The 143911-nt window shown below is 34.1% G+C and overlaps 7 protein-coding genes, 1 long non-coding RNA gene and 1 pseudogene across 17 annotated transcripts; 5 read left to right on the top strand and 4 right to left on the bottom strand.

Annotated features, from left to right (window-relative positions):
- Nucleotides 1-21698: 21698 nt before the first annotated feature.
- LOC105771033 (hypothetical protein) lies at nucleotides 21699-22547 on the bottom strand. Its single transcript, XM_012592432.2, has 2 exons — nucleotides 22239-22547; nucleotides 21699-22075 (listed from the first exon to the last, which is right to left on the bottom strand). The coding sequence occupies exons 1-2, from the start codon at nucleotides 22464-22466 to the stop codon at nucleotides 21884-21886; spliced, it is 420 nt and encodes a 139-aa protein (XP_012447886.1). The 5' UTR covers nucleotides 22467-22547; the 3' UTR covers nucleotides 21699-21883.
- Nucleotides 22548-35921: 13374 nt separating this feature from the next.
- LOC105771034 (uncharacterized) lies at nucleotides 35922-37664 on the top strand. Its single transcript, XM_052630984.1, is given in 5 exon segments — nucleotides 35922-36925; nucleotides 36928-36952; nucleotides 37062-37091; nucleotides 37093-37125; nucleotides 37205-37664. Coding segments are annotated over 5 exon segments (339 nt in total). The 5' UTR covers nucleotides 35922-36852; the 3' UTR covers nucleotides 37383-37664.
- An 11953-nt stretch (nucleotides 37665-49617) lies between these two features.
- Nucleotides 49618-52497, top strand: LOC105765772 (uncharacterized). 10 transcript variants are annotated; one of them, XR_001124879.2, is made up of 5 exons: nucleotides 49625-49944; nucleotides 50223-50803; nucleotides 50877-50974; nucleotides 51356-52059; nucleotides 52178-52497. It is a non-coding gene; the product is annotated as an uncharacterized LOC105765772 (long non-coding RNA). The 10 variants fall into 10 exon arrangements; XR_008196221.1 differs by having other exon boundaries at nucleotides 51337-52059; XR_001124875.2 differs by having other exon boundaries at nucleotides 49619-49944; nucleotides 50877-52059.
- A 24900-nt stretch (nucleotides 52498-77397) lies between these two features.
- LOC105770730 (mitotic spindle checkpoint protein BUBR1) lies at nucleotides 77398-80613 on the bottom strand. Its single transcript, XM_012592053.2, has 11 exons — nucleotides 80316-80613; nucleotides 80142-80201; nucleotides 79756-79900; nucleotides 79369-79526; nucleotides 79090-79171; nucleotides 78924-78990; nucleotides 78781-78835; nucleotides 78314-78479; nucleotides 78132-78214; nucleotides 77819-77896; nucleotides 77398-77725 (listed from the first exon to the last, which is right to left on the bottom strand). Exons 1-11 carry the CDS (start codon nucleotides 80486-80488, stop codon nucleotides 77662-77664), a joined length of 1131 nt encoding a protein of 376 aa, XP_012447507.1. The 5' UTR covers nucleotides 80489-80613; the 3' UTR covers nucleotides 77398-77661.
- Nucleotides 80614-91509: 10896 nt separating this feature from the next.
- Nucleotides 91510-92300, top strand: LOC105770538 (calvin cycle protein CP12-3, chloroplastic). The gene has a single exon (XM_012591783.2). The coding sequence runs from the start codon at nucleotides 91645-91647 to the stop codon at nucleotides 92053-92055; it is 411 nt and encodes a 136-aa protein (XP_012447237.1). The 5' UTR covers nucleotides 91510-91644; the 3' UTR covers nucleotides 92056-92300.
- Nucleotides 92301-94534: 2234 nt separating this feature from the next.
- On the top strand, nucleotides 94535-96505 carry LOC105770537 (F-box protein PP2-A12). Its single transcript, XM_012591782.2, has 3 exons — nucleotides 94535-95314; nucleotides 95460-95578; nucleotides 95910-96505. The coding sequence occupies exons 1-3, from the start codon at nucleotides 95000-95002 to the stop codon at nucleotides 96373-96375; spliced, it is 900 nt and encodes a 299-aa protein (XP_012447236.1). The 5' UTR covers nucleotides 94535-94999; the 3' UTR covers nucleotides 96376-96505.
- Nucleotides 96506-101245: 4740 nt separating this feature from the next.
- LOC105770845 (U-box domain-containing protein 11) lies at nucleotides 101246-102625 on the bottom strand. Its single transcript, XM_012592202.2, has one exon. The coding sequence runs from the start codon at nucleotides 102512-102514 to the stop codon at nucleotides 101558-101560; it is 957 nt and encodes a 318-aa protein (XP_012447656.1). The 5' UTR covers nucleotides 102515-102625; the 3' UTR covers nucleotides 101246-101557.
- A 12339-nt stretch (nucleotides 102626-114964) lies between these two features.
- Nucleotides 114965-115660, top strand: LOC105766915 (uncharacterized). The gene is made up of 2 exons (XM_012586457.1): nucleotides 114965-115028; nucleotides 115182-115660. Exons 1-2 carry the CDS (start codon nucleotides 114965-114967, stop codon nucleotides 115658-115660), a joined length of 543 nt encoding a protein of 180 aa, XP_012441911.1.
- Nucleotides 115661-129552: 13892 nt separating this feature from the next.
- Nucleotides 129553-136616, bottom strand: LOC105766914 (uncharacterized; annotated as a pseudogene).
- Between the last annotated feature and the right edge of the window lie 7295 nt (nucleotides 136617-143911).

Genomic DNA, 143911 nt, shown 5'->3' with positions numbered 1-143911 from the left:
TTATTTTACTTGTACATGCTTTTATTTATTGTTTTACTACTTTACCCTTTAATTAAAACTTATAAAATAACCAACCCATGTCCATCATTGTCCACCACCAATATAAATGGCATAGTTACCAACTTACATTTCCAAGGCCATTCAATCCATTTAATTAGTAGAATTTAATTTTTGCACTTTTTTCAATTTAGTTCTTTTACCTAATTAACCATTTAAACTTTAAAATTTTGTAACAAAAATTTAAAATGACTCTAATTTAACCCTAAAAACAATAAATGAACATTAAAATGTCTACTCACTAGTCGAAATTATGGTCCCAAAATCACTGTTTTCGGCACCACTAATAACGGGCTGTTATAGTATCAAAAAGAGAAAAACCCTGACAACAGGAAGAAAAGAGGCTCAAAGAAAAAAAAAATCTCCAAAAACAACAATCATACTCAAATACACCCCAATACCCGAATATATCTCAGAACTCAGAAAATAAACATCAAAATGACCTCAAAGTAGAAAGCAAGACACCAAGCTTAATAGAAACAACAAACTCAACAATCAGAGATAAAAACTCAGACAATCATTGTAGCAAAGAATCCAAACCATCCCGTACATAAAGAAATTGCCTCGACACTTCACTATCTAAAGTCTTTTTGTAACAACCCGCTCGGTGGAGACTCAATATCAAGATACTGCTTGGTGTATTAGTTGGTAAAGTCAAGGGTAGAATTGAGTAAGTAAAGTATTTGTTTTGGCTTAGTGGTGAACTTTGTAGGTTCGCCATTTGGCAAACTCTAGGCTTTTGTAGACTCTTCTGCTAAGTGTCCACCCACCCTAGATGTTTTGGGGGAACTCGTTAAGTTTGCACTTTTGACAGATTTGTTTCTGTATTCAATGCTTGATAACTTAGCTAGCCATGTTGGAGTTTAGTTGAGACCTAGTTAGAATTGAACTAGAATGCTGTAGATGATTAGATTTAAAACTTGTTAAGTGTGTTCAATCATGAGAATCAAAGGTGTTAATGGGATTATTTGATTTTCCTATTAAACCTTGTATTCGTTGCATGAGTATAAAAGGATATTGTTGGCCATCATGAGTCACCTTAACATCTTCTTCTTTCCTAAATTACTCTATAACTTTCAAAGGGTTCGTGGTGTCTGGTTAACACCTACATTTGGACCAACTTACTGTAAAATTTTGGTAAACCCTTAGGTTATCATCAAAGAAATTCACGTGTTTATTGTATTGCATGCATAGACTTTAGAACTATTCGTGAGGAAGAAAACTTCTTGATTCTGGGTTGTTTGATACCGATTCTTGCATGCATGTTAAGTTTCAATAGTTTGATAATCTCATAGGGATTTATATATTTCTTTTAGCCCAAGAAATTAACGAGGGTTCCAACGATAATGGCAAAGGATCTTCTATGTAGAGCACTATACTAAAGATTCTAATGAGTTCCTCCTTACTTCCATATGTTGTTATTTTCATCATTGTATAAACTGTGTGAGGTAAGTAATCTCTCTCAATTTCGTATGAATGGTGTTTGTGTTGGTGGTGACAATTCACGGGAATCAATGGTGTTAGTGGGGTTATGTGAGCCTCTTGCTAAATTCTACATCATGCACACAGTGGGCAGGGTGGCGTGTAGAAATGTTTTGTGTGAGTTCTTGTAATGAAATGCAATTTTTGTTAAACTCTATTTTATGAAACCATTTGTTAATTCTAGATATATATATATATATATATATATATATATATATATATATATATATATATATATATATATATGTATAAGTGTGTTTGATACAATGAGATGGTTTAAGAGATAATACTTTAAGAGTGTACGCCAAACTGTTCGAATGTTGTTTTTAACTACTAATGATGTACATTGAAACTTTTGTAAAGGGAAAAACTCTATTGTCTTTTATAAGGCTTCTGCTAAATATTTTGTTTAAAATGCTTTCCTTGGCGTATAAATAATAAAAATTATTTTGTCATTGTCATATTGAGGACTACGCCAATATCTTAAGATTTAAAATAAAATTCAATTACTTTTGCTGAATTCATATGATTCTAAGTTGTGACACTCAATACTCGGATTCAGTTATCGGGTCGGGTAAGATGTATTGTAAGTTTTGGTGTCAGAGCCAAGGTTGAGATGATTTTCAAAAAATTGAAGGTTGTGTCACGCCCTGCCATGCATGATACATTTCTGGCTTAGTCCCTGTAATTTGAATTAATCTAATTCTTATTGTAGCATTAACGAAAATGTATGAATGATCGAGAGAAGCAACCGGTGAGAAAATAGAAAGCCATGTACCTCCTGCTCAGGAGCAAACTCCCACAACTAATCTGAGTGCTGCTGGGAATGCTTTTAGCAACGCATTTTTCACTATGATTACCCAGATATTCGATCAGTTCATGGGAACAACCCAAAATAAATCATATTTGAAAACGAGATTGAAAAAGTCTCTTGAGGTTTATATAATCAATAGAGAGATAAAAAAAACATACCATAGTCGATAAGCACCTCAAAACAAATCACCTTTGATAAGTGTCAAAAGTAACATATTTTGGCCTCACTCTTAATGCATTGTTGGGTGATTATGTGACATTAATCGTGAATTATATATTTCTAATCCTTTATATTCATGTTTTGGTGCTAAATAGGGCGTTTGAAAGTAATAGGAGTGAAGAGCGGGTGGAAATTATAATTTTGGAGCATTCCAGTAGCTGTGCGCATGCAACAGATTTTCACACAGGCAATCCACATGGCCGTGTGTTTTCACACGGTTGTAAATCCAGGGTGTGTTGCTCGAGAACTGTGTGAACTGACGGCTGTAAGTTACGATTTTTAGGATTTTTTTAACACCATAAAAATTTTTATTTCAGATTTCGTGCCTAATTGAGATAAGTTCGGTAATGAGAAAGAGAAAATAAGAAGAGGTAATTTCAGCCATGATGCTCCTATTTTGGAAAAGGTCCCTGCACATGTAGTGGTTGAAGAGATGGCCAAGTTGGAAAAATGCACGATAGGAATTACAGATGGCTACCATGATTTGTTTAGATTGTAAAAGTGCATCAGGATGGCGGGCATTTCATATATCTATGTTTAAAGACCAATTTTTGTTGTATTTTAAAGATAAGGAATAGAGAGAGAGAGAGAGAGAGAGAGAGAGAGAGAGAGAGAGAGAGAGAGAGAGAGAGAGAGAGAGAGAGATTGGTTGAACTAGAGCAGTCTTGCTTACTTGAAATCTTTGTGGAGACCATTCGGTGGTCTAACTTCTTTTGTGCTTCAAACAGAACCACTTGGGTTGAGGTACTTGGAGTACTAATTCACATGTAGAATTATATCACATCCAAAAGAATTGCAGAGAGTTGGGGTTCTTTAGTTTCATTGGGTTTAAATAAATGTTCTATGGAAGATTATAGTAAAATGGCTTAGCAATCTTGTCCAAACAATTGCAGAGAGTGGATGAGGTCGTTATTCTCCAGTTTAGTGAAGAAAGTTATCATGTTAGAGTTACTGATATCACAAGTCCAGTGACAAGGAATGAACCAAAGCAACGCCATTGGGCTTTAGCGTTAGATTGGTATCCAAAAATCGCTGCTTCAGAGTCGAATATGCAAGATATAGGCTAAGTTGAAAAGTCGCTGGAAAATGGTGTCGAAAGCATATTTTTGTAAAGAAAAAAAAAGGTCGACTTATTTTTAAAAAAAATGAAAATTGAAATGGGAGTCGCCACTAATCATTTTTATAAGGTGTGATCGGGTCACCTCGTAATGATTTAATTTATTAAAACAACAATTTTGGTCTACGAGATTCAAAACAATGGGTTCAGGAGTCAGTTACGTACGAGGAATGATTAGCACCCGCGTAACGCCCAAAATTGGTACCTAATTGATTAATTAATGTCTTAATGTCAAAAGTTGAAAAATTGGAAAGAATCCTTTTTTTATTAATGTTAATAAAATGCTTGAATAAATTGAAATGAGCATTAAAGGCCCTCTCGTCTTGAGGTAACAAAATGTCACATCCCGTAAGTTAGAACACGACATTTGAACTCTTAAGAGTAAGCTTGCCTTTCAATTAATTTTTTTATTTAAAAACTTATGTGTTTTAATCTCAAAAAAGATATTCGGTTGTTTAGGTTCAACGAGAAAATCGAAACCCCGTAAGTTAAGGTACATTTTCTCAAATCTCCGAAAAAACGGAACGTTGCCTTATTTTGAAAATTTTCCTTTTTTGAATTTGAGTAAGAATTAATGTAATAGTTAACAAGATACATGTTTAATTTATTCGAACATCTTGTGAAAGCAAACAAATGTTCTTTTTTTTTTTTAAACATAATGTATAGTATAATAATGATGAAATAATGTAAAATAACTACATGAGTAGAATATTTAAAAGGTAAACAATAAATAATGGAATACAACAGTAATAATGATGAAGTTATAATAATAACACCAAATAACAATAACAATAATCATATTAACTACTATTCTAATATTAAAAGCAATAAAAGTGAATTAAACAATAACAACAATAATAACAATAATAATAATCACGAAATGTATAAACAAGGGAATAAATAACAATATAAATTCTAAATACAAGAAAAATAAAGAAATAGATAAATGAAAAATATATAAATAAAACAGAACAACACAAAATAAATAAATAATTAATTAAATAAAAGTTTGAAACTAAACGAATAAGGATTAAATTGGAATTAAAATGAAATTTAGAACCTAAATTATAATAAAATAAATGTATAAACACAAAAAAGCACTAGATTGAAACTCGAATGGAATTTATGGGGCATAAATTGGAATAAAAAAATGAGGTAAAAGACCACATTGAAAAGCACGAAAAACATAGAGGGACCAAAAGGGAAAATATTCCCTCCCAACAAAACGCGACACTTTATGCGGGGTTAAAATGCAATAAAAGCAAAATCCTAGAGAAAAATCAAAAGTAAAAAGAACAAAAAGGATCTAATTGAAGCGGGCCGAAGAAGCGAAAGGACTGAACAAGTAAATATCCCTTCTGCTTAAAAAACAGGCGGATCCTCTTGCAGGTCGGGTCGATACGCGGGTTAAAGGGTGGGTAGAGACCAAAACGGCGTCGTTTTAGGGCTAGAGAGATCAGCCCTAAACGGCGCCGTATTGTGTGACCTATAAAACTAAAAAAATTTTAGAACATTCATTCTATTTTCTGTTTAAAAAAAAAACAAAAAATTCTCTCACCCTCCCTCAGACTCTCCAAACGCCGTCAAGATTCCGACCGTCGTGGCGGCCGCCGTCCGCGGTTGCTGGAAAATGAAAAGCCCATTTTTTTGGCTTTTTGACTCCCCGACCCAAAAAATATCATTTTTCATCGGAAACGACGAAACTCGGCCTCCCACGACGGCGTAAAACACGGAACGGTGAGTTTTCAGTCCCTTTTTTATTTTCTGTGTTTCCTTTTAGAAAAGAAAAAAAGAAAGAAAGAAATAAAACAAACGAAAACAGAGAAAAAAAACTACCTTCAAAACCTCTCTTTTTTGTGTTTGAAATTTACTGATTTTTTGTATTGATTTTCTGTCCAAAAAATTACATGGTGGTTTCGTGGCTTTTTATAGCCGAAAATACAACAATTTTTCTTTTTTTCTTTCCATTGCTATTTGTGTCTGCAGGTACGGAGGCCAGCTGTGTACGGAGATGCTGACGTGGCGATGGCGACGAGCATGGGAAAGGTGTGGCGGCGTCAGCTGGAAAGGGTTAGGGGCTAGGGTTTATTTTTGCTGAAATGTTTTAGGCTAATTGGGCTAGGGTTAGTTTTGGGTTATTGGGTTTTAGTTTGGGTCATATGATTGGGCTTACTTTTGGGCTTGATCTTTAATGGATTTAGTTTATGTCATTTGATTTGTAAATGGACTATTAATTTTGGACTCGTTTTTTATTTTTGGTTTTGTTTGGTTTTTTATCTGGGCCCGGACAAATTAGGCCTATTGCAAATGGTACTTCGATAGAAGGTGAGAGAACAGAAATGCCTAATAAAATCAACGAGAAGAGTTGAAAATTGGAGAATGGGAGCGAATAGACTGAATTTGTCAGATGAAATACTCTTGAAGAAATTGTAGGGGTGGGTAGTTCCACAAAGAACAAGAAAGAAACGAAGCTGTGATAGCTAGAATGGGCGACAAGACACTTGCAGGAAGTGGATGGGCTGAATTAGAATGGTGGCGTTATGGAAAAAAACTTATACCGACTCCAAATGTAGAGCCGAAAACAGTAGCATGCATAATAATGACCAACTGTGTAAGAGATCAGAAAAGAGGAAACTGGGACATGGGAGATGGTTTATTGCATAATGGGAATGCTCATGAGAATAGGTATGAAAAGTGGTTGGTGTCCCAAATGGGACGAGTGGGGCTAACAGTGGTGTACAGCTTGGAGATACTTTTGGAGATTTAATGAATGACGCTCTGTCAATGGTTAAATCCAAGAATTTTAAATTAATAGAAGAATTTGTTATGGTGAATAACTCCATGAAAGTTCCAATTGTGTTAGGGAAGGATAACTCTGAACAGAAGGAGAATGCACGCATGGAATCAAAAAGAAAAGAAAGAGAATAATCACCTTAAATGGAAGTTCTACGGTGAGGCGGATGAATTGGTGCGTTGAAAAGAAAGTAAGAAACAAGCCAAAATAACCGGAAGTAGATAAAAAAGAAAAAAGAAAAAAGAAAAACATTCCGGTGCAAGTACTGTGGTGTAAAAGATTGGTATTTAATTATCATTGAAGGCCTTGGAGTTAATCCATGAAGAGTGGGCTTGTGAAAGAGGTTTGGTGGAAGGTTCAATTTGAACGTGTGGTGCCATTTTCTGTTATCGAATTTGTTTCATTTTAAATGCCTATGTTGGGGTGATTTTAACAGAGCTGTCTGTTTGGGAGAGTTCATTTTGGTGAGAAGATGTGGATTGTGTTGGCTGATGTTGCCTCTACACTGTGTTGGCTGGTGTTTTCTGTCGACAGTTTTGGTGTTTTGGTTCTGTACTCCTTGATGTGTTTTTATTCTAATTGTAGGTGCTTTCTTCTTAGGGGTGTAAACGAACTATTTCTGAAAGATTTGTGCCTTCTATTTTCTAATAAAATCTATTTTATTGCTGAGAAAAAGAATTAATTTGTAACTACTCTTGTAGTTAATCTGTTTCCTTCGTTTCAAATTACAAAGTAAAGTCACTCTGTGTTGCTGGTGTTGTCATTATTATTTAGTTTAATTAGATTAGAATTTTCATTAAAGTTGTATTAGGGATATGTTATAAGAATAATTAGAGTTTATTTTTATTATTAAAGTTAATTTGATTTTATTGATAATTAGAAGTGGAAATTACCCTAGCCACACAGCCCAAATTAAACCCAAACTAACCCAAATTGAAACCTAGCCCAACAAGCCCAAAAACAACTAAAACATTTCAGCAAAAGAACCTAATCCCTAACCCTAGGGCGCCGCAGCCCTTGCTGCTCCCATGTGCGCCCTCGGCGCGCACACCGCCCGAGGTCTACCACCGCCAACCACCCTTACACCAAAATAGAAGCTTTCCGTCTCCGTTGACCTCGCCAGAACCTGCAAGCAACATGAAAAAAGAAATAGGAGCAGCATCAAGAGCAGAAACAGTGAAAAAATATAAAAAATTGATATTTCGGCTTTAAAAAGCCCAGAAAAACGATGTAATAGGGGGATTTTGATGGAGAATACAAAAAAAACATTGTTGAATCAATAAAAATGAAAAATCTTTGAAAAAAGGTTCTTATTTTCTTTTTTTCATTCGGTCTCCGAATTTATTTATTAATTTTTTTTTGTTTTTTAAAGCACACACACACACACACACACACACACACACACACACACACATATATATATATATAAGATAAAGAAAGGGGAAAAGTCGAGGGGAGTCCTTACCTGCGCCGTCGTCGGACCTAAATCAGAAAAGGGGGGTTGAGGCCTCCCCTCTTCGATTTTCGAGATTGAAAACCTATATTCGGGTTCATGTTGGAACACGGGCAAAGGGAGGGTTTCCTCACACCGCGTCGGCCTTTGGCCACGGTGACCACGCGGCGAACCGCCGTCGAGTTTGCTGGTGGAATTCGGAGGGCCCAAAAATGGGTGTTTGTTTTTGTTTTATATTATTTTTTTGAATTTGTTAAAACAAAGCTAGGTTTCTAGGGTTTCTTTTTTGAAGATTTTAGAAATGGCGCCGTTTTCCCCCTTAACCCGTGCGTCGACCCGACCCGCAACCCAGGATCCGTGTGTTTCCATATTAATGGGATATTTTTGCTAGAGATCCTTCTGATTTTGCGCCTTAATGCAATCTGGTCCCTTTTGTTTCTTTAATTTAGCTGCATAACTTTATTTTTGTTTCATTTTAGCCCTGATCAAAGTAATGCGTTTTGAAGGGAGGGATATATGCCCTTCTGGTCCCTTTCCTTTCACGCGTGTTGTGATTTGGTCCTTTTAGTGCTTTTCTTTTTTAATTTCGACACTAAACTTTGTTTATTTTTATTTTAATCCCTAATCTGTTATTGTAATCATTTTTCTACTAAATTAATTATTTAAATATTTTTAATGCTATCATTATTAATTTTGTATTAGCATTTATTATCATCATCATCATTATTATTATTATTATTAATAATTATTATCATTATTAGTTTTATTTTCCTTTTATTTATTCGTTAACATATTGAATAGTTATGTTTTTTTAGGTTTATTTTTATTCTATAAATATATATCTATATATATGCATTATGCTTGTATATATATTTTTATAATTTATTTATGCATACATACAAACGCATTTTATTTTATAATATATGTCTATATATATCTATATACCTTTTATTATTTTCCTATATACATATACATACATATATGTATCTTTTATATTTATAATTTCTAAAATATGTATATATACACATCTATTTTATAATGCATATCTTTCGTACATACACACTTTTTTATAACGTATATACTTATATTTTATATATTTTTGTATTTTATAATCTATATACCTATATATGTAAATATTTATGCTTTTATATTTTATAATCCATATACATATCTTTTATTTAGTTTCCTCATTTATTTATTTATTTGTATGTCATTATTATTATTTATTATGCTTTAGAATTTTTATTTGTTTATTACTCGTTATTGTATATACGTGATTGATTTTATTTATATACATGTGACTTCTTATTTATTATCTTTGGTTTTTGCTTGTATTATTTTTACTTACATCATTATCATTGTTATTCCATTACACCCATTTTTATTTAGATTTCAAGAAAGAAATTTTAAAAATATAAGTAATACTCGGTATTTGGGATCTTCGAGAGAATTGAGTACTAACGTATTGGGTTCCGATTTTCTTCGTTGAATCTAAATAATCGAGATTACTTATTTAAGGATGATAAAAGACTTTTATCGGGAATTCAATATGTTGTGTCCTAACGCGTTGGATATGACACGTTGTTTTCCCGAGATGAAGATTTTTTTCTAAAAATTAATAAAGGCAGTATTTTGTATTTAGATTTGAGAAAGTCGTGCCCTAACTTACTGGGTTTCGATTTTCACAATGAATCTAAATATGTGAATATTTCCAAACTCAAGTTTTAAACGATCTCGGGAATTAAAAAAGATCGTGTCCTAACTTACTGAATATGATGCATTTTTTTCGATTAACGTGAAATATTCTTCTTTTCCCAAAATTTTCAACATTTTAATACAAGGATCGTATTTTTTAATTCTTCAAAGTTTTCAATTTTCGACATTAAGACGTTAACTAATCGACTATGTATCAATTTTGGGCGTTACGAGGGTGCTAATCCTTCCTCGTACGTAACCGACTCCCTAACCTATTTTTTCTGAATTTCGTGGACCAAACTCGTTGTTTTAATAAAATCAAATCGTTTATTAAAAACAACCACTTTTCGAGGTGATCCGATCACACTTCATCAAAAAGGTTCGGTGGCGACTCCCGTATTTGTTTTCATTTTTCAAAACCAAAGTTGATGCCGTTCTGACAAAAAATGGTGTCAACAGCTTAGCGACTCCACTGGGGAACAAAAAAGAGAGTCAAGCCACGTGTTGATTACTTTTTGTCTTTTTGTCGAAAATTGAGAATTTGATTTAAATTTACGATCATTTCATTGCATTTCATTCGTCTTTATTACAATCATTGTGGTTTTATAATTATAATGTTTGTTTAAGTTTTGAAATATCTCTGTACATTGCATTGCATGACCGCTGGTCACATCCTCTTAAGTGGGAGTGAGAAACTACACCTTCGTGAGGTTTTCACCTCCGTATGGGATAGTGGATCACTTTCGGGATACATCCGTACCTATGTCTTCGTGAGATTTTCATCTCCGTGCAGCCATAGGGAAATGTATTCCCCTGAATTGAACTCAGTCCGTATGAGCCTATAATGGGTGAGGATCGAAGAATCTGCTGGTTCGGGTACCTTTACTTTAGAACTAAACTACATGTAGTGAACCTAAGAGCTTACCCTAGGAAGAACCACTTCAAACCCCTAGTGGTCACCTGAATAGGTGCTCTTTTGTTTCTTTCTTGCTTGTTTTTGCTTTGTACTAACCTGCTTTCTTTCGTTTTGGCTATGATTGCATTGCATTTTCATCATAGAAAAGTGGTGTTGATTCAAATTTGATTGCTAAATAGAAAAGCTTGTCATGGAAAACGAATTTCTTGATAAAGTGGAATATAATGCGACTGCCCAAATATGGTTTGATCAAGCACAATGAGAGAAGGCTGAAAGGTCATGGAGGAATACACGACTTTACTTCGTTGCTCGAGGATTCAAGTTGACAAAGATTATTCTAGAGTCGCCAACATCTCGACCTTTTAAAAAGAAGCTAATGAGCATCACGAGGATAAGTGAGCAATGGGTCGTGGCTCGAATCAAACAAAAAGGAGATAGTAGAGACAAATTTTGGAAAATTCACAAGATTTGATCCTAGCACCCATATATGAAGAAGGAGATCAATGTCTTCGCTTGGAATATGAGGGCAAAACCGCATATGTAATCTATTTTAAGTAAAGAAATTTGTCTTCTAAAAAAGTTATTCTAATGTAATTGGGTTCAGAATCAATACCTCTTTTTCTCTTTGCATTCATTCATTTGCATTACATTGCATCATATGCATTAGATTTTCACAAAAGGACCCTAATTCGGTAAAATTATTTCAGTTATCCTGGAAACTAACAAAAAATTGCCAACTAGATATCATTACGGTACTCGCCGCAAAACCAAAGAAATGGATCAGAGACTAGAGAGAGTAGAGCAATTACAAGAACAGATCCAAGCTCAGATGCAAGAACAACTAGAAAAAATTCAACAAGACATGCAAGAATCCTAAATGAGCTTGATGAGCCAGTTAGCACAGCTATCGGCTAGAGATAAAAAGAAAAAACCTGTAGTCAATTATGGGGATGAATATGAAGACCTTGACTATCCCCTAAGTTTTACCCCAATAAGCGTCCAGGCCCAACCCGACGCGCATCTACAATGGGCGCCCACTACTAACAGACCCTAACGATATCAGGCCAGCCCCTCGGTGCCAATGAACTACCCGACAGGCTCAGGTTCCAATCCAAGGAACGACCCAACCAATCTTGTAGTTCCTGATGGTAGAAGCAAGGGTAGAACTACCAAAGCAACTCGAAGATCGGTATAGGTGGTTGGAAGAAAAACTCAAAGCAATGGAGAATGTTGATTACCATTGCGGGGTTAACACCAAGGATCTAAGTTTGGTCCCAGATCTAGTACTCCCGCTGAAATTCAAGGCTCCAGAATTCAAAAAACATAATGGGACTAGTTGTCCTGAAGCTCACAAATCACAATATTCTGTCGAAGAATGACAGGATACATTGATAATGATCAACTGTTAATTCATTGCTTCCAAGATAGTCTGATCGGGTCGGCTCTCAAATGGTACCACCAGTTGAGCCGTGCCGACATCCACTCATGGAAAGACTTGGCACAGGCTTTCATGAAGCAACATGGCCACGTGACAGCCATGGCAACTAATAGAATTACACTGTAGAATATGGAAAATAAGCAAAGTGAGAGCTTCAGGCAATATGCCCAGAGGTGGAAAGCGGTAGCAACACAAGTCCAACCACCTCTTTTGGAAAAAGAAACCACGGTGCTTTTCATCAACACTCTAAAAGCCCCATTTATTAACCACATGTTGGGAAGCGCTACCATGAGCTTCTCAGATATGGTAATATCTGGCGAGATGATTGAAAATGCCATAAGAAGTGGGAAGATAGATACGGGAGAGAGCGTCAAAAGATTAACCCCAAAGAACAAAGAAAGTGAAGTGAATAACCTGTGCATTCTAAATCGGTCACTGTAGGCCAACCGGGGGATGTGACTATCTGTTCAAAGGAGTTCTTCGAAGAAGTCTAGGGCCTAGAAGGAATGTTGAAGGAATTTGAATGTTAATGCCGTATCCAAAGAAGGACTAGAGAAGAGAATTTATCAGGCGTTTACCCTTACACACTTGGGGGTGTTTTGAACAATGGGACTGTGGAAGAGGTCCCTATTTTTTTAAACCTCACTTAGAGTAATGTCTAAAACATGCTTATTGCTCTAAGCCTAGGAGCAATAAGAATCCTTTTGTGAGATAGGCTTATGTTCAATGTCATTATTTCAATAAAATGCATCTTTGTTCTTATTTAGTGCAAATATTCTTTTATTGTTTCCATTTCATTCATAATCATACTATACAGGTAAATATTCTCAGATTCTCTTATTCTTTGGATCTACTTTTATCCCTATAACAGGTCTCTAGATATCAATGATATGAGCGACACTACTATTGACTCAGAACCTCCTTTTGAGCAGGATATGTGTCTAGATTAAACCTCAAGACTTTGGAGATAACTGAGACTGTAGCTTATCCCCTGATTTTTTAAAGACGGGAGAATAAGATTTTACCTTACACAGAACCCATGAAAGTCATGACCTTTCTCTATGTGGGGCACAGATGTCATAGGGTTGATCTCACCTAAGGTTTCTGACGGTTATCTTTATGGTCATTAATTACCTCACTAAATAGGCAGAAGCTACTTTATATGCCAATGTCGCAAAGTCAACAGTCTGCGAACTCTTGAAAAATCATATGTCAGTATGAAATGCCAAAAAAGAGCACATCTAAAAATGTACTAAAATTGAACAACGGCACGATTTTAGAAGTTTACAGTCTGTTCAAAGTTAACATGTTTCGCCCCAAAATGCACGGCACAATGGGAGCAAAAAAAAAAGGAAAACTGCTACCGAGGTAACATATTGGCTTATCATAGTTTTTTCTCATTGGGGTCAAGATCCTTTCTCTCCGAGTGTTGGATTAGATCCCAATTGAAAAGAAATGTTCAAAGTTATCCGTCTGGGTCAAATGCACCAAAAATAAAAGACGCGAACTCACCAAAGAATGTTCGCCTTAGAGAGTTCCGTGAAGGGTACCTAGCATTGAAGAAGATCCTCTACATACAAAAGGACTTTAGAAGAAAGAGGATATCAAACTGAAAAGAACCTTATGTAGAAGGCTTTATTTGGAGATGTGTTAACTTCGACCGGAAAGGATAGCAAGGACTTACCTGATCCTACGAGTTCGAATTCAACCAAAGAATGTTAAAAAAAAACAAACAAAAAAAAGAAGAAAAGAAAAGAAAAGAAGAAAAGGAAAATAAAAAGAAAAAGGAGAGGCCAATGTGAAAACCCACAAAGGGCGCCTTGAGACCAAAGGGGTTTTGGATTAAAAACCCAGGAATGGGCAGTTCAAATTTTGATCAAAGGTGGGGCATGCGGTAGCCTTGTCCTCTCTGAATTAATAAGAAGGAGAGAAGCTACATCTCGGGCCACCAACAAAGTCTTTTAGGACTTCTAGACACATATCAAGTTCAAAAGGGTCCTCAAGAAGCTTATGCAGAGAAGCTCATGCTGCGATATCTGGGGCACATGCTTTCATCTTATTCATTTTGTATTTTAGCAAAATTTGCTATCTTGATTATTTATTTCGAGCTTTTTTCTCAATAAAATTCCATCTTGTCCATTGTGATAATCCTTTTCATCTTATTCATTTTGAATCTTAGCAAAATTTTCTATCCTGATTAATTTATTTGTTTAGAGCTCTGCTCTCAATAAAATTTCATCTTTCCCATTGTGATAATCTTTTTCAAGCATTTTTCATTGAAATAAAGATTAATGAGCTGTTAATATTCAAGCAAAAGGAGTTTTGCATATTACTCTTAAAGTTTTTAAATACTACAGGAACTTGAAACAGGACTATTATTTAGAGCACACCAAGTTTAAAACGTGAAATGTCTAAGAAGGAAAGTCTAAATTAAGACTATCCATTCGAATTTTGTTGTCAAAACATTGGTTGAACAAAAAGACAAGATGTCATGTTGGTGACAAGGCTTCAATGAACAAACAAGCAATGATCACCAAGTGATAAGAAGAGGTATTCTCGGAGAAGAAAATTTTGCAATTGTGCATAAACATTTGGTACGACAGCTTGGGAATGGTGTAAGGCCAAAAAGATTCACATCCTGTATCCTCGAATTACAGCAGGAAAGGATTGAGAAAGAGCCAGCTCTTATACTCTTAAATTACAGTGGGAGGAAGATGGTTCAAATTTTATGTCCCAAATTACAGTGGACTGAGGCTTGAAGATCACAGCGATTAAACCTTGAAGATTACAGTGAGGCAATCCGATTAAGTAAGAGATGAGTGTTACCAACCGAACAAGATAGCGTTCTGGCATGTTGGTAATAGAACCTTGATGAAGAACGAGGAATGACAACCCAAACATTAAAAATGGATCATTCTCATGACATTCTGCATTCATGCAAATATCATTCATACACATCTAGTTAGGAAATTTTGATTCTAAACACTAGGCATAAATAGGTCCATGAAATGGATTTTGCAGGTCATGTTCCCCAGAGAATAGATCAATGGAGTTACCCATACCCCTGAAGTTGCAGTGGGATGGATTGAAGTCATCATATCAAGTCCTATCTCCCTGAGCAGCAGTGGAATAGGTTGAAGATTACAGATCCTATCTCCTTAAGCAGTAGTGGAGTAGGTTAGAGATAACAGATCTTATCTCCCTAAATAGTAGTGGAGCAGATCGAAGACGGCGAATCTTATCTTCCCGATATAGTGGAAAGCAGATTTAAGCCACTAGTCATATCTCCCTGAACAGCAGTGGACTAGGTTGAAGATTGTAAATCCTATCTCCCTGAACTTGCAGTGGAGTGGATTAAAACCACAGATCTTATCTCTCTGAAGTTGCAGTAGATCAGATCGCATCCAGTCTTATCTCCCTGAAGTTGCAGTGGAGCAGACGAAAGAAATCAATCCTATCTCCCTAAAGTTGCAGTGGAGCGGATTAAAACAACATATCTTATCTCTCTGAAGTTGCAGTAGAGGAGATCGCATCCAGTCTTATCTCCCTGAAGTTGCAGTGGAGCAGACAAAAGAAACTAATCCTATCTCTCTGAAGTTGCAGTGGAGCGGATTAAAACCACAGATCTTATCTCTTTGAAGTTACAGTAAAGCATATCACATCCAATCTTATCTCCCTGAAGTTGCAGTGGAGCAGACGAAATAAACTAATCCTATCTCCCTGAAATTGAAGTGGAGCAGATTAAAGCCACAGATCTTATCTCTCTGAAGTTGCAGTAGAACAGATCGCATCAAGTCTTATCTCCCTAAGCAGTAGTGGAGCAGACAGAAGAAACCAATCCTATCTCCCTGAAGTTGCAGTGGAGTGGATTAAAACCACAGATCTTATCTCTCTGAAGTTGCAGTAGAGCAGATCGCATCCAATCCTATCTCTCTGAGGATGTAGTGGAGTGGACTAAAACCACAAATCTCGTCCTCCTAAAGTTGCAGCAGAGTGGATCGAAGCAACAAGACACAGTGGACTGGAATGAAGCTACTAAAAAAAGAGAAGCATCGAAGAAGTCAATATTTGGCGAGACCGGGCAAAATTGGTCTTTCTTAGTCTTTGCTATGTTATCGTTACACGACAACGAGCAAAGAGGGGCAGCTGTACAAGCCCATTTTTTGCCCGCCCCAAAACCCAAATTTCTACAGGCCAAATTCCTAAGCCACATAGCCTAAATTAAACCCAAACTAACCCAAATTGAAACCTAGACCAACAAGCCCAAAAACAACTAAAACATTTCAGCAAAAGAAACTAATCCCTAACCCTAGGGCGCCGCAGCCTTTGCTGCTCCCATGTGCGCCCTCGACGCGACACCGCTTTGAGGTTCTGCTACGCCACCACCCTTACACCAAAATAGAAGCTTTAGTCTCCGTTGACCTCGCTTGAACACGCAAGCAACATGAAAAAGAAATAGGAAGCGAGATCAAGAGCGAAGCAAGTGAAAAAATATAAAAAATTTGATATTTCGGCTTTAAAAAGCCCAGAAAAACGATGTAATAGGGGGATTTCAATGGAGAATACAAAAAAACATTGCTGAATCAATAAAAATGAAAAATCTTTGAAGAAAGGTTCTTATTTCCTTTTTCGGTCTCCGAATTTATTTATTTATTTTGTTTTTTTCTGTTTTTTAAAGCACACACACACACACACACACACACACACACACACACACACACACACACACACACACACACACACACACACACACACACACACACACACACACACACATATATAAGATAAAAAAGGGGAAAAGTCGAGAGGAGTCCTTACCTGCGCCGTCGCCGGACCTAAATCGGAAAAGGGGAGGGGTTGAGGCCTCTCCTCTTCGATTTTAGAGATTGAAAACCCATATTCGGGTTCATATTGGAACACGGGCAAAGGGAGGGTTTCCTCACACCGCGTCGGCCTTTGGCCACGGTGACCACGCGGCGAACCGCTGTCGAGTTTGCTGGTGGAATTTGGAGGGCCCAAAAATGGGTGTTTATTTTTGTTTTATTTTATTTTTTTGAATGTGTTAAAACAAAGCTAGGTTTTTAGGGTTTCTTTTTTGAAGATTTTAGAAACGGCGCGTTTTCCCCCCATAACCCGGGTGTCAACCCGACCCGCAACCCAGGATCTGCGTGTTTCCATATTAATGGGATATTTTCGCGTGAGATCCTTCCGCTTTTACGCCTTAATGCAATCTAGTCCCTTTTGTTTCTTTAATTTAGCTGTATAACTTTATTTTTGTTTCATTTTAGCCCTGATCAAAGCAATGCGTTTTGAAGGGAGGGATATATGCCCTTCTGGTCCCTTTCCTTTCACGCGTGTTGTGATTTGGTCCTTTTAGTGCTTTTCTTTTTTAATTTCGACACTAAACTTTGTTTATTTTTATTTTAATCCCTAATCTGTTATTGTAATCATTTTTCTACTAAATTAATTATTTAAATATTTTTAATGCTATCATTATTAATTTTGTATTAGCATTTATCATCATCATCATCATCATTATTATTATTATTATTATTAATTATTATCATTATTAGTTTTATTTGCCCTTTTATTTATTCGTTAACATATTGAATAGTTTTGTTTTTTAGGTTTATTTTATTCTATAAATATATATCTATATATATGCATTATGCTTGTACATATATTTTATAATTTATTTATGCATACATACAAACGCATTTTTATTTTATAATATATGTCTATATATATCTATATACCTTTTATTATTTTCCTATATACATATACATACATACATACATGTATCTTTTATATTTATAATTTCTAAAATATGTATATATACACATATATTTTATAATGCATATCGATCGTACATACACACTTTTTTTATAACGTATATACTTATATTTTATCTATTTTTGTATTTTATAATCTATATACCTATATATGTAAATATTTATGCTTTTATATTTTATAATCCATATACATATCTTTTATTTATTTTCCTCATTTATTTATTTATTTGTATGTCCGTTATTATTATTTATTATGCTTTAGAATTTTTATTTGTTTATTACTCGTTATTGTATATACGTGATTGATTTTATTTATATACATGTGACTTCTTATTTATTGTCTTTGGTTTTTGCTTGTATTATTTTTACTTACATCATTATCATTGTTATTCCATTACACCCATTTTTATTTAGATTTCAAGAAAGAAATTTTAAAAATATAAGTAACTCTCAGTATTTGGGATCTTTGAGAGAATTGAGCCCTAACGTATTGGGTTCCGATTTTCTTCGTTGAATCTAAATAATCGAGATTACTTCTTTAAGGATGATAAAAGACTCATTATCGGGATTCAATATGTTGTGTCCTAACGCGTTGGATATGACACGTTGTTTTCCCGAGATGAGGATTTTTTTCTAAAAATTAATAAATGCAGTATTTTGCATTTAGATTTGAGAAAGTCGTGCCCTAACTTACTGGGTTTCGATTTTCACAATGAATCTAAATACGTGAATATTTCAAAACTCAAGTTTTAAACGATATCGGGAATTAAAAAAGATCGTGTCCTAACTTACTAGATATGATGTTTTTTTCTCGATTAACGTGAAATATTCTTATTTTCCCAAAATTTTTAACATTTTAATACAAGGATCGTATTTTTTAATTCTTCAAAGTTTTCAATTTTCGACATTAAGACGTTAACTAATTGCCTAGGTACCAATTTTGGGCGTTACGAGGGTGTTAATCCTTCCTCGTACGTAATCGACTCCCGAACCCATTTTTTCTAATTTCGTGGACCAAACTCGTTGTTTTAATAAAATCAAATCGTTTATTAAAGATAACCACTTTTCGAGGTGATCCGATCACACCTCATCAAAAAGGATCGGTGGCGACTCCCGTTTTCGTTTTCATTTTTCAAAACCCAAGTTGACCCCGTTCTGACAAAAAATGGTGTCAACAGTTGTAATCTACTTGTGCTTTGTCCTCTTTGTCCCTTGGAACTCCTCTTTCAATTTGTCCCAAGCCTACTTTGGTGTCTCTCAGGCCATAATCCTGGTGAAGATGACATCTAACACACAATTTTGAATGCAAGACATGGTTTTATGCCTTTTTGTTCTTTCATCAGCATCTTGCCTGATCTGAGCCACTGTTGGATTGGCTCTAAGTGGAGCTGGTTCAACATCTGTGTTGACCACTTCCCATAGATCAAATGCCTACAGGTAGGTCTTCATTTTGACCACCCAAATGTTAAAGCCTTCTCCATTGAAAACTGGTGGTGCAGCTGGTGAGAAGCCTGATGAAACCATCGATTTTAAAGTTTACTTGTTACAGGTCCACCGAGACAAGAGCTCTATATACCAATTGTTGGTGTTAGAGACAGCAAGCAAGCTGGTTCAACCTTTGCTTGAACGGCAAGACTCGTGACTTGGTGAAGAAACAAAGTAAAAACTTGAATAAGAACAGAACAAAATTGAAGGCAAAGAAAAATGGAGAGTATATGGATGAAAAACAAGTTGATTTCTCATTAACAACCAAATAAGGCATTAAGCCATTACATATATCAGTCAAGTTGATCAAAGCAAACAAATTTTCACCTAAACAACTACCTAACACCACTAAGTTACATTGAAACTTGCTAATTTAACTTGTACATGTTGCTTTGCTGAATTTTCAGTCAATCAACACCTAATTACATCAAGATACAGTCACCAACTAGGTTCAAATCTAACTAGATTACAAAATGATCATTTGAGTAACAAAATGAAAACAAACAGAATAGTAGCATCGTGCTTCAGCTGCTGCAAAGCTTGGCTCGATTACATGTACTGCTCCTTGCTGCATGAGCTGCATGGATGCCAAACTTCAACACTACAGCCAAATTCGATTTCCCATGTTGTCCAAGGGGCACCGATTTGCTTCTCCAATCGTTGAACCAACTCACCTTGCACCGATTGCCTTGACTGCCAAAGCATTGCCGCTACCATATGTTCTTCATAGAAGCTTTGTTGCTTCGATTAGTTGCTCTTGCAAATTGTTGTAATCTCCTTGTGGCAACCAAATTGGATAATTCTTCATTGCCAGTCTGTCGCACCGATAGTCTCAAGTACTAGCAACCAAAATTCTTCAAATCTTTGCCTACTATTTGCTACTGCCGTTGTGCTCCATTTAGCTGCTGCTTTGCTCCAGTAATTGTTGCCGCAAGTTTGTTCAAAGTATCCCCATCCCCTTCAAGATCTGTTGTCGTTTTCTCGTTCAGTTCTACCGTCAAATTGTTTCCTGTTACTTTGCTCCTCTTCGTCAACCAGCTTGCTACCGTTTTACTTCTCTAATTCAGATGGCGTTCGTTCGCCTTTATGTTGCTGCTGGGGTTTGGCCTTTAATTGGCTTTCAATCAGCCAAAAAAAATTGTTGGAGTTATCGATCAAAAATTGGTTGCTCATTGTTTGTCTTATGACGTGCCTTACTTCTTTTAATTTTCACTAGCAAGATTAATCTATTAGTTGATGCATTGTTTGAGTAAAATTGAAATTACTCGTGGTTAGGCTTCATTAGTTAGAGTAAGTACTAAAAGGAATTGACTTGATTTAGATTTATATTGTTTAATTTAGGATTAATTTAATTTGAATTCATGCATGATTAACTTGTCAGTTTTGATTTAAAGATGAGTTGTTAGGTTGACGATCATTTGTAGCATATGGTTATTAATTAGTAAATTCGGATTAAGGATAGAAATTAGTTATTGTTAATTAGGTTACATTAAAATTTTTTTAAGATTAAAACTAGACTAATGGCTATCCAAATGATAACTTAGGATTATTTTTAACGACGTCGTATAATTTTCTCTTGAAGCGAAAGAGTTGAGCGAATTGTGGAAAGTGAAAATTGTGGAGGATTCCTTGCTTCTAAGTATCGAATGCTTAGATATTTCCGTTTGCAATCACTAAATTTTTATTGTCTGGTTAATTTAATGCATGCCTTCGTAATACTTATTCATGAAATTGATTTAAGTTGGTTTTGATTGTGCCTATAAATTATTTTTACCATTGTAAAACTAATGTGTCGGAATCTTTTGAACATAGTCGGCATGCCCCGTGGAGTATAAGCAACTATGTGTGTGAAACTAGTTTGGCACCTAGATGTGGCGTGTACTCAATTGGCAAGTCTCCTAACAGCTAGAGGCATAGGTTCCACAAGTAATTTATTTTGCAAAGATCTCAACACCTATGGGCGTCAAGCTAGAGGCAATATCGGATGTGGACTTTGTGAGCATGAGATCTCATTACAAGGTACTTCTAGATTGCCTTTTTTTTTCCCTCTAACAAGGGAATAGGTTTGACTTCTGGACTCAGTTGTGAGCAAAACTTTCAAATTGATGGACTCCATTGCCTCTGCCCGGTCAAACTCTTTAATTATTAATAGCTTGATCAGAACAAATTAGATTAGATTGAATTAAATAGAATGAAGAATTGTGTATAATTTGAGAGGAGATTGGGCGAAGAAAAAAGAGTAAATAGAGTAGAATCCATTTCTTGTCATGATGTTTGGAGAGGTAAGCTCTTTTTAATTTTAAATTTGGCTTATCAAAGTTGTTTTGTTTTAGAGCTATGACATATATAAAATAAATTAAGAGAAGATGCATATATTTTTTAATTACTTTTTCTTTTATCAATCATAGAAATAATGATTTTATCACCAACAGAAAAGGAAACAAACTAAGCACACATGGCAATCTTTTATTGCTGGCTGTCAAATTTATTTAAATATAGTATTACATAATATAAAAGAAAATAGTAGTAGTGCAAACTATTTTATTTTGTTTGGACAGCCTCACCACCACACACAGATTGCCTAGATACGATAGACAGCAATTAATCAAAGCAAAGCTAGATTAATTAGGCACGGAACTGGCGAGGATATTGGCGGTTAATACTTGACCTTCAATACTTGCCCATGCGGTGTATCCAAAACCGGCTGTATCAGTAATCCGATCTTCGCTCTTGCCGCCGTGGCCGGATGTAAGATTGTTTGCAACTTGTCCCCAATCAATAGGGTCATTAATTCGGAACATCTTAGTAGAGACCTACAATTGATAAATGAATGGATTATCATATATGCTGTAATATATTTTATTTTTTAAAAGAAATAGTTAAGCTTTAATATAATTACCATGTGAAAAAAGTGAAGTCAGTCTGATGCTATACCATGGGAAAGAATTAATTAGAAACTGAGAGATTAATATTTACCTGATTATCAGAGGTCCAAAAAATTATCCACCTGAGGCAACGACCGACTTTATACACAAGAGCTCCGTTCAGATAGATGGCTGGCATAGTCTGCGTAAAAGTTGTTGTATGTGGATTCTCGATCGTTCCCGCGGCAGTTTCGTAGTTCGAAAAAGTCAATACTAGATTCTGGCCAGCACCAGCACCATTTGTAATAGTGCACTCAGTGGTAGCAGTAGTAGAAGCCATTTGTAGTTGGTTTATACAAATTTCAGCTATATACTGAGTCTGATTTTTGATTTGCTTGTCTTGTGCTTCATGCAGGGTTCCATACACACATATTTATAGCATAAAATAATCAAGTCAAGGAGGTTATAGTTATTTAGCTTGAGCCAAGTCAATAAGATTTTATTAATTAACCAAGGTTATGACTTCATCGAGAGTTCTAACTACATTTATATCCTTATTACTATAAAACTGTTGTCCTTGCTTTTCCTTTTCTTTCAATTCATTGTCCCGAAAACAAACAATATGCTTTTTCCATAACATAAATCTATATATTCATATGATTAAGCTGCCCTCCTATCTATTGAAAATGAAAAGGGTAAAATGGCATTCACATCCCTATAACCATCAAACCTTTGTCTTTTTCTTTTTCAGGTTCATTGCATCGAAATGATGCACTCCCACCCAAGTTTATACAATCAATGTCATTTTTAAATATCGTGACTAGAATTTCAATATATAACATGGTTAGCAGCATTCTTAATTTTGTGTAAGATTTTCACTAAATCTTGACATGGTTAAGATTACAACTATTAATCATTGCTCAATATTTATTTGTGTATTTATTTATTAATCCCCTTGTTCTTTTAAATTTGGTATTGTCTTGTTATGTGTTTATTTTATTATTGTTATTATTGTTATTATTCATTAATGTTTTTTTTTAGTATATTTGTATTAAGGTGATGTATGTTATGTGATCATTGTCATTATATATGCTATGATTTGTTTATTAATACACTCGTATTGTAGTCATTCGTTAGCTTAATATTTTATTCGTGTATCATTTTAAATACTATGTTAATTTTAACCCAAGCATAAAAGGAAAATTTCAAAATAAGGCAAAATTTTATATTTGGGAGCTTTGAAAGATTGTTCCCTTACTTACGGGGTTTCGAGTTTTTCGATAAATCCGAATATACGAACCTTTTTTTAAATAAAAAAACACAATTTTTTAAATTATCTCGGGAATTAAAAAAGATCGTGTTTCAACTTACGGAATATGACTTCTTCTCTAAAACCGAGATAATCAAAAATTTCTAAAAAGAAAAAAAAACTTTCGGTGTTTATTCTTGTTTAAAAGAAAATAGATAAATAAATAAAACTTTCGGTGTTTATTCTCGTTTCGAGATTTAAGATATTGTGTCCTAACTCACGGGATACAATTTTTTTTCTCGATTGACGTGAAATACGCCATTTTCTAAATTTTTAAGTGATTTTAACAAAGGGATCGTATTTTAAATCTCTTCAAAATTTTTAATTTTCGACATTAAGACATTAATTGATCAATTAGGTACCAATTTTGGGCGTTACGATGGTGCTAATCCTTTCCCGTATGTAACCGACTCCAGAACCCGTTTTTCTGAATTTCGTAGACTAAAATTGTTACTTTAATAAATTAAATTTTTACGAGGTGACCCGATCACACCTCATAAAAATGATCGGTGGCGACTCCCATTTTTGTTTTCAAAATAAAAGTCGACCCCTTTTGTTTCAAAAAATGGTTTCAACAGCTTGGCGACTCCGCTGGGGACAAAAATAAGAGAGTCAAGCCATGAGTTTATTATTTCTTGTCTTTTTGTCGAAAGTTGATAATTTGGTTTAACTATATTTATGACTTAACTATATTTATATCTTTATAACTATAAAACTTTTGTCCTCTTTCAATTCAATGCCCCGAAAACAAATAATATGCTTTTTCTATAACATGAATAGACATAAATCTATATCTATAGCAAAATAAAAAGGATAAAATGACATTCACATCCCTATAACCATCAAACCTTTGTTTTTTTACTTTTTCAAATTTATTGCATTGAAATGATAAACTCTAAGATGGACTATCCCTATATCTGTACTCACCATAATTATATTTTTCGTCAATTTATTAATTAATTTAGTTAACATCAACCCTAAACAAAGAAAAAATTGAAATGAAATTCATATCCCAATAACCATCAAACCATCTTTTCAAGTTTATTGCATCAAAATGACCACTCGATCTCCATTTATTAAAATGTGCAAGTCCCATATCCATACAAAAGGTTAATTAGATGACATTTGTTTCCTTACATTAAGCCTTTGTTTTTGTTTTCAATTTTATTTGGGCCATTGCCAAAGTTTTTACTATCAAAACCAAATTTTCAATATGTAACATGGTTAATAACAGTTCAGTTTTGAATAAATTTTTTACAACATCTTGACATGGTTAAGATGACGTCTATTCATTAGTCAGACTAAGTCGCTTCGGCACATCGAGACTCATATACTATCCAACTTGGTCTAGCGGTAAAAAATATTCAAATTATTTTTTAATTTTAATTCCGATCCATTTAGACTTTCTAAAAATTAAAATTATTTTAGTGTAATTGATTAGTAAAATTAATATAATAATTCAATTTTTGTTGATGTCTAAAAGTTGGATTCAAGGTTGAATTTTCTAAAACTAACTGTTTAAAACTTTACATCAAGGAGTTGTGAGATGAGTACAAAGTAAGATAGTTCTATAAAAAAAGGGACTTGAATATTGTACGGAAACCAATTTGTACGGCGGTCCGACGACCATGACCAGGCCGGAGGAGAAGAGAGTGAGAGAGAATTTTCAATTTTTTTTTTTATAAAAAACAAGGGCTAGAATGATTTTTTCAATTTTTTTTTTTTTAGCTTTTATAGGTTATACAATACAACGCCGTTTAGGGCTGATCCCAATAGCCCTAAAACGGCACAGTATTGGTCCCTGCCCCCACTAACCCGCGCGTCAACCCGACCCAGAAGGCAGATCCCCGTGTTTTTGCTTCAATGGGCTATTTGCGCGAATAGTCCCTCTGCTTTTATGGCGCAATTCGATTAAGCCCTACCTTATTTTTTTTGTCAGCTAATTTTACCTTGTAATTTCTGCATCGTTTCATTTTGGCCCACTTTGCAATGCCGCGCATAAGAATTCGGGATATTTCCTCAATCAGTCCTCCGTACTTTTCGTGCGTTACATTCAGGCCCTTGTCAGCCCTTTTATTATTTACAATCTATACCTTTTAATCTCATTTAGTTTCAAATAAATCCTTTATTTATTTAACTTTAGCTTTTTAAGGATTTTTTTATTTTTTATTTTATTATCATCGATTTTTTTGTTTTTTTATAATTATCATCATCATCATCATCATTATTATTATTATTATTATTATTATTATTACAGCCTCAATTTTACCCACTTTTTTTATTTGTCCTTCTAATATTTCATAAACTATTTTCCTCAATATTTATTTGTGTATTTATTTATTAATCCCTTTTTCTTTTTAAATTTGGTATTGTCTTGTTATGTGTTTATTTTATTATTGTTATTATTATTATTTTTGAGTATATTTGTATTAAAGTGATCTATGTTATGTGATCATTGTCATTATATATGCTATGATCATTTATTAATACACTCGTATTGTAGTCATTCGTTAGCTTAATATTTTATTCGTGTATCATTTTAAATACTATGTTAATTTTAACCCAAGCATAAAAGGAAAATTTCAAAATAAGGCAAAATTTTATATTTGGGAGCTTCGAAAGATTGTTCCCTTACTTACGGGATTTCGATTTTTTCGATAAATCCGAATATACGAACCTTTTTTAAATAAAAAAACACAATTTTTTAAATTATCTCGGGAATTAAAAAAGATCGTGTTTCAACTTACGGAATATGACTTCTTCTCTAAAATCGAGATAATCAAAAATTTCTAAAAAGAAAAAAAAACTTTCGGTGTTTATTCTTGTTTAAAAGAAAATAGATAAATAAATAAAACTTTCGGTGGTTATTCTCGTTTCGAGATTTAAGATATTGTGTCCTAACTCACGGGATATAATTTTTTTCTCGATTGATGTGAAATACGCCATTTTCTAATTTTTTATGTGATTTTAACAAAGGGATCGTATTTTAAATCTCTTCAAAATTTTTAATTTTCGAAATTAAGACATTAATTGATCAATTAGGTACCAATTTTGGGCTTTACGAGGGTGCTAATCCTTCCCCGTACGTAACTGACTCTCGAACCCGTTTTTCTGAATTTTGTAGACCAAAATTGTTATTTTAATAAATTAAATTTTTATGAGGTGACCCAATCACACCTCATAAAAATGATTGGTGGCGACTCCTATTTTCGTTTTCAAAATAAAAGTCGACCCCTTTTGTTTCAAAAAATGGTTTCAACACCTTGGCAACTCCGCGGGGGACAAAAATAAGAGAGTCAAGCCAGAAGTTGATTATTTCTTGTCTTTTTGTCGAAAGTTGATAATTTGGTTTAAAGTTATGATCCTTTTGTTCCATTTCATTTTCATGGGCTGGGACATTTTGTTGGCTTTATTTGTTCAAGTTTCTCGATATATTTTTGCATGTTGCATTTGCATAACCGTCCAGTTATACCCTTTTAAGTGGGAGTGAGAAACTATTCCTTCGTGAGGTTTTCACCTCCGTATAGGATAATGGATCGCTTTCGGGATACATCTGTACCTATGTCTTCATGAGATTTTCATCTTCGTATAGTCATAGGGAAATGTATTCCCCTGAACTGAACTCGGTCCGTATGAGCCTATAATGGGTGAGGATCAAGGAATATGCTGGCTCAGGTACCCTTTCTTTAGAACCAAACCACAAATAGTGAACCATAAGAGCCTACCCTAAGTAGAACTGCACCGAACCACTAGTGGTTGACCGAGTAGGTACCCTGTTTATTATTTCTTACTTACTTTAAATTTTAGTCTTGTATAAAATGTACCGAGTTGTTTTGTTTTGATTGTGTTTGCATGACATTTTCATCATAAAAAAAGGTGTCGATTCACGTTCAATTACTAAATGGAGAGCTTGTCATGGAGAACAAATTTCTAGATAAAGTGAAAGATAATACGGTTGTTCGAATATGGTCAGAGAAAACACAACTAGAGAAAGGTGATAGTTTGACGGAGGGGTACGAATCAGAACTATGGGACTTCACTCGTATCAGCGTGACTCAAAACAATCTTCAGGAGTTGAACAAAATATGGGTCCAATGGGATGATGAAGTCAAGCAGTTATTTTACTGTAATTATGGTGATCTACATTATCTACTCGATATCAAGGTGGACAAATACTGGCTCAATTTTGGAATTTCGCCTATAGTTGTTTTACCTTTGGGAAGGTACTTTTGGTGCCGTCAGAAGTATACAACCTTGCTTCGTTGCCCGAGGATTCAAGCTGACAAAGCCTATTCTAGAGCCGTCAATGTCCTGACTTTTGTAAAGAAGTTAATGAGCATCACGGGAATGAGTGAGCAATGGGTCATGGCTCGGATAAAGCAAAAAGAAGAAAGCAAGTGTATCCATTGGAAAAGTTTGCGAGATTCGATTTTGACACACCCTGATAAGAAGAAAAGGGTCGATGTTTTTGCTTTAAGCATTTACGGGCTGATTATTTTCCCTAAAGCGCTAGGACATGTAGATGAGGCAGTTTTAGACTTGTTTGACCGACTTGATAAGAGGGTCACGCCTGTCCCAGCAATTTTGGCTGAAACATTCATCGAATGTGCGCAACTCTTACTAGCTTGGTTTCACAGCCACTTTTGGAAAATAAACAAAGTTTCTTATCGGGTATTCTACGAGAGCTATTCTCCATTGAAAGAATTAATGGCTACACTGAGGCGAGACGACATCTCGGAGGAAAAATGGACAGCTATCCTCCAAAATCTCCAAGACGAAGATGTCGAATGGAGAGCCCCTTGGATGATCCCCGATAATTAAATTTCAAAGCAAGATAATTAAAACAAACAGATTAGTATAATAAATTTATTTATTTATTTAAATTCCAAAATTATTATTTTAGAAAATTTTTAAAATTTCAACTTTCTTTATATTTTCTTTAGATTTTTTTAAAAATGTAAATTTTGAAATTTTATTATTATTTTGATTTTTGGAATTTATTTTATAATTTTATTGAGAGAAAACAAATTTGTTCATTTTCAAATTTGTCAGAGACTAAAGAGATATTTCCATCAATTTGTTATTCCAATTGTAAAATGCAAACTCTAAACTCTTATTCGAGTTGACTCGAATAACTTAAATAAATTAACTCAAAATTTAACCTTTTTTTATTTTTTTCAAATCAAATTTTACTTGCCTTAATATTTCCACAATGCCATCTTTGCCAAAGCCCGCCACGAGCCTATCTTGAACTATGCAGGGAATTAATTGAGTCAAATATGTGCTTAGAAACTAGAAGACTTCTAGCCTTCGACTTGTACACTGCCAAATTAAAACTAACTCGAGTCTGATTTTCACGAACACAGTGCCCTAACTTTTCAAAACCTGCATCCAAAAGAGAACCTCTCTTCAACGAAACGATCATACATTTTTCCCTCCTATGACCAAGTTGCCTCCACTCCAAACGAGTTGACTTCGACTCCGTAACAGACGATGGATGTCTGATTTCACTGGTCTATGTAGAACCTTCCAGAATATAAAAACTGTCAATTCTTTTACCTTTTAACAAAATGGGAGCTCCACGAAATACTTTAATGTCGCTCGACTTGATGTTGATTCTGCATCCTTTCAAGTCTAAAATACTTAAGGAGATGAGATTCTTTCGTAAATTAGGTACATACCTGATATTTGAGAGTGTCCTAATCATCCCATCGTGTATCTTAATTTTAATAGTACCAATACCAATTACCTTACTAGATGAATCGTTTCCCATGCACACAAATCCACCTTCAACCGAACTGTATGTGCAAAACCATTTCTATTGGGACACATGTGGAAAGAACATCCCGAATCTAGGATCCACTTGGGCGTGAGCTTGGAGTTATCGCTCGTTGACACTAACAAAAAATCATCACCACTTTCATTGGCCAAATTAGCACCAACTACATCTTCCTCGTTACTCTCAATAGTTCTTTTATTTTGAAGTTTATAACAATCTGCTTTGACGTGACCTAACTTTTTACAATACCTACACCTTTTGTCTCTTTTCTTTGATGCTACCAAAACGAAAGCTTGCCTATCTGCCTTGCTATCCAAACCAAACTCATTGTCAAGTTTGTCTCTACTCAACAAATGACTCTTTACATCTTCAAACGAGAGTTTGTCTTTGTCATAAATCAGGGTCTCCCTGAAAGACTTGTATAAAGGGGTTAAAGAGCACAATAATAGTATAGTCTGATCTTCATCGTCAATATGAACCTCAACGTTCTTTAAATCACTCAAAAGAGTAATGAATTGACTCATGTGATCTCTAAGAAGCTCACATTTGTTCATGTGAAACATAAATAGACGTTGTTTCAACACTAAACGGTTAGCTAGAGACTTAGTCGCATATAGAGTTTCTAACCTTTTCCACAATGCGGATGAAGTCTTCTTCATCAATACCTCCTGCAATATCGTATTCGCGAGGCACAACTAGATTGTAGATGAGGCCTTTTCATCAAGCTCTTCCTATTCTATTTGATTTAGATTCTCAGGCTTTTTCCCGGTAACAACCTTTTTCAAGCCGGTTTGAACTAGAATTGCTATCATCCGAACTTTCCACAGATTGAAATTTGTCTCACCATCGAACTTCTCAATTTCAAACCTTGTTATTGCCATATTTGAATGGGTTGATCTATGAAAATTGAAATGGCTCTGATACCACTTGTTGGAATCGACCCGATTAAGCAACAAGTAAAAAAATAGCGAAATAAATTGAGAAATTAAACACACAAATTTAACGTGGAAAAACCTCTTCAAAGATGATAAAAAACCACAGGCAAAGATAATTTTACTATAATGGCAAAAGAACAAAGAGTATAAAAGATGGAGATAAAAACTAAACCCCAAAAACTAGAAAACTAAGAACCCTCAAAACGTAAACACAAAATTCTCTAAATGTGTTATGAGTTCTAATCTCTAATGGATGTATTTTCTAAGGTTGTAAAAGTACCTATTTATAGGCTAAATTCATAGGTCAAATAATAATAAAATAATCTAGACTAATCAGAGTCTGATTGAAACAAATAAACAGAGTTTAACTGAAAGATTATTTCTCAAATTTGACAGAAATAGGAGTCATACTCAACAAGTGAAATAATGGTCATCTTATTGAATAAGTATTTCCTTCAACCAAACAAAGAATTAGTTTACCATTCAATAAATCAAGGACAATATTCCATTCCCAGCCAAACATGGGTTTAGTTATTCATTCATCTTTGAATCCACGTACAAAATATCAAACTATTGATAATTCCTTACTCCCTTGCATTAGCTATGAATTCAGCCTTTGGCCAACTTCCATAATCATATCACCTTTTATGTAAAAATTCCATACACATCACCCTCTTAGTTACAATTGAAATCCTAAAGCATCAGTTATTTTGTCAAAAGTGAATCAATTTCAGACGAAGGCATTCAGTAATTTCACCTTTCTTGGATTAATCCTAAATAGAATTGCATGTTTTTTGCTAACCTTTCAAGAAGTTGAATCCCTAAAATCATCCAAAACTTACACTTCAAATGCCCTTTTTTTTGTCTTTCTTTTGCATTCCTCACAACCTCTAATTCTCAACTTAACCACCCTGCATTTGTGCCCTAACTCATTGACCCCACTTGAAGACACTAACCATCAATAAATGGCTCACCTGCTATACAAAGCCCCTTGTTGTAAGATTAACTTCCTTAGCACCCTCAAAAACAACACTAAAGGCCCTACTATACCTCCTGAACATAACAAATATCCAACTGTCGTAAATGAAAAGACCCATCTTCAACTCCAATAAAAGGTGAGCCCTTAGCACTTGCTCTGCTTTTATCTCTTACCTTCTATCTAATCTCACCTTTTTTCGTTTTCTCCATTCTCTCATCCTTCTCAAATTGTTACTTTCTTGGTATTTCCCTATTCTTGGTTGCTTTGTTTACAAGTGTGCTTCCTTTCAATTGATTAGTTGCTTTACTGGATTCAATTATTTCTTGTAATAATTTTTCATGGCAATTTCAATTTCTTCTTATTTTACTTGTTCACACGCCTCTCTTGGGTTTCCCTTTATTGGGTTTTGTTTTAAGTTTCAGAGGGAATATGGGTTTTTTGGGTACATATTTTTCAGAGAGCTAGATGTATGAGAGAATATGGGTTTTTTGGGTACATATTTTTTCTTTCCATAATCATATCGCCTTCCATAACCAAACTGAGAGCTAGATGTATAAGAGAATATGGGTTCAGTTTTCCTCTTGATTATTTATATTTGAATGATCGTATTGAAAACTGTGTGCTTATTGAGAGGTTTGGAACATGTGTTTTTTGATATAATTGATTATGGTGAAAGAGCATGTTCATCAACAAGGAGATCATTCATGGAGCTCAAATTTTACTTTACTTTTATTACCAATTAAAACCACACCATACACCATCTTTTAAATATTGAAGCTATACATTAAAAAAAAATTAGTTCCATTTTTTTTGTATTTGTGTTTGTACAAAATGGTCTTTTTGGGGGTTTTGTTTGATAGATTTAATGTGGTAAAATATATATATTCTCTTACACTGTAAATTTTATATGTTTGTTTTGTTTGATACCGAAATGACTGGTTGTGACAATCTATGAAGTTCGATTTTCTTTTTATCAAATGTGTGATGTACGCGTATTGATTTTGCCATGTTTGTAGCCACATTTGCTCTGTACTTGGTAAAAATAGAATCTCTTTTGAGGGATATTTACTAAATAGTCTACTGGGTATCGGCTTTGAGAGAGACATACCCTTTTCCTATTTTTGTTAGTTATTGGAACTAATTTTCTAACTTTTAGGGCACGTTTGGTTTGCTGTAATGGAATAGAGCTGTAATTGAATAGAGCTGTAATTGAATAGAGCTATAATGGAATAGAACTGTAATAGTAATTCAATTGTTTGGTTGAATGAAATGGAATAGAACTGTAATAGTATTCTTGTGTTTGGTTGAATGGAATGATGTCGTAATAGCATAAGGAAAAAAACTAAAATTACTAGAATACCCTTAGCAGAATTTTTTTAGGTAGATGATTATTGGTATTTTTATTAAATTTTAATAAGATTATTAATATAAATAATAAATAATTTAATCATATTTTAACATAATTATTATTAAATATAATTTAATAAAAAATATATAATAATATAAAAATAATATATAATCTACTTTATTATTTTTAAAGCGCAATACATATTTAATGTGCTAAAATATCATTATTGAAACAAATAATTTAATTATTCTACAATAAAAAATATTAGAAGTAATAAATAACTTGAGAATTATATTTTGCATAAACATAATATTCATATATTAACATAACTTGAGAATTATATTTTGCATAAAACTCATCCTCTGGGGCTTAGCGAAACATCATATTATATTTAGACAAAAGTGAGATTGGTTACAACAAAACCAAGAAAGAAGTTCCTAGGGCAATCACAAGCATATGACAATAGTGGCAATTTAGTTAATGTAAAAGGCTTGCATCTTCTTGTTAATAATTCAATATTTAATTAAAAAATCTGTTGTTTGATATAATGAATTCAATGACAAGAATCAAATCAATAGCCATAAAACAATTACAAGATACAACACTGTCCTATAATTACAATAGCTAGCCAAAGGATCAAAACCCTCTGGTTGAACCTTGCCAAACCTCAATAGCTTGCTGATCCTTACAGGTTACAAACATCTTGTTTCCACCAAATGCCAAGTTGGTTACCTTCAAGCCTCCCATTTCCTTCACTCTCCCCATCACATTCTTCCTAAAATGATGTTTCCCCATTTTCATTATTTTAGAATTAGAGGAAGACAAACGAAAATGATGTTCCCCATTTTCATTATTTTAGAAGTTTGTACAAATTCAGGGTCAAACTGTTGGCATTTGAATACTGTCCACTAACTTGTGAACAGTAAAGTGATTGCTAGAAGACATGATTTCCACCATCCTGAAATACTACTATGCAGACACTACAGAACTACCATGAAGATTATAAACAGGAAAGTGTCTCAACACATTCATGGTATTAGCACAAAACTTTTTCAATAGTACCTTCGTCCAATGTGTTTATGCCTAATTAATGCGGCTTCCAACCAATGTGTTAGTATCTATATCTTACAAATTTAGAAGAGAAAATACTTGTGCATATGACGTATCTTTTTATTAGATAAATAAAGTAAAAACCAACCTGATAGTTACCATCACCTTGAACCTTATTCTCAACTAGACCATACAATTGCAACCTGAATGATAAAATAATTAGTCCTAAATTTAAAATGCTATTAAAATCAAACATTCACAAGAAGGAAGAATATAACCAAATAACATTACTGCAAAAGTATTTCTTTTAAGAAAAGGGAGAAGTGGAGATGCATTTTGGTAAAACAACTCAATCAGATAATATTTTGGCTAAAGATACCGTTGAAAAACGGTTGAGGAAAGGGAAAAAAAGGCAATTACTTTACCAAAATGGATCCCAGGGAAAAAAGAGTAACTACTTTACCAAAATGGATCCTAATACAAGAGTTCAAATATTTTACAAATTTACAAGAAAAAACTCCTAAACAAGTAATTTATCACTGTACTTTAAAAAAGAAAAAAGGAATAAGGTGCAAAGCCCCCCCCCAACAACCAGTGGAGAACTAGGGTGATAAAGTTAATTGCCACAAAATAACAGAATAAAAAAAAATAAACCAAGATGCCATTAGCTATATAAAGGAAAATTTCAATCCAAACCTATCAAGCAGCCTTTGATGGTCAGATGTCTCTTCATCAACTGATGGTATTACCGCATTAATTTTGGGTACATGCTGCACAATGCAAATCACCAAATTAGCAATGTCAATTCTCATCCAACCCATTGTTATTGGGTTAAAGGTTAAGAAATCACATCCATATGCACAAATAGAATTTTGTCTTTATTAGTTACATCCATATAAAGTAGTGGCAAATGTTGAAACACCTCAAGGAGTGCCAACTTACTAAACACTACAAATGCTAAATTCATGTGAAGAAAATATATCAAAGAGTTAAATTCAGCATGTGATAAATAGAAATCTTTCCATTCCCAAAGTATTGTGTACCAAAAGCATAAACCAACTCAACTAAATTTCATGACATTCATCAGAAAGTTTGGTAATAAATTCGAAAAAAATTACACTGATCAATTAAATTAAACATGTTAAGCACATACTTTTTTTTCAATCGTGGGGAGAAAAAGAAAATCCTAACTAAAAACACAATGACTTCATCAAAATTATGATAAAGATAAAATCAACTAGATTTTGAAAGCAAATTATGTGGCAAGTGATGCTTCCACTACCATGTGGTAACTTCAGTTAAAAAATAACAAGAAAATCCTTCAAATCCTAATAAATAACACAACTTTCCAAGACTTGTACTCACAGGAATAGCAACCATGTCATTCAACCTCTTCTCTACTTGACCATCAAGATCAGATGACTGGTCTATTATATCAATACGTAACATATCTTCACCAAGAGAAATTTTGTCACCCATGCTAGAGGTGCCACCTTGTTCACATCTACTTAGGAAAGAATCATCTAAATCGCACTTCCCCTGATTAACTTCATTTCTTTGTCCCTGGTTTTGATCTATGGTTTTTTGGTCATCTTCATTATCTACACAATTCAACACTTTTACATTAATAAAAGCCAATATAATAACTGAGTCAGAATGGCAACTTAGAAGTTCCACTATCGGGACTATGTCGCCTTCCTGTAAGGCCAGCCCAATCTTGAGCAAGAATGGAATCTTGGTTAGGATTGTTAAATCCGGATGCCTCTGCAGCAGCAACTCGTGAAAGTTCCTCTTGAAACGCATGTGCAATAACCGCATCATTCTCTTTACATTTACAAGTTCAGGTTCATGATAACCCTCTCTAATATACCCAGTTTGACTACTGTCTTTTTCATACTGAGTAACACTTCGACTGGAACTAGAGTAGTTAAATACACAAACTTGTAGGTCTTGGAGACCCCATCGAACAACATCAGGATCTAAATCACATGTAAGCATTATTAAAACTTCAAAGGTTTAATACACAAACTTGTAGGTCTTGGAGACCCCATCGAACAACATCACAGATTATTGAATTAAATACCATTAGTTTTGCCTCCATATCTCTAAATATAGCATGCTTCAAAGGTTCCAAACTTCAATCTTTCTTTTCTCATTCCAACAAAAACTCATTTAATGTTCTAGGTTTCTATCAAATTTACGAAAACTTCCAATATCAGAAACTTTAAGGGATAATTTTTAAAAAGAAGAAAAAAATGATTGAACAATGAATGAACAAAGAATCAGAAAAAAATGGTAAAATTGGAGATTAAAAATAGAATCTTGAAATTAAAAAAAATGAAATGAAATTTAATCTGAAAAAAAAGATAAGTAAATAATTAAAAAATACCTGAAATAAAATGATAGAAGCGAATGAAGAGAAACGTAAGCATGGAGGAGAAGTCGAAGCCAAAGCTAAGACCTTTGGCTGGAAGAAGATGAAGGCGAATCAATTTGGCTTGATTTGGGGATATGAAATCGATGGGAAATTTTTGGGGAGAAGAAGACAGTCTATTTTGGTCTCAAAATGTGAAGAAGAAAACGGTAAATAGCTATTCCAAGCTAAAACCCCTGAATACCTATTACAGCTGCTGAGGGAATAAGGGTGTAATAGCAAAACCCCCGAATCAGTAAACAGTGAACCAAACGATGGAATAGGGCTGTAATTACTGTAGCGCGGGAATAGGCAAGGAATGGAATGGCTATTCATGCCAACCAAACATGTTTGGTTGGGTGTATTGGCATAGCCATTACACCCCTAATCGTGGGCCCCACTCAATACATTGTTTGGTTGGGTGTATTAGCCTAATTCGGGTCTATTACATTACTGATCTAATCCCCAAATTCCACCAATTTCCAATCCTTTCCTTGTGCTCAGTTTAGGTCCAGATTGAGTTTTTGTCCCTGTTTTACCCTCCTGATTCACGCTTCTGTCTTACCCAAAATCCACCGTCTTCTGTTTCTTCCTTCTACCTTTCTTTTCCACTCTCCTCACCTTTCTGTCTTACCTTTCTATCTCCACCGATTCACGCTTCTACCTTTTTGTCTTACCTCTCTTTGGCATCACAACTGGACTTCGAACACCGATCAGAAAGTAGCCTCCTTCTCACGTTTTCCGTTCCTCTCCATCGGTGAAACTGTGTTCTGTCCATTGGAACCGATAAGGAAGATACAACCTTATTTTTTATTTAAAAATATGTTTTCCCAATGATTATTGGATTCAATTTCATCCTTTTAATAGTTTTGTTTCTTGGTTTGGAGATTTAGAAATTGGATTAAAGGAAACAATGGAACACGGGTCTTTCAGCGATAATAGTCTTGCCACTTTTTCTTTAAGCGATGAGGATCATACCATAGCTAATTTGTTAGATTCAATTTGAATCAAGAGTCAGTTCACTCACCTCTGTTTTTGCCTTTGATTCATCTTTGGGTTTTCTTTGTTTTAAGTGATTGTATTGAAAGTGGAAGCTATCATTTTATGTTGTGCACCCAAGAGTTACATTCGTGGCTACGATATTCCTCATCCTTGAGGCTCGAGTTAATATTAGAGTTCAAACCACCTGGTAAACTCAATATAACACTCTTTTCAAGTACTTTGGTTGGGTTCAAGTTCCTTTAGTTGTTCTATGTGAAAATTTGCGGTGATCCGACAAGAGAGGTATTGAAAGATGCATGTCAAAATCTGATGTTGATGTGTAGGAATGTGAGGTGCACTTTTGACAAGGCTGTTGAAGATTTTAAAGCAAGCAATGTTGTGAAGGCTATGAAAATTGATTCACAAGACAGTAGTGGTGATGATTCAGAAGAGAGTGAATGAAAATGATTTCCTACCATCTATCTTTCACATCTTAAGACTATCATGTGGTCATTAGCTCAATCTAAATTACTTCTTTTTGTTATCATATCAAAAGCTTTTCGTTTGATATCTCACTTATCATCAACTATTTTCATTAGATTTGCAAATTAGAGTTGCCTATGCAAGCTATTCGGTTTACCTTGCTTGCACAAACCTATTTATATTTAAGGAATGAGTTAGGGAGAATACAATAGCATGTTGTTAGCATCCACTATTTCAGGCTGTGGGGATTTTCTATTTGGTTTCATCAAGTTCGAAGTTGTTTCTCTGGCCCGACAAATGTGGTATGGATCTCCAACAGTAGCTTTTGAACTCGATTATCTTCTTGGGGCGTCCTCACCGCTTGCTAGCTTTGCATTAAGCATCGATAAACATCAACCCAACCATTTTGTAACAGTAAATCGAAATCATATCTATTCCTTGAGTTATCAATTACAAATTCTAGGATTACTGTGCATATGCTCCACAATCAAATATAACAACAATACACAATATTCTTATGCACATTTCCCCACAAACTATAATATTTCATGTCTTCTACATTAAGATTGCCTCACGGTGGTTTGAACACTTCTAAAACCAAAACAGAACCACACAATCAACTAAGCGAATGATTGAGTTTGGTTTGCATTTGTTTTCGAACCTATAAAATCTTTCTTTGCTTGCTAGAAACCTCTGAAGTTATTTGAAATTGTGTTTAACTTCATTGGGCTCATTGCTTGGTTGTCTCTTCGGTACCAAATCATTATACATTTGTTTCTTCCATTGTGAGCTCCTAACTCAACAAAAACTAGTAGTTTTCCAACCAAGATGACACTTGTCTACCAATATAAATATTTCCTCCTTAGTGATTATAGTGAGGGCATATTTGTTGTCAATGTCCGACTTTGATGCAACATGCTAATGTGGAAAATAAATAAAACAAAGAGGACATATGATAGGGCACTATGTGAAGATTGTTTTAAAAGTATGATCTAGATGTAAGATATGTTTTTTAATAGCGCCATATCTTCCTTTACTAACTCAACTTTGTTGTTTAAATCAGTTTATTGCCCAATTGTTCAATTAAGAAAAATAATGTGCTATGTTAGTGCTAAGGCAATGAGATGTCGTCCATATACTTTGGGTGGAATTGCAATAATAATTTTATTGTTGCTGTAGTAGTTTGTATTGATGATCTTTTTTTCAGTTTCATGTTGTCCCTGAATTGTTCTCAAGTCATAGTACCATTACTTGTGTAATAGTTACATAAGTCATATATTATTATTCTGACCACTGTTGTTCCAGTAAATTGATGTTCTATGTGGAATTTTGTAGGTATTGGACTGTTAGCTACCGATTTGCTCCAGATATAAATCGTTGGCAAGCTGAAGCTGTAGTTGCAATTCAAGAGGTTTGGTAACTTATCAAACCTTCTAAACTAAAGAAAAATTGTAAGACATATATATGTTCTGTTTTTGTTTTTGTTTTACTCCATAGTAATGTTTGGAGAGTTATATTTTGCAAGTGGTGATGTAGTAAGTTGATTTTTATTGGTATATTTAATTTGAATTTAGGATCGAATTTCTTAAGTTGATGTAGTTCGAAAATTTTAATCGAATTTTTAAAAATTGGAACATTAGATATAATCAAGTAAAGAACTTGATTAAAAAACAAATATTCAATATATTAAAATTGGATCAGTAGATATAATACAATGAATAAATTGTAAGGTGATTAAAATTGAATGAATAAATTAGAAAAATTTTATTAAAAATAAAATTAATTAAATGTGTATATTCATATACACCGCATTAATTAAAAATATTTTTAAATAATTAAAATAAAAAATATTATTTTAATAATATTACATATATATCGACTTTTGAACCAGTGGCAATTACTTCAGTACAAAATAAAAAAGGTAATTAATAAGCAGGCTCATTCATAATTTTTTCCCCACAAAATGAATGATGTTATTTGCAAACAAAAGCAGTCCTCAAAAATCTTCTCCCAAATTTTTTGTGCCATTGATATAAATATAAACCGGTTAATGTGGTATATTAATATATAAAAGGAAATGAGTATATAAATTCATATAAGAATATTGATTATTAAGAATTTTATTAAATTATATATTTTAATTATAATATATTTAATATATTTAATAATAATTATGTTTAAATATGATTAAATTATTTATTATTGATAATAATAATCTTATTAAAATTTAAATAACAATAACAATAATCATTTACCAAAATAAATTTATGCTAAGGGTATTCTAGTCATTTTAGTTTTTTCCATTATGCTATTACACCTCTATTCCATTCAACCAAACACAAGATTACTATTACGCCTCTATTCCATTACATTCAACCAAACAGTTGATTTGCTATTATACCTCTATTCCATTACACCTCTATTCCAGTACACCTCTAATCCAATACACCTATAATCCAATACAGCGAACCAAACGTGTGCTGAATACCTAAGGGTGTAATAGCAAAACCCCCGAATCAGTAAACAGTGAACCAAACGATGGAATAGGGCTGTAATTACTGTAGCGCGGGAATAGGCAAGGAATGGAATGGCTATTCATGCCAACCAAACATGCTCTTAGTTTTTGCAAATTTACAGGTATTCGACCATGAGTTACCAATTACTCAGTGAACTTCATCCTAGGAAGCAGCCAACAAAAATCAAAATTAGGGTGGCAAGACTTTAGGCAGCATTCACTCCAGCTGGAATCGAGCAGACTACTGAGCCTGGAATTTGTAGGCACCGACGCAGGTGTTTTTCAAATCTTTCAAATCCATTGAAGTAATACTAAATTTTTTTTTAGCAAGAATTACCTGTCTACTTTTAATGCACCATTGTAGAACAATGCGATGCATTTCTTTGTTAGTGCTTTTGATGCTCCGATGTTTGTGTTAGAAAATATGAATATCACATGTATATATATATATATAATAATAGTAATTACATGTTTTTAATTATTATAATTGTCGAAACTATTTTTTGAAAACGGGGTCGACTTTAATTTTGAAAACGAAAACGAATATGGGAGTCACCACCGATCTTTTTTGATGAGGTGTAATCAGGTCACCTCGTAACAGTTTTTTTTGAATAGACGATTTGATTTATTAAAACAACGATTTTGGTCCACGAAATTCAGAAATATGAGTTTAGGAGTCGGTTATGTACGAGAAAGGATTAGAACCCTCATAACGCCCAAAAATTAGTACCTAATTGATTAATTAGTGTCTTAGTGTCGAAAAATTGAGAACTTTGAAGAGGTTTAAAATACAATCCTTTATCAAAATATTGCTTAATTGTAAAAAAAAATTGAGAAAAGGGCATATGTCACGTTAATCGGGAAAAAGAATTTCGTCCCGTGAGTTAAGACACAATGTCTTTAAATTCTGGATATGCGAATAAACATCAAAAAATTTATTTTGAAAGATGCTTTAGTTATCTCAGTTTTAGAAAGAAAACATCTTCCGTAAGTTAGAACACGATCTTTTCATATTTTTCGAGATTTTCTTATTCACAAAAAGAAGAGTTCGTTTATTCGGATTTATTGAAAAAATAGAGACCCGTAAGTTAGGATACGATTTCTCAAATCTCAAAACACAAACAATGTTTATTTTAAAGAAACAACATTTTTTAATGCGTCGAGTAAAAATGAAAAGCGGTTTTGTGGTAAAATGTAAAAATGTTGAATTACGGTGTTCGTGTTTATAACAGAGTAATAAGCGTGTTAACATGAACGAAAATATGGAGAATAGAAATAAAATAAAAAAACGAGAGATAAAATAATGAAATAATAAGAACAACAAACTTGAAATCTGAAGTTAAGGCCTAACATTACGTAAATAAATATGGTATAAATAATTTACGAACAAATAATAATAACGACGATGATACTGATAATAATAATGATAATAATTTAATGTTTTAAAATTATACAAAAGGATAGAAATATATTATTGACACCATTTTTTTGTAAAAACATGGCCGACTTAGATTTTGAAAACGAAAACGAAAACGAGAGTCGCCACCAATCTTTTTTGATGAGGTGTGATCGGGTTACCTTGAAAAGTGGTTGTTTTTAATAAACAATTTAATTTTATTAAAACAACGATTTTGGTCTAAGAAACTCAGAAAAACGGGTTCGAGAGTCGGTTACGTACGAGGAAGGATTAGCACCCTCGTAATGCCCAAAATTGGTACCTAGTCGATTAATTAATGTCTTAATGTTGAAAATTGAAAACTTTAAAGAAATTTAAAGTACGATCCTAAAAAAAACTCTAACGGCATGGATTAAGATTTAAGAGGATATTCGGCTATTTGGTCCAACGAGAAATCGAAACCCAGCACATTAGGGCACGTTTTCTCGAATTTCCAAACGCAAAACATTGCCTTATTTTGAAATTTTTAAAAGGATATTTGGCAATTTGATCGGACGAGAAAAATCGAAACCCAGCACATTAGGGCACATTTTCTCGAATTTCCAAACGCAAAACATTGTCTTATTTTGAAAATTTTAAAAGGATATTTGGTCATTTGGTCGAATGAGAGAAATCGAAACCCAGCATATTAGGGCACGTTTTCTCGAATTTTCAAACGCAAAATATTGCCTTACTTAGAAAAATTTTCCTTTTTGAAGTATGGTGTTAATATGCATAATAGAATAATAAACATGATAATGTGAATAAAAACAATATGAGCAAAAACGAAAAATAAATAAATAAATAAATAATCGAATCAATTATGTACATACAATAACAAGTGAATAAAAACTAAAACATTAAAAAAATGGACATATAAATAAATAAATAAATGAACAACAAGTAAAACAATAATAACAATAAAGAAAATAGATAAAAATTATAAAATGTAAAAATATGTGTGTACATATAAAGGAAATATATATGTATGTAGATACATAAAATTATGAAAATATGAGAAAAATATGTATATATATATTTTTAAAATTATTAAATATAAAAGTTTATGTAAGTATGTATATATATATATATGTATATGAAAATAAAGTATGTATGTAGATATATATAGATTATAAAATATATATATATAAAAAATACAATTATGTATATATACGTATATATAGATAAGTTATAAAAATATGTACACGTATATGTATATATGTATATATTATAAAATGTATATAACGTATATATATAAATTATAAAGTATATAAAGTATAGAAGTATGCATATATATATAAATCAAAAATATGTATGTATATATAATTAAATCTAAAATTTAAAAATGTATAAATGAGCAAATAATAATAATAATAACACAAGATTAATGGTATAATATAATAATGATAATAACATTAAAATAATTAATTAAATAATAAAATAGCTAAAAACATGGACTAAAATGAAATAAAAATGAAAAAATTGGGGCGGATTCGAAAATAAATAAAAGGGGAGGACCACATTGAATGCGCGAATAACAAGGAGGGACCAAGTGGGCAATAATCTCATCCCTCCAAAACGCACAGCTTCAAGGTGGGTCGAATTGAAACATGAAAGAAATTCCAGGGCCAAATTAAAAACTAAACGAAACTTGATCGCAAAATAATTACAAAGCGGAAGGGCTGAATGCGCAAATAGACCCTTCCGCAAAAACACGCGGATCCTCCTAAGGGTCGAGTTGGGTCGGTTCGATCCAAGTCAAAACGACGTCGTTTTAGGCGTCTAGGGCCACTCCAAAATGGTACCGTTTTGGTACCTTATATAAACCTCAAAATTTCCAAAAAAAACTTCATTTTAACCTTCCCCCTAAAAACAAAAAAGAAATCTCTCCAAAAACACCTCTCCCCTCAGTGAGTCCAGCCAGAGGTTCGGGCAACTTCCGGTCACCGGCCACCGTGTCGACCGCCAGCCGTCGGCAACGGCGCCGCCATATGCGGTGGCCGAAAAAGGGTAAAATCACTGGTTTAATCCTTTCAAACCCCCTAAACTCAAATCTGAGTTCAAAAACTTCGACGCATTAACAAAAATGTCCCAAAAGCTCAAGAAACCCTTCGGTTTCCGACCGCCTATCATCGGAGGTGATTTCGTCGGCCTTCTTCGGCGTTGAAGATTCGAATACAGGTAAGTTCCTTCCCTTTTTTTTATTTCCGTATGTAAAAAAAACAAATAAAATAAAATAAAAGCAGACTACAAAACGAAAGCAAAAACTAAAATCAATAGATGTAAACCTTTTGGATTTTTTGATTGATTTTTTTTTGTTTTCTTTGTATTCGATTGTCCGAAAATGTATTCCTCCATATTACATTGATTTGTTTGGCTTTTATAGCCATATTACATTGTTTTCATGTTACTACCTTTTTCTGTTTCTTTCTCTGCCTTTTTTCTTTCTCTTCGTCTTGTTTTGCAGGGCTAGGCAAGGTCAATGGAGGTGACCTTGCCATTTTGGTGCAAGAGACCAGAGGACAGAGGCAGACCTCGGGAAGAGGCACCTCGGGTGACTCGAAAGGGGGCAACGGCGCGAGAGGAGGGGAAGGAACCCTAGGGTTTCTGAAAAATAATTAGTTTTGGGCTCCATTGGGCCGTTTAGGATTTGGGCCTGGTTTGGTTGTAATTGGGTCTATCGGGCTTAATATGTAATGGACTGTTTAACATATATTTTTTGGGGGTTTATTTATTTTGTTTTTGGGTGTTTGGTCTTATTGGGCCCCGGGCTAAATTGGCCCACTATATATATAATAAAATAAAATAAACGTATATATATATATATAATTTAGGCACATAAGTATACGAAAAATATAATAATAATGGTATTGACAATAATAATAGTAATAATAATAATAATATTTTGAAAGTATAAAAGATAGAAATAAATAATAAATAATAAAATGACATAATAAGATAAATATATTTAAAATATTTATATAAATAAACAAATAAAAATATAATAATGCAAAACTAATTAATGTAATAATATAGTAATAATGATTAAATAAATAAAAGAAAAAATAATAATAATAATTAATTTAACAATAACATAGTAAAAAAATGAAAATAAAAAAAGAAAAAAATAATGCTAATAATGAAACACAAAAAAAAAGGAAAATAAATACTCAAAAAAAGTTATTTAAAAATACCAATTTAATTAAAATTAAATATAGAGATTAAATAAATAATAAAAAAGAAATCGAGAATTTACCTAAAACCCAAAGTTACGAGTCCGATCGAATGGGCTACACAACTCGGACTCTTTTTTTCTTTCTTTTTTTTCCTTCCCTTTTTTTTTTGCCTGTTGTAGATTGGGCACAGGCACCGGCTGTTGGGCTGGAGCACCTTAGCTTCTTCTTGGTGGCCCTCTTGGACCCTCTGTTGGATTGGGCCTCTTTGTTGGGTCAGCCTTTTTGCTATTTTCTTTTTTTTGCCTCTTTTCTTGGGTTGCCTGCGTTGGGCCTGGAGCCTGCTGGCGCTGGGCTGGCTCGGGTCGAGCTGTGTGGGTCGACCGGGTCGCAGGTCAGGTCAGGTTGACCCGATTGTTTTTATTCCTTTTTCTTTTTCTTTTCTTCTTCTTCCTTTTTTTTTCTTCCCAAACCCTAGCTTGTCACCACCTCCTTCACGCTTGCTTGCCAGGCCATTGTTTCCTCCACAGTGGTCTTGACGGTCTTAAGACGCCCTCTTGTTTCTTTTACTTTCCTTCCTCTTTTCTCTCCTTTTTTTCGAATTTTTTTCTCTTTTTTCCCCCTTTCTTTTGGGGATGAAAACCTCCTTTTATACTTGATTTTTTTTTTGTTTCTTTTTGCAGGTAGCTAGGGAGGAGGGAGGCCATGCCCTAGGCCCGTGGCCGAAAAATCGGGGGGTTAGGTGCGCAAATCATGCTTGGCTGCCAGAAGGACCAGATTGCAAATGCAACAAAATTTCTAAGGCCAAAGTGTAATTTTTAGGAATTTTAGGATCAAAATGTAATTTTAAATAAGTTGAGGGATTAAAATATAATTTTAAAAATTTTAGAGGTCAAAATATAATTTTAAGAAAATTAAAAGGTTAAAATGTAATTTTATATTTTTGGATTTTATTCGTCTTAGGCCCAAGCAAAATAGGCCTATTACAATAATAAAATATTAACTCAAATTAAAAGTGATCTAATTTTATTAAGGTTTATTGGGCTTTAGTTATTAAATAAAGTATGGTTCAAATATGTAGAGATACACTAAAACTAATTTCTATTTTATGATGGGTTGATTAGAGATTAGGATTAATGTGCAAAAATTATATATTAAGGTTATGGTCCCCAAATTACACATACGTAACTTTTCTAATAACTCATCTTTAAAAATAAGAGTCACTTTCTCTAAGTTACTTGTGTGCAAATTTGGAAGATCAAAACCATAAGATTCGAAAATTTCAAGAAATCGATGGATTCAGGTACGCTTCCACATCTAGTTTTGCTCTTGATTTATTCTTAATGGTTTTACATGACAGATCCTGATTTATTAAGTTTTGTAAAAGAATTTTACAATTCTATAACAAATGGCATCCAAGCTTCGTCGTGTTGAATCATTGAAACCGAATTGATTCTCTATTATTTTTAGGTTGAACCGTTTTTCAAATTTTATTAATTTGATATTTTAATCTAATATTTTAGTTATATATATGTTAATTTTTGAATATTCATATATATTAAAGTTTTTTAAATCTTGATTATTTTTAATTTTTAAGGTTTTGATGTTAAATTTTTAATTTTGATGGATTTTAAATACGTGTGCTTTAATTTTCATTAGACAATCAAATAATAATAATGGCGATTGAATTCTACTGCTTGAAAAACCTGTGTCAGGTAAATATATATACATATTAATAGAATTAAAAAAAATGTGGGTTTCATGTTAGACCTGTCCATGGGCTGGGCGGCCCGGCCCGGCCCGACGGTCCGCCCGAAATATGGGCTTGGGCAAAAAAAAGAGCTCGGGCTCAATTTTTTTGGCCCGGGCCCGGCCCGGCTTGGCCCGAATATAATAAATATATATTTTTTATTTTTATTTTTTAATTTTTAATTTTTATTTTTTAATTTTTAATTTTTAATTTTAAAATACTTTAAAAATATTTTTTTTATTTTTTTTATTTTTAAAATATTTTTTTGTGTTTATTAAAAACCGGGCCGGGCCGGGTTCGGGCTTGTTATTTTTTTTTCAGGCCGAGCCTGGGCAAAATTTTAAGCCCATATTTTGGGCCGAGCCGGGCCCAGGCCTAAGAGTCGGGCCAAAAAAATTTTCCGGGTCCGGCCCGGCCCATGGACAGGTCTATTTCATGTGTAGCATGCGCCGAATTTTGAAAAAAAATTTTAATTTAGTTTCGTTTGCCGCTTTTTTTTAAAAAAATTAATAATAATAATAAGTTATTGTTCAAGGTTTTAATTGTTTTCGGCTTGACCATGGAAACAACATTAATTCATTGATATTTATATTAGAGTTTACATGCTTAAGAAAAAAATGGGTTTTAAGCTAATCAATTAGATAATTTTATAATTTAGTAGGTAAAATTAAGTTTTGATGGATATTCGTTAAAATTGTTAATTGTTTTATAGCTATATATTTAATTTTATGGATACTTTGGGGTTAAACTCATGTCAACACAATACATGTTTAAATTTTTTATTTTTTTTAATTTGATTCTATAATATTTGGTTTTTACAGTTTATGATTCTAAATATTTGGTCAAATTATGATATGGTTTAGAATAAATTGTGGGATATGCCAACTATTATGATTTTGTTTTTAAGATATTTAATTTAATGGATTTAAATTTTGATGTAAAAGAATTTTGGTTGCATAGGTTTTATTTTTATTAAGGATTAATCAATAAAATATTAAAGTTTTCAGTTTTTATTATGCTATTTAGGTAGCCTTATTTTGAGTTATTTGAGAAGCTGTAATGCAATTGAAAATTTAGTTTTGACCTTTAATTGTTATGAAAATTTTAAATTTGAATGTTGGTATCGAAACCATTTTATACTTTAAAAAAACATGGATCGACTTTGAAACGAAAATTGGAGTCGTCAACGATCCTTTATTGAGGTGTGATAGCCTCACATCATATATATTATGCTAACATTCATAACTTTTTTAATATTCCATCTTTAGAAAAGAGAGAGTCACCTTCTCTGAATTACTTGTGTGCTAATTTGGAAGGTCAAAATCATAATATCCAAACGTTGACACCATTTTTTTTGATAAAACGGGGTCGACTTGGATTTTGAAAACGAAAATGAAAACGGGAGTCGCCACCAATCTTTTTTCGATGAGGTGTGATCGGGTCACCTCGAAGAGGGGTTGTTTTTAATAAACGATTTAATTTTTATTAAAACAACGATTTTGGTCTACGAAATTCAGAAAAATGGGTTCAGGAGTCGATTACGCACGAGGAAGGATTAGCACCCTCGATACGCCCAAAATTGGTACCTAATTAATTACTTAGTGTCCTAGTGTCGAAATTTGAAAACTTTGAAGAGTTTTAAAAATACGATCCTTAAAAGAAACTCTGATAACATGAATTGAAATATAAGATTCTCTTGTTCCGAAGGAATATCACATCCAGCACGTTAAGACACGATACTTTAAACCATCGAAACCAAGATCACCTTATAGTTTAACGAAACCATACTTCGAAGTTTTAAGAGGATATTTGGCTATTTAGTCAAGCGAGAAATCGAAACCAAAGACGTTAGGGCACGTTTCTCAATTTCCAAACGCAAAATATTGCCTTATTTAAAAATCTTAAAAGGATATTTGGCTATTTGGTCGAGCGAAATCGAAACCCAAAGACGTTAGGGCACGTTTCTCAATTTTCAAACGCAAAGTATTGCCTTATTTAGAAAATCTTTTGAATAGTCATGAGTACAACACTTAGAGATGTGCATTTATTTTGTTTGGGAGTAAAACAAAGCGGATTATATCGAGCAACGTTGAAACATCCACGATACAATGACATGAATTAAAATATGTAGCGCTACAGGACAATAATATCTGAATACAATATCATGCAAGTGAATGCCAATGATATGAAAACGAATAAGCGAATTAAATTAAACACAAAGGCAATAATTTTACAACATTCATCATTCAAATTCAAACATCGATAAATAAAGACCAATAAATTAAACAAAAATTTAGAAGGTATAAAGCAAATTAAAATAAAATAAAATAAAATAAAAATTTAAAATGATAATGATGAGTTTAAAATAGATAATGCAAAACAAGAATTTTAAGGTTAATAATATACAAAAAATTTAAAAATAATATATATATATATATATATATATATATATAAAAGATAAAGCAAATAATGTGTATATATATAAAAGTACGAAATAGGTAATAGGAAGGAAAAGGAAAATCTTTGAAACGAAAAACAAATAAAACATTTTAAATAAATAAGTTGCATTTAAAAGATATATAAAACAATTTTAAATAATAAAACAACTTTAACTAAATAATACATAAAATGAGTTCAAAATAAAGATAAAAATGACAATCTAAAAGGAGATAGTAGAAAGCAGTTTATAAGATTTGACATATATAATACATCTTATCATAAAAAGATAAATAATAATAAATAATAATTTATAAAAGCAAGTCAATATTTTATATAAAAGTTTGGAATGTAATATAGGAAAGGAAACTTAAAACGTTATATATAAACAAAAATGTTTAATATAAATAAAACGTAAAGTAAAAAATAAAAAAATAACAAACAATGATAATAATAAAACTGTTTAATGAAATAATATATATAGAAAAAGAAAAGAAAAGAAAAATATAGCTATACGATAAAAAACAAATAAAGATGAAATTAAGACAAATAAGAAAAACTAATGATAATAGACAAAAACAATTTAAAAGAAAAAAATCAAAAATAAATATTTATAGAACCAAGGATGAAATTGGAAATTGGCTAGAATCAGTGGGTTAAAACCATAAATAAATAAGAGGTATTAAGGGTCCAAGTGGGACAGGCTATAAATATGAGGGACTGATTGGGAAAATATCCTCAACCCTCATGCATTGAGTCCCAGCATGGACTAAAATGAAACGCATGAAGAATTATGCCACCGAATTAAAAAAAAACCAAAGACCATATCGCATTAAGGCGTCGAAGAGAAGGAACCAATTGCATAAATTACCCCTTTAGGGTATGAATGCGCAGCTCTTCCCCTTCAAACGACGCCTTTTTGCGATTGTTATAATAGCTACAGTTTTTTTTGCTGTTTCATTTGTTACAAAGAACAGAAAAATAAAATGAAAGAGGGCTTCCCTTTTCTCTGCTAGGGCTCCAAGCCTAGCTTTGGAACCCCGCCGTCGTCCGCCACATCTCCACTGCGGCGCCACCAAGGACGGTGGCCGGAGTCACACGGAAAAATAGAAAGGTTTTTAGCCCATGCCCACAAAAATGGGAAAGAAAAAGAAAGTCTTCCTCATCCCCTCTCTGAAACTCGGCTCCAGCAACGGAGAAAGGGACTCCAACGATGGGACCGTGACGCCCAGGTAAGCTTTTTCTTGCTTTTCTATTCTAGTTTTCGTTCAAATGGATTTGTAAAAAAAAATAAAAAAGAGAAAAACAAATAGGAAACAGTAAAAGATTTTGATCAACCTTTTCAAATTTCTGTTCTGCTTTTTGATTGCTTACTGTGCGTAAAAAAAATATACAACGAGAACATTTTGGCTTTTATAGCCGTATTACAACTATTGGTTTTTATTTTTTGTCTTTTTGCTCTTTATTTCGCCGGATTCTTCTGTTGCCTTGCATTTATTTTTTTCTGCAGGTGTCAGAGGCGTGGAAGGCCAGTGATAGGCGAGTGGTGGCGGCGAGCGGCGCAGGCGCGCGAGGAGGCGAAGCGACGGCAGTAGCAGGGCATGCGGCTAGGGTTTTCTGCTGCTAAAATTTAGCTGAAAAATTTGCTTTAGATTTTGGGCCATTTGGGCCCTAGAGTTTTGATTTATTTGGGTTTAAATTGGGTTTATATTTTTTTTGTAATTGGACTGTTGGGCAAGGGCAGATTTTGGGATTTACACCAAAGATTTTAAAAAATCGATAAATTCAAGTACACTTTTACATCTGACATATCCTAATTTATTAAGTTTTGTAAAAAAAAAAATTTACGGTGCTATGACGTTTCGCCCCAATATTAAAACAGTTCGCCCCAATATTGAAAGAAGGCGGTGTCTACTCCATCAGTAGGTTCCCAGTGAGACAACAACTATAGCTATAATGCAGTCCCTGGAAACCATATCTAACTAGAGCGACCCAAGTTCTCGAGCATCAAATGCTCGCCTTTACGTTTGACTTTTATATCTCATGGCTTTTTGCATCAACGAGTCAAACATCATGACAAATATTTGACAGGTATGTTTTAATATACTCATTGATTCTCTTGAATACAATAATATCCAATAATATATTTAATTAATTTCTATAGATGTTGTTGGAGTTGTCTCATCTATTGTTCACAAAGATTAGATTGACCAATAGAGCCAACGATGAGGAGAAATGAGAGATTTTCATTGAAGAAGGAAGGTATAATCAAAACAAAAATGAAATTAAAATTTAAGTAAAGAATCGAGGGGCATTCCAACTAATACTCCAGCTTATTTATCAATTATTTGCTCCAATTAAGATAGTTCTTTACGCTGATATGTTAAATACAATCAGTGAACAGCAGCTACTTGATGATCATGATCTTACTTAGATCTTATGTACTATCTACTTATTGAATGAATGTAGGTGAAATATATCTTGCCTCAAACTCATCCACTAAACTTTATTTAGATCTTCACATTTCTGAAAGTAACTGAGCTCAAATAATGGTATATATTTTGATTAAAACTTTACATATCATCTCATTTTATATGGCCTATATTATTTATACTAGCTTCCAGTTTTCCTCCTCCTATATAGTTGCAAATGTGATCCAAACGAAGTGCAATTCTTCCGGAAGAAGAAAATCGTCAACAACCAGCTCTTCAAGAGAGACCCAAACAGAATGCAACAGTAGCTGACCTACTCGCTACACAATCAAACCCCAGGTTTGGTTAAACGGAAAACTAAATGGGAACTAACAATTAATCATGGGATTCTGTGATCTATCATTAAATCAATGACTTCTCTTTCGCATATGCTTCCTAAATTTTATTTGTTTTGCTACATATATTAGTGGAATTACAACACTTAATAAAACACAGCCTGACATAGTTATACTATACTTGCTTTCTGGTTAATTTTATCCCATTATCCCATTGTTGTGAATTTCTCACGGCATTGACGTTGCTAATTTCCATTTCCAATGCTTACTAGGGATTTAGTGTTTCGCCTATTTCCATTAATTTTAACTCTTTTTAATAGTTGACCATTTTCATCTATTCTTCATTTTATTGCTACTGTTTTTTGTAATGATAGATGACTGAACCAGCAGCACTTTTTAACATAACATCATCATATTTGTCTTAATCCATTACTAATTTTGGTCAGATTTGATTATATTAGGATAATACTATAAGATAGCATCTGCAACAACAAGAGCTAGAGACATGAAACTGTTTTATTTCCAGTCATGCTTTTCTTCAAATCCTGTCCTGCTACTTGTATGACACAAATGTGTGCGGGTACGACTCTTATTCTTCAATTCATATATATAATGTGTTCAAAAATTAGAATTTTACTTTCTCCATCAGAATTCAGAAACAACTTAAATAGTTACTTCTACTTCTCTTTCTTTTTCAGTTACAACTCCACACGAGAAGCATTCACCACACAAGTGCAACTCAAAAAGACCTCTATCATGACAAGAGGGTTCTAAAATCTTACAATTTTGATGCCTCCCTCTTTGTGAAGCTATAGCTATAGCTGAAAAAAATGGTGTATGCTAATGAATGAATTAGGGGTGAGCATTCGATCGAATCAAATCGAATCGAATCGAAAATTTTCAAGTTAATCGAGTTTTCGAATCTCATTTTATCATCCTAACTTTATTTGAAGTTTTCTCGAATCGAGTCGAGTGAGATGGAATTCGAATCGAATCGAATATATTTGTTCGAGTTAAATTTTAAAAAATAATTTTGGGTCCTTGTAACCATTGTCACCCATCGTAATAAAATTTGTCCACCTTAATCAAATTTTTTATTAACTTTCATCACCTCATAATTTATTTATTAATTTTTATATATTGGTTAGCTTCTTTGCTTGCTTAGTTGTTTCAATTATCTTGATTCTTGTCACTATGTATTTTGGAATTAAAAATATATTAAATGTAAAAATATGATTTTTTAATAAAAGTTATTTTAAAATAAAATGTTAAATTGAACCAATATAAAATTTTAACACGAATATTTATGGCATAATTAATAATTCAATTTTAATATAAATATTCAATATGGCTAAACAATTCAATAATATAAATAATATAAAATGTAAAATTTAATTTAATAATATAAGCAGTAGATATAAATAAAATTATTACTATTTATGTTTAGTGATTTTTTGGATAATTTTGATTTTTTATTTGAGAGTAAAGGGTGAGAAGTAAAAAGTTTAGGAGAAAAATAAAATGTTTTAGGGAATAAAAGTTTGAGGGAAAGTAAATAGGAGAGAGAAAAATTTTGGAGGGAAAATATTTAAAAAAAATTGGAGGGGGAGGGTTTGGGGTAGATGGGAGGTGGGCTAGGAATAAAAGTTTTAAGGGAAAAGTGGGAGGAAGTAAAAATTTTGGGGAAAATAAAAGGTTTTGAGGGTTTTTGGGAGTAAAATTTTGAGAAAAAGTAAATGGGAGAGTAAAATTTTGGTGGGAAATGGATTTTGGGTAGATTGGGGGGTTGGGAGGGGAAGGGAATAAAAGTTTTGGGGGAAAAGTGGGAATGAGTAAAAGTTTTGAGAGAAAAATAAAAAGGTTTGGGAGCTTGGGGTAAAAATGTAAAATATTATAGTTTGATATTCGAATTATTCGAATTATTCGAGTTATTCGAATTCGAAAACTCAACTCGATTCGAACTCGAAATTTGAAAAAAAAGTCGAGTTAATTCGAATAACTCGATTCGTTTAACTCAAAATTTGATTATTTTTTTTCAATTTTTTCGAGTCAATTCGAGTTTTGCTCACCCCTAGAATGAATGTCACGTTTGTGTAATGCTACAACTCTTTTATGAAAGAAAAATCACAAATGTTAATTCTGGTATAATCACTTTAAACCTCTTTTCTCATACTTTTATCTTATTAAGTCCCATATTAAATTATGATGATTTCTACCCCGAAGCGGAGTTAGGGGCTCCACACAAGTAGCCTGCCAGACCTCCAACAATCCCGTAATTCGGGAGAGGGCAGACTAAAATTTCATATTTGGGTAGGTACAACTATATCTTACATGTTGTTTTCATTTTAATTTAATAAAATATAATATGTAACACCCCAAACCCGGTCTAGACGTCTACCTTTAGAAAACGAAAATTTTGAAAATAATTTTCATTTAACAAAACACTTACATGTTATTTTAAAAAATTATGCGCAGATCTTAATTGATTTACCGAATAACTCTAAACTTGATCTCGTTTGAAAAGCTTCTAATTTCAGTGAGTGTTTAAAAATTTAAAATTATGGCTAACATTTACTAAAAGCTATTTATTCTTTTTCAGAAAAACATTTAGGAAATCCTTTAATTTCGCAACAAAAAAATTTCGAAGTTTTAATTTTGAAAACTGAAATCTATTTTGTTAACTCGTGTGATTTTGCAGTATTATGTTCACAAATATCAATATCGACGAATTAAACAGAAACCAAAAAAAAACCCAAAAACAAGTTACAGTCCCAAAAGTCCAAAATAAATAATTTCGAAAATCACCATATTTTAATTAACTAATAAAACCATCCAAGCTCCCACACGCCGTCCGATTCTAAACTTACTGATTACCTGCAAAGTGTAACTAAAACTCAAACTGAGAACACACACAATACAATATACAAATTAGAAAATCACAAAAAATTTCATAATGATCAATCAAACTGAATTGAGTATGCATGATTATGCCAATGCGAAATTTTTTAGAAAATCATAATACAGATTTTTTAGAAAACGTCCTACCCAACTCCGCTACACACCAAAATGGAGTTCTCAGAACTCATTCAACCAAATCACACCAATAGAATAATTGTGGTCAATGTCACCAGATATTACAGATAAAACTGCCAGATCGGATATATATGGACAAGCCACTGTATTGCAGCCCAGCTGCCAGAACAAGCATATGTGGTCGAGCCACCATAATTGCAGACAAGCTACCAGACAAAAATGTGGATAAACGACCAAAATGTACAGATCATTAAACTGCCAGAATCTTCCTCCTTCCATCATTATCCCAAACCCCATACAATGTGTCATGGCATGCATATACAGAATCAGAATGATAAGCATGTAGGACATGCTAATATGCAATAACAGAAACAAAAGGCATGGAAGTTCATGCTTTACAAAATAGATTTATCAAACCTTATAGAAAACTCATCAATTTTGCCATTAAGTCACATGCATAGTTATATAACATATCCACAAATACAAATTAACATAATCGTACATTATACACACGTATACAGACATAGCAATATTAAGTCATACCATTAGAACTATCAGTATCAGATCATACAAATATATATTACATATACCTTAAACACATCAACACAGAAGCATATGCACAGATACCTTGTTTTCAAGTCATTTAAGCAGTATGGACCATATGGAAAGGCTAATTACAATTCACATATCTAATCGGGCCTAGATAAAAATTTTCAGAAAATGGACCCACACACCCTTGTGACCCACACGGCCCAATTAGTCCAGACCGTGTGTCATCTAGCACATGACCGTGTGGCGTCGACAGACCAGTTTTTGGCATTCTGTCGTTTGCTTTTCTTTTATTTTTTTGAGTTTTCCAGTACACACCTGATTATTTCTAAAATACGATGCTCCGACACACTTACAGACCTCTAAAATCAGTATCCAAAATGAACAATTAGAATCGATACACCCTAACCCAAACATTAATTTGTCCACAAGCGAAATAAATGCTATCGGCCTTAATGCAAACAAAGACAACCCTCACAAGGCGTCCGATCGCTTACCCGGATTGCGGTAAAAAATTCTAAGGCTCACTAATCGTCGAAGGAAAATTTGTCTCACAATCTTCTCCTAAAAAAATTCCACAAAACCAATTACAATGAAAACCAATTAAAACAACCTCTTTGCATGAAAAGAGGTACAAACCCAAAATTTACTATAGAGAAAAGATATGTTCGTTCTTGTACTTACCAGAAACCGAAACCACAACTCAACAATCCTACCAAACATAGCCAATACCAAAAATTGGAACGACAAAAAAGAACTCGACATTGAAATTCACACCACACCAACGCATGATTTGAAACAATAAAAGAAAGAAAATATAAAAGTTGTGAACGAGAAAGCAATTCCGATAGAAGAGAAGTAAAAAGGACGCAAATTGAAACAAGGGAAAAAATGGTGAAAGTGGAAGATTGGACATCAAATTGAGAGAGTGTGGGGAGAGAGGGACGGTTGTGAGAGAGGAATTTTAGGAGAAAATCCCTCACCACTAATTTTAAAACTTCCCAGAGTTTAAAACAACATTAATTTCATTTTGCACATATGGGAACTCAAATACAAAACTAAAGGGTAAGCTAACACCTTATCACTGAACCAGCAATGTCATTCTATTATTAATTGAACGAAACTAATATATAAATCAAATATTCAAAGGTAAGGGTTTAGGCAAAAATAGCAAAAATTTAAGGAAAAGATTCAAACCCAAAACCTCTCTTACACACAAGTACAACACCTATCCACTAAATCAGATTAACACACTTAACATAATTTTATAATTCAATTCTTCTAACCCAATTTTCATGATGTGATATAATATATTTAGTTTAAGTGATTATTATTTAATATTTTTACCAAATTTTAGATATTCGAACGGTTGTACCAAATTTCCACTTGAGACGTTGCTATTTTTATTCCTTTTGTTATTTTTTGTAGTAATAAAAAAAACTGAAATTTGTATGGAGCAATGCTTAAAGGGTAACTGAAATTTGTATGGAGCAATGCTTAAAGGGTTTTTTTTTCATGTAAATTGCATGATTCCTCTCTATTCTAATATTGTATTGATAAAAACGAAGAGAAAGAATAAAGGATTAAGAGAAATATAGAGAAAGATAAAAGAAACAATCTTATGTTGTTGACACCATTTTTTGATAAAAACGGAGTCGACTTGGGTTTTGAAAAATGAAATCGAATATGGGAGTCGTCACCAATCTTTTTTTATAAGGTGTGATCGGGTCACCTTGAAAAGTGGTTGTTTTTAATAAACAATTTGATTTTATTAAAACAACGATTTTGGTCCACAAAATTCAGAAAAATGGGTTCGGGAGTCGGTTACGTACGAGGAAGGATTAGCACCCTCGTAACGCCCAAAAATTGGTACCTAGTTAATTAGTTAATGTCTTGATGTCGAAAATTGAAGACTTTGAAGAATTTTAAAAATACGATCCTTGTATTAAAATGTTGAAAATTTTTGGGAAAATGGGCATATTTCACGTTAATCGAGAAAGAGAATCGTATCCAGTAAGTTAGGACACAATGTCTTGAATTCCCAATGCATGAATGAATGCCAAAAATTTACTTATTTAAAAGATATTTAGCTATATTGGATTTTAAAAGAAAGAGATCATGCCCAGTAAGTTAGGACACGATCTTTTCTTAATTCCCGAGATCATTTAAAACTTGAGGAAAAAAAAAGGATCATGCCCAGTAAGTTAGGACACGATCTCTTCTAAATTCCCGAGATCATTTAAAACTTGAGCTTGAAAAGATTCGTGTATTTAGATTTATTGCGAAAATCAAAATCTAGTAAGTTAGGGTACGACCTTCTCGAATCTAAACACGAGATTTTGCTTATTTAAAATCATGATTTATGCATTAAATAAATTTAATCTAACACGAAATAATAGAAATAAAACACAATGTTAATACTCGTAACCAAAGCAATAATGAATTCGATAATGTAAGTATGAATAATAAGAACAATAATCAAAATGAAATAAATAAATAAATATAAGAGATAAATCAAACATATAATCGCAAGTAAGTAAACGAATAGGATTAAAACATTTTAAAATAATAATGAACATGCAAATAACTAAATAAATAAAGAAAATGAATAAAATTATAAAAAGCGTAAAAGATATATACGTGTATGTACATAAAGTTATGAAAATGTGAAAATATATGTATATATACATATTTTAAAATTATTAAATATATACAAATAAATATATATATATATGTAAGTATGTATATATATTTACAAAAGTTAAAAATATGTTCAGATATATATTATAAAAATATGTATATATATATTATAAAGTACAAAAATATATAAGTATGTATATATATATAACAAAATTTAAAAGGGAATAAACGGGTAAATAAAAATAATAATAAGGTAAGTAATACTAAAAAATACAAAAATAATGCTAATAATAATAATAATAATAATAATAGTAATAATAAAACTAATTATAAATAATAATAATGATAATGGGACTAAATTGAAAATAAAACAAAATCCTAGGGGAGAACTCAAAAAAAAGCAAAGGACTAATTTGTGACTCGCGCGAAAGGAGGGGGACCCAAAAGGAAATATCCCGCCCTTCAAAACGCATCACTTTGAGCAGGACTAAAATGAAACAAAAATAAAATTGTGAAGCTAAATTAAAATAAAAGAAAAGAACGAAAAAGGCCAAATTGCAACGCATTGCAAAATTGGAGGGACTGCGCGTGTAAATACCCCTTTTTAAGAAAACACGCGGATCCTCCCCCTAGGGTCGAGTCACCGTATGGGTCAGGGCCAAAACGATGCCGTTTTGGTGCCTGAGAGGCCTGCCCAAAACAACGTCGTTTTGTGGGGCCTATAAAAGTTAAGATTTCTTAAAAAAATTCATTTGTCTTCTCTCTTCAAAAAAAAAACCAAATAAAAAAACTCTCAAATTTCCTCTCCCCTCATCGGCCACCACCTCATGTCTGGTCATCGACCGTCACGCCGATCACGGTCACACCAAGACTTGCTTGCTGTACCTGCAATGGGTCCAAAATTTCCTTTTTTTAAGCAGCTCCTCGGCCCTCCGAACACCCCTCCGACAATGACGAAAAGAGGTAAAAAAAATTCTTCTTTTTTGCTATTTGCTATTACAAAACAAAATAGAAAAACAAAAATAGAAATAGAAATGCAAATGCAATCAAATCGAAGAAAAAAAAACCTTTTATTGCTTTTTTTTGAATCTTTGTTTTCTCCTCTCTTTTTTTAATAGATTTTTTTCAAAAGACCCCCTCTTTTACAATGTTTGATATGGCTTTATAGCCATTTTTTTACAATATTTAAATCTATTATTGTCGTTTCTCTATAGGCAAGTGGACGCTGACGGTGGCAGAGAGCAGGTGGCGATAGTAGGAGTTGGTGGCTGCTAAAGCGACAGGGTGGTTGACCAGCAGGCCCTGGGTGCGGCGCACCTAGGGTTAGGGTTTGTTGTTTTCTGCTATTGGGTGTCGGGCTAGGGTTCTTGAATATTGGGCTATAGGTTTTGGGCTTGGGGTATTGGGCCTGGTTTATGCTAGGTCATTTGTTGTATTGCGTTATTTGTTTGGTTGAATGGACTGTTTATTTTTGGTGTAGCTTAGTTCATTTGGTGCGGGCCCGAGCAAAATGGGCTTCTTTAGCTGCCCCTCTTTGCTCGTTATCGTGGAATGAGAATAGAGTAAAGACTAAGAAAGACCAATTTTGCCCGGTCTTGCCGAGTCTTGACTTCTTTTGATGCTTCTCTTTTCAAGTAGCTTTACTCCAGTCCACTGTGTCTTGTGGCTTTAATCCACTTCACCGCACTTCAACGAGATCTGACTTGTAGCTTCAATTTTCTTCGCAGCAACTTCAGGGGGATGAAATTCGTGGTTTTAGTTTGTTCCAGTACAACTTCAAGAAGATAAGGTTTGACATGATACGATCTGCTATCTACAGTCTGCTCCACTACAACTTTAGTGATATAAGACTTGTTGTGGTAGATTTAATCTGACCTACTGCAACTTCAGAGGTATAAGATTCATCGTTTTAATCCACTCCACTGCAACTTCTGGGAAATAAGACTTGCAATATTCAACCTGCCCCACTGCAACTTCAGGGGGGATAAGGTTTGTTACTTCAACCTGCTCTACTGCAACTTTAGAAAGATAAAGTTTGATATGATCTGTTCTACTGTAACTTCAGAGAGATGAGATCAGTAATTTATAACTTTAATCTGTTCCATTGGAACTTTAGAGAAATAAGATTCGCTGTCTTCAGTCTTTAACTGCAGTATTGGGGAAGCAAGATTCGCTATTGTAGCTTCAAACTTTTTAACTGCAATGTCGAGGAAGCAAGATTTTTTGTTGTAGCTTCAATCTGTTCCATTACACTGCCAGGGAAATGAGATTTGCTATCTTTAATCTGCTTTGCTGCAGACTATGGTGTCTTCAATCTGCTTCGCTGTCAATACAGGAAGGCAAGATCTGCTATCTTCAGTCTGTTTCGCTGTCAGTACAGGAAGGCAAGGCTGGTGTCTTCGATCTGCTTCGCTGTCAGTACAAGAAGGCAAGATCTACTATTTTTAGTCTTCTCCGCTGTCAGTACAGGAAGGCAAAGCTGGTGTATTCGATCTACTTCGCTGTAAGTACAGGAAGGCAATATCTGCTATCTTCAGTCTGCTCCGCTATCAGTACAGGAAGGCAAGACTGGTGTCTTCGATCTGCTTCGCCATCAGTATAGGAAGGCAAGATCTGTTATCTTCAGTCTGCTCCGCTGTCAGTACAGGAAGGCAAGGCTGATGTTTTCGATTTACTTCGCCGTCAGTACAGGAAGGCAAGATCTATTATCTTCAGTCTGCTCCGCTGTCAGTAAAGGAAGGCAAGGCTGGTGTCTTCGATCTGCTTCACCGTCAGTACAGGAAGGCAAGATCTGCTATCTTCAGTCTGCTCCGCTGTCAGTACAGGAAGACAAGGCTGGTGTCTTTGATCTTCTTCGTTGTCAATACAGGAATGCAAGATCTGCTATCTTCAGTCTGCTCCACTATCAGTACAGGAAGGCAATATCTGCTATCTTCAGTCTGCTCCGCTGTCAGTAAGGAAGGCAAGGCTGGTGTCTTTAATCTGCTTCACTGTCAGTACATGAAGGCAAGATCTGCTATCTTCACTGATCTGTTCTTTGGGGAACATAACCTGTATAATCTATTTTATGAACCTATATGCCTAGGGATTATGATCGAAATGAATCAAAATATCCTGGCTAAATGTGTATGCATGAATGCAAAATATCATGAAAAGGATCCCTCAATGTTCGAGTCATTATTGCCCATTGTTCAATAAGGCTTTATTGCCAACACGTTAGAATGCTATCTTTTTCGGTTGGTAATGTTCATATCTTACTTAACCAGATTACCCCCACTGTAATCTTCAAGGTCAAATCCACTGTAATTCTATGTTCAATCCACTGTAATTCTGGGATATAAAATTTGAATCATCTTCCTCCTACTGAGTATAAAATCTGGCTCTTTCTCAATCCTCTCCTATCGCAATTCAAGGATACAGAATGTGAAGCTATTTGGTCTTTTACCCCATTCCCGGGATGTCATACCAAATGCTCATGCACCAATGAAGAATTTTCTTCTCCCAGGAAACCTCTTTTTATTACTTGGTGAATATCGCTTATTTGTTCATTGAAGCTCTGGCATCTTGTCATTTTGTTCAATCAATGTTTTGACGACAAAATCCAAAAGGATGGTTTTAATTTAGACTTTTCCTTCTTAGATATTTCAACCTTTAAACTTGGTGAGTTCTAAACAATTGTCCTATTTCAGGTTCCTATATTATTTAGAAACTCCTAGAGTAATATGCAAAACTTCCCTTGTGAAAGTATTATTAGTCCATTAATCATTATTCCAATGCAACATGCTTGCAAAAAATCATAACGATGAATAGAATTGATTTGGGAACATAGCTTGAAATAAATTATCAAGGATAGCAAGAATAAAAAAGGAATTGATTGGAACACGTATCTTGAAAAAGAATGGAGTATTTCAAGAACAAAAAATTTAATATGAATAGTATGAAGACTAGATGCCCCAAATATCGCAGCTTGAACTTCTTTGTACAAACTATTTTAAAGACAATTCTGAGTTTGACATGTGTTTAGGAGATCTACAGGGCTTTGTCGATGCCCCAAGATGTCGCTTACCCTTTCCTGTTGATTCAGGTATAACAAGATTACCACATGCCCCAATTTTATCAAAATTTGAGCTGCTCTGATCACATCATGCCCCATTTTGTTCCAAAATTTGAGCCGCCTTTTTCAGGTTTTCAACTCAAATCCCTTTTGGTCTTTTTGGTCTTAATGCGCCCTTTTGCGGGTTTTTACCTTGACCTCTCCTTTTCTTTTTCTTTTTCTTTTTCTTTTTCTTTTTCTTTTTTTTCTTTTCTTCATCTTTTTTTTCTTTTTCTTTTTTTTTTCTTTTTTCTCTTTTTTTAAACATTTTTATTAAATTTGAACTCATAGGATTAGGCATGTCCTTGTTATCCCTTCCAATCAAGATTGACGCTTTTCCAGATAAGGCCATCCACACTAGGTCCTTTCCAGCTTGGCATGAAGTTCTTTTTGTATGGGAAGGATCTTCTTCAATACCAGGTCCCTCTCATGGAATTCTCTAGGGTAAACTTTTTGTGAGCTCGCATCATTTGCTTTTGGCACATTTGACCATGATGGATAACTTTGAACATTCCTCTTCAATCGGGATTGGATCCAAAAACTTAGAGAGAAAAGAATCTTGACCTCAATAGGTGAAACCGCGATAAGCCAAAAAGGAAGGCGTTGCCCCGACAGAGTTTTTTTTAGACGATATGGCATTAATCGTGAACAGACTACAAACTTTTGATATTGTTCTGTTGTTCAAATTTAGTGCATTGTCGAATATGATCTTTTTTGGCATTCTGTACCGACATATAGATTTTCAAGAATTTACTAATCGTCGACTTTGTGACATTGGCATATGAAGTAGTTTCTACCAATTTAGTGAGGTAATCGACGGCTGCAAAGATGAATTGTTGACCGCTAGAAACTTTTGGCAAGATCGGTCCAATGACATCCATGCCCCACATAGAGAAAAGCCATGGACTCCATTAATTCTTTGTAAGGTAGAATCTATTTTTCATCTTGTTCTACCATCTTTAACAAGTCTGGAGATAGGCTACAATCTATGTCATCTTCGAAGTCATGAGATCCCTTTAAACACATGTCTCGCTCAAAAAGAGATTTTGAGTCTGTAGCAGCGTCACTCATGTCATTGATATCTAGGGACCTATTGTAGGTATAAAAGAATATACAAAAAATGTATGAATTTAAGAATAATTATCTGTACAGTATGATTATGAAAGAATGAAAGAATGATTTAGAAGAAAGAATGAAAGAATAGAAATAATTATTCATGAAGAATGAAAGATATTGGCTCAAAAATGATCGCAAAGATATGTTTCATTAAAATAACGACGTTCAGACGTGAGCCTATTTCACAAAAGAGTTTTTATTGCCTCAATGCTAAAAGCAACAAGTGTGTTCTGAATATTACTCCGAGTAAGTTCTAAATACTACAGGGGTTTCTTCTACAGTCTAATTATTCAAAATATTCTCAAGTTTACAAGGGCGAATATCTAACAAGGTCCATTTTCAATTGCGTCTTCATATATGGCATCGATATGAACGTTTCCCAATACTTCTTCATACATCGCATTCACCTCATTATCAATGTAATTGGGTAACGAATTTTTTGCATTGGATGAATCATCAAATTTGATAACGCCTATACTAATAAGCCTTTCAACCACTTTTTTAAAGGCAATGCAATTTTCTATGGAATGTCCCGTAATTCCCGCATAATAATTATATTGTACATTCACGTCGTACCATTTGGGGTACAGAGGTTGTGGGGGTTTTGAGTAGAAAGGGGCAACAATGTGCGCATCAAAAAATCTTTGATACAGCTCCTTATACGACATCGAAATTGGAGTGAACTGAAGCTTCTCAGTGTTTTGTCTTGTTCCAGATTCTAGCCTTGATGAGTCTTGTTGGTTAGCGACCATTTTTCTTGGCTGATTCACCGTAATTGGTTTTGAATAACCCTTGTTATATGTACTCGTGTTGTTCACCCTATTTCCCTTATTCTTTAGGGTTGATCTCTTGACGCTTTCTCCCGCATCTATCTTCCCACTTCTTATTCCATTTTCAATCATCTCACCAGACATCACTACATCTGAGAAGCTCATGGTAGCACTTCCTAACATATGGTTAATGAACGGTGCTTTCAGAGTGTTGATGAAAAGCATCGTGGTTTCTTTCTCCAAAAGAGGTGGCTGAACTTGTGGCTGAATTTCAGGTGGGTGATAAGGTATTCTTAAAAGTGTCTCCTTGGAAGAAAGTTCTCCGATTCGGTCGAAAGGGCAAATTGAGTCCAAGATTTATCGGGCCATATGAAATCATAGAAAGAATTGGACCGGTCGCTTATCGATTGGTGTTACCATCGGAACTCGATAGAATTCATAATGTTTTTCATGTGTCTATGCTACGACGGTATCAATCAGATCCGTCACATGTTATTTCTCCAATAGAAGTGGAGATTCAGCCGGATATGACTTACAATGAAGAATCGGTCAAGATATTGGCACGGGAAACAAAAGAGCTTAGAAATAAAAAGATAAATTTGGTGAAAGTATTATGGCAAAAGCACGGGATTGAGGAAGCGACATGGGAACTGAAGGAGGCAATGAGGAAACAATACCCGAACCTCTTTACTGGTAAGATTTTCGAAGACGAAAATCCTTAAAGGGGGAGAGTTGTAATGGCCCAAATTCAAAGTTATCGGAATAGTGGTTTCGTAACCATAAATCCGATTTAAAGATAAATTTATTTTAATATTTTTGCATGAATATTGGTATGATAGGAAAATCGTATGAAAATATCGATAGAAAAATTTTACCGATTTAGTAGTTAGTTAGAAAAAGAAATTATTGAAGAAATTGGGTAAAAATAAGGTATCGAGACTTTGATCTCGAAAAACTGAGTCAAAAATAATTTTATAAATAATTATGAAATATTAGTAATATGGTATAAAAATTTTGTTAGAAAATTTTAATGTTTGGGTAGTCAATTAAGTGAAAAGGACTAAATTGAAAAAGGTGTAAAAGTTACTAGAAGGATTAAATAGCTCAATTGTTAAATGAAGAGGGACATAAATTGAAAATAACCCCAAAAGGAGATATTTTGGGCGGCATACGCTGAGAAAAATCAGGAGAATTGAAGAATTAAGGGTAAAATTGGAATATTGCAAAATTTGCTTTAAAAGTTAGGACTAAAGTGGAATTATCTAGATTCCTCTTTATTTTTCTGCATTCCCATCAGCCAAAAACATCCTAAGGGGTTCTTCAAGCTGGTTTTTCATAATTTTTGCACCAAGTGAGTTAATTCTTGCCTTTTTCTTGTAATTTTTGTGTTTCTAAGACTTTTACAACTAGGTCCTATTACTAAATTCATTAGTTTTTGATTTTATGAATGAATTTGAAAGTTTCTATGAATATGTTCTGGAATTTTATGATGAAATAGGATGAAATTGAAGCTTTAATTTGTTTATGAGATGATTTTATAGGACCTAATTGTGAAAAGGTTTGGAATTAAAGTCTAGTGCTAAAATTCTGATTTCCAAAGGTTATAAAGTACTTTAAAGTGATGAAATATAGTGTTATTTGAGAAAAATCAGCTCAATTGAAAGGTTAATTGAGCAAGGATGAAATTATCATTTATTGAAAGTTTAGGGAAAAATGGTAATTAACCTCATGCACTAAAACAGTTTGGACAGCAGCAGTAGGTTAACTTTGAAAAAATCACCAAAAATTGTAGAAATTGAATTAGAGGATGAATAAAATATGAAATTAAATATTATTGAGTCTAGTTTCTTATAAAAGAAATGGTGTAAGCAATGGAATTGTAAATCATGAGATATAATAGGTTTTGTGAGACAAGGTCAGAATGAATTCAGGTTCGCCTGTTCTGACTTTGGAAAATCATTAAAAATTGTAAAAAAAAATGATTATGAGTTATAATTTATATGGTTAGAATCCTTGATGAGTCTATTTTCAGAATAAACAAACGGAAACATCATCTAAATTCTGTACAATGAGATAATTAATTTTTAGTGAAGAGGGGTCGGAACTATCAACAAGTGAAACAGGGGAAACTTTAAAGAATAAAATGTACTTATTGGCTAAGCTAAAATTTCTGAAAATTTTATGGTAAGAATATATGCGAGTCTAGTTTCAGCTAAAATTAACGGATCTTAATTTGGAGTTCCGTAGCTCAAGATATAAATAATTTAGTGACTGTGACTCAGTAAGACAGCTTTGAATGCACTATAAATAATAATGGAATTTTAGAGAATGTTACATATGAACATGAAATGTATTAGATTAGTGATTAAATTTATTTATTTAGATCCGGAAAATTCAAATATGAAACAAGATCGAGGGAAAGAAAAAGTTTGGGATTAGTAGATTATTTTTACGAACAAATATCGAGGTAAGTTCATGTAACTTGAGTTATATTCTTAAATGCTTGAAATATATTTTTCTTGATGTGAATATGATTTGGATGTTTATTGTATGATAATTGATGAAGTATTGATATTCTTGATGAAAAGAGAAAATAAATCCGGTTGAATGGAAGGAAAATTCGATGGATCTCGAAAAGGAATTGATGGTAAAAGGATCTAGCAGGACGGGTGATCCTATCTGATATAGCCCTCCAAGAATATGTGGAAAATGGATTTAGCCGGACAGTAATCCGAATTAGGGTCTGAATTTAGCTTTGGACTGTAATTCAGATCCAAGCTCATTAGAGTAATTGTCGTTGTGGGATTTAGCTGACTGTAATCTCGACAATACTCTATGAGTTTATATTCTGAGGATTTAGCTCGGTGGTAATCCCATTGTAAGGATGAGGTTCATGGAGTGTGCTCTCTGAAATGGAAATGTGCGCACATGAATATGAATTGACGGACCCGGATTTGTACACTAAGGTGTACTTCTGAAAATCCATCGAAATTCTGAGAAATTCAACGAGGTAAATATGGAAAAATAACAAGGGAATGGAAATCATGGAATTGATGAGCTCATCAATCATGGTATATATAAATTATTGATACATGGAAATTATTGGACTAATTTGAATGTTGAGTTTGTGCATGATAGGGGAATAATGTATGGAATGGGTGTATGAATGTTTATTACATTGTATGGAAAATATTAGGTAAGTATAATTCTTGTTACATGAGCTTATTAAGCACAAAGTGCTTATCCTGTTTCTTTTTCCCCTGTTTTGTAGTGTTAAGAGCTCGGAGGTCGGATTTGGTCGGAGAAGCATCACACTATCAACGTCAAGATCTCGGTGCATAAAGAAACTTATTTTGGAAATTAATGGCATGTATAAGCTAGTAAAGTAGATGTTAATGTGGAATGAATGTATGGTTAGCCATTGGTACGGCTAACAAATCTTGGTTTTGGCATGTGATGAGATTATCTTATGAATACAATAAATCTATCTTGAAAAAATGTTGAGATGGATTGGTTGTGTTGGCTTGGTCTCGGTTTAAAATTTGCAGAGAGGATTAGATATTTATAAAGGGGTTATATTGAGTTTTAAAAAAATTAGTAAAATCGGGTAATACCTCGTATCCTATTCCAGCGACGGATACGGGTTAGGGGTGTTACACAACTAGTCCCGTTATACTTCTCAAACTCTGGCATTTTAAATTTGGGAGGGAGCACCAAATCAGGTACTAAGCTCAAATCTTTAGCGTCCATTCCTCGATGGTAATTGGCATTTTCCATGGCTTTAGACTTCTCCTCTAGCCACTTACACTGGTCTTCTAGTTGTTTTGACAGGTCCGCTCTTGCCTTCTCCATTTTTGCTATTTCATCTAGATCAAGAACTACAGGATTGGTTGGATTGGCCCTTGGATTGGAACCCGAGCCTGTTGGAAAGTTCATCGACATTGGGGCACCGATTTGGAATTGGGATCTAATGGTGACAGGTACCCTCTGTGGGTACACCTTTGGTTGTGCCTGGATATTAGTTGGGGCGAAACCTGGAGGATAGGCAGAGTCTTCGTGATCATCCCCAGAATTTACCACAAGGCTCTTCCCCTTATCATGCCCCCCAACTAGTAACTGCTTTAAATGACTCAATAAATTTCTTTAGGATTCTTCCATGTCTTGCTGCATTTTAGCTGGTTTTTCTTGCATCTGATATTGCATCTCCTTTTTCAACTATTCCAATCTTTCTAATCTCTGATCCATTGCTTTTGTTTTACGACGGGTACCGTAATGATATCTAGTTGGCAAATTTTTGGTTGTTTCCAGGGTAACTGTCACAATTTTAGTTAATTAGGGCTCTTTTTTTTGAAACTTTAATGCATATGATAAAATGCAATGCAGATGAATGGATGCAAAAAGAGACGTTGATTCTTGGTTCAATTCTATTAGAACAACTTTACTAGAAAACAAATCTCTTTACATAAAGCGGATATATATGGGGCTTTGCCCTCATAGGCGGAGACATTCGATCCTCTTCTTTATTCGAGCGTTAAGATAAATCTCACGAACTCTTCAAAAGGGACGTCTCTTCTATCTCCTTTTTGCTTGATCTGGGCTGCGACTCGTTGATCATTCATCATTGTAATGTTCGTTGGCTTCTCTTTAAGAAAGTTCAGCGGCTCTCGAATAATCTTTGTCATCTTAAATCCTCGGGCAACAGAGCAATGGTCGTGTAGTCCTCCATTAAACTATCATCCTTCTCTTATCACGTTTTCTTGGACCATATTCAAACAACCGTATTGTCATCCAATTTATCAAGAAACACATTTTCTTATGACAAGCTCTCTATTTAGCAGCTGAATGTGAATCAACACCTCTTTTTTTATTATGAAAATGCAATGCAATCATAACCAAAACAAAAGAAAACAGGTTAGTACAAAGCAAAAGCAAGCAAGAATAAATAAACACCTATTCGGGTGACCACTAGGGGTTTGAAGTGGTTCTACCTAGGGTGGGCTCCTAAGGTCTTCTATATGTGGTTTTAGTTCTAAAGCAAAGGTACCCAAACCAGCAGATTCCTCAATCCTCACCCATTATAGGCTCATACAGACCGTGTTCGGTTCAGGGGAATACATTTTCCTATGGCTGCACGGAGATAAAAATCTCTCGAAGACATAGGTACGGATGTATCTCGAAAGTGATCCGCTATCCTGCACGGAGGTGAAAACCTCACGAAGGAATAGCTTCTCACTCCCACTTAAAAAGGTGTGACCAACTGTCATGCAATGCAATCTGGAGAAATATATCAAAACTTAAACCAACATTACAATTATAAAACCACAATAATGAAGATTGTAATAAAGACGAATGAAATACAATGAAAGGATCGTAAATTTAAATCAAATTCTCAATTTTTGACAAAAAGTAATCAACATGTGGCTTGACTCTCTTTTTAAGTCCCCAGTGGAGTCGCCAAGCTGTTGACACCATTTTTTTGATAAAAACGGAGTCGACTTGGGTTTTGAAAAATGAAATCGAATGTGGGAGTCGCCACCAATCCTTTTTGATAAGGTGTGATCGAATCACCTTGAAAAGTAGTTGTTTTTAATAAACGATTTGATTTTATTAAAACAACAATTTTGGTCCACAAAATTCAAAAAAATGGGTTCGGGAGTCGGTTACGTACGAGGAAGGATTAGCACCCTCGTAACGCCCAAAAATTGGTACCTAGTTAATTAGTTAATGTCTTGAAGTCGAAAATTGAAGACTTGGAAGAATTTTAAAAATACGATCCTTGTATTAAAATGTTGAAAATTTTTGAGAAAATGGGCATATTTCACGTTAATCGAGAAAGAGAATCATATCCAGTAAGTTAGGACACAATGTCTTGAATTCCCGATGCGTGAATGAATGCCAAAAATTTACTTATTTAAAAGATATTTAGCTATCTTAGATTTTAAGAGAAAGAGACCATGCCCAGTAAGTTAGGACACGATCTTTTCTTAATTCCCGAGATCATTTAAAACTTGAGAAAAAAAAGGATCATGCCCAGTAAGTTAGGATACAATCTCTTCTAAATTCCCGAGATCGTTTAAAACTTGAGCTTGAAAAGATTCGTGTATTTAGATTTATTGCGAAAATCAAAACTCAGTAAGTTAGGGTACGACCTTCTCGAATCTAAACACGAGATTTTGCTTATTTAAAAATCATGATTTATGCATTAAATAAATTTAATCTAACACGAAATAATAGAAATAAAACACAATGTTAATACTCGTAACCAAAGCAATAATGAATTCGATAATGTAAGTATGAATAATATGAACAATCATCAAAAATGAAATAAATAAATATAAGAGATAAATCAAACATCTAATCGCAAGTAAGTAAACAAATAGAATTAAAACATTTTAAAATAATAATGAACATGCAAATAACTAAATAAATAAAGAAAATGAATAAAATTATAAAACGTAAAAGATATATACGTGTATGTACATAAAGTTATGAATATGTGAAAATATATGTATATATACATATTTTAAAATTATTAAATATATATAAATATATATATATATGTAAGTATGTATATATATTTACAAAAGTTAAAAATATGTTCGTATATATATATATTATAAAATATGTATATATATATATATTATAAAGTACAAAAATATATAAGTTTGTATATATATAACAAAATCTAAAAGGGAATAAACAGGTAAATAAAAATAATAATAAGGTAAGTAATAATAAAAAATACAACAATAATGATAATAATAATAATAATAGTAATAATAAAACTAATTAGTTTAATAATAAATAATAATAATAATAATGATAACGGGACTAAATTGAAAATAAAACAAAATCCTAGGGGAGAACTCAAAAAAAAAAAGCAAAGGACTAATTTGTGACGCGCGCGAAAGGAGGGGGACCCAAAAGGAAATATCCCGCCCTTCAAAACGCATCACTTTGAGCGGGACCAAAATGAAACAAAAATAAAATTGTGCAGCTAAATTAAAATAAAAGAAAAGAACGAAAAAGGCCAAATTGCAACACGTTACAAAATCGGAGGGACTGCGCGCGAAAATACCCCTTTTTAAGAAAACACGCGGATCCTCCCCCCATGGTCGGGTCACCGAGCGGGTCAGGGCCAAAACGACGCCGTTTTGGTGCCTGAGAGGCCTGCCCAAAACAACGTCGTTTTGTGGGGCCTATAAAAGTTAAGTTTTTTTTTTTTAAAATTCACTTTTCTTCTTTCTCTTAAAAAAACAAAAAAAAAACTCTCAAATTTCCTCTCCCCCCATTCGGCCACCACCTCAGGCCCGGTCATCGACTGTCGCGCCGACCACCGGTCGCCGGTGCTAGTTCCGCCGTGCATGACGGTGGGGGTCCAAAAATTTCCTTTTTTTTGACGCAGCTCCTCGGTCCTCCGAACACCCCTCTGACGACAGCGAAAAGAGGTAAAAAAAACCTTTTTTTTGCTATTTGCTATTATGAAACAAAATAAAAAAAACAAAAATAGAAATAGAAATAGAAATGCAAATCAAATCAAATCTAAGAAAAAAAAACCTTTTATTGCTTTTTTTTTTTAATCTATGTTTTCTCCTCTCTTTTTTGAATAGATTTTTTTTTCAAAAGACCCCCTTTTTACAATGTTTGATATGGCTTTATAGCCATTTTTTTACAATATTTAAATCTATTATTGTCGTTTCTCTGCAGGCAAGTGGACGCCGACGGTGGCAGAGAGCAGGTGGCGGTAGCAGGAGTTGGTTGTTGCTAAAGCGGCGGGGTGGTTGACTAGCAGGCCCTAGGTGCGGCGCACCTAGGGTTAGGGTTTGTTGTTTTCTGCTATTGGGTGTTGGGTTAAGGTTTTTGAATATTGGGCTATTGCTTTTGGGCTTAGGGTATTGGGCCTAGTTTATGTTAGGTCATTTGTTGTATTGGGTTGTTTGTTTGGTTGAATGGACTGTTTATTTTTTGTGTGGCTTAGTTCATTTGGTGCGGGCCTGGGTAAAATGGGTTTGTACATATATATTATTAAATTATTTTATTTTAATAATGTATGAAATGAAAGGATTTAAACTTTTAAAATTTCAGACACCTATCTTGCGATTATACAGCTCAATCGATACAATATTTATACATTTATTTATTTAATGGTACCGAAACAAACATACAAAGCCTTCCTTAAATGACCAAACAAATCTTTTGGACCACAGATAATCAGGTATGATTTGATATATTTTATTAACTCTCACATTATATTGTAGTACTGTATAACTTATAATATTAAACGTCTGATTTAGGTAAAGTAGTAAGAAGTTTAATATTTTTTAACTAAAATTTTAGGTTGGAGTTTTGTGGGTCAAGAAAAAATTTTGTGAGTTTTGCCTCCGATTAAAAGTCTGACTTTGACTCTAAATTTAATCGAGACGCCGACAAAACAAAAATAGTATAGCATATAATGGACTTGAGGTCTAATTTTTCCTTCAATCTTTATATTCTTCATAGTTTTGTAATTTATTTATCTACTATTAATCTAGGAATTTACTCTACTTATTAAATTTAAAAGTTAAAAGTCTAATTGTTAATATTATTAATTGAATTATGTTATATTAAAATATTTGTTATCAATTACGCATTTTTAAATAAAACCTTTAAATGTTAAAATGTCACGTGTACAAATTCAAAGAAGATCTATTAACAAAATTATTAATTGGACTTTAATTTTTAAATAATACAAATAAATAGACTTTTAAGATGATATTAATGTAATTTAAATCTATTTTTATCTATAAATTAAATTAATTGTAGGTGTCTACTAATCTCCTTAAATCCGGAGATCCTATTATTTGGAAAGACATCTTAGACAACCTTCAGCCCAACCAAAGCGCCGACCAGCTCAACGTTGGCCATAGGGTATACTCATCACAGGCTGATGTCAATCCAATTTCTAGTGGTTCGCAGATGTTTACTGCTATGATCTCGTTTCAGCAGAGTTAAGCTAGCTTTGCTTTGCTTGCTACATGCTTATCTATCATATATAGGCAACCTATGATGTGGATGTTTGGCGGGGGGTTGTGTTGCTGTCAAGCATTATATAAAATAGTAGTTGTTTACACTTTGCAGTTGCACTACTATTTTATTTTGTATTATATTTAAATAAATTTGACAGCGACTAATGAAGGATTACCTTTCCACTAGAGGTGATTATGAGTTGGGCGGCCCGGTCCGGCCCGACGATTCGGGTAAAAATATAAGTCTGAAATATGAGTTTGGATAAAAAAATGAAGCCTGTTTAGAAAATGGGTTAGGCCTCGGGCAAAACTTTTTTGGCCTAGGCCCAGTCCGGCTCGAATATAATAAATATATATTTTATTTTTAAAATACATTTCCCATTTCCCATTAGACATTTAGTATTTATATAATAAATATATATAATAAATATTTATTTTTCTTTTTTATTTTAAAGTATTTTTAAAATACTTTTTATTTTTTTTATTTTTAAAATACATTTCCGAATATAATAAATTGGTTGCAAAAAGGACGATGAGGATGATGTTTCTTCGGTTGCTTTTTAGGATACTTCCTTTCTAATTGTTGAAAATTTAATTTAACTTACAATTTATATTTTGTTATAAAATTAAATATGTTGATTGGTTAATGTATGGATATTCTGGTTGGTTGATTATATTTTGCAGGTTTTTTTATACAATTTTGGTGTTTACTAAAAAACAAGGGGCTGGGCCGAGCCGGGGCACGGGCTTAGGAATTTTTTCCCGGGCCGATCCTAGACAAAATTTTGGGCCCATATTTCGGGCCGAGTCAAGCCCGGGCCTAGGACGCGGGCCGAAAATTTTTTTGGGCCCGGCCCGGCCCGACCCATGATCATCTCTACTTTCTACTAGCTTCAGCTAATGAATAATGTGCTTAGGTTGTCTTTATTTTTATTTATGTTTATATGGTTACTTATGAAATAAATATTATAAAGTATAAGTGAATCTTCTAAATATTTTTGGTATTTTTTATTTCGTTTTACAGTTTATATTCTCTTTTTAACAATATCATTTTTAACATTTAAATTTACATTCTCTTTTTAATAGTATCATTTGTTTTACTACTGCACCCAAATACTTATCAATAAATATTTATGTGTTTTAATTCTTTAGTTGGAACACCTCTTCATTTAATATGAATCTGAGTAAGATTAAATTTATCAATCAGGTCTAACATTTTCCAAATGGAGAAATTGGATGGCTCAATTCAAATAATGGATTCTACCTAAAAACACTCATGATTGCAAGGAAAAAGCCTTTCGCTTGCACCCTATTGAGTATATGGAAGCAAGGATACAATTGCATCCTTTAGAAAACGACATCAAATCCTAATGCAACTTTCTTTCATGTGAAATAACTATCAGTCAGTATTTTAAGTTGCCGGGCTAATTGTCGGGCTTGAGCTATAATGTGTCACATTCGTTGTCGGAGCAACTATGGATAAATCACATTCAATTTAAACCATTAAACATTTAAATATAAGTAAAACATATGTATAAAACCATATGTATTCATTTTCGAGTCTTATACGAGCTTACGAAAGCTCTATTGCTAACCCAAGGTTGAATTAGGACTAAATTGTAATATTTTTAAAGTTTGGAGTTGCCGTCTTTAAGGGTTCCTGTCGCGACGCCACATACAGACTTGGCCTCATCACAATGACCATTTCCCAACATTGTGGTATGACATATGGACCTGAGCTCGTCGCGATGACAAACGTTTGACGTTGCGACGTTACATACTGTTTCTAAATGGTCAAGTTTTGGTACCTATTTGCAATCACCTAAAACATCTCAAATTCATTTGCAATTATAATTTCAACCAAATATACATACCCAATGAGTACCATTATAGCTAAAGTACCATTTATAGATATATATTTACGTCCATTTCAATAAATTCATTCAAGTACACAATTCATTTCACATTACCATTCATAATCATATACAAACATCAAATTGTATACATGTACTTATACTCAATTTTAATCTCATCATTTCAATCATTTTCGAGCCTATTAGCTCATTCATATTCAATTGACCCCCAAGGCTCGTTTTTAATTATTTTTGCACAGTTTTTTACATCCTGACGTATTTCACAATTCAATAACATTTTATTTCACACATCATTTAGCCAATTCGTCTGTTTATAACCCTATTAACCAAACACGGACTCAGAACGGATACATGGATCCATCACCCTATGTTGCTCGACAATGATGACGCTAACTTGTACATACTACCACCTCGGGTTGCCCGACAACGATGACTCTAGATGTACAATCTACCACCCTGGGTTGCCCGACAACGATGGTTTTCAATCAATATCCTAACCCTATGGCATGCCAACTATATCCAACTCGATCCATCACTATATCATTTAACCAATTCGTCTGTTTATAACCCTATTAACCAAACACGGACTCAGAACGGATACATGGATCCATCACCCTATGTTGCTCGACAACGATGACGCTAACTTGTACATACTACCACCTCGGGTTGCCCGACAACGATGACTCTAGATGTACAATCTACCACCCTGGGTTGCCCGACAACGATGGTTTTCAATCAATATTCTAACCCTATGGCATGCCAACTATATCCAACTCGATCCGAACAACTAATAGGGTTACCAATTTTCGAATTCATTATATAGTTCAATTTACATTCCAATATTCTGAATTCATCAACATTTCACAATTTCATAACATTTATAGCATGCTTCAACCCAATTTTATACCAATTATCACATATCAAGTAAGTCATGCAACTATCTATTCTATTCAATTTAATCATTATCTCGAAATTTGATCTCAATCATAGCAATTCAATTCAAATAGCTATTTCCAACTCACCTTAATACTATATAATGCAAAATGTTATAAATATGAGATAAATAAATTGATCCCGAATCATAGAAATACAAACTGAATTTTAAGTCGCTCGTCGATAATTTTCGTTTTTCCTTTTCCTCTTGAAGATTCCATGTTGGCATTAGCTAAATAAAAAAAAAACATACAACACCATCAATTTAGTCCCTAAATTCAGGACAAGCATAACTTTCGATCTAGAACTTTGGATTAAAATTTCATTTTACATATATTCATTAGGGACCTCTTATTTTCTATTCTTATCAAAATTTCATAACAGTTTTGTATTTTATTCAATTTGGTCTCTAGTGTATGAAACTATCAATTAAGCTTTACAATTTAGTTCTTTTTACAATCTAAGTTTAATTTCTATCAATTTCACACCAAATTCATCCATTTCTCAACAATGTCATCTTTCAGGAAACTTTAACAGTTTCACAAATTAGTACATGGGCTAACTAAATCAAGCTCCCATGATTCAATTTTCATAAAATTCAAAGAAAAATGGCTAGGGACTTACTTGAATTAGATGGTCGAATAGCTTAAACTCAAAAATGACGTCCTCCTTTCTTGTTTCTTTACTTTGGAGGGTTGGATAAGATGATATTTCATCTCTCCTTCCACTAATTCCATGTATATGTATACCTAGATTAAGTTTTAATTAGTCTAATTAACTATGTTTTAATCTTAATTAACCCTAGTTTACTTAATTAATTAACAAGCATCATTACCATCCACTATCTCCTATTTATAAAGGGTTTAATTATCAGTTTAGACCTTTGGCTAATTGCAATTTAAGTCCCCAAGTCATTTCCTAATTAAAAATCTATAACAATTGAACTTTGACAATTTAGTCCCCAGGCCTTAATTGACCACAATTTTGGCTAAATTATTAAACTGAATTTCAATTCATCTATACACACTTCGTAAATATCCCTGTTTAATATTTACGGACTCGATTTACGAAAAAGAGGATCCAAAAACTTATTTTCCGACACCATTAGAAATCAAGTTGTTACAATTATGAGTTGGGGCAACAATAGTACGTTGAAACTAGTGTGCAAATGATTAATGACAATATGTAGTCATGGGTATAAGATACCAAGTTAACGTGTTGTAGGTACATGTTAGAGAATAATCTACAAGATTTGTCCGTCATGAAAATGCTCTATTCGGGTAGCAGCAATGATAGTGATCCTTGAAGTTGAGTTCTGACACATTTAAAGGTTTCTCATAACTATAAAGGTGGTGGTTGGCTATATCATAAACCGTATTGTGGGATTTTGTTAGATTTTAGAAGGACACACTAATAAAAGTCCGAAGAAAAAAATGATGTTGTAATTAAATGTATATTTGAGACCATATTTCATATATTAAATAAATTATACTGAAATGCTTATATAATTTATTTTAATAATATATATCAAACCGAGAATTAGGTTTCTCAAGTTTAATTATCTCTTTCCTTGCCAAAAGTTGGGTTTGCGTAACTCTAAAATTCAAGTCATATAAATATTAATTACATACAATATTAGTAAAAGTATCCTTTCTTTAGTGAATTATTTAAATACTCGAGAAGAAAAATAATTAATAACACAAATTTAATATGATTTAGCTCCTTTGATCTATGCTCACGAACCAAAAATGGATTAAATAAATTTGCTTACATAGAACTCCCAAACACAAACCCATTGAATTAGCATTTTCTCTAAAATCTGCAATAAAAGCTTCCTCAAAAATTGGGAACGGGTGAAAGGAATTAGACAGTTAAATATGGTAAAATACATGAATACAATACAAATATTTGAATTGCCAGAGAAGGCAAACCTTCATTAAATCATTCAGCCACCTTATGTCTTCACTGGGAAATCATGAAAAAACTTGACTACAAGCATTAGATAGGTGTTCTTTCGACTATTTATTGAAAGCAACAAAAGATGAAACCTTAAAAGCCAACAAACAAGTAAAAAACGTAGTACAGCATGATATTATGGACCAGGCTTTGGAGTTAAAAGCTGATCCCACCATGAAAATGATACAAACACACCAAGGAGCCACCATGAAATCATCTAGGTAGACTATTTGAAGGGAAATTTCGCAGTGGGTTCTCCCTAAGTAATTCAGTTTCCCTGCACAAAAGATTTTGAGATATCAGCTAACTTAGTGATGATCTTTGCCTTTAGACAATGCTTAAAGACCAGTGATCTCGAAATGTGTTTTACTTTTTTATGTTTCTGCCGTCCAACTCTCTCAGTTGCAGACTTGAAGTTCTGTCCTTCTCATCATGCACTTTTGGCTTTCTGATAACAAAATTTTGATAAAATAAGCAATGCAAATACCATAGAACATATGACAAGCATTGATTACATACCAACATTTTGAACAAATGATTCAGTTCCATATGTTTCTATTTTCATGTGGTAGAATTATATGTTGTATAGGGATACTCAAGAAAAAAATACGGAGACGGAATAACATAGTTGTATACATGCATGTCCAAAAGTTATACAACTTTTAGAAATAACTAGTACTTACTCTTCACATTCCTCATCAACAAAAACTTCAATTTGAGCACTTGCAACAGCCCCTACGATTCTAGGCACAGGTCTCTGCGGAATCTGAGAAGAATTTTTTGAAGCTCAATGTCATTTTTAGAACAATCTGAACAATACATCACCCAGTAGCAAAAATATCATGTTTTGGGAGTTGAAGTAAACCTTGTGTGATGTCCACTTTGCAGGCATAGCATTATTTTCTTTGTTTCTCTCAGCTCTACCTCCAAGAGTGTGCCAAGAGTTTGAACCGGTACTTGGCTTAGAGTGATGACCCCTCATGACATCCATATTTGTATCATTGTAAATAGATAATGGAGTTCGGTGCACCCTATGAATGAAAACCAATAGAAAAGCAAGTTCATAATGGAGTTCTTATGGCTATTAAAAATATAGCAGAACAGAAGATAATAGAGTGCCGTGATTAAAATGAGAGCTCCATGGTTAGAATGAAGTAGAGGAAGATGAGAGCTACATTGCTTGGGCTTTTCATTTTTCTTGAAGTACACGTGTTTGACATTTGTGTCTGAAACATGGATATGGAGATACGAATTCCAAGTATCCAAGTATCCAAGTCCGAATAACACAAGATGAGAGCTCAAACTTAAGTATAGAAAGGTTCTTTTGCTTACTGATCTTGCTTCAACTTGTTTCTGCCAAGCTCAAAAGTTTTGATGGCCTGCCTTTCTGCAATCACAAGAACTTACATATTATGCTGTGGAAAAAGCTTTTAGATGGTAAATTGAAATTGACAAAGAAGAGAAATAGAACTTACGACTCTCTCCCCTGGCCAAGACAGTTCCGAAACTTCGGACTGGTAAGTCATCTTCCTTCAACTCTTCCTGTAGTTTGGGAAAAGAATGAAAAACATAACCAAGAAAATCCTTATAGAAGCAATTCAAATGTAGAGAAGACATTAAACATTAGTCTATAGTCTATACCTCAGTAGCATTAGGTCTTCTCATTGAGCGAGCAAGAAATTTCTTGTATGCATCCCTCAGCTTCTCTATTGGTTGAGCATTACTACATTTGCAGGAAAGCTTAATTAGATCAACAAATGTAAATTTACAAAAGTATAAATGGATAAAAAAATCTACACACAAACCAAGTAAGCCTTGAGAGAAAAAGCATGTTTTAACATAAAATGAAATGCACTTCAGTATCAGTTGAATCAAATCATATCTCTTCCATAAAAACTAAATATGGAAGACAGCTTTTACCTGGATATCCCAAGATTGAGTATATCATTTGCTGCTTTCATCTTAGACTTGGACTCCATGTGCAAAGCATATGCTATATAGTAAGCTGAATGTGTCTTCCCAATATCATTGGCATCAAGAAAACTATAAATGACCTCAGCATCACTACAATGCTCAGCCTGCAAACACCATTTCCCAAACACTGATTCAGCATTTTAAACTCAGAGAAAACACCATTGCCATTTCAATTGGTATGCTTTCTATGTGTTCATTTATAACATGTTAAGTAGCATATTTCTGATTAACTTGACATCTGAACAAGCATAAACGACTTAAACAAACTATAAACATCACCATCTATGATTCTATATAAGATGATTAAAAAGAAGGAAGGTGAAAAGTACCCACATATTCCAACCAAACTTTGAGGTAGCGGAGATCATCTTTATAACGATCCGAATGCCAGAAAGCACGAACGCATTGCTCATAGATCAATACCAGTCCTGAGAAGTCTCCACCTGGTGGGAATGCCTCTTGAACCCATTTAATGCAACTTAACCCCAAAAAGGAAAACGTACAAAACAAACAATAAGCCATTGAAACAATTTAACCATATCTAATTTGAAACAAGGACACCCTAATAAAACAATTGAATCAACGGTCAACACTACCCGCTTTCCATTTTTACTCAATTTCGAATTTCAACCATTCAAAATGCAAAACCCAAATTCATTTCCAACCAATAGAACAGTTCAAGATTCAAATAAAAGTTATGTAATGGGAAGAATAGTTACTCAAGCCAAGGCTGGAGAGGATCGTCTCCTTGGTACTCATCTATTGCCTCAATCAATCTCCTAAAGATTCAAAGTAAGAAAAAAGGAAGTACCCAGATAAGAAAATGGATTAAATATTAAAAATAAAGTTAAAAAGAACACAAAATAATCGTAGATAAGGATTTTGGAAGAGACCTTCGGTTTTCAAGGAGAGATTTCTTGAGTTGATCATTGGTGTGAGCTTTGAGAGCGTGGTTTAAGAGATCGACGTTTCGGCCTCTCTTCAAAGGTCTCACGTTTTCTTTGAAGAGTTCCCATTCGTTTCCCGTTTGTCGTTTCGATGAAAGGAACTCGGTCTCTGGATCCATCGCTTGGCTGCTCTTCTGCTCTCTTCTTGCTGAGTTTGAGAAATGGAAAAAAAAGAGAGAAATTTAGAAAAAGGAGATGAGATTTCAAATTTTGAAATCTAACAACGGCTCCCCGAAAAGTTGCCGTTATATGGGAATTAGATTTGGAATAAAATAACTTGACATATTGGGCTAGCCCGGGTCACTTCCCATCTTTCTTTTTAGGTTTAATGTATAGAAAGTCCTCAATTATTATTATTATTATTTTAAATCAGCTCCTCCTAATTTTTTACACTCAATTAGATTTATTCAAGGGTCGGGTCTTTAAATTCGAGTTGAGCTTAAGTACAATATTAACATGCCTTATATTTGTCTAAGCTTGGCCCGAACTAAAATATAGACCTAAAAAGCCTACCATATTTTCAAACGATTAACTCAAACCCATTTTAGGCCCAATATTATCTTTTAAAAAATATTTATTTTATTTTATTTTAATAATTTATAATTTATAATTTTTTATTTATTAATTTATAATTTTTTATATATTTATCTTAACATTTTTTTAATATTTTCTTTAAAGTAATATTATATATTTAGTATAAATTTATTTTTTATGTGTTGTAAATTACATAATACATAAAAATAACATAGTATAAAATATTATAAACTGTAAAATAGGTCAGGTCGGGCTCGGGCTTAAATGTGTTTAAGCTCAAGCCCGAGCCCAGCTCATATTTTAAATGGCCCTAAATTTTTTGCTCAATCCCATTTTTTGGGCATAATATTTTTGTCCAAACCCTCTTAAATTTCAGGTGGACCTTCGCCTGGCTCATGAATAGGTCTTCACCCAATTGAGCTCTTAAATAGACAATTTTGATTAGTGAGATCCTTTAACTATCGTTGGTTGTTGAAAACTAACAACAAACATAATCGTTAACGAAGATCAAAAATAAAAATTTTCAAAAAAATAAAAATAAAAAAATATTGTTTTTAAAAAATAAATCTAAAACAAATAAATTCTGAATATAGAAAAAAACAATTTTAAAATTACTAAAATTATTTAAAAATCATAAATTGCACATTTTCATATAAAATTGAACAGTAATGAGTTAATTAAAACTAAACAGTTATTATGTTCTGTCTATTCTATTGTTTATTTATTACTTCATTTAAAAACACATTTGCGAGAGGGATCATCTAACAAACATGTTCATTGATATTTCAAATCAATTAATATTTTTATATAAATATTCAAAATATATCATTTTCAATTGAAATATAAAAATATGGAATGTAAGTATAAATTAATTGCATGTATGTGTACGTATCTATATAATAAGTTAAACCAAATTTAAAATATGGGGAAAGAATTAAGTGAAAATAGACTGCTTTTGAATTGAAATAAATGAAAAAAAACGAAAAAGATTATGGTTGGATTGTAAATTTAATGGTTTTTTTTACAATTTTTATATTTTTTATAATTTTAAAATGAATTTGAACAAATGAGTTTCGAATACACATTTTCCATTCATTATAAATTTATTTTTAAAATAATTTTAAAAATATTTTAAATATTTTTACTTTTTATTGACATGGCATTATCACGTCAACATTTGTTGATTGATGTGGTGCCTATTAATGATCATGTCAACATTGTCATTAATTTTAATGGTTAACATTGATCAAAAGATCTCACTAATCTATTTAGGAGCTTAATTCATTGCAAAAATTGAGAGGAGCTTAACTAATTTTTTTAATTCTTTAAAGATTTTTATCCATTAAGCCTTATATATATATATATATATATATATATATATATATATATATATATATATATATATATATACTAAATATTAAGAAGTTTTACAAAGTAACAATATTTTGAGGATGATATTTGAACACATGGCATCATGCATTTCACTATTTTAACTTAATCATTTTAATTAAAGTGTGAAAAAATCAAATACATATTTAACTTTTTTTAAAATTAAATTGACTTAAAAGTAAATCTATTTATATATTGAGTTATTCCTTTAAGGTCCATGCATGTGTACTGAATATTTAAGGCTTAAGGCTCCATTTGGATTTACAACTACCATCAGTGAGAAAGAATCTTAAAGCATATGCTTTTTCACTGTACTCTTTTTTGTTGTTTGGATTATTAATGGTGAGGTGCATCTCCACCATCTCACCACACTGTCTCCTCAATTTTCAACTGGAGTGAACTAGGGCAATGGGTGAACTGGGCAACCAGTGGAAGGAGTAATTCCCTTTTTGCCCCTGCAATCCTTTTAAAAAAAATTATATATGTTAATTTTACTTTATTATTATTTTAATCATAGATTAATATTAATATGTTTTATTAATCAATATAAATATAATTTTTAACAATTTCTTAATATAAATACAATTTTAATATATTTTATCTATTAAATAATTTAAATTTATTATTTAATTTATTAAAATATTTATAATAAATATTGGAAGATACATTTTAATATTTTATTAAATTAATTTATAAATTCACATGTTTTAATAATTTTATAAAAGTAAAATAATTTAAAAACTTCTATTATATATCAATTCTAATATGATGTCCTTAATAGTCATTTTTTATTCTTACCTCACCGCTACAGCTGCGTTTGAATCCAAATACACACTCCACCATTGTTTCTAATCTCACTGCTACAGTATTCAATCTCACCGTTACAGTAACTAATCTCACCGCCACCGCTGTTTTTAACCTCACTGGAACTAAACACACCGTCCATCCAAACTAAGCCTAAGTTTACTTCGGCTAAACTTGTTTTTTAATTACATAATATATATTATTTTTATATAACTTATAGCATATAAAAACAGTTTTATATAATATATTTTAAATTACATATATTTTAGAACTTGTTTGGAATGTAATTACAACTTTTGTTTAACACTTAGATGCAAGGGTGACGGGTGTAATCAAAGAGGGCAAATACAATGGACCTAGACTATAACGTAAAAGAATCTCAATGAAAAATTTCTAAGGCACCAATTATATACACAAGCAATAAGCAACAAAAGAAAAAAGAGGCACAACAAAACTTTCAAAGTAAATGCTTTCTCAATTTGATTACACAAAACTGGATGATTACAAATGAGGTCGGGGAATGCTTTTATTTATAATTGAACTTCCCTACATTCAATGGTGTAGATCAAATTACATCAACAGCTTAAATTCAAACATATCTACAAGATAGAGTACTAAGAAATTTAAACTATTTGTATAATCTTATCCTTAGAATTACAAAATTACATGGTAAAATACAAATTATTAGAGTGTTTACATTTTCACTAGACTTCAAGTAGATAAACCTTGAATCTTTCTAGTATTGGACCAGTCCTGGTAGGCTAAGCGACCCCAAACATCCATAAAAGCAACTAAGGTTATTAGTGTGCGCCTTGGTCACGAGCTTTTGTATGCAACCCATGTCAAAGGCATGGTCCTAGCCCCCATTGGCGAAAAGGTATAATATTTTTTTTAGTACCTTTGAAATTTAATTATTCAATATAATTCTTTTAGCTTTTTAATAATATGGAAAAATTACATTTTTGGTCACTTTCAAATATTAATAATTTAATTTCTACCATTTTAGCATAAATAATTTTGAATTTGACCTTTCAAATTTTTTAATTTCATTTCGACCCCTCCAATACAAAGTTCCTGGCTTCGCATATGACCTAAATTTGAAGTACTCAGGCTTAAAACTCATCATATGCAATTATCATGTGTGCGTCTTTAGTCTCACTATAACCTAAATTTAAAAAGCTAATAATGGTATTTATAGATCACTCGCAAAATGAAATTAACTTTTGGTAAATCCTAAACTTTGATACTTACAAAATACTAATGAATAATTAACCAACTCAATAAATTCAAGTTAGTATAAAATACCAAATGACCTGAAAAGGCCCATTTCCAAAAAAAATTAAGAAAATGGGTCATTTTTTTTTAAAATAACGGGAATGGTCCGTTTTTACTAAAACGCACTAAGCTGGCGTTGTTTTTAGGGGAAACACAGAAAAACACGTCTAGCTCAGTGCTTTTTTCCCTAATGTCAAGTAAAACACGCTATGTGGAAGCGCTTTTCAAAAAAGCGTCCATGTTGGCGCACTTTTGTCTGTGCTCCAACGGTCAACTCCAATGGCTATTTGAACTAGTCATTAGACCCTCAACAGTCTAGACAAAAAAGGATAAACCCCCATCACATTTTTCACAGACAATTCTCATAATATTCTCTCCTAATTTCTCACAATTCTCAAAAAGGTCTACAATTACAATCCTAAATTCTATTTTTATCTAAGTTAATATTTTTATTATTCTTTTATAAGTAATTCCAAGAAATGGTATTTTTTATTAAAAATTTGTCCGTATTCAATTTAGCAATGGCCAGGTTTCTAATCCGTCTTGATGACAAGCACATCTCTGTCAATCAATTGCAAATGGTAAGAATAATTTTTAATAATTTTTAGATTTTTAAAATTTTTTTATTTCATAGTTATAATTGAACTTAATATTTTTTATAACTTTTTATGTAAATAGGTGGAAGATCGAATTTTGCAATTCATATTCGTAATCTATTCGGTCCTCTATCACTGTTGATCGAAACATACTTGAGGGAAGGTGGTTTTTTCAATGTGACCTACTTAGGCTGGGGGTGTAAGTTGGACCTGAAACTCCTAACTGCGTTGGTGGAGAGGTGGAGACCAGACACACGCACATATTCCATCTTCCATGCGGTGAGTGTACTATCACTCTAGATGACGTGCAGTTATAGTTAGGGTTACCCGTGGACAGATCGATAGTCACCGGGTCTATTCAGTCTGCTAATTGGTGGACCGTTTGTTACGAAATTTTGGGTGTGGTACCAAAGATAATTACTGTAGGTCGAATTAAAATGGCCTAGTTACAAAATAATTTCACGGAGCTGGTGAACGATTCTACTAAAGAGAGAAGACTACGATATGCTCGAGCGTACATCTTTCAGATTATCGGGGGTATTCTGATGCATGATAAGTCATGAAACTTTGTACATCTAAGGTGACTGCTGAAACTCGTCGATTTTAGATAGGCTGGCGAACTCAATTGGAGGTCCGCAGTGTTGGTGATATTGTCTAGGGAGATGTGTCGGGCGACGAAACTAGGAAAAATCAAGATTGGTGGTTGTCATTTACTACTACAATCATAGGCTCAATATCGCCTTCTATTTTTACGTCTTCGAGTGGACTACCTTTATACATTTTCACTCATAACAAGGTAAAATTCAGTATATATTACCATTATTAAATTGATTTAGAATAAAATTATTATGCTAATAAGCTATTTAATTAGGTGGAACCATGCCTCGAGTCACGTGAGATTACCTACCGAGTTTGAAGATATATAACTTCTATTGGACCAACGATAGGAAGCGGATGTATGTATTTATTTATATTTGAACTATATAAAAATAACGTAGTCGATTTCGTATTTAGTATTTAGTATTTAGTATTTAATAATTAGTAGTATATATAACTAGTGTTTTTATTACATTCATATAGTTTGAATGGACACCATACAAGGACTCGATAATTCGGGTAGTAATTCTTGAGGAATTCTTTGTGAATCTCAACGTCTGGCACGTTAAGGCCTAGTTGGTAGTATATGCTACTGTCAAGATGCACAAGGTGGATAGAGTGTTGCAACAGTTCAGATTTCGACAATCGATTCCTGTGGCACCTTAGGAGCTTGATGATCTGTATCGCCGTGGGTGACGTAAACACCTCCAGTATTTTTGTTCTATCAAGGTAGGTCATCTTCTTAACCATCCATGTATAAACTAGAGGTTGCACGAATGTAAGGATTTACATAGACCAAAGGCAGACCCCAACAACCACAACCTCGGCCAGAAGCTAAACCTAGAAGGAATCCAGTGTGTAACCGTCGACCATTCCGATGTGACACAGATTCCTACTGGTATATGCACTGATGAATTGTAAATTGCATCATTTAAATTAATATAAAATCTTTTGAATATTTTTTTGTACACTATCTAATTTAACTATCCATTAAATCCTAATCGAAATTTGAATTTGCGTTGAATATTTTCATATGCAGTATATTTTCATATAGCATTGCAATAAGATTTGATGTGAATAGAAATATCAAATGTTTTTGTTAAAAATTCACATGAACAAGTATTAAATTTATTTTGGATTAACAATGGCTAACAATTCTCATGAAGACATATTACAATGTTTAACTTTGATGTGGACAGGACGGCATTGTATGACCTGGGTTCTCACACCACCCGCATAACCTCTATTGGTTTGAACATTCACGAATATCTATGTTGTTACGTATTCGAGTCGAGCACGATCAACCTTTTAGTTTGCGACGCAGATCTTTATCAGGTAACAACTTAAATTGAACAAACGGTATAGGTGACCACTTACGTTCATCTGGAATCAATTGGAATACATGTATCCACACGTTGTATGAGTTTTCTAATTTGTACAATTCGTCGACAAAGCCCATTGGATTCAAACAAATATTCATACAACATGCAATTGCATGAGCACATGGATAAGTGCATTAAATATCTCACAATTGTAAGTTCTATTTCTCATGTGTACCCGGTACATCCTCTGACAATACCTTGATCCGACTTGTCGAACTCCGCCACCTGAAACCATAGGTCACCGCTCAAGTGAAAAATTTTGTGCATGCAGTTTGCTCATGCCTTACCTTTATTACTTTCTTCCATTACCGTCGGGCACTATACATGACCTCTTTGCAATTGCCCGACATAACTTGCCACTTGCTTTGGGAATAGTTCCGCCAGACAAAAGTATATCTCTTTCACAACTACGATTATCAGCAAATGATGGGTTCCCTTTAAAATAGAATTGATGCATTTCGCCAGGTTTGATGTCATGTGGTCATATCGTAGTAGCCCGACGTCGTATACTTGTGTCCACTATTCGAATGGTATGTTTCCGAGATATGTTGCCCCTGTCAAGTTGGTTGACCGTAAATTGTCAACATTTCATGAAAACAGTCATTCGTGATCTTGTACCATGTCAATTTAAGTGCATGTAACGATTACATACCAAAAAAATATAAAAATACAAATGGAACATTACAACTGGTGGCAATCAAATACCCGTGTTCATCACTTGTTGTCGCTCAATGGTAGACTGATATTGCTGGTAATAATTAGATGCAACGTGTTGTAGATAGTACCGATGGTGTGTACGACCTCAAAGGTTTCCCTGTCATTTAATTATGGATAATATTCCAGCTCCCTGATCCGAGATGACGCATGTATCAAGTTAGGGGCAGACATGCCTCCTCAACCTAGAAAAAATAAATCTCAGTCGTCTATTTTCTACCCCGATGTTATTGCAAACGCAATTAGAAGGATTTTCCGATTACCATCCTATGTCACAGCTAATAACAGCCGATGGGTATATCTTCCATACATGAAGGTACTATCTATTTGTGTCAAAGGCTTGCAGTACTGGAATGCATCTTGGCATTGTTTGAAGGTCCAAAACAGACGCTCGAACACTCAACACCCGTGGAGTAAGCGATCGTTGTAGTATGCGAAACCTGTTTCAAGATCTGTTATGCAACCAAGTATGTACCTCTCCAGCACTTGACATCACTGCCATACCTCGTTAAATGACGCGTCCCACCCATTGTGCATCTTCTTTGAGGCATTCTGTTTAGCTATCCACGCCTTATGGTACGAAGGCGTATAGTTGAATTGGCTGCGAATATTGGCAATTAAAACTGACATGTTAGTCCTCAGATCCTCTTTCACATTGGTAGTATTAGGTCCGCGATCATATCTAAATCCAACTTCGGATGATCTCATGAAACATCTGCAACCCAACGAGTCCGTCAAAATTAAATTGGAAATAATTTTAAACCCTAAATAAAACCCTAATAACCCAATGATAATGTGCCCAAGGCAACACATGTATGCGGACTGGTGAACTTTTTAATCATCTATAACCTTATCTTCTTCCTAACAGAAGCCATGATTTTCCATTAGCAGCTGCCGTTTGGGACTACACACTTCCCCTCAAACTTCTCAAATTTGGATTTAACCACGTGGAAGTTAACCCAATTCTGTCAACTCTATGTTCTAATTAAAAGCCAATTGCGATGTGTTCTCCAATAAAAAAAGTCACGTCGTTCTCTGTGTCACAGACCTCACTATCATAATAAATAATAGCATTAATTCGTCCACTCATTTTCAACTAATTTATCTATCAAAAAAATTAAAACACGAAAATCAAAACATTATGCAATAAATATAATGCTTCACGTAAATATTAACACGAAAAATCAACTTATACCTTCAACCCCAACTTCTATTCTTCTAAACTTTAATTCTTCTGAATTTCTTCAATTTTTATTGCTTCAACTTATGCCATTAGAGGCTGAAATATGAGTCATTTATAGCCTAAGGGAATGCGTCCCACTCCTTTCTGTAAAATGCCCCGGATAGTGGGGGTTGAAAATTGTAGAGGAAAAACACTTCAAACAAGACGCACTATCAGAAGTAATACTAAAAAGGATATCTAGTTGGAAGCGTTTTCAGTACTTTAGCTAACAATTCATCCTACTTGGAGCATTTTTCCTCTAGAAACCTCAACCTCCACTATTTGGGGAATTTTTCACAAACCTCATCCCGAGAATCTTGAGATTTTTTTTCAGAACCATCTCATCAAATTTATTTTCTCAGAAGCAACAGTACTGAAAAAGGCATCCAGTTGAAAATGTTTTCAGTACTTTTGCTGACAATGCATCCTGCTTGGAGCGTTTTTCCTCTACAAACCTCAACCTATCTCGTCAAGATTATTTCTTTAGAACTCATCCCCTCAAAACTATTTTTTTCAAAATCCATCCTATACAAATTATTTTTTTAGACCCCTTAAACCCTAAAAAATAAAAGAAATCCTAAACTTAGACACTTTAAAAATAAAAAATCCTAAACCTTAATTTCATAAATCTTAAACCCTAAATCTTAACCCTAAATAATTAAAAATTTTAACAAAACCATAACTGGAAAAACACGAGTAAAAGCATGCTCACGTGAACGTTTTTTTAAAAAGTACTTCCACATCAGCGCGTTTTACCTAACATCAAGAAAAAAACGTTGAACTGGGCACGCTTTTCTGCGTATCCCCTAAAAATGATGCTAGTTCATTGCGTTTTTATAAAAACAGATCATTCCTGTCATTAAAAAAAACGATCTATTTCTATAATTTTTTTGATAAAAAAAGGACTTTTTCGGTCAATTAATCAGTATGAAGGTATTATTCAAATCCTACAAAACTATTAATCTCATTTAAAAAAGGGCAATACCCAAAATCTAACTCGTTTTTCAAAATGGGCTCGAAACAATATTTGCCCCGGTCAAAGTCAGAGGTAACTTCTAAAACTTTTAATTATATTCTTATTTTATAAATTACTTTTAGATTTCTTTATAATATTTATTTTTATTTTAATACATACAAATACCACATGACACTTTATAATTGTATTGAAGTGCTATATGAAACATTCTAATTATATAACATTTCAATTTTTTTATTATTAAAATTGGACAGAATTGAAGAAAATATATATTAAAATGAGAAAAATGATAGTTTAAACCTTTTAAATAAACCAAAATATTTTAAATTTAAGTAATCGTATTCAAATGCAAAAAAGTGAAGACAAGAAGAGGAAATGGGGCATTGGCGTGGTCCTACTCACCATCACCATCACCATCACCATCACCAAACAAGCAGTCATTGTTCTCTTTGAAACGTGTGGACTTTGCGTGATATATGTGGAGGAGAATGCTACTTGATTAAACCAAACACAAACCGCAAATACAATAATTTATTCCATTATTTTATTGTATGTGTTACAAATATTTCTATTTATAGAAAAATAATAAATTAATTCCTTTTTTAATAGTTAAACAATATCAATTTTATGAAATAGATTTAGTTAAATTACTAACATGGTCTAATAATACGGCTGTGTGACTATTGGTGAACAAGGTCGATTTTGTGCCACATGATTAATCCTTTTTTAATAGTTAAACAATATCAATTTTATGAAATAGATTTAGTTAAATTACTAACAAGGTCTAATAATACGGCTGTGTGACTATTGGTGAACAAGGTCGATTTTGTGCCACATGACCTCCGTGAGACGCACAACTTAGACACACGGTCGCGTGACTCTTATTTTTTATATTGACCCATAAATTTTATAAATGTTACAATTTGATCTCTATTTGTCTTCGAGTCAATTTTAGAGTTTTCGTAAGCTTGACTAAAACTCAGTTTTGTTTGTTATGCATGATATATGTATAATTGCATGTAATTTGATATTCTTGAATTTAGTTTTTTCACGTAACTGTTCCATTAATTGTTATAGCATCCTATAGTTTGGGTCCGATGACCAGATCGGGTGAGTTCAAATATTGCTTTTAATCATTAAATAAAGTATAATATCAAGTCGGGCTAAATGCAAAAAAATTTTAAAGTACAATGAGCTAAACGAATATATCACGTTATTTAAAAATACCATATCGCCGATTGAGTCTTAGCTCAATTGGCATGGGTATTGTTGCCAATGTAGGAAAACGTGAGTTTGAGTGCATTTAAGTGCATTATCTTCTTACTTCTGGGTTGGGGAGGGGCTATGCCTAGTTTTAGACATTATGTCAAGAAGATCAGATATGATCAAAACCTATAATGAAATTATTTTAAAAAAAATACCACATAGTATAAAGACTAAGAGTATGATTTTACCACATTATCAAGAAGAGCATATATGATTAGTGTTAAGATTGAAATTTTAAAATTAAAAAAGTATAAGGACTAAAATGAACTAAATTAAAATCTAAAAATTAAATTTACAATTTACACATGGTATAAGGACTAAGAGTATGATTTTACCATCTTTTCCTCACCAGCCTTAATGCTGATCACAATTCATCCGTCGTTTCATAAACCCTCTTTTCCTTCTCTTTCATCTATCCTCTTCTTGAACATGACAAAGACCCCCTATTCCTTGATCAAACAACCCCCCACAAACTCCATTTAACCCAAAAAAAAAGAAGGTTGTATACCAGACTTCAGGCATGGCAACTCTAAGGTTTAACTCACTGACAGGGACCCTAGAAAAGAACCCGACATCATCTTTTTCTTCAAATCCAAGGCTGTCTTGGGCTTACTTTCAGTGTAATAACAAAGGTGAAAGAAGGGCATCGAGAATGACAGTCAAAGCAATGGGAGCAGCCAAATACAAAGGAACTCAAATGAGGGAAAAGAAGCTAACTGAGATGATTGAGAAAAAAGTTACAGAAGCTAAGCAAGTTTGTGAAGGAGATGAGACATCTGATGAGTGCAAAGTTGCTTGGGACGAGGTCGAAGAGGTAAGTCAAGCTAAGGCTGATCTTAGGCTTAGACTTGAAATAGAAAAGAAAGATCCTTTGGAGTCGTTTTGCCAGGAAAATCCTGAGACTGAAGAGTGTAAGATCTATGAAGATTGATGGGAAAATGAATATCATTTTCTAGATCTGCCTATTGTTATTTAGTGGGAAAATAGTAAGGAATTAAGCACCTCTTTAGAACAATTGAACCTTGTTGTTGGGGAATTGTCAATTTGTGGTTTTAGTTATTAATCTAAACTGTATGGCGTGAATCCTTTATTGTTTTGTTGTTTTCAATCAAGCTGAAACTTATGTTGTAAAAAAACTTTGTTGATTTTTTAATTTTAGATCATGTATTGGATGGATGCATGCCTGTTTATTTCCAGCAGTATACTAATTTGAAGTTTAGGGTAGAGCCTGTAACAAAAGACAATAAAGAAAAATTTGTGATGAAACCAGATAGATTATCCATCAAAATCAGCTGAAATTTTGGACTTACCTCTGTTGGTTTGGTCCCCCCTGAATCTGACGGAGCAGCAAATGGAGTTGGAAGATACAATTTGGTGAAAGTTCCTTGCCAATCCCAGCATGAGGAATTGTTAAACCATTGTAAACCCTTAAGATCATTGCTTTGAAACATACCTGCGTGACTCTAAGAATCTCTCACTTCAGCGACTAGAGCTTTCATAGGTACCATAAAGACAATCTTGTAGTTTCTGTGGCTAATTTAATTGAACCATCAGTATCCATATTCAAGTTGATAGCATAGCAGCGCAATAGGATGTCATCACTGCTGAAAAAAAACGCAGTTTCATACACTGGTTCTGAACCACGGTCAAGTGTTGCATCCCTTTGAAAGCAGTAGTACCCTGGCCTGAAACCCAAAAACCATATTAAGCGAATGATAGAGAAAATTATGCACCTTAAACCAGTAACTCAAACCGTGAATATCTCAATGAACTTCCTCAACTGGCTTTGTGATTGTGGCACAACATAAGATACATACAGCACATAGTTGAATTACGTTTCATGCATGTCAGTCATTTTCCCAGGTCTTGAGCATGCCAAATACCTTCATGAGATACTATGCTGCCATGCATATTTGACTCCATTAATTCTCAAGCCTTTCCTTGAGTTAATGGTTTTTTTCTCAAATGACAAAAAAGGAGAAACTAACTACAAAAGAAAGAATCAGTCAGCCTATTCTCACACTCTGTACTCCCAACCCATCTTGTTGAAGCCACTGTGAATGCATTCAAGTGGAACATATAATAATTAAATAATATAATTTTATTTCAATAATTTATTTTAATATTGGGTGCTGCAGTAAGATACAGTTCACTTCCAAGAAAAATAAATTCAAACATTAAAGATAATATTGTTTGGAGTCTGGAATGCCAACTACAAGCCTAAAAAAATTTAAAGGTAAAACATTTGTTTTAAGATTTATTTGGATGAGCAATGAGATCAACTATGATAAAATTAAAAGCACTAGATTAAAATGAGTATATAGATATAATAAAATGAAAGATTATTAAAACCATATTTATATTAAATAATATTCTATAATAAAATATAAAATGAAATAATATTAACGTTAAATAGTATTTAAAACTATTAAAATTACATAGTAAAGTTATATTTTTTGTTCATATATATTATAGTTAGGAGAATATTTGATGCATTATCGGTGCATAAGTACTATGCATCATCGATGAATTATAACATGATATATCTCATCATTAAATAAAACAAAAACAGTAGAGGACTTAAAATAAATACTAATAAATTTATTTAAACATAATTAATTTTAAATAAACTATAAAACTCTAAACCTAAAATCCTAAATTTACCTTAGACCTTTAAACCCAAAATTCTAAATTGAGAGTTATTAATCTTTATTTATAATAGTTATGATTAATGTTTAATTATTTTAAAATAAAATTAGTAGTATTTATTTATAAGTTATCCATATTTTTGTTTAATTTATCATGTTATTATTCATTAATGGTGTATAAAATATTATTTTATAATTATATTAAAAAAAATTGCATTTGCTCTTTCTAAAACTAAGAATCAATAAAAAAAATTAAAATAAGGTTTGCAAAAAGAGTAAATGAGAAATAAAAAAATTAAGTTGCAAGCAATCAAAAAAAAAACTTGAGCATGTTTTACTAATCTCCTCATTGATGAGATTCAAACATTTCAAGCAATACTCCACCCATTCAATGGCTTTTCTCATTCAATTGGCATGACAGTTGATAGCTGTAGAACTAATAACAAAGTCTTTCTACGCATTCTCACCTTAACAAATGTTCTTTTACTCCTAAAACCCTTTGAATAGCAACATTCAGATGTAGGAGAGAAATCTCCCGTTGACATTAAAAAAGTCACTTACTTGTTTATGAATCCGACTGGTCGAATGAAATGTGTTTCATGCGATAGTCATTGTTTTAGATGAGATGCCATGTTTATGTGGATGACAATGTCGCATGCTGACTCAGACACACGTCTCGCTGACAACACGCGTTCCTTCGGTCAATAATTTTTTATAAGAACCATCAGCCTCAGCCACTTGTTTCATTCCTGGACTGCTCCAACAACACTCAATGTTACCTGAACACCAAAAAACCAAACATCTCATGTGGGACCACACATCGATTGAGGAAATTAAAAAGATTTTGCATGCCATTGTCTTTCATTTCTTTTTTATTCTTACAGCAATATCAAAATATTAAACTATCTGATCCAGCTGAACCAAATTTGTTTATTGTACAAAATATTTCCAATTCGGATAGAATCCTTTATTCCTTGTCCATAATGTTCAGTCCACAGTTTTGAGCTCACCCCCAACAAACATATGGACCTTTACTAAGGTGTTTACCGCCCAAATCAATGTCTTTTTCTCAGTAAACAAACAAAGAGACGGAAACAATCCCCTTGAAAACGAATAGGCGTCTTTGTTTTAGAATAACGCCCCCACTTCCCTTCCGCCACCTCTCAGTATATTCTGCCTTACACAACTTCCCAACTTCTCTGCTCATGTTATTTCCTTGTTCTATTGATGGGTGCTAGTTTCTCTGCTTTGTTCATCGACCAAGATGGCGTATCATCATCTTCACCCTATTTGGGCGACTTACCAGAGAGTTGTGTGGCATCAATTATTCAGCATTTGGATCCTCCGGAGATATGTAAACTTGCAAAGTTGAACCGAGCATTTAGTGCTGCTTCTTGGGCTGATTTTGTTTGGGAATCCAAATTGCCACCTAATTATCATATTCTTGTTCATAAAATTCTGGGTTTTATGCCTCAAAACTTGGGTAAACGAGACATTTATACAAGGCTATGTCGACCTAATACTTTTGATGGTGGCACCAAGGTACGGTTTTCTGTTCTGTTTTTTGTTTTTTCCCCCTTGGGTGTATACCGAGAAAAAAAATTGGATTTGGTTTCTTGGATTTATTGTATTGGTTGGTGGTTTCTAGCTCAACATTCAAGACTAGAGAATTTGGTTGGTTTTGCAGAAAGTATGGCTGCATAAGAGCACAGGTGGTGTTTGTATGTCAATTTCTTCAAAGGGATTACAAATAACGGGGATTGATGATCGAAGATACTGGAATCATATTCCTACTAATGAATCCAGGTAATGATTTAATAACTTGTCACGACCAGACTGTCCGACTCAGCCGGCAGGCATTGGCTGTTTGGCAGAGTGTTTCTGGAGGCTCATGAGGTACCTCTAGTGCTTAAGTAATGGATCATCATCATTGCTAGTCTGACTTTCGTTTGAAATTCATCATTTTGTGTAAATTTCTCTTCAAAGGATCGATCCTTTAACTTAGTTGAATGCGTGAATGCTTGATGCAATCGATGTTCTGAATGTTGTTTAGTTGAACGAATACTTCTTCACGCCACATGTTCAAAATCAAACTCTGCCCAAGTGATTTCAATTTCAATTTCATTTGTGATTTTAGGTTCCACTCAATTGCGTATCTTCGGCAAATCTGGTGGTTCGAAGTCAACGGGGAGGTAGAATTCCCGTTTCCGGTGGGAACTTATAGTGTTTTCTTCCGACTACAGCTCGGCCGTGCATGGGGTTTCGGTCGAGGAATTTGCGACCCCGAGCAGGTCCACGGTTGGGATATAAAACCCGTAAGGTTTCAGCTATGGACATCAGGTGATAAGCATAGCACATGGGAGTGCAGTTTGAGTGAAGCAGGCAAATGGTTTCACTACCATGTGGGAGACTTCAACGTTGAGAACCCCAGTTCATCAACAAAGATAAAGTTATCAATGTCTCAAATCGATTGCACACATACAAAAGGTGGTCTATGCTTAGACTCAGTTGTCATATGTCCAAGTGCATTTAGAGAAAGACTAGAACACAAAGGATTTCTAAAGTGCACCCAACCCTGTTGTCATATGCTCCACTCTATTTAAAAGTGTGGTTAAAAAGCACAATTGGTGTCCCTGTGCACCAACCCCTATAATTAAAACTATGGCAGTGTGTACGGAATATTCACCTTCTGGTTTGTTTCACTAATTAATATTTGTGTTTTTTTTTTCTGAATTCTTTTTATCTACATCATAATTAATTCAAAATAAACCTACAATTAATGAATAAAAAATAAATTTATTTGGAGCAGTGATTAGATCTCTCGCCTTATGCTTAGATGACATAGGCTGGAATCTTGTCATTCTTCCCCCAAATTGTGATGATAAAAAAATAAAAAAATATTAAGTGTTATAGTTACATACTAATTAAAACTAAAACTTAGCAGTTAGCACTATAAGAAGATGCATTAACAAGCAACATCTAAAAGATCAGTTTTTCATATTATTTAGTATGTTTTGTTTCCATTATTAAAAAAAATAGTTTCATTAGCGGTGTAATCAAGCCAAGTCAAACCCGAATAGTGGATTGGAATTTGGGGCTCAATACTCGGCTCAAGCTTAATTAAACATTAATTTTTAAGCTCGAGTTCAGCTTGATACATAATCGAGAGTTCTCGAATTAAGCTCAATTAAGTTCATTTATCAATTTTCGTATTCGAGTTAATTCACGTTCAAGCTTGAGGTCGTTTGTACTTAAGCTCTTACCATATAATAAAAGTAAAATGTAATGTCATAATATAAAAAATATATATTAAAATGAAAAGCCCGATTAGACTCGCGAGCCATTCTAATTGAGTATTACAGTGCCCGAGTTCAACTCAACACAATAATTATCCAATCGAATTCCAATTTTTTCGACTCAAACTCAAACAGCTTGCAAGCATTAATGTCTCATTTGCGCTCCTAATTTTCATTGTTATCTGTTATGTTTGATTTTTATTATTATTTGATGTTTGATACTTTTATTATTTGATTTTTAATAATAATATTATTTATTATATCAATAGTATTTTTTTTCTTGTGAAGTTGGATGAACGAAAGAAAGTTAAAACAATTCGATAACCAAGAATCCATATTGATCGAATATGGTGAATAGGAATTTAAGTAAACTATTTAGTTGTTGATTCAATATTTTGGGAATTTTTATTTTAATCATGCAAAATAAAATTTTTACAATTTGGTCACTTAATTTTTATGCGCTTTCATTTTAGTCACTCAAATGTTCAATCTCTAACGACAGTTAATCGTACACGTCACATTATGTTTGCAGTTTCATTTTGGTCAGCCGATTTTTAGGTCGCTTTCATTTTGGTTACTAAAAAAAATATTTTTTAAGTATTGATTGGGATAAAAATAATCAATGATTAAAATGAAAAAATGGTAGAAATATACACAAAAATTGTCAAATTGTAATTGTTTATCCAATTGCTGAAAATTCTAAATTAAAGTTTTGAAATATAAAATTTTAAATATTAAGATTCAAATTTATAGTAATAAATCGGTTGACATTATCAATGGAAAAAATATTCAACAATTTATTAAGTTTATTTTGATGCTTTGAAATTATTTTTAAAAATTATAAATGAAAATTATTGTTTTTAATGGTTGTCTATGTAACTCAATTTTCTTTTGATTATATGATATTGAATTTTTCATGCTAAGCTAAAAGTAAAGAAAAATTATTGCAAATAATTTAATTAATTAATTTTGTCTTAAATTCCAAAGAAAACTCATAATTTTTCATCACTTCTTTACCCAAATGAAGAACAAGCAATTAATTGTGAATATATTTTCCTTTACATTTTATCTTAGCATGGAAGATTCAAAATTATATAATGAAAATATATTTAAATTTCATAGAAAATTATTAAATATGAATTATTTGAAATGATTTCATTAAAGATAATTTGGAAACATAAACTAAACTTTAAAATTTAAAAGGAGATTAAATTAACTAATTTTAATATTATAGTACAACTCGGTTAATATTATTATCAATAAATAAAAAATTTCAAAATTTTCTTTTGATGTTTTGAAATTTAAAATTTCAATATTAACAAAAAAGAAATTTGACAATTTTTGCGCATTATTTCAGCTTCAACCACTTTTTCACTTTAATCCTTTTTTTACTTTAAAAAAAATATTTTTTGGGTGACCAAAATGAAAGTGACCCAAAAGTTAGGTGACCAAAATGAAAGTGTAAATATGATTTGGCGTGCACAGCTAACCGCTGTTAAAGATTTAATGCGCACCCCAAAAATTGGGTGACCAAATTACAAGGATTTCATTTTGAGTAGGGTTAAGCATTATTTCGGTTTAAACAAAGCAACCGAACCAAATTAATTGACTTTTTTAGTTTAATTAGTTTTCGGTTAATTCGATTACCTAAATCGGTTTAAATGGTTTATCCGGTTCTATTTCGATTTTGAAAATCTAAATCGAGATAAGTGAATAAACCGATTCAGTTTCAGTTTCAATTTAAATAATTGTGATTCAAATGTAAACTTGAAACTTTAATTTTGATTTAATCATACACATTTAAAGAAATAAATACATTAATTTATTTTTATATTGGATAAGTATAATTATTTATGTATACAATATATAAACATAAAATGATGTTATAACAATAACTGTGTTAATAATTTACAAGAATTGGATCAAATCAAAATTTTTGTATAGAATTACACAAAATTAAAGTTCATGTATAAACCATAGTCTATGTGTAATTTTGGGATTTATCCTAAAAAATGTGTTAGAAAAATGCCACTTCAATATTACCTAGTCACTATTAAGAGTTTAGACGGATCATTAGATTTAGAAAAGGGTAAACTAAACAAATAGTAATTCTATTATCAATAACTTTTCTTTTAGGCACCCAAAATAAAAGGTTTGCAATTTAAGTATCTATATTATATGATTCGGTCATTTTGCCACTTCTCTTAAAATTATAAACGGAAAATTGACATGGAAGTTAAAAAAGCGGCACAATAATAAATTTTTCCTTAACTTTTACATATTATATCGATTTAGTCATAATTTTAAAAATTAACCCTTAAAATTTACAAATCGTTTCAATTTGATCCTAATTCTAAAAAATTCAAAGAAGTATATAAAGAAACATAAATATTTTCAAAATTATATAATAATAAAATAAAAATATTATATTAAAATAAAATATATATATATATATATATTAGTGTTAAATAAAACAAAAACAAAAATGCCCTCCCCAACCCCGTCCCTCTCCTCTATTTAAACCATTTTTAGAAAAAAATCTTACTGCTTATCCTTATTTGTTGGCAAAGTTACTCATGACTCAATCCAAAAAACCAATATCCATATTTTCTATTTAGAATTTAGAATTTCTTCCATGGTTCATCCTAATTGGGAATTTCATTTCATTGCAGGACCTTACCGGATGAATGGTGTTGGTTTAGTGAGGGTGAATTAATCCTGTGTCATTGCAGCCAACATAATTTGTGAATAAAAAGATTTTAACTTTATTGGAACAAATCCAGTAGAACATAGCCCCTTAATCTAACTTTATTGGAAGGACAAAGAATGAAATCCGAAAGAGAAAGTATACTAGTAGCAAATTTTCAGAGCATGCTATCAGCTCGAGAGGGCAATCTCCGGTGGTAGGGAGAGGGGCCGGGGGGGAGGGAGGAGAGTAATTTTTTTTTTTAATAGTTGAATAGGTATGGGGGTGTGAAAGCAAAGGCACCTCTCTTGACTATCCTTGTTGACCAGAATTATTAAAAAAAATTGAAGTTGAATATGATACACATACTAAATGTATAATGTTAATCATATCTAAAGAAATGGTATGTTATTTATTATAAAATTTTATGTCCTGGCATTTGCCCACTATACTTTATTGGAAAATAACTCACAAAACAATGTTGATTTAGCAAGCATGTAGTGGATCTTAAGCAAACACCCAACTCCAGTTGACATTCAGAGTTGATTATATAATTCCTTTTATTTGTTCTTTGACTGAGTCTATAAAAAGGACTGATCTTTCTTTTTCTCTTTTTTTTTTTAAATGAAAAGTTCAAAATAGCATAAGTCAAAACCATTCCACCTTCTAAAACATAGATATATCAGAAAATGCTACAACTTTCTTACCAAACATGAGCCAATGAAGCACATACCATGAATTGTTAGCAGCTCCTCAGACATATCAATCAATAGGAATGTTAATATCTGGGTTTTATGATACTCCATCATCCTTTTCATTAGGCCAGATTTCAAGAACAGAAGTCTGGGATTAGCTTGATATACACCACAGACAATGCAGCTTTCCACCAATGCTGCCATCTGCTATATCTTACAGATTCCTTATCAACCAAATTCTTTGTTGGTTCATGATTTCGGTCTTCCCCTCATATGGGGTCAAAGCCTTCTATTCCATATAATATAATGGTATTCTGAGCATGAATAAAATTCTAGCTTCAAATCAACACTTCAATGGAGAGAATTTTAGGTAAATCAAAATTTGACACCGAGATTCCAGACTTTCTACAGATATTGAACCTTAATCGTTCTTGACTGTCTAAAGCTGAAAACAATGTAAAAAACCAAGTAGTTCTAACCTACTAAACTCCAGCCAGATTAATAGTGAACATCCATGAGTTACTCCTAAGCTTTAGAGTGAGTCTAACATTAATAACGTACAAGTCACTACTGAGAAATCATGCAGCAAGGTCCATTAATTATGAGCCTACCAAATTCCAGAGGAAATTTTTCACATGAAATGAAGGGTAGAATGCTTTTAAGTTATATCCCGAAGGTCTGATTTTGGTCCGGTGAGGTTTTTTACAAACATAAATGCATAAACAACCTGCACAACAATGGCCATTCACATAACATAATCTCGAACAAAGGTACAAAGAAAAATAGACTCAACATATCAATCATAAACTCATATTTCCCTTCTTCATTCTTTTTGCTAACAAATTTGCACCACAACTGATATTGTGCCGAATGACACCATATAACAAATATAAAGTTTTAATCAACACAGTTGATGAACAAATCTATACACCACTAAACAACTGGTTATCCCATCAAAATCTCCTAAATTTCTTTAATATGACAACAGTATAATGTCCTAATTCGAATATTGAATCATTCGTTATACATTATCAGACCATCAAATATATATATTTGCAACAAATATTCACCTAAATCTACAACAAAAAAGATCAAAATGCAAAGGACTTCATATAGAATGATTCATGAAATCAGAGGAAGTATTGAACCTAAAATCCCTCACTTCACTTTGGTTCCCATATCCATCAACAACGATTTTCAGCAATTCCGCTGCTTTGGTCTTCCCTTTAGCACTTCCATTCTTCGTCAAGTCAGTAATTCCTTCCATCACTTTAGCCCCCATTTCTTTCACTTCTTTCCTCCCCTTCTCGCCGCCGCAGCGCGCCAAGTTCAACAGAGCCGCCACCGCGTTTTCCCTTATTCTTTCACTGGCTCCAGTCCCTTCATCCAACAAATCGCCCAACACCCTAACCCCACCCGCCTTCCTCATCGCTTCTTCACTCTCTTCGCAACCCGCAATCTGCGCCAGCACCGCCGTCGCATCCTCGACGATCCCCGTCCTCGCGTCTCTGACTATCAACGACACCAGAGCGGGAACCGCCCCGAGACCCACCAAACTGGCCCGGTTCAACGGGTAAAGCGCGACCCCAAACAACGCCTTCAACGCATCCTTAATCGACCGAGGCGGCGCGTTGTTATCAGTGATGATAGATAGCAGAGTGTAAAGAATGTCACGTTTGGATCCAATTATCGGACGGTAAGTGTCCTCGGCAATGAGAAGGCTGTGAAGGGTGGCGGCGCAGGACTGGACCACAGTGGGAGAGGGGGAATTACTGAGAGCGTGCGATAGCGCGTCGAGGAAGCCGCGAGTGGACATGAGAGAAGCGCGGGAAGAAATGGAGAGATTCAACAAAGTGGCGGCGGCGTTTTCTTGAATGGTGGGAGAAGAACCGTAAAGGGTTTCAGAAAGGTAAGGAACAGCTCCGGCATCGGCAATCAAGGGTCGGCTATCGGGATCGTGTTTGGAAATTAGGCGTAGTTCGCACAAAGCATCAGTTCGGGTCTGTTCGGAAACTGAGCTTAGTTTGGATACGAGGTTTCGAGCTGTTCGGCGTTTAACTTCCATTGTTTCGAGTTTTTGGTTTGGTGTTGGTGTAAGAAACGGTAAAATAAGAGAAAGTTTCAAAATCAAAACAAACTCTCTGACTTTCTTTGCTTCCTACCATTGTCTCTTCTAAACTTGGTTTTCACCGCCATCACTTTCTATACCTCTACTTTAATAGAATTGTCAATATGGTATCTGTATTTTTAATTTGTTCATTTTGGTACTTGTATTTTTTTCTCGGGGAAACATGTCAAATTTTGACACATTTCAACGCCGTCACCAAAATACCCTTTGAAAAGAAAGTACAAGTACTAAAATGAACAAATTAAAAATATAAGTACCACATTGAAAATTGCATTAAAGTACAAGGATAAATCTTGTTATTATTCCTTTTAAATATTATAGATAGATTATTCTCCTTTCTGTAACAATCTTATTTGGACAAAATTTTGATTGTTATTTATTTATAACACAATTTAGATCTCTAAAACCTTCAAATTGAAATTTATATTATATTAATAGTATTATTATTAAGAGAAATTTGTATAAATAATCACTTTAACTTTCATAAATTTTTATTTCAAGTGTAATTCTTTTTCATATTAGACCCTGGTATGTGGATATGTTTTCATTTCAGTCCCTCTTCCAAATATGACCATACGAAAATTCAAGCTACCATTCTAACTTATTTTTCTAATTTTCCATTTAGAATTTGAAGTAAAGGTCATTTTTAAAAAATAATTAGGAATTTCGATTGATTTTTTTATATTTAAAAGAAAAAGATCAATTTTGGAAAAAAAAGTGTAGTCGGCCCAAATTGGCCCGGGCCTGTTAAAATAAATAATAGGGCGCAGCCCAGTTTTTACAAGCCCAAACCTAACCCAAAATACTAAAAAAATCATAAAAAACCCTAGGCAATGAGATGAACACGACCATAGCACCTCACCCTCCCACGCCTCCGCGATTGTCGCAGCACGGCCCTCTGTGCGAGTGCGCCTCTTCAACGGCCACCAAACCGGCGAGAAAATAGCAACAAACACTAACGAAACAGAATAGCAAAGGGAAACATAGTAGATTTTCATTTTTTTTATTCTATTTTTCCTTTTCTTTTCCATTTCGACTATTTAAAGCCGTGAAATCTGTAACAAAGGGGGGGAATTTTCAGTGTAAAAAGATACGAAAAAGCACAGAGAAAATACAGATTTAGAACTCTTTTTTTCAAAGGTGGTTTTTTTTATTTTTTTATTTTGCAGTGTCCATTTTATTTGCAAACGTTTTTTTTCTTTTTTTTCATTATTATTTCGTAAAATAACAAAGAAAAGAAGGGAAGAATACTTACCTGTTCGTCAAGGTCGCCGCGCCACCACCATCTCCACCGTCATCGGAGCTTTGGTGAAAAGGCAGACGGACGACGGCGCGAAATGGGTTAAAAGAACCCTAGTAGAGCCACACTTTGTTTTTTTAAAAAAGAAACCAAATGATTTTGTTTTTTTCTTTTTTTTCAATTTTGTTTCATTTATGCAGCACATGAAACGGCGCCGTTTTAAATGGCCAAACCCGCGCGGTGACCCGACCCGGAGGGGAGGATCCGCGCGTTCTGGCTTTTAATGGTAGAATTGCGCATTTAGCCCCTACTTTTTGTGATGCTTTTTCAATTAAACTCGTTTTGTTTTTTTTTAAATTAGCCTCAAATTTCATTTCTATTTCAACTTGGTCCCTGCTGCGCAGCGTTTTGGAAGGTGGGAGTAATTTCCCTTTTGGTCCCCATTATTGCTTGCGCATTAAAGTTGGTCCTCCCTTTTACTTATTTCGAATTTACCCCATTTTTTTTGTTTTTAAGTTCAATTTAGTCCACTTTGTTAACTATTTTATTTTTTTTAACGCTCATTTTTTTTATATAGTATACGAATACATATTTCTTTATATAATACATATATTCATAAACTTTATAAACGCATGCATATACTTTACATACGTTTTATATTTTTATATATTTTTTTTATTTTTTTATCTTTTTAACTTTTATATATTTTATATTTTATTGATATATACTTATACATTTTTTGTAAATATATATATATATATACATACATATTTTAATTCTTATACACACATATTTTATATATTTTTCATATATTTTGTTTTAATAGTTTTATAAATAAATATGTATATATATATGTGTGTGTATACACTATATTTTATAATGCATATGCATTTTCCTTATTTTGCACATATACATGTTTTTAGAAATTATTATTATTATTTTGTATACTTGTATATATGTGTTTTAACATAAGCATATTTTATATTTTTATTTTATTTTTACGATTTTTATATTCATACACACATGCATTTTTATTAGTTTTTGATTGATATATTCCATTCCATCTTTTTATATGTATCATTGTATATGTGTGTTAAATATATGTGTACACATATTTGCAAATTTACTTATTGTACTTGTATATATATACTTTGTAAATATTTATTCATATATGTTTTAAATTAGAGTTTTGTTTCATATTGCACATTAATCTTTTTAACATACCCTTTTTGAAAATATAGTTTGATTTTAACCATACATCAAAGTTATTTTCTTGACTCAAAGGTTTTTTTTGAATAAAAACAATATTCGAAGTTTGGGATTTTCGAGGGAAATTGAGCCCTAACGTATTGGGTTCTGATTTTCTTTGTTAATATTAAATAACCGAGAATATTCTTTATTCAAAATGCATCAGTATAAAAATCATTTTTGGGAACTTAATTTATTGCGTCCTAACATATTGGGTGTGACATATTGCTTTCTCAAAATGAAGATTTTCACATAAAATAAAAGTGATATTCAAAGTTCGGGAATTTTGAGAAATTGTACCCTAACGTATTGGGACTCGATTTCTTTACATGACTTGAACAATTGATTATCCTCTTTCAAATTTCATCATTTGAGTTGATTTTAAAATCTTTTTACCCTTCGACACAAAGACATTAAATGATCAATTTGGTACCGATTTTGGGCGGTACGAGGGTGCTAACCCTTCCTCGTGCGTAACTGACTCCCGAACTCGTTTTCTCAAAATTCGTAGACCAAAATATTCTTTAAGGTGAGCCGATCACACCTTAATAAAGGATCGGTGGTGACTCCAGTTTTATTTTCAAAGCCAACAACTAGAATTTTTGTTTTCAAAAAAAAAAATGGTTTCGACAGCTTGGCGACTCCACTGGGGACCTTAGAGAGTCGAGCCATAAACTGATTATATTTGTCTTTGTGTCGAAAATCAAAAGTTTTAAAAAATTCATGAGTTCCCTTCGCACTCATTAATGTTTTATCATGGTATTTTGGCAACTTTGCATTCGCATTTATATTACATGGTTCGTTTTATCCCTTTAAGTGGGAGCGAGAAACTAGTCCTTCGTGAGGTTTTCACCTCCGTGTAGGGTAGTGGACCGCTTCCGGGATACATCCGTACCTATGTCTTCGTGAGATTTTCATCTCCGTGCAGCCATAGGGAAATGTATTCCCCTGAACTGAACTCGATCCATATGAGCCTATAATGGGCGAAGATCGAGGAATCTGCTAGTTCGGGTACCTTTACCTTAGAAGCCAAACCACATATAGTAAACCTTAGGAACTCACCCTAGGTAGAACTGCATTAAACTCTAGTAGTTACCCGAGTAGGTGTTTTATTACTTCTAATTATATTGGATTCTTTTATTATACCTGATACTAACTTGTTATGTTTTGTTTTAGTTGCATGACATTTTGACTGCATTGCATTTCATCATAGAAAAGATGTGTTGATTCGCGTTCGGTTGCTAAATAGAGAGCTTGTCATGGAAAACGGGTTTCTTGATAAAGTGGAAGATAATACGGTTCTCCGAATATAGTCCAAGAAAGCGTGATGCGAGAAGTGTAGCAAGAGGAATATACGACTTTGCTGCGTTGATTCAAGATTAGCAAAGATTATTCAAGAGTCGTCAAACATCCCGACCTTTTTAAAGAAGCTCACAAGCATAGGTGATCAAGGAGTTGCAACCTGGATGAAGTAAAAAAGAACTAGTAGATGCTTATTAGAAGATTTGCGAGATGCATCTTAATGGTCGTTGTCTTCATTTGGAGCTCGAGGACGAAGCCGTATATATATATCCACTTTGTGTAAAGAGATTTGCTTTCTAAAGAAGTTTTCTAGTAAAAATTGAACCCGAATCAACGTCTCTTTTTTGCATTCATTTTATGCATTTGTATTTCATTACATCAGATGCATTAGACACCTTTAAATGATCCTAATTAATTTAAATCACTGCTCAGTTAACCTGGAAACCAACCAACCAACCCAACACTGATACGGCACTCGAGCAAAGATAAAAGACATGGATCAGAGATTGGAAAAGCTCGAACAATGTCAAAAGGAGATGCAGGACCGGCTTCAGCTACATGTGCAGGAGCGGTTAGACAAGATGAAACAAGAGGTGTCTGAGAAGATGCGAGAATCCCAAGAAGATATAGTGGCAAAGTTAACCCAACTGATCACTAAGGGAAGTGATAAAGGAAAGGGCCCCGTGGCAGATGTCGATGAGGGAAATGATGATGAACTTCTCTATCCACCAGGTTTCACCCCTCCATATATGCGAACTCAAGCTGAATACCCACGCAAGTCCACCGTCACCATCATGCCTCAGCAGTTACGGGCTGGTATTTCGAACTTCCAAGCTGAATCGGGTTCTAATCCCGAAAACAACCCTGTGAACTCTGCCATTCCTGACTTAGATGAAGCGGCTGAGAAGGAAAGAATGAAGGAGGAGTTACCGAAACAGTTAGAGGAAAGGTGTAGGTGGCTCGATGAGAAGTTCAAGGCGATGGAGGTCACTGAAAGTTATCGAAGCATTGACGCAAAAGAGCTGAGTCTAGTGCCAGATTTAGTACTCCCTCATAAGTTTAAGATGCCTGAATTTGAAAAGTACAATGGGACAAGCTGCCCAGAAGCTCATGTCACCATGTTCTGTAGGCGGATGGCGGGATATGTTAACAACGACCAACTCTTAATACATTGTTTCTAAGACAGCCTTGCAGGGGCAGCATCTAAGTGGTACAATTAGCTGAGCCGTACCACGATTGGTTCATGGAGGGACTTGGTACAAACATTCATGAAACAGTATAGTCATGTGACGGACATGGCTCCTGATAGAATCACCCTTCAAAACATGGAGAAGAAGCCGAGTGAAAGCTTCAGACAATATGCACAAAGATGGAGGGAAGTCGCAGTCCAAGTCCAGCCACCGCTCTTGGAGAAAGAAATGACCATGCTATTTATTAACACACTGAAGGCACCGTTCATTATGCATATGTTAGGAAGCGCTACAAAAAGCTTTTCTGACATAGTTATGAACGGTGAAATGGTCGAAAATGCTATAAGGAACGGGAAAATCAATGCAGAAGAGAGTAACAAGAGGTCAGTCTCAAGCAGAAGAGAAAATGATGTGAACAGTATGGGTTACTTTAAATCAGTTACAGTGAGTCCGCCAAGGAAGGTGGTTGGTAACCAACAAAATTCATCAAGGCAGGGTTCCGGCATGAAAACTGAGAAGTTCCAGTTTACACCAATCCCAGTACCGTATAGGGAACTGTATCAAAATTTGTTTAATGCACATGTTGTTTCCCCTTTTCATGTGAAGCCTCTACAACCTCCGTATCCCAAATGGTATGATGCGAACGCACAATGTAAATACTACGCGGGAATTACGGGACACTCGATTGAGAATTGCACTGCCTTCAAGAAGCAAGTTGAAAGACTCATCGACATGGGTGTTGTCAAGTTCGGTGACTCATCAAGTGTAGAAAATCCATTACCCAATCATGATTGATAATGGAGGGAATGCAATTCTTTCTGGTCAGATATTCGCCTGGGAGGTGTTAAAAATAATGGGACTGCAGAGGAAACCCCTATATTATTTAGAGTCTGTTAGAGTAATGTTCAGAACACACTTGTTGCTTTTAGCCTAGAAGCAATAAGAACTTCTTTGTGAAATGGGCTCATGTCTGAACATTATTATTTTAATGAAATACATTATCGCAATCATCTTTTTTTATTCTTTTAGATTTTTTCTACCAAACCATTCATTCATTCATTCATATTATTCATACATTCTTTTGTATATTCTTGGATACCTACTATGGGTCCCCAGATATCAATGTCATGGGTGACGCTGCTACAGACTCAAAATTTCCTTTTGAGTGAGACATGTGTTTAGAGGGATCTCATGACTTTGAAGATGACATAGATTGTAGCTTATCTCCAGACTTGAGGAGGGTGATAGAATAAGAGGATAGACAGATCCTATATCACAATGAATTATCAGAAATTGTGAGCTTGGTGAAGATTGGAATTGACATGACCACAAAGACGAGGCGGGACCTTATAAAGCTACCCCAAGAATTCAATGATGTCTTCACATGGTCATACCCAGATATGCTCGGGTTAAGCACTAGCTTGTAATCTGAATAACAGCATGTTGTCAGAAATGGGCAGTAGGTTCAACATCGATGCTATGAACGATGCAGTAAACTTTCTTTGCTGGGGCAATAGCCTCCTCTTTGGCTTATCATAGCTTTACTTATTGAAGTCGAATTGTCATTTCTCTACATTTTATCCTAAGAGGAAGACCCGAAGGTTCGTCCCAAAGAATTTCACAAGAGGGAACTAGTGTTGAAAAAGATCCTTCCTATACAAAAGGATTTTAGAGGAAGATAGAGGCCAAATTAGAAGGGTCCATATGTTATAAAGAAAGCCTTTTCTGGAGAAGCTTTGATCTTGAGTGAGATGGATGGTAAAAATTTACAAAGTCCTGTAAACTCAGATTCAGTTAGGAAATACTCTGCTTAAAAAAGGTGGGACCAAGGTGAAAGCCTACAAAGGGCGCTTTGAGTAAAAAAAAGGGCCAAGGTGAAACCCTACAAAGGGGCTCTTTGAGTCAAAAAAAAGAGACTGTGGTGAAACCCTACAAAGGAGCCTTGAGTAAAAAAAAAAGGAGAGGCTAAGGTGAAAACTCATAAAGGCGCCTTAGACCAAAGGGATTTGAGTTGAAAACCCAAAAGGCGGCTCAAATATTGATCGAATGGGGCATGAAGTAATCAGGCAGCTCAAATCTTGATCGAATGGGATATCTGATGGTCTTGCTATACGTAATCAGCAGGAAAGGGTATGCGACATCTTGGGGCATCGATAGAGTATGGTAGATCTCCTAAACACATGTCAAACCCGAAAGGTCTTGACAAGTTTATACAGAGAAGTTCAAGCTACGATATCTGGGGCACCTAATCCTTATACCATTTTTGTTATTCTTGGAACACTTCATTCATTTCCAATATACAAATTTCTTTGTCATTTATCTTTATTATCTTTGACAACTTATTCATTTCAAGCTATACTCAGAACCAACTCTATTCTTATCCATAATCTTTTTTGCAAGCATGTTGCATTAGAATAATGATTAATGGACTAATAAAACTTTCACAAGGGAAGTTTTGCATATTACTCTAGAAGTTTCTGAATAATATAGGAACCTCAAATAGGACTATTGTTTAGAACGCACTAGGTTGGAAATCTGATAAAGAAGAGTCTAAATTAAGACTATCCCTTTGAATTTTCTTGTCTAACAAAATGGTAAGATATCGTGTTGGTGACAAAGCTTCAATGAACAAGAAAGCAATGATCACCGAATAATAAGAAGAAGTTGTTCTTAGAGAAGATTTCTTCATTTGTGCATAAGCATTTGGTACAACACCCTGGGAATGGTGTAAGAGACCAAAAAGTTTCACACCCTGTATCCTTGAATTGTGATAGTAGGGAATTGAGAAAATGCCAAATTTTTTACTCTTGGGTTACAACGAGAGAAAGATGGTACAAATTTTTGCATCCCAGTAGATTAAAATTTGAAGGTTACAGTGGGGCAATCTGACTAAATGTTTCTTTGGAGACACCAGCTGAGCAAAAATGTGTTATAACACATTAGTGATGAAACCTTAATAAACTTGGAGTAATGATAACTCAAGCGTTAAAATATCATTTTCATGACATTCTACATTCATTCAAATGTCATTCATACATGTCTAGTTAGGAGCATTTGATTCATTTGATCATGACATCCTAGGCATAATTAGGTTCATAAAATAAATCATACAGGTCACGTTCCACAGAGAACAGGTCGGTGGAATCATAAAGCCTTATCTCCCTGAGTTGTAGTGGAGCAGGTTGAAAAGAAACAGATCTTGTCTTCATGTACTGGCGTGAAGTAGATCAAAGATACCAGATCTTGTCTTCCCATCTTGGTGGTGAAGTAGATCAAGAAAAGCAGATCTTGTCTTCATGTCTTGGCGTGAAGTAGATCAAAGATACAGATCTTGTCTTCCCATCTTGGTGGCGAAGTAGATCGAAGAAAATAGATCTTGTCTTCATGTACTGGCGTGAAGTAGATCAAATATAGCAGATCTTGCCTTCCTACATGGACAGCGAAGCAGATCGAAGATGGCTGATTTTACCTCCTCGTGGTTGCAGTAGAGTACATTGAAGCCAGTAATTCTATTTCCCTGGGCAGCAGTGGAATAGATTGTAGATTTCAGATATTGTCTTCATGTACTAGCGTGAAGTAGATTAAAGATAGCAGATCTTGCCTTCCCATACTGGTGGCGAAGCAGATCGAAGAAAATAGATCTTGTCTTCATGTACTGGCGTGAAGTAGATCAAAGATAGCAGATCTTGCCTTCCCATACTGGTGGCGAAGCAGATCGAAAAAAATAGATCTTGTCTTCATGTACTGGCATGAAGTAGATCAAAGATAGCAGATCTTGCCTTCCCATACTGGTGGCGAAGCAGATCAAAGAAAACAGATCTTGTCTTCATGTACTGGCGTGAAGTAGATCAAAGATAGCAGATCTATCTTCCCATACTGGTGGCGAAGCAGATCAAAGAAAGCAGATCCTGTCTTCCTATATTGGTAGCGGAGTGGATCATAGATAACAGATCTTATCTCCCCATACTGGTCGTGGAGTAGATCAAAGATAACAGATCTTGTCTTCCCATACTGGTGGTGAAGTAGATCGAAGAAAGTAAATCCTATCTTCCTATATTGGTAACGAAGTGGATCGTAGGTAGCAGATCTTATCTCCCCATACTGGTGGTGGAACAGATCGAAGAAAGCAGATCTTGTCTTCATGTATTGGCGTGAAGTAAATCAAATATAGTAGGTCTTATTTCTCTGAAGTTGCAGAGAACTGATCATGACGAGTCTTATCTCCCTGAGGTTGCTGTGGAGCAGACAGAAGTAACCAATCCAATCTCCTTGAAGCTGCAATAGAGTGGATTAAAACCGCAGATCCCATCTCTCTGAAGTTGCAGTGGAGTGAATCGCATCAGATGTATTTTTGGTTGTAGCAGAACAAGTTGAAGCTATAAGTCTTATCTCCCTGAAGTTGCAGTGGAATAGATTAAAGATAGTAAATTTTGTTCTTGTAAGAAGCTACAATGTACGAATCATATCTCCCTGACATTGCAGTGGAATAGATTGGAGCACTTGTTCCTATACCTCTGAAGATGCAGTAGAAAGGAATGAGGCTACTTAAAGAAGAGAAGCACTAAAAAGGTTGAGGCTCAGTAAGACTGGGCACAATTGGGCCTTGTAGTTTTTGCTCTGTTCCCGTTACACAACAACGAGCAAAGAGGGGCAGCTGTAGTCGGCCCAAATTGGCCCGGGCATATTAAAATAAATAATAGGGCGCAGCCCAGTTTTTACAAGCCCAAACCTAACCCAAAATACTAAAAAAATCAGAAAAACCCTAGGCAACAGCAGCAAACACGGCACCGCAACAGCCTCACCCTCCCACGCCTCCGCGATTGTCGTAGCACGGCCCTCTGTGCGAGCGCGCCTCTTCAACGGCCATCAAACCGGCGAGAAAATAGCAACAAACACTAACGAAACAGAATAGCAAAGGGAAACATAGTAGATTTTCATTTTTTTATTCTATTTTTCCTTTTCTTTTCCATTTCGGCTATTTAAAGCCGTGAAATCTGTAACAAAGGGGGGGAATTTTCAGTGTAAAAAGATACGAAAAAGCACAGAGAAAATACAGATTTAGAACTCTTTTTTTCAAAGGTGGTTTTTATTTTATTTTATTTTGCAGTGTCCATTTTATTTGCAAACGTTTTTTTCTTTTTTTTCATTATTATTTCGTAAAATAACAAAGAAAAGAAGGGAAGAATACTTACCTGTTCGTCAAGGTCGCCGCGCCACCACCATCTCCGCCGTCATCGGAGCTTTGGTGAAGAGGCAGACGGACGACGGCGCGGAATGGGTTAAAAGAACCCTAGCAGAGCCACACTTTGTTTTTTAAAAAAAGAAACCAAATGATTTTGTTTTTTTTCTTTTTTTTCAATTTTGTTTCATTTATGCAGCACATGAAACGGCGCCGTTTTAAATAGCCAAACCCGCGCGGTGACCCGAACCGGAGGGGAGGATCTGCGCGTTCTGGCTTTTAATGGTAGAATTACGCATTTAGCCCCTGCTTTTTGTGATGCTTTTTCAATTAAACTCATTTTGTTTTTTTTTTAAATTAGACGCAAATTTCATTTCTGTTTCAACTTGGTCCCTCGTTGCGCAGCGTTTTGGAAGGTGGGAATAATTTCCCTTTTGGTCCCCATTATTGCTTGCGCATTAAAGTTGGTCCTCCCTTTTACTTATTTCGAATTTACCCCATTTTTTTTGTTTTTAAGTTCAATTTAGTCCACTTTGTTAACTATTTTATTTTTTTTAATGCTCATTTTTTTTATATAGTATACGAATACATATTTCTTTATATAATACATATATTCATAAACTTTATAAACGCATGCATATACTTTACATACGTTTTATATTTTTATATATTTTTATTTTTTATCTTTTTAACTTTTATATATTTTATATTTTATTGATATATACTTATACATTTTTTGTAAATATATATATATACATACATATTTTAATTCTTATACACACATAGTTTATATATATTTTCATATATTTTGTTTTAATAGTTTTATAAATAAATTTGTATATATATATGTGTGTGTATACACCTATATTTTATAATGCATATGCATTTTCCTTATTTTGCACATATTCATGTTTTTAGAAATTATTATTATTATTATTTTGTATACTTGTATATATGTGTTTTAACATAAGCATATTTTTATATTTTTATTTTATTTTTACGATTTTTATATTCATACACACATGCATTTTTATTAGTTTTGATTGATATATTCCATTCCATCTTTTTATATGTATCATTGTATATGTGTGTTAAATATATGTGTACACATATTTGCAAATTTACTTATTGTACTTGTATATATATACTTTGTAAATATTTATTCATATATGTTTTAAATTAGAGTTTTGTTTCATATTGCACATTAATCTTTTTAACATACCCTTTTTGAAAATATAGTTTGATTTTAACCATACATCAAAGTTATTTTCTTGACTCAAAGGTTTTTTTTTTTTGAATAAAAACAATATTCGAAGTTTGGGATTTTCGAGGGAAATTGAGCCCTAACGTATTGGGTTCTGATTTTCTTTGTTAATATTAAATAACCGAGAATATTCTTTATTCAAAATGCATCAGTATAAAAATCATTTTTGGGAACTTAATTTGTCGCGTCCTAACGTATTGGGTGTGACATATTGCTTTCTCAAAATGAAGATTTTCACATAAAATAAAAGTGATATTCAAAGTTCGGGAATTTTGAGAAATTGTACCCTAACGTATTGGGACTCGATTTCTTTACATGACTTGAACAATTGATTATCCTCTTTCAAATTTCATCATTTGAGTTGATTTTAAAATCTTTTTACCCTTCGACACAAAGACATTAAATGATCAATTTGGTACCGATTTTGGGCGGTACGAGGGTGCTAACCCTTCCTCGTGCGTAACTGACTCCCGAACTCATTTTCTCAAAATTCGTAGACCAAAATATTCTTTAAGGTGAGCCGATCACAACTTAATAAAGGATCGGTGGCGACTCCAGTTTTATTTTCAAAGCCGACAACTAGAATTTTTGTTTTAAAAAAAAACGGTTTCGACAAAAAGAATTACTTAAATTTTTAAGTCAACAATAATTTTAAACTCAAATCACCGTTGGATTGAAACAATCATAAAATCAATCTCCCTGTTACACTTTTTCAATAGTCCTGGTCTACAAGCAGTAGTTGTTTTGAATAAGTTGTTATGCTTTCCATTATTTTAGGAGTTAGTTTTGCTTTTTACGTTAATTGTATAGCCTATTTAAAGAGGCTATTTGCTCCCTGAATTGTATGTAATTATTTTTCTTCCCAAAGTTATTTTCTTTGATCTGCTTCTCACACAACAGTGGTATCACAGAGCCAGATTAATTAGCGATAAACAATAGTTTTCCCCTCTTTTATTCAGCAGAAATGGCCTCTAATAGTTCTGTACAACCATCAATTCCTCGCTCCAATGGTCACTACGATCATTGGAGTATGTTGATGGAAAATTTTCTCAGATCCAAGGAGTATTGGCAAGTTGTCTCTATGGGAATTCTGGAGTTGACAGCAACAATGGATGCACAGTGACTAGAAATTGATGCCTAGAAATTGAAAGATCTTAAAGCAAAGAATTATCTCTTTCAAGTGACTGATCGTTCAACCTTGGAGACCATCCTTTGCAAAGATACATCAAAGGATATTTGGGATTCGATGAAAAAGAAATTTTGGGGATCAATTAGAGCAAGGAGGCAGCAGCTTCAGGCACTTCGCTCAGAGTTTGAACTTCATCGGATGCAATCTGGGGAGACCATTTCTGACTTCTTCTCAAGAATGATGGTTATTATTAGCAAGATGAGAACATTTGGAGAAAAATTAGAGGATGTGGTTATAGTCGAAAAAATTCTTTGCTCATTAACACCAAAGTTTAATTACATGGTATGTTCCATTGAGGAATCAAAAGATATTGATTTTTTATCCATTGATGAATTGCAAGGTTCTTTGCTGGTTCATGAAATAAAATTACAACAGCAAGATAATGCAGAATTAGCATTGAAAGTTTCATCAGATCATTTGGTTAAAGGCAATGGAGGACGCAGATCGAATGGCCACAATGACAAAAGTTGAGGCAGAGGTCGTAGCAGAGGTCGTGGTAGAGGAAACTATGGCTATCGACAGAAATCAGGAAACCAATCTCAAGAGAGAGGGAGAAGACATGGCGATTACCTAACACAGTCAGCAGACAAATCAAATGTTGAGTGCTATCGTTGTCACAAGTATGGTCACTACAAATCAGAATGTCGGACCACTTTCTTAGATACACATGGGGAATAATCTAATTTTATTGGAAAAGAAGGTGAGCAAGATGAAGAGATATAATTATTTATGGTATGTCATACAAAAGAACCTACCAACAAGCATTTGTGGTATTTAGACACCGGATGCAGTAATCACATGAGTGGAGATAAGACAATTTTTTCAACTCTTGATGAATCATTCAGAGATGATGTGAAGTTTGGCAATGATACGAAGATCTTGGTGATGGGTAAAGGACAGGTAACTATTCTAAATAAAAGGAATGTTACTCAAATAATTTCTAATTTTCTTTATGTCCCAGATTTAAAGACCAATTTGTTAAGTATTGGTCAGTTGCAAGAGAGTGGTTATGAGATCAAAATTAAAAATGGGATGTGTCGAGTTCAAGATGGAAAATCAGGATTAATTGCTCAAATTGCAGTGATAGCAAATCGGATGTTTCTGATCTACCTCAATCATTTTACTCAATCATGTTTTGTAGTATACTTATCTAATCTAATGCAGCTATGGCATTTTCGTTACGGTCATCTCGGTTTTGGAGGCTTACAAACGTTTCAGCGAAAAAACATGGTAGCTGGCCTCTCACAATTTTCTTATCCTGCATATGTATGCGAGGAATGTGTGCTCAGTAAGCAACATCAAGAACCATTTCCAAAAGGAAATATTGAAAGAGCGAGAAGCCTATTGGAGATAGTGCACTCTGATATTTGTGGGCCATTTAATCCCATTTCTAATGGAGGTAAACACTATCTTATCACATTTATAGATGATATGAGTAGAAAAACATCGGTTGATTTTTTACAAGAAAAATTTGAAGCTTTAATTGCTTTTAAAATATATAAAGCATTTGTGGAAAAAGAAGCAGACCATTCTATACAAGTATTACGGACTGATCGTGGAGGAGAATAAAATTCGCATGAATTCACCCAATTTTGTGAAGAGCATGGAATTAAAAGACAATTGACAATAGCCTATACACCTCAACAGAATGGTGTATCCAAAAGAAAGAATCGAACCATTTTCAATATGGTGTGAAGTTTATTGCAACGAAGCAGAGTTCCTAAGACGTTTTGGCCAAAAGCCGTCAACTGGAGCATTCACATTCTGAATAGGAGTCCAACTTTTGCTGTTCAGAATATGACACCTGAAGAAGCATGGAGTGGAAGAAGAGCCGATGCCAGTCATTTCAGAATCTTTGGGTGTATTTCTTATGCGCATGTCCCTGATAAAAAAACGAAGTTAGAAGACAAAAGAGAAAAATACATCTTTCTTGGTATTAGTAAGTGTACTAAAGCATTCAAGTTGTACAATCCTAGCACTAAGAAAATTGTCATCGGTCCGGATGTGATTTTTGATAAAGAAAAGTTCTGGTGTTGGGATACACCAACAGTTCAAAGGAATGTTCCAGCAGATTTTGATGAAGAGCTACATGTTGAAGATAATTTGGAGCCATCATATGAGCGAGAAATAATTCAAAAACAAGAAACTGTAACAGAGCCAACACCATCACGTATAAGAAGAAGGCCTACTTGGATGAGGGATTATGAAGTCCTAAGAATTAATAAATTTGAGGATCCACTCACCTATTTTGTTTTTTTTCAGATTGTGATCCTGTGTTTTTTGAAGAGGCGTTTAAACAATCAAAATGGAAGAGAGCAATGGATGATGAAATTGCAGCTATTGAAAAAACAAAACTTAGGAGTTAATTGAGCTTCCAAAGGGACATAAAACCATTGATGTGAAGTGGGTTTATAAGACGAAACTGAAGGAAACCGGTGAAGTTGACAAATGCAAAGCACGTTTGGTAGCGAAAGGTTATAGTCAGGAGTTCGGCATCGATTACAAGGAGGTATTCGCTCCAGTTGCTAGGCATGACACAATCAGATTGGCGATTGCATTGGCTGCTCAAAATTCTTGCCTGATTTTCTAACTAGATGTCAAGTCGGCATTCTTGCATGGAGACTTGAATAAATAGGTATTTGCTAAACAACCTCCTGGCTATATTAAGATTGGAGAAGAACATAAAGTATATAAATTAAAAAAGGCTTTGTACGGACTCAAACAAGCCCCTCGAGCATGGTATAGTTGTATTGAGGCTTATTTTCTCCAAAGCAGTTTTAAGAAGTGTCCTTATGAGCATACTTTTTTTGTGAAAATGGAAAATGACGGGAAACAACTGTTGATGGTTTGCTAGTATGTCGATGATTTGATATTTACCGGGAATGATCAGATTATGTTTGATAAGTTTAAAAAATGCATGACGGCTGAATTTGACATGTCAGATCTTGGAAGAATGCATTCTTTTTTGGGTATAGAGGTTGCACAATCAGATACATGTATTTTTATTTCTCAAAGGAAGTATGTGTAATAGCCTGATTTTGGGTCTAGTCGGAATAGTGGTTTCGAGACCACAAATCCGACGAGAAAAAATGTAATGGCCTAAATTTTCAAAGGTGTCAGAACGATGATTCAAGATCACTAAATTCGACAAATTAGTAGAAAATATTCTTAATTTAGTGAATATAAGTTAAATGTGAAGTTAGGAAAAATTTTGAAATAGTGAATAGTGCACTAGAAATAAATATTAAAATAATTAGAATAAAAAACGAGGTATTGAGACCTCAGAGATTTTAAACCGAGCCATAAATATTTTTATAAATATTTATGGAGTGTTAAAAAGTTAGTATTAAAGTTTTGTCAAGAAATTTTAAAGTTCCGATAATTGATTGAACAAAAAGGACTAAATTGTAACAAATGCAAAATTTTAGGAAATGATTAAATAGCTTAAATGATAAAAGGAAGATGGCTTAAAAGGAAAATGGACCCAAGTTCTATTTGGGCTGGACGGTAAAGGCATGAAATCAACAGGAAAGTAAGGAGAATTAAGGGCAAAATTGGAATATTGCAAAATTTGCTTAATAAAGTTAGGACCAAAGTGGAATTATCTAGATTTCTCTTCATTTTTTCTGCATTCTCATCAGCTAAAACACCATAGAAGGGTTCCTTCAAGCTGGTTCTTCATATTTTTTACTGCAAGTAAGTTCAATTCTTGATTATTTCTTGAATTTTTTGTGTTTTTGTGACTTTTACAACTAGGCCCACTTGTTAAATTCATTGGTTTTTGATTCTATGTAAGAAGTTGAAAGTTGCTATGAATACATGCTGGAATTATATGATGATTTAGCATGGCATTAGAGTTTTAAATTGTTCATATGCTGATTTTATTGAAAGAATTGAATAGAAATTGAATGTTTGGGACCTAATAGTAAAAGAGTTTGAAGTTAGGATTTTATGTGGAAATTCTGAATTTCAATAGTTGTGAAATAACTTATAATGTCTAGGTAAAGTAATAATTGAGAAAAAAAATTAGGGGTTAATTGAGTAAGGACTGAATTGTATGAACTGTGAAATTTGGGGCAAAATGGAAATCAATATTTTGCACTAAAACAGTTTTGGACAGCAGCAGTGGTTTAACTTTGAAAAATCACCAAAAATTGTGGGAATTAAATTAGAGGGTCAATAAAATATGAAATTAAATCTTATTGAGTCTAGTTTCTCATAGAAGAAACAGTGTAAGTAATGGATTTGTAAATTATGAGATATAATAAATTTTGTGAGATAATGTCAGAGTGATTTCGGGTTCCCCTATTCTGACTTTGGAAAATCATAAAAAATTGAATAAAAATAATTATGAGTTATAATTTATATTCTTAGAATCCTTAATGAGTCTATTTTCAAAGAAAAGAAATGGAAACATCATCCGAGTTCTGTAAAATTAGGTAATTCATTTTTAGTGAAGAGTGGTCAGAACTGTCAGATAGCAAAATAGGGGAACTTTAAAGAATAAAATGTACTATTTTGCTAAACCAAAAATTTTTAAATTTTTATTGTAAGAATATATGTGAGTCTAGTTTCAGGTAAAATTAACGGATCTTAATTTGGAGCTCTGTAGATCCAGATAAAAATAATTTAGTGACCCTGACTCGGATAAATAGTTTTGAATATACATGTGAGTGAATAGTGAAATTATAGTTAATATTGTTTAAGTGTGTTATACACATTAAGGATGTGGAATGGAGAGGAGGAGGAGGAAAATTGGGAAATATATGAATGATTTGTGTATAATTGGTCATGTGTTTGATTATAATTAATAAACAATGAAATAGAAATGATGCTTATATTTGGGCATCATTGGTCATGGTTTAAGCTCATGTGTGAAAATAAAGTTTCATAGTATGTGTGTATGGTATATTCGGTATATAATTTGGCAAGAAATAATGTCATGAATGGTTTATCATGTGGTTAGTTCCAAAAAGAGTTATGTTTAAATATACTAGCTTGCAACTATGGTTGAATGATATGTTTATATCTTGTGTGATGCGCATAGGAAACAAGTGTGGAAAGATAATGAAATAGTAAGTTCATATGGCTGAAATTTAATGGTTAAATGTTAATTTCATGAATTATATGATGCATGATGAGATATATTTATTGTTGAAATATGTGAATCTTTGAAATGTATATGGACTGAAAAGTAATTAGTGATTTGAATTTGATTGGAAAATGAATATATATATATATATATATATATATATGAATTGAATAAAAGTGAATTAAAGTATGAATAAGTGTGAATACGTGAATTGAGTATCGATTGAAAAGTGGTTTGAATTGAATCAAGTATGATTACATATGAATATGTGGAATATGTATTGGTAGATTAGAAAGTGGAAAGTGAATTTGAATTGAAATGTGATTATTGAATAGAAATTGAAATGGTTTGAATTGAATTATTGAATTGAACTGGAATATTGAAATTGGTGAGTGATATGGATTTTATTGGAATTGAAATTGAGAAAGTGGAAATTGATATGTGAGACTAATACTGAATTGAATTATGGAATCTGAATCGTTATGTATATCTTGCATTGAACTGTGAAAATCCTGAAGTAATGAATTACTGCAATCTTGTGAAATTTATTGAAATAAGGAATTATAATTGATCTTGAACTAAGATGGAAATTGTATCAAAATCGAATTAAATGCCCTATTAACTAGTCGGGCTAGTCGGATATAGTTGGCATGCCATAGGATATGGAAGAGTACAGGTATTTGCTTGCCATCGATTAGACACTTATGTGTCGACTCATTATCGTTATTAATCATCGATTCGACACTTTGTGTGTCGAATCATTCTTATCTTATCATATCTTGTTATCGATTCGGCGCTTTGTGTGTCGAATCATTATTATTCTTATGTATTGAAAGACTTTGTGTGTTTAATATCTTTATATCATATCTTGATCGACATGTTCTTGGTGTGTTTGGTTGGAATCCGTGTATCCGCCAAGTCCGAGTCAAGTTAATAGGGGCAAATGAAATAAAGTTACTGATAAAACTAAATTTGAATGATATGACATATGTGAAAGGGTAAGAATTATGGTTCAAGAAACAGATAAGGATAAATTTTATGAAATAGGATAAGTTATTGAATTGAGATGTATAAATGAAATATATGAAATAATGATTTTATGAAATGATTATTGATGAAATGCATGAAATATATTAGGTATGTTCTAAGTATTAGTTTTGTGTTCAATTATATTAGTAATTAGCCAAGAATTAATTTGGCACCAAATGTAATATTCCTATATCAGGTTCCTTAAGTCGAACATGGTATAGGGGTGTTACAGTATGTGCAGGAGATTCTAAAGAGGTTTCAAATGGCAGACTGCAATCCGGTTGGTACACCAGTAGAGACAAGTTTAAAGTTGGTGAAAGATGATAATGGAAGAGATGTCGACAATACTTTATACAAGAAAATCGTGGGAAGTCTAATGTATCTCACTGCAACCAGACCATATATAACATATGCTTTAAATCTTATTTGCAGATTCATGGAATATCCAAAGGAAATGCATCTTCAAGCGGCAAAAAGAATCCTTAGATATTAGCAGGGTACAATCGACTATGGGATCTTATACAAGAAGGGAGAAAAATCAGCTTTGATTGGGTTTACGGATAATGACTATGCAGGAGACCAAGATGATAGGAAAAGTACATCTGGTTACTTCTTTATGTTGGGAACAGGAGCTGTTTCATGGTCATCATGAAAGCAACCAATTGTCACTCAATTAACAACTGAAGCAGAACTTGTAGCTACATCAGCATGTGTCTGTCAAGCCTTTAGGATGAGAAACTTCTTGAGGAAGTTCATTTTAAGCAAAAAGGGCCTACTCTTATCTACTGTGACAATAGCTCAACCATAAAGCTATCCAAGAATCCTATTTTACATGGGAGAAGCAAGCATATTGATGTCTGATATCATTTCTTGAGAGATCGTGTGAATAATAAAGAGATCAATATGGTACATTGCAAAAGTAAAGATCAAATCACAGATATATTTTCAAAGGCCCTCAAACTTGCAACATTTTAAAAGCTACGACAAATGCTTGGAGTTTGCAAGGCGACAAATGCAGGAAGTTAGTAAGATTTTTAGTTTAAACTGATATTAGAGATTAATATTAGTTTAAGTGAGGGTTTGTTAGACTTTTTCAATAGTCTTAGTCTACAGGCAGTAGTTGTTTTGAATAATTTGTTATGCTTTCCATTATTTTAGTAGTTAGTTTTGCTTTTTATGTTAATTGTATAACCTATTTAAAGCGGCTATTTGCTTCCTGAATTGTATGCAATTATTTTTCTTCCCAAAGTTATTTTCTTTGATTTGCTGCTCACACAACACTCCCAAGCTTCAAACCCTAGCAGCCTATTCATCGCCACCGTCGGTCAGAAATCACCGATAAGTCTATCCAATACCCCGAAGCCACAACTTGTTCCTCTCCATTAAGTGCCATCGTCTGTCAACTCCAGTGGCCTTCTACAATGCCAAAACGTAGACCCAAAACCACCAAGGGATCTCATTCTCTTCTGTTTTCCCTTTTTTTTCTTTCCAAATACTAATGGTTTTCTCTTCTTTTTTTGGCAGATTACAGTTTTGGATTTCAAAATAGGGAATACTTTTCTTCTTTCTTTTTTTTCTTTTGGTTATTGATTTTTGAATGTTGGCTGTTGTGTATTTTTGGTTTTACGGTTGCTATTGAAGATGTAGGTAGATAGAGCTTTTGATGTTCGTTAAGGGTGGAGGTTAGTCAAAGCAGGTTTATTTTTTTATATTTTAATTAATTACAAAAATATTTATTTTATTATTATTATGTACGCAAATGACCTGAAATTAATAGTAAAAATTGATGGAGTCAAAGAGAATGGCGTCACCTGTATCGACATTGATTGCAAATATGCAAGTGCGGTTTCAATACAGAGTGTCATACATGAAAGCATGGTGGGCGAAACAAATGGCCATGGAACAATTGTACGGTGGCTAGGATGAGTAATACAATGAACTTCAAAAGTAGATTTTAACGATGTTGGAGTACATGCCAGGAAATGCCATTGACTTGCAAATGTTGCCTTACAAAAGCTTGAATAGGGAACTTGAATCGAGGAGAATAGTTTTTCATCGATTGTTTTGGATGTTCGATCTATGTGTTAGTGTAACAACTCGTTTTTAGTTAAATCAGAACAGTGATTTCGGGACCATAAATCTGAAATCCGAGTCCGAAAGAAAAAATATTTTAATATTATTTCATGGTTTGCATTATAATAGAAATGTCGTATGAAAATTTCGTAAATTGATGTAAATAACCAAATTGCATAAAGTGCAAAAGTTGAATTCTAGTAGCTAAAGGGATTAAATAGCTATGGAATTCAAAATTTGAGGTCCTTAATAGCAAATGGACCATTTAGTGGAGTTAGTAGATAATGATGATTATTCATCATTGGAAAATTTAATAAAGAAAAGATTAAATTGAAAAGTTAACAAAATAAAGATAATAAATGAATTAAATAATAAAATATCATCATTTTCATCATCTTTTCTAAATTAAAATGATGGAAACCCTATCCATGGAAAGCTAAGTTCAAGCAAGCTTATTTGGCTTAATTAGGTATGTGTTCTTATTCCATTTTTAATAATTTTATATTTTAGAGATCATAATAGATTAATCTATCTATCTCGGGATTTATTTGTAAAACTATCAAAGATTAGGTTTTGCCATGGATGAGTATGTATGAATTTTAAAGTTTTATGGTAGAAAATGAAAGGTTGTTGATAGATAAAATAATTTTGTAAAGAGAATTTTGATGATATTATGATTTAAGGACTAAATTGAAAAGATGAAAAATTTATGGAAAAATTCTAAATTTTGTGAAATACATGGACTTTTATTGTTACATGTGAAAATCGACTAAGCTTGAAATAAGGATTAAATTGCATGAATTTCATTTTCCGAGCCTATGACAAAATCATAATTAATTAAAAGTATAGGGGTAAAATAGTAATTTTCCAAAGATGACTCTTGGACTGAATTGAATATGAATTGTATTAAATTGAGTTAAATTCATTCGTATAAATCCTAATTGGCACAATACGAAGTTAGATCGTAGAAAAGAGAAAGTATCAGATTAGTAGCATTTGTGTACTCGAACACTTGTCGAGGTAAGTTCGTGTAACTAAACTGTATATTTAGATGTTTTAAATTGAACATTGTTGTGTGTGAAATGTATAATTGCCATGTATAAGGTATTAATCACATATCCGAAAATATTTGACAAGTTACTAAGTCCCGTTTGAACCTAAAAAATTCGATGGATACAAATGACATTGTCATTAAGGGTTCTCGATTGGTTGAGGTCCTACATGAGTTGCGGACTCACCACAGCTCTTATGAGCGTCTCGTTATATGGCTCTCTTGAGCTTCTAGTTTATGGCTCGTATTAGCTTCTCGATAATTGGCTCTCACGAGCTTTCCGATTAATAGCTCTTCAGAGCTTCTTGATATTGGCTCGCATGAGCTTTCCGATTAATGGCTCTCCAGAGCTTCCCGTTTATAGCTCAAAAGAGCTTCCCGATTACATGCTCCTATGGGTATACCTATATATGAATTGATGGATTTCATATTTGTACATTTCGTGCGTACTACTCGTGTATCCAACGATATTTACATGGTTCAAAAGGCAAAGTTTTGATATGAGATAATTATAAATCCAAGACGAATATTTATGGAAATATTTTTGAAATACATGGATATGATTTGTACATGTTATATGGACACATGATGTGGAAATTTGATTATTGTTGAGCTCATACTTGTTTCTTGATATTCCTATGAAATATATGACTAACATGGTTGATAAGGATATGTGTTAGGGCTTTTGGCCAATTTGATTTGTATATGCCTTGTGTAGCGACCTAAAAATTTTGGCGCGGGTGCTAGTCGAAGTAATTATTGAAAATTTGAAAACAGTGTCTTCATTTTATTTGAAAAAGGAGTCGCCATCGATCTTTTTTCCTAGGTGTGATCGGACACCTAATAAAATTCTCTTTTTAGAAGAAAAATTTATTTTTAAACTTTTCTAAAAAAGAGGTAATTTTAGGTCTACGTAAAAATCCAGAGAAAATTCGAGTTCGGGAGTCGGTTACGCGCGAGGAAGGTATTAGCACCCTCGCGACGCCCAAAATTGGTATCTTGTTAAACGCGCGTTGTCTTAATTTTCAAAAATACAAGTTCAATTTAATAGTTAATCGCGATTCGATCAAAATATTAGAATTTTTTTTTAACACGAAGGTTTTTGAAATAATTATTTTTTTGAAAACACGAAAATTTTTTAAAACACGACAATTTTAGAGACACGAAAATTCATAAAAACACGAAAATTTTTGAAAACACGGAAATTTTTAAAACAGGGAATTTTTGAAAACATGAAAATTTTTGAAACACGAAATTTTTTGGAAAACACGAAAAAAAATTTTGATCATAGAAATTTTTGAAAACACGAAAGTTTTTAAAACACCGAAATTTTTGAAAACACGAGGATTTTTGAAAACACGAAAATTTTCAAAACACTGGAATTTTGAAAACACGAAGATTTTTGAAACATGAGAATTTTTGAAGACACGAAATTTTTTTTTTTGAAAACAAAGAATTTTTGAAATACGAGAAATTTTTTTGAAAACACGAAAATTTTTTGAAACAGGATTTTTTTTAAGAAGTACCGTATTTAACACGAATCAATGATATTCATCCCTACACGGCGATGAAATCATCAAATTAGTGCCAAATCGATTCAACTTAATATTTAATCGTGATTCTATTAAAACACGAGAATTTAAAAAACACGAGAATTTTAGAATATTTTCGATTTTAAAAAGGGCGTATCGTGTTTAACAAAAACCGGTGATATTCACCCAACATAGCGATAAAATCAACGATTTTATGTTAAATCGATTCGTTGCCTTATTTATTAAAATTATTTAAAATAAAATAAAATTGAATTAAATTAAAATATAGATACAAAAATATAAAAATGCATAAAATACTAATAATATTAAAACGAAATAACATAAAAATACGAGCATTAAATTAAAAGAGAAATAAACGAAATTACCGAAAAGATCTCAAAACACGAGCTTCGTCGAACGGGTTACACAAATTGAACCTCTTTTTTTTTCTGTTCTCTTTTTTCTTTTTTTTCTCTTTTTTCTTCTCTCTTTTTTTTTTGACCTGCTTCTTTTGGGCCTACTAAATTTGGTGCGTGCTTGAACTGAAATTGCTTTTCTTTGGTCTTGGCTGGGAGGCTGCTGGTGGTCATTGAATTGGGCCTGCACTTGGGCTGCTGGAAATGGCCTGTTCTTTTTTTTTTATGCTTTGTTCTTCTCTTTTTCTTTTTTTTCTTTTTTTGGGCTTTGCCCTTTTTTTTCGGACCTGGAGCTGCTGGGTCGGGTCGTTAGTCGGGTCGGGTCAGGTCAGCTTGACCCGACTGAATTAAATTTTTTATTTTTTATTTTTTTCTTTCTTTTTCTTCTTCATTCTTTCTTTCTTTCTTTCTTCTCTTTTCTTTCTCTTTTTTCTTTCTTTCCCGATCCCCCTACTGCTTTTCTCTGTTGTTGGTGGCGCTTCCTCCTTCTCTGGTCTGACGGCCGTGGCCTGCAGTTGTCTCCTCTTTCCCTCATCTTTCTTCTTTTCTCTTTCTCTTTTTTTTCTCTTTTGCTTGTTGTTTCTTTCTCTTTTTTTTTTTTGCTTTTTGGTTGTTTTGCTAGTTCTTTGAGAGTGTGGTGTCGCGGTGGTGGGTGGTGGCTGAAACCACTTGGCATGATGATGCCTTTTTTGCTCTTGTTTTTGCTCTTTTTTGCTCAAAATTTATTTTTTCTTTTTGCTTCTTGCTTGTTTGCTCCCCCTTCTCTTTCTCTCATTTTCTTCTTTTAAATCCTTCTATTTTGTCTTCTTCTTCTTTGTTTTCAGTGGTGGCGTGGAGCAATCATGGCCTAGGGAGGTCATTGAGTCGGGCTTTCTTGGTTCTGACAATTTGACAAGTCTAGGAGGACCAAATTGCATAGGGTGCAAAGTTTCTGGGGTTAAAATGCAATTTTAGGAAATGGCCAAAATGTAATTTATAGAAAGTTTAGGGGCCCAAATGTAATTTAGAAAAGTTTAGGGGTAGAAATGTAATTTTGAAAAATTTTAGGGGTCAAAATGCAATTTTAGAAAAGTTTAGGGTCAAAATGCAAAAATAAAAATAATAAAAAATAAAAAATAAAAAAATTCTTTTATTTTAAAAAAACACGAAATTAATCCCGGGCAAAATTCAGTGATTACAGCTGCCCCTCTTTGCTCATCGCTGTGAAACAGGGATAGAGCAAAGACTAAAAAGCACTGAATTTTGTTCGACCATCCAAAATTTTTCTTTTTATTTGAAAAGCAGAAATCGAGAATAGCTCGGCATGCGACCCGAGGCTCAACTCACTTCTCGCAATATGAGTTGATTTTTTGAAAAACATAAATTTAAAAGAAATACCTCGGCATGGTCCGAGGCTCAACTCACTTCTCGCAATATGAGTTGATTTTTTTGAAAAAAATAGAAATTTAAAAATACCTCAACGTGACCCGAGGCTCAACTCACCTCTCGTATTATTAGTTGATTTTTGAAAAAAACAGAAATAAAAAAATACCTCAGCGTGACCCGAGGCTCAACTTACCTCTCGTATTATGAGTTGATTTTTGAAAAACAGAAATTTAAAAGAAATACCTCGGCGTGACCCAAGGCTCAACTCACCTCTCGTATTATGAGTTGATTTTTGAAAAAAAACAGAAATTTAAAAGAAATACCTTAGCGTGACCCAAGGCTCAACTCACCTCTCGTATTATGAGTTGATTTTTGAAAAAAAAACAGAAATTTAAAAGAAATACCTCAGCGTGACCCGAGGCTCAACTCACCTCTCGTATTATGAGTTGATTTAAAAAAAGACAGAAATTAAAAATGCTTCAGCGTGACCCGATGCTCAACTCACCTCTCGTATTATGAGTTGATTTTAAAAAAAGACAGAAATTAAAAATACCTCAGCGTGACCTGAAGCTCAACTCACCTCTCGTATTATGAGTTGATTTTTGAAAAAAAATAGAAATTAAAAATACCTTAGCGTGACCCGAGGCTCAACTCACCTCTCGTATTATGAGTTGATTTTTGAAAAAAAAACAGTAATTGAAAAATATTTCTTGAAAGAAACAGGGTTTCAAAAAACATCTGGTGAAACTAAAAGTCTTCTTCTTCATTGATTCTGTGCAGCTTTCTCCCAAAATTCTTTGCTCAACTGGTATACCTGTATATGTCATGTATGATGTTATTATGATATGCACATGTTTGTCCTAAATGCTTTTATGTCTACATGATCATGCCATGCATTCTTGGTTGTTTGTCACACGACCCCTTCTGACTTTCGTGAGGGCCTTCATTTATTTCCTCAATTCTTGACTTTTCTCTCTAGTTTTGTACTCATCTTCAAGTTCTGTGAGTAATCCACATTTCTCCATATATCACTCTCTTGCCCCATGCTGAACATTGTTCCTGCTTTGGGGCCCTTGTACTTGTCAAATTCTCATTCAGGTAATGTTCAACATTTCTTTTGTTTAGAGTATGTCATCTTACTATTTATCATTTAAATGAATCAAACACGAGATGCATGGAAAAAATGGCAAAGTAGGCATGAAAGAAAATACCTTACATTCAATTTTTTTAAAAGCAACAAACAAAGACAATTGACAAGGAATAGTTCAAATAAAGAAAGCATCATAAAGAAAGGAAAGTGAATTCAATGGCCACGAATGCTCTAGATATCCAATGCTTAAACTTCTCCACGTTTCTTCATCCTGAATCTTTTCGAGCATGGCTTCCTGTGTAGAAGATTTCGAGCTTCTGAGAATGCTTCAAATATTGTAACCTCGCCATTCGACTCCCCGTTCAAGTCGCCTTATTCCTTAAGTCCGAATCTGCTTAATTAGGACGCCCTTTTGGGTTTTCATCCTAATCTTTTTGTTTATCAAGACGCCCTTTTCGGGTTTTCATCTTGATTTTTCTTTTTCTTTTTTTCTTTTTTTGTTGTTTTTTTAGGCATAATATTTTCTCACAGCATCTGAGTTTACTGGATTAGGTAATTCTTTCCCATCTATCTCAGTGAGAATTAGAGCCCCTCTTGAGAATGCCTTTTTTACAACGTATGGCCCTTCCCAATTTGGTGACCATTTTCCTCGAAAGTCTTTCTGTATCGGGAGAATCTTTCTCAGTACGAGCTCTCCTTCGCGAAATTCTATTGGTCACACCTTTTTATCATGAGCCGTGATCATTCTCTTCTGGTACATCTGTCCATGACAAATTGCCTTCAAACGTTTCCCTTCAATAAGGTTTAGTTGATCATATCGAGCTCGAACCCACTCTGATTCTTCTAACTTTGTCTCCATCAAAACGCGCAGGGATGAGATCTCTACTTCGATAGGCAAAACGGCCTCCATCCTGTAGACCAGAGAAAAAGGAGTTGCCCCCGTAGACGTTTGTACAGAGGTACGGTATGCTTACAAAGCAAATGGTAGCTTCTCGTGCCAATCTTTATATGTCTCAGTCATCTTCCCGATAATCCTCTTAATATTCTTATTAGCCGCTTCTACTGCTCCATTCATCTTCGGGCTGTAGGGTGAAGAATTATGATGCTTTATCTGAAATTCCTCACATACTTCTTTCATCATCTTGTTGTTCAAATTTAAAGCATTATCTGAAATGATTCTTTCAGGCAGACCGTATCGACATATGATCTCCTTTTTTAAGAACCTACAGACTGCAGCCTTTGTCACATTAGCAAACGAAGTGGCTTCTACCCATTTTGTGAAGTAGTCTATAACCACAAAGATGAATCGATGCCCATTAGAAGCCTTTGGGGAGATTGGCCCTATAACATCCATCCCCCACATAGAAAAAGGCCACGGAGAAGTCATGACATGAAGGGGTGAAGGAGCCGCATGAATTTTATCACCGTAAATTTGACACTTATGACACTTTCGTGCGTATCCAATGCAATCGCTTTCCATTGTCAGCCAAAAATAACCAAGTCTCATAATCTGTCTGGCCATATTGAAACCACTGGCATACGTTCCACAAATTCCTTTGTGAACCTCCTCAAGTATCTTTCTAGCTTCAACAACGTCTACGCACCTCAGGAGCACTTGATCTTTTCCCCCTTTTGTATAGAATATCCCCGTCAAGAACAAATCTAATCACCATTCTTCTGATTGTTCTTTTGTCATTCTTGATATACTCCAAGATATCATGGAACCATGATCGTCCATCTGACTCCTCCTCAACACTACAACAATGTGCGGGGGTCTCATATATGCTCATTTGGATAGGCATTATTTCAGTTTCTCTGTTTGCTTTGAACATTGAAGCCAGGGTGGCCAGAGCGTCAGCCAATTGCTTCTCTTCTCGTGGAAAGTAGTTAAAAGTCACTTCTTTAAATTCTTTGACCAATTCTGCAACGAGATCGCGATATTTGACTAATTTCGAATCCCTCACTTCCCAATCTCCACGAATTTGATAAATGACTAATGCTGAGTCCCTGTGTACCTCTAAAATTTTGATTTTCCTCTTGATAGCTGCACGAAGTCCCATGATACAAGCTTCGTACTCCGCTATATTATTGGTACAGAAGAAATTCAATCTGGCAGTGAGTGGGTAATGATCTCCTTCCGGCGACACTAAGACTGCTCCGATCCCATGCCCCAATGCATTCGATACACCATCGAATCTCATTTTCCATGATTTCTCTTTTGATGACTCCTCCTCTTTCCTGAAATGCACATCAAGTCTTCATCTGGGAAATCAAATCTCAAAGGCTCGTATTCCTCTGTTGTTCGACTTGCCAAGAAGTCAGCTATTGCGCTTCCCTTTATCGACTTTTGGCTCACATATACAATGTCATACTCAGTTAATGGGATCTACCATCGTGCCATTCTCCCTGAGAGTGCAGGTGATTGCATCAAGTACTTTAATGGATCTAGCTTTGAAATTAACCACGTTGTATGATACAACATGTATTGTCTGAGCCTTCGAACTACTCAGACCAATGCACAATAGAATTTTTCAATTGACGGGTACTTTGCCTCATATTCTGTAAACTTTTTGCTGAGGTAGTAAATCACTTTTTCTCTTTTCCCCGACTCATCATGTTGTCCCAGTACGTAACCCATTGAGTTCTCAAACACGGTCAGGTACAATATTAAGGGTTTTCTAGGGGTTGGCGGTACTAGTACCGGAGGATTAGATAGATACTGTTTTATCTTGTCGAAAGCCACTTGACATTCCTCGTTCCATTCTCCTGGATTATGTTTTCGGAGGAGTCGAAAAATTGGATCACACTGATTGGTAAGTTGGGCAACGAATCGAGCAATGTAATTCAACCTTCCTAAAAATCCTCTGACTTCCTTTTGTGTGTGCGGGGGAGGCAGTTCTTGTATAGCTTTTATCTTATCTGGATCAACTTCGATACCTCTCTCACTGACAATGAACCCTAGCAGTTTTCCAGAGGTAGCCCCAAACGTACATTTGGCCGGGTTAAGCTCCAACTGGAACTTTCTTAATCTTCCAAACAGCTTCCTGAGACTCCCAACATGCTCTCTTTCTTCTCAAGATTTGGCAATCATATCATCGACATAAATTTCTATTTCTTTGCGCATCATATCATGAAATAATGTCACCATGGCTCTCTGATATGTTGCCCCAGCATTCTTTAATCCAAATGGTATTACCTTGTATCAAAAGGTCCCCCACATTGTTATGAATGTAGTTTTCTCCATGTCCTCAGGAGCCATCTTTATCTGATTATAACCTGAGAAGCCATCCATGAAAGAAAACAGAGAATGCTTTGTCGTATTGTCCACCAAAGTGTCGATGTGTGATAAAGGAAAGTTATCCTTAGGGCTTGCTTGATTCAGATCACGATAATCCACGCACATTCGCATCTTGCCATCTTTCTTCGGCACTGGGACTATATTAGCTACCCATTCTGGATACTTAGAGACTTGTAGGAAGCCAGCGTCAAATTGTTTCTTGACTTCTTCTTTTATCTTCAACAGCATTTCAGGTCTCATCCTTCTTAGCTTCTGTTGAACAGGTTTGCATTCTGGTTTCAGTGGGAGCTTATGGACCACAATATCTGTGTTCAACCCTGGCATATCCTGATAAGACCAGGCAAACACATCTTTGTACTCATAGAGCAACGCGATCAAATCCCGCCTGGTGTTTTCTGAAACAGAAGTCTCAATCTTCACTTCTTGTTTCTTTTCTTCATTCCCCAAGTTCACTACCTCAACAGATTCTTGATGGGGTAGGATCTGTTTCTCTTCTTGTTCTACCATTCTCAGTAAGTCAGGAGACAAGACACAATCTTCAACATTTTTGTCAGCTTCGAATTCTCCTAAACAAATAACCTTCTCAAAATTGATTTCAGGATTCATAACGGGATTATTCATACTATTGATATCTGAGCACCTGAAAGGGGAATGGAAAAGGCTATAGGAGAGCATTGATGTATTAGAATAAACACACAATGATATGAGATGATATGAGATATATGCCAGAAAAGGATATGAATAGAAGGAGTAGTCGCGAAGTTAATGGAAATGAAAAGAACATGACAATATAAAACAAAATGCATCTTCATTAATGTTCATTGAAATGATAAAGAGCAAACATAAGCTCTTACAAAAGGAACCCTACTGTTTAAGGACACACAAAATGAAAGGTTAACATTGGGCATTACTCTGAAGGGGATTTGAAAACTACAAGGAGGTCCACAGCAGTCTAGTTGTTCAAAGCAAATCCAGGAGGACAATGGCGTATCATTGAAGCATCCTTAATTTCATCATTCTCATTGTCAATAGCATTCAGGCTGATATTCTGAAGACCTTTTTCAATCAATAATGTGACTTGCAGATTGTCCTGCCCTGGGTACATCACTCCTGCTGATGTAAACGTTCTTGACAAAGGAGGATACGCCAACGGCTCCCATTCTAATTCCCGGCCTAAAGCTCTCGCGATTCTTCTTTCTCGATCTTTTTGCAATTGTTTTCTTCTCTGATGTATATCTGGCTTGAATCCCAAACCGTATCGACCCTTGTGGTGCGTTGGTTTCAAAGCTCTAACCATCCTTTGTTGATGTTTTCCCAAGCCTTTCCTCGCTCGAGCTCCTTTTCCCACAGTCAGCTTAATTCCCATATTGGTATTCCTCGACAGTTTGGGAATGGGGATCTTATTACCTTCAGCAACAAATGCAGCATTAATAAATTCTAAGGAGCGAAAAGAACATTCTACAACATCTTCGCTTATATCGATGTAGGGTGCATCAGCAGAGATGGATGCGACGATGTCTTCCTCACCAGCGACAGTAATCAAGCGACCATCCATTATGAACTTTACTTTTTGATGGAGAGATGAAGGAACTGCCCCAGCAGAATGGATCCAAGGTTTTCCTAAGAGGCAATTGTATGAAGGAGTGATATCCATGACCTGGAACTCAATATCATATTCACATGGCCCCACTTTCAAAGGAATTTCGATATTTCCCATGACCTCTCGCCGTGTCCCATCAAATGCCCTTACTATAGAATGACAAGGCCTCAGGTAGGACATATCAACTGACATCCTAGAAAGCGTGGCCAAATGCATAATATTAAGTGCAGATCTATTGTCGATGAGCACATTTGGTACTATGTAGCCCTTGCAATTGGTTGTGATGTGTAATGCTTTTACAGAGCCCCTACCATTTTGTGGTATTTCGTCGTCACTAAAAGAGATGAAATTATCTGTATTCAGATTATTTGCCCACCTATCAAGCTTTTCCACAGATACATTGTTCGCCACATAAGCTTGATTTAACACTTTTAGCAAGGCGTTTCGATGTGGCTCCGAGTTCAACAATAGAGATAGTACCGAGATTCGGGTCGGCTGCTTGTTTAATTATTCTACAATGCTATATTCACTGTGCTTAATAAACTTTAAGAACTCATGTGCTTCCTCCTAATTCACAGCCTTTTTAACTTCTTACTCAAGTTGTGTTTCAACATCATCCTCAGCCTCATACATTGGTGCTTTTCCTTTTTGGCTCGGGCCAACAACTTTCTTCTTTGGTTCAACCGTCTCGGGTGAATAACACCTTCCACTGCGACTAAAATGTCCTACTCCACTGACATCGTCATTCATAACTTTTGACTTTTCACCTTCAAGCACAACGATGTTGACATCATACTTCCACGGCACTGTCTTGTTGTCCTTGTAAGAGAAAGGAGCAGGTACTTCGATTATCAAACTTTGTTTCACTTTTTGACTAACTTCTTCCCTCTTTGCCTCGTAATAAATCACCAAAGGTCTATCGACGCTATAAGGGAAAGCCATCGATTGATTATCAGAGGCACATATTTCTCCTTCTTCGGCCCCCTCTATCCTATCAAAGACCTTGACCTCATTGTTATCCATCATGTCCTGAAGTAACTTTCTAAATTCCTTACAAGACTGGATGTCATGCCCTTCGACGCCATGGAAATCACAGAAACCTTGGTCTTTTCTACTTTTCTCTTTGATAATTCTATTAGACAGGCAGAGTAAGCCTTTTTCAACCATCATCTCCCAAACCTTCAGTAAGGGGGTCCTTACTTCGATGACATAACTCTTGGCTCGCCAATCGCCTTCATTTGTCACCGCATTTACATTCCCACCAGTATGGTTAGGAAGAGGATTTCCCGTCACATTGCTAACACCATCGAATCGTAAAATGCCAGCATCGATGAGACCTTGAACCCTCTTTTTAAAGGCCAAACAGTTTTCTGTAGAGTGTCCATGATTCCCAGCGTGATACATACAACTAGCGTTAGGATCATACCACTTCGGGTATGGGGGCTTCAGAGGTGCCATATAATGTGAAGATATTAATTGTTTTTCTAACAGCTTTGGGTATAATTCTCCATATGATACAGGAATTGGGTCTGGCTGGTCTTTGTTCATTTTTGGGTTAGGTTTGTGTAGGCACGGTGTTTGGTCGGAACACGGTGAATAGTCTTTGGTTATTCATAGCATAAACGGGGTAAGACGGAGGTGCTTGATAGTAAGGACCTTGAGGAGGAAAGTAGAAGTTTAAAGGTGGGCGATAATGATGTCGTGATTGGGTGGGGTACGAATTGGGGGTACATTGACTCTCGGTTCCAACCATATGGGCCTCTGCCTCCTTTTTCTTTGCGGGTACTACCCTCTTCGAACTCTCGGGGCCCTCCATTCTCCCACTCTTAACGGCATTTTCAATAAGCTCCCCGGATATTACAATATCCACAAAGTCCTTTGTGGCGCTTCCTACCAATTTATCATAAAACGGCGCTTTTAGAGTATTGATGAAGAGGACCGTTATCTCTGTCTTAGTTAACGGGGGCTCCACCTGAGCAGAGATATCCCTCCATCTTTGTGCATATTGTCGAAAAGTCTCTGTCGGTTTATTTTCCATCATTTGTAAAGTTAGTCGATCAGGCACCATATCCGATACGTGCCTATATTGCTCACAGAATGCTGATGCCAAATCCTTCCATGATCGGATTCTTTCTCTACTGAGCTGATTATACCATCGAAGAGCTGAGCCAACCAAACTATCTTGAAAGCAATGTACCAACAATTTATCATCATTTACATAACCAGTCATCTTTCTATAAAACATGATCAGATGCGCCTTTGGACATCTTGTTCCATCATACTTCTCAAAATCAGGTGCCTTAAATTTTAGGGGTAGGACCAGATCAGGTACCAAACTGAGTTCTTTGGCACTCAAAGCAGAGAAAACTTCGGCACCCTCTACCGTCTTGATCCTCTCTTCCAGGATCCTATACTTATCCTGAGCGTTATCAATTCTCAGCCTTGCTACTTCTACTGGATCATCTAGGTCTGGAACAATTAGATCTGAAGGATTAGCCCCAAGGTTCGATACAAACATTCCTTGTCGTAAATGAACAGATGGAGCAGGATGTTGTTCCAGGCCTGTAGGTTCTCTTTGGGGGTATCCTCTTTGCATTGCGTGGGCATGAGGTGGAGTAAATCCCGGGGGATAAAGTGGATCTTGATTAGCTCGTGACTGAGGCGGTTCTACAATATCAGGGCTCTGCATAGGTCCTTTTCCTTTGACCAAAGCCGTCATCATTTCCATCATTTTGGCCATTTGATCCCTTTGTTCGAGCAATTCCTCTCGAGATCTCACCATCAAATCTCTCGCCTCTTGCTGCGACTTGGCCAATTGCTCCTGCAACTCTCTTTGGGTTCTTTCCATCCTTTCCATCCTTTCATTGAGTTCGGCATCCATAGCTCTAGCTCTTAAGCGCGTCCTATAAGAGTGACGTGATTCCAAACTCGTAGTATAGTAACTGTGGATTAGATGGTTTTAACCTTAGCGAATGATTAGGGTGATATGAGCATGCAACGAATAAATGAATGAGTAACTAATGAATGTTAATCATGCGTAAATATGCAAAGATAGGTGTTGATTCCAAAATGGCCCCATACTTGGGCGTTTCATTTATCAAAAGAGTCTGTTACAAAAAGTTTTGCCATATTAGTTTTAACAGTTACACAAACTTCTTAGCCATATCGCCTTGTTTCTTTATACGTTCCAGGAAGTCCGATATGCTTGATCTTTGGCTAGGAGGGTATTGGCAACTGAGAACTTCCGCTTCATCTGATAATTGTACTACATGCGCAGCCGCCTTACGAATTTCATTGATCAAACTGCCGATATGCATATCCTTTTTTTGGAGGGCTCTTTCATATGCGCGAATGTCTCTGTCATGCTGACCATTCTTCTCTTCTAAAGCTCTCAGGAGGTCATCCAAATGTTGCTGATGAGCTTGTAGTGTACTTTCTAGACTTCGAATTTTTCCTTTTAGCTCTTGATGCTCAGACTGACTAGCTGTTAGTTCTGCAGACACAGTTTCGTATTCAACATTCTTCTTCCTCAACTCGATCATAGCACGTGCAGCTCTTTCCTCTTCTTTCTTCGTTTTGGCTTTCCAGAATTCCATCTCACCTTTGATATTACTTAGTTCCTCTTTCCATTCTACTGATGATTTGCCCAATCCACTATTTCTTATAGTGCCTCTTAATTTTTTATTTTCTAAATGAAGGTCCCTTAAATCCTTTCTCGTAACTTCAACTTCTTTTTGGACTTTCTCGGTTCTGAATTTTTCAATTTGGACATCAATCTTCAACTGGTAGTTTTCCTCCTGGAGAGAACTAATATCTCGCAACAGTTTGGCTTTTTCATGTTCAAATTCATGTCTTGCAATTTCTAGCTCGAATGGGATTTCCTCTGAGAACGGATTCTGGCAAACTTCATCAATCTGTGGGGTTATTTGACTCTTCACTCGTCGTTGTCTCCATATGTCATAGTCTACAGTGATAGTATCAGCATAGAGGGCCAATTCCATTAGGTAGATTTGCCTCCAAGAATTCGCAGTATCTCGAACCTTTTTCATGTAACCCTCACCCATAAAGGCAAACTCCGATTGTGTCAATCCATCGGTAACTGGTACAAACTGTCGTTAGCAAACTGTCTTTGAACCATCAATGGAGCATATCCAACTCCTCCCCATAATCCTAGTAAAGGCACCCAGTCCTGGTTTCCACACTTGTATAACAAGACAGAGGGACGAATCCAAGGTGCTCTCTAAGTTATATCTTCGGCATGGAGGTTCTGAAAAACTGAGACCCAGTGTTGTTTAGTGACATCCTTTGGCCAATCATTTTCAAGGTGTGCTTCCAACGGAGCGAATGTCTTTGAAAACAGGTGGAAAGGCGTGCGCTCTACCTTCCAAAAGTGGCTAAAGATCCAAACATTTAGTAATTGAGCACATCCGATAAAACGTCCTTCCCCTTTTCTCCTACAAGCATTTAAAGATCTAAAAGTCTCAGCCAAGATGGTTGGGACCGGGTTGATTCTTTGGCTCAACTTTTCGAAGAAATCCACAACCGCAACTTCAATATGCCCAAGAACTTTCGGGAAGACGACCAGCCCGTAAATAGCCAAGGCAAACAGATCTATCCTTCTCAAAGTATCTGGATGATTCTGAACTAACTCCCGAAGAGAAAACCATGGAACACAACTAACTTCATTCTTCTTCTTTATCTGTTTTTCAGCCCATGTATCAGTCATCCCCGTCAACTTCATTAGCTTTTTCTTGAAGGTCATTGGTTTAGGCTCCTTCACATATATCTTGTTGAGTTGCACATTATCAATGCGAAGCAAAGTGGCATACTCTTCTATGGTCGGAGTTATATCTTCCTGATTGAAAATGAAACACTGATAGGCTGGGTCCCAGAATCGAACCATGGCTTGGATCAACTGCTCGTTCACATTGATTGCTATCAAGTGAGCTATATCCCTATACTTTTCAGTGAAAATGCCTCTAGTATCTGAGTCCTACTGTTTCCAAATCCTATTCAAGTCTTCGAGATCGTTCTGACGAACATTCGAAGTCACACGCTCGGAAAGATCAGAGGTGTATCCTTCCTTTAAACTGCCCCATTTTACTTTTTGAGTCTTCAAAGACCAATCTCGGGCTATAGCATTTTTCTCGGTTACTCGTGTAATGGACTCCTCCATCAGAAACCCGTTTTTGGCAACCAATCTCTAATCAACACCTTCCTAATGAGATGTCTACGATGCATGATGAAAAATAAAATGAAGAACGAATAACCTTGGTTAGAGATCACAACAGATATAAACAGAAGGAAAAAGAAAAATAAAGACTATGGAAAATTTAACAAATTAAGCTATTCAATCATGCAATTTGGTGGAACAGACCCACATTTTTTTTTGTTTTGCCCCAACATGCTTTACAAAAACCTACCCCACATACCATTAAACAATCTATCCGACCCCATTTATTAAACAAACCCGATTCATTTGCAAGTAAGTGTAAATGTAAAAGAAACGAAAGGTAAGAGGCGTTTCTCCCGTGTACTTATTTTGGTGACTATTCAACGGACGGAGGCTCGGCATGGCTCTAATTGGGTGGCTCGTATGGTTCACTATATGTGGTTTCGGTTCTAGAGAGGTACTCGAATTGTCCATACTGTCACCTACTAAGGTTAGTACGGAGCCTCGGTTATTGCCCGTCATGGGCTTGCGAGCTCAATCCGAGGGATTACATTTACTTATGCCTATGCGGAGGGACAAATTAACTCACGAAAGCATAAGTCATATGTAACCTGGAAGTAATTCACTAGCCTGTACGGAGGGACGAGTTAACTCACGAAGGCGTAGCGTTTACTTCCACTTAAACGGACGGAGCCCGGGTAGAGAGCTCATGTTATGCAAAAATGCAAGTGCATGATGTGTGGGGAGAAACTCACAAACCTTTTTATTTTTTATTTTCACTAAAAAAACAAACTAAAGAAACGTAAAACTTAGAGCTAAAAAAAATAGAAAAATAAAACACATTAGAAAATTATTAATTTAAAAGCCGAATGCAAATGCATGACTTTTCAAAACAAGATTCAAGGATCACGATTAAAAATTAATTTGAACAAGAAATTTTGAAAATTTTGACAACATGCGTTTAACATCAGACTCGACTCTCGAAAAAAAACTCCCAGGTGGAGTCGCCAGCTGTAGCGACCTAAAAATTTTGGCACGGGTGCTAGTCGAAGTAATTATTGAAAATTTGAAAACAGTGTCTTGATTTATTTGAAATAGGAGTTGCCACCGATCTTTTTTCCTAGGTGTGATCGGACACCTAATAAAATTCTCTTTTTAGAAGAAAAATTTATTTTTAAACTTTTTTAAAAAAGAGGTAATTTTATGTCTACGTAAAAATCCAGAGAAAATTCGAGTTCGGGAGTCGGTTACGAGCGAGGAAGGTATTAGAACCCTCGCGACGCCCAAAATTGATATCTTGTTAAACGCGCGTTGTCTTAATTTTCAAAAATACAAGTTCAATTTAATAGTTAATCGCGATTCGATCAAAATACTAGAATTTTTTTTAACACGAAGATTTTTGAAATAATTATTTTTTTGAAAACACGAAAAAATTTTAAAACACGAGAATTTTAGAGACACGAAAATTCATAAAAACACGAAAATTTTTGAAAACACGGAAATTTTTAAAACAGGGAATTTTTGAAAACATGAAAATTTTTGAAACACGAAATTTTTTGAAAAACACGAAATATTTTTTTGATCATCGAAATTTTTGAAAACACGAAAGTTTTTAAAACACCTGAATTTTTGAAAACACGAGGATTTTTGAAAACACGAAAAATTTTCTTTTTTTTTTAAAAAACACAAAAATTTTTGAAACATTGGAATTTTGAAAACACGAAGATTTTTGAAACATGAGAATTTTTGAAGACACGAAATTTTTTTTTTGAAAACAAGGAATTTTTGAAATACGAGAAATTTTTTTGAAAACACGAAAATTTTTTGAAACACGATTTTTTTAAGAAGTACCGTATTTAACACGAATCAATGATATTCATCCCTACACGGCGATGAAATCATCAAATTAGTGCCAAATCGATTCAACTTAATATTTAATCGTGATTCTATTAAAACACGAGAATTTAAAAAACACGAGAATTTTAGAATATTTTTGATTTTAAAAAGGGCGTATCGTGTTTAACAAAAACCGGTGATATTCACCCAACATACCCAACATAGCGATGAAATCAACGATTTTATGTTAAATTGATTCGTTGCCTTATTTATTAAAATTATTTAAAATAAAATAAAATTAAAATTGAATTAAATTAAAATATAGATACAAAAATATAAAAATGCATAAAATACTAATAATATTAAAACGAAATAACATAAAAATACGAGCATTAAATTAAAAGAGAAATAAATGAAATTACCGAAAAGATCTCAAAAAACGAGCTTCGTCGAACGGGTTACACAAATTGAACCTCTTTTTTTTGTTCTCTTTTTTCTTTTTTCTTTTTTTTCTCTGTTTTTCTTCTTTTTTTTTTTCTGGCCTGCTTCTTTTGGGCTTCTTTGAAATTTGGTGCGTCTTGAACTGGGCTCTTGGTCTTGGCTTTGGGAGGCTGTGGTGAAATTTCTTGCAATTGGGCTGCACTTGGGTCTTGAAATGGCTGTTGCTTGCTTTTTTCTGCTTTGTTCTTCTCTTTTTCTTTTTTTTCTTTTTTTTTGGGCTTTGCCTTTTTTTTTCAGGCCTGGAGCTGCTGGGTCGGGTCGTCAGTCGGGTCGGGTCGGGTCAGCTTGACCCGACTGAATTAAATTTTTTATTTTTTTCTTTCTTTTTCTTCTTCCTTCTTCTTTCTTTTTCTTTTTTCTTTCTTTCTTTCTTCTCTTTTCTCTCTTTTTTCTTTCTTTCCCAATCATTTCTACCATTTTCTCTGTTCTTTGGTGGCGCTTCCTCCACTCTGGTCTGACGGTATGGTGGCCGTGGCCTGCAGTTGTCTCCTCTTTCCCCATCTTTCTTCTTTTCTCTTTCTCTTTCTCTTTTTTCTCTTTTGCTTGTTGTTTCTTTCTCTTTTTTTTTGCTTTTTGGTTGTTTTGCTAGTTGCCGGGAGTGTGGTGTCGCGGTGGTGGGTAGGTGGCGTGAGCACGACGGTGATGTATCTTTTTTTTTTCTTTTTTTTGCTCTTTTTTTGCTCAATTTTTTTTTTCTTTTTTGCTTCTTGCTTGGCTGCTCCCCCTTCTCTTTCTCTCATTTTCTTCTTTTAAATCCTTCTATTTTGTCTTCTTCTTCTTTGTTTTCAGGTGGCAGTGGAGCAATCATGGCCTAGGGAGGTCTTTGAGTCGGCTTTCTTGGTTCTTGACAATTTGACAAGTCCAAGAGGACCAAACTGCATAGGGTGCAAAGTTTCTGGGGTAAAAATACAATTTTAAGAAATGGCCAAAATGTAATTTATAGAAAGTTTAAGGGCCCAAATGTAATTTAGAAAATTTTAGGGGTAGAAATGTAATTTTGAGAAAGTTTAGGGGTAAAATGTAATTTTAGAAAAGTTTAGGGGTCAAAATGCAAAAATAAAAATAAAAAAATAAAAAAAAATTCTTTTTTAAAAAAAAACACGAAATTAATCCCGGGCAAAATTCAGTGATTGCACCTTGAATGTTTACTTCAATGTGAATAAATGGTAAGTTAAATTCTATGTTATACGAACTTACTAAGCATTAAAGGCTTACTCTGTTTTATAGTAAATTGGAAGCTTGTTAAGGTTGGAAGTTGGTCGGAGACACATCACACTATCCATCGGCCTATTTCAATACATATAGAAAACTAATTTTGTTTATAATGGAATGTATAGGGTAATTTGACTAATGTTGACTTGTAAAAAATTTTGTTATAAGTAGCCATTGAAATGGCTTGAGTGGGACATATTTTGATGTATACATATGTATGACATTAGCATACTTGTTATGTGTTTGATATGGTTGAGTAATGGTTAAATTATAGGTATGTTGATGACAGGGTTGAACTAGTATGTTTGGTATGAATAAGCATCCATATGAATTAGATCAATTTGGTAAGTTGGATAATAAGATACAAAGTAGAGATATGTTATAACAAATCTTGAATTTGGCTTGACTTGAGTGTCTTGTTATGGTATATTGGTGTCCAAAATTGTTTGATTAGTTAATGGAAAAATGTAGGGTGAGAAATATGGCTTGGAAAATGCATATTTTTGTCCTGCTTGGTCTCAGCCGTGTGTGACACATGGCCAGGTAGCACAATCGTGTGTTTCCTGTATTTTAAATTTTTCATAAGTAAGTATGTTCATAATTGTTCACATGGCCTAACACATAGGCGTGTGGTTTGGCCGTGTTTCCCCTGCATCTTTAAAATTTCAAAACAGAATGTTCAAAATATTCACACGGCCTAGTACACAGTCGTGTGCCTTGTTCGTGTGACCCTTGGACCTATTTAATGCAAGTCAGTATGCTCACGGCCTAGCACACTGGCGTGCAGCTTGGCTGTGTGACCCAAGTCAGAGGGCTCCCTAGTTTGGACACGGGTTGGGATACGACCGTGTGTCCCTATTTTGAATGCCCACATGGCCTGAGACACGAGTGTTCCTCTTGACCATGTGAGACACACGGCCTAGGCACACGGGCGTATGACCCTTGCACCTTTGCAAAATTTCGATATTTTTCGAAAAATTTTTCGAGTACCCAGTTTAGTCCCGACTTGTTTCTAATGTGTATTTTAGGTCTCGAGGACTCTTATAAGGGACAATATGTATGATTTTGAATGGTTTCTGATATAAATGTTAAATGATATTAAATGTCTATATTTGATTAGTAAATTTCAGTAATGCTCTGTAACCCTGTTTCGGCGACGAATATGGGTTAGGGGTGTTACAGTTAGGGCCTTCTCCCACTTCAAACCCTTGTGCAGGTTGATGGAACATGACTTTATGGAAAATGCACACAGATACTGCTGATTGCGATTGTAGAAGATGGTAACCGAAATGTACTATTGATCACTTTCGCCATCGTGGAGTTGGAGAATTTCGAGTCATAGGAATTTTTCATTAGAAACTTGCGAAGGCATGTTGTCAAGCAAGACAACATTTGCATTGTCTCTGACAGATCCAAGGGTCTTGTTGTTGCAATTCAGCGATCCAAGGTTCCGT

Source organism: Gossypium raimondii, chromosome 5, assembly GCF_025698545.1.
Source record: "Gossypium raimondii isolate GPD5lz chromosome 5, ASM2569854v1, whole genome shotgun sequence".
Taxonomy (NCBI): domain Eukaryota; kingdom Viridiplantae; phylum Streptophyta; class Magnoliopsida; order Malvales; family Malvaceae; genus Gossypium; species Gossypium raimondii.
Note: the sequence above shows the minus strand (reverse complement) of the source record. Positions and strands in the feature narration are given on the sequence as shown.

Excerpts from the sequence above, each read along its gene's own strand:
- LOC105770537 (XM_012591782.2), top strand. The coding sequence starts at position 95,000 with ATGGGTGCTAGTTTCTCTGCTTTGTTCATCGACCAAGATGGCGTATCA. Across the intron at positions 95,315-95,459 it reads CTTTTGATGGTGGCACCAAG|AAAGTATGGCTGCATAAGAG; the intron begins GTACGGTTTTCT and ends TTGGTTTTGCAG. Across the intron at positions 95,579-95,909 it reads ATTCCTACTAATGAATCCAG|GTTCCACTCAATTGCGTATC; the intron begins GTAATGATTTAA and ends TTGTGATTTTAG.
- LOC105770730 (XM_012592053.2), bottom strand. The coding sequence starts at position 80,488 with ATGGATCCAGAGACCGAGTTCCTTTCATCGAAACGACAAACGGGAAAC. Across the intron at positions 78,991-79,089 it reads GAAGACCTAATGCTACTGAG|GAAGAGTTGAAGGAAGATGA; the intron begins GTATAGACTATA and ends CCCAAACTACAG. Across the intron at positions 78,215-78,313 it reads CAAAGTGGACATCACACAAG|ATTCCGCAGAGACCTGTGCC; the intron begins GTTTACTTCAAC and ends AATTCTTCTCAG.
- LOC105770538 (XM_012591783.2), top strand. The coding sequence starts at position 91,645 with ATGGCAACTCTAAGGTTTAACTCACTGACAGGGACCCTAGAAAAGAAC.
- LOC105770845 (XM_012592202.2), bottom strand. The coding sequence starts at position 102,514 with ATGGAAGTTAAACGCCGAACAGCTCGAAACCTCGTATCCAAACTAAGC.
- LOC105771033 (XM_012592432.2), bottom strand. The coding sequence starts at position 22,466 with ATGGCTTCTACTACTGCTACCACTGAGTGCACTATTACAAATGGTGCT. Across the intron at positions 22,076-22,238 it reads TTTGGACCTCTGATAATCAG|GTCTCTACTAAGATGTTCCG; the intron begins GTAAATATTAAT and ends TATCAATTGTAG.
- LOC105766915 (XM_012586457.1), top strand. The coding sequence starts at position 114,965 with ATGGCCTCTAATAGTTCTGTACAACCATCAATTCCTCGCTCCAATGGT. Across the intron at positions 115,029-115,181 it reads TGGTCACTACGATCATTGGA|TGACTGATCGTTCAACCTTG; the intron begins GTATGTTGATGG and ends ATCTCTTTCAAG.